The sequence below is a fragment of the Pantherophis guttatus genome, chromosome 12 (genome assembly GCF_059756535.1).
Source record: "Pantherophis guttatus breed Tessera chromosome 12, ASM5975653v1, whole genome shotgun sequence".
Taxonomy (NCBI): Eukaryota; Metazoa; Chordata; class Lepidosauria; order Squamata; family Colubridae; genus Pantherophis; species Pantherophis guttatus.
In genome coordinates this window covers 24,356,849-24,480,097 of record NC_142074.1, presented here as the reverse complement: position 1 = coordinate 24,480,097, position 123,249 = coordinate 24,356,849, and the positions used below count along the sequence as shown (strand labels likewise).

The following is a 123,249-nucleotide window of genomic DNA, read 5'->3' as shown; positions in this document are numbered from 1 at the left end:
ATGCAAGTAGAAAAATAGGGACCACCTTTGGTGGGAAGGTAACAGCGTTCCGTGCGCCTTTGGTGTTGAGTCATGCCGGCCACACGACCACGGAGATGTCTTCGGACAGCGCTGGCTCTTCGGCTTTGAAACGGAGATGAGCACCGCCCCCTAGAGTCGGGAACGACTAGCACATATGTGAAAGGGGGAACCTTTACCTTTTCCTTTATCCACACAGAACTGTTAATTGCTTCACAGACATAGATTTAGGGAATTAAAAATCATAGAACAATTGTATAAAAGAATTGGAAAGGATCTCGATAATCTATTAGTCCGGCTTTTTGCCCAGTGCTGGAAACCTGTCTGTCACAAAGAGAGAGAGAGAAAAAAATGTAAGGGAAATGCTATTTGTATGAGCAAAGAAAATTCATGGCACAACAGCCCAGTGGGCTAATTTCGGTTATCCAGGCCATCTCATCGTCATGAGCATATCCTTGTTTTAAAAGTGTAGTACCGTGATTTCAATGGTGTTTCACATACAAGGGGAAAAGAGGCTGAAAATGGCTTGTTTGGGATTCTTGCAAGGAACAGCGTGATTTTCAGCAACTAGGAAAGTGTGTAGAAATGAAGATTAAGAGAAGAAAAGTACAGCAACATTTTCAGAGGTTAAGTATCCAATGGGCACTTAATTTGGATCACTAGGTTTGAAATTCGAGAATGCTGGGTGGTTTTTCCTAAGTTCCTTACCATTTTTTTTTTAAAAAAATGTGTTTCACAAGGTCACTAACAGAGCTAAATACAGTATTTTAAAACACACGGGGAAAATTAACAGCCATATGCATTTACTAGGCTAAATTAACTCTCAGTGCAAATGCTTTGTGATAGACCACAATAAAACCAGCAATTGTACAGAACAGAGTTGGAAAGGACCTTGGAAAGATTATCTAGTCCAACCCCACACTCAGGCAGGAGACCCTACACCATTTCTGACAGATGGTAGTCCAGACTCTTCTTGAAAACTTCCAGCGATGAAGCTCCCACAACTTCCGAATGCAACTTCTGTTCCATGGGTTGATGGTTCTCAAGATCAGAAAGTTCCTCCTCATTTCTAGGTTGAATCTCTCCTTGGTCAGTTTCCATCCCTTATTCCTTGTCTGGCCTTTGGGGGGCTTTGGAAAACAGCCTGACTCCCTCCTCTCTGTGGCAGCCCCTCAAATATTGGAAGATGCTCTCCTATCTCCCCTGGTCCTTCTCTTCTCTTCACTAGACTAGACATACCCAGTTCCTTTAACCGTTCTTCATATGTTTTAGCCTCCAGTCCCTAACTATCTTGGTTGCTCTTCTCTGCACTCTTTCTAGAGCAGGGGTCCTCAAACTATGGCCCATGGCTGGATATGGCCCGCCGAAGCCATTAATCCGGCCCACACAAGACCATGGCCCACTCCACCCCACCTACCCACCGGCCCCCACCTGCGTTCTGGAGGACGAGGAGGCCAACAACGGGATGCACAGAGGCCCCAGGAGGCCAAAAATGGGTTCGTTTTTGGCCTCCCCAGCCTCAAGAGAGAGAGAGGGAGGAAGGGAGGGAGAGAGAGACACACATACACAAACAGAAGTCCCTCACCTCCCGCCCCCAAGGCAGCCATATCCCTTCACTAACCACCTTTCCACCCCCAGGAGCATAACAAATTAAAGTTTAATTTGTGTGTGTTGTTTAATGGACTGCTAAATTGGCCACACCCAACCAGTCACATGACCATCTAACCACACCCACCCAGCAGGTCTGCCCCTCCCCCCAACAATCTGGGGGACCATGAATTGGCCCCCCCATTTAAAAAAGTTTGAGGACCCCTGTTCTAGAGTCTCAACATCTTTTTTATAGTGTGATGATGACCAAAAGTGGATGCAATACTCTAGGTGGGGTCTAGAGAAAGACCCCTCTTTCTTAAGAATCCAGGAAGCAGACACAAAACTCTCGGCACCAAACGAAAAGTCTTCAGGTATATTTCTTTATTCAACAAGGTTCATAATTCTTTTTTTTTTAAATATAGAGTGAGCTCATTCTTCCAATGGCATTTACAGAATCCGTTAAATAATTGGGACAGGGAAGGCATATATTTCACAGCTCGGGGTCACATCGACAATTTAAACACCAGCCTATTTTGAAGAGGCCCTCGACGGTTTGTGCAAAGTTTTCGAAGTTTAGAAGTGCAATCCTACACGCAGTAAATCTCTGAGCGCAGGCTAAAACGTCAGATTCAGACTTGCTATGTAGGTAAACGGAAGCATGTAACAGTTTAGAATCTGGTAGACAAAAGTTAAAAAGATTCGAACTGTGCTGTACACATGAGGATGGACACTTTTAAAAAATAACCTTCATTTGGGTTATTCAGGCCGCCCCACCGTAACGAACTCATCCTCGTTTTAAAAGTGTAGTACCGTGATTTCAATGGTGTTTCACATACAAGGGGAAAAGGGGCTGAAAATGGCTTGTTTAGGAATTCTTGCAAGGAATTCCAGCAGCAGCAACAGCGTGATTTTCAGCAACTAGGAAAGTGTGTATAAAGGGAAATTAAGGGAAGAAAAGTACAGCAACGTTTTCAGAGGTCCAGCTGAATCTTGGGCTTTTTAAAACAAAAATATCTACTACCCCTGTTCCAAAACCGGATGAGACACATCAAAGAAAACAGATTGATGACAACTTACATTGACAGTGAATTTTTTTTGGGGGGGGTTATGCACACTGTTCACTGCCCTGAGTGGTTGTGAGTAGCCAGTCTCAATTTTTACCCTGTGATGCTTTGGGAGGTTAAATTTGTAACCGTTGACTGTAGACACCAAATTACCTGAGCCTACAAAGAAAAATGTAAAAATCCTGAAGGTGCACCAGAAAAATAAATGATGGAAAGTCCCTTTTAAAAAGCCTCCAATCCTTGCCTAAGTACAAGTGGGCTCTTAAAGAGCCGGAAACATATTGTCTCACTACTAACAAGGACAATCTTAATACGTATAGTGCAAAAGGATCCTGGACTTAGATATGGCACATATGTTTCCCCACATCCCCTTAAAAATCCCCGTGCAAACTTTGCTAGACCCTTGGCTTGGCCAGTGTAGAAGAATCCACAGTGAGATGTCTACAATCTGGAGCTGCCAATTGACCAAGCCTTGAGACACATCCTAGGTTCTTTAGACTCTTGATAGCAAAACCAGAAGGACATTTTACTGATCTCCCAAGTTCCTGCAAAACCTACTGAAGTTGGCTTCCTTGAGACCCCAACAAGATCTTAGTCAAGACCAGACAATCCCAGCAAAAGGTAGCTGGAAAAACCGGAAGCTCATCCTTCAACCTTCCCCAAAGCCATGGAACCGTCAAATGCCTTCTCAAAGGAAACTCAGGAGATGCTTTAGAGAGGAAGATGAAGTCTCATCCTTGGGTCAAAAACAATGGAGTTTTTCTGGAAGTAGGGGAAGGAAGGAGAATGAAAAAGAAGAGGAAAGAATGGTTCCCAGTCATGGTCCCACTTGGATGAGGATGTGATGTTTTTGATGATTAAAAAGGTAAAGTTTCTTTCAAGCTGAGGTCAACTTGTGATGCTTACAGAGATACGTCCATAGAGTTTCCTCAAAAACATTGCCATTGTCTTCTTCTGGAAGGTTTTCCAACTTCCCCTCTAGCCTAGCCCCTTGATATTCTCCCATGCAAGGACTAACCAGGCTTGATCCTGCTTAGCTTCTGAGCCTAGACTGGAACAGCCAAGTGCTGTCCCTTAGTTTGGACCACAGATGACCGAATAAGTTCTAATTGGCCTCTCTGTCCCTTGTTACCATTCCAGGATCTCCACTGGAGTATTCACAAAGGGCTGGGCCTTAATTCTTTAAATTCAGGGGGAGCTTAACTTCCTCATCCTATCCTGGGCAGCGTCTAAAAAAGCAACGGAGAACAACATTAAATGTCAGAAGGCACGGATCCCAGAATGCATGGCTTCTCCTGAAATTCCTAGCTTAAGGGATGAATGAATCGTAAACACAGGTGTGGTTCTTCAAAGCTACCTGCCTTTTTAGCAGACAAACAAGACAGGACCTAAATTAAGGCTATTTGCACACAAGCTCGTAACGAAAACAATCTTTAAAGTGCATAGGAAGTGCAACTCGGCAAGGCTACAGATCCATTTTTGGAACAATGATACCCTCCCTCTCCACTTCCCCTCCCACCCACCCACCCCCCCGGTACCCGCACAATTTTATCAAGCAAGCCTGCAAAAAGTTGAAACTCAGGTCTCTCCCCTCCCCCAACCCCAACTCCAGTGTAAATGAAAAAAAAAAGTTTGATTTCTACTGGTGCAGGCATCCATGGTCAGTGTCAATCAAACCGTGATTAGCTTCTGGGCTAATCGGCCGTGGTCTAATGATGTGGTATCCTGACATTTTGCCAGCGACAGTGGCTGGCATTTTCACAGGCAAAGCGATGCCTTCTCAAAGACATTTCTTAGCAGCTCACGGGCCAGCAAGCATCAACTGACTTGAGCTCTCGTAATTGCAACGAGTTAATCTCTAATTGGACCTTGTCAGTCCTGAAAAGTCAGTTTCTGATGAGTTGTTTTTGATTATCAGTCATCCAGGTCACAGTTGTTCCAAAGGTCCTTTTTCAAGAGGCAACTGGGACTTCCTTGGGTTTTGCCTTGAAAACGTTTCATTTCTCATCCAACTGAAGATGATGGGAAGAGAAACGTTTTCAAGGGAAAAATCAAGAAAGTCCAGTTGTCTTTTGGAAAAAGCACCTTTGGGACACCTTTGGGCCATTTCTGATGGGTTCTTCATCCAGGTGCGTTGGTAATTGGTCTCATTTGGAGATGTTTCAAAGGAGCTAATCTTTGATTGGCAGTCTTTGGATGATACCAGAAAGGTTATCAGAAGATCACATTAGACCATGGCCTATCAACCTTACCCTGAACCCTGATTGGAAAAGTCATGCCATAAACCATTCTCCAAGGAAGTTTTCTCCTGCTGGAGTGATGCTTCCTTCGATGTCTTCCATCGGAGGTGCTCCATACCAACAATGGACCATGTGGAGCCCCAAGCCTAGCATAATCTAGTTCCCATCAGTAGCTTAATAAAACATTTTTGGTGGGGAAATAGAAGATGGTTTGGCAAGATTTGGCAAGTATTTCTCAACCCTGGCAACTTTAAGATGTACGGACATCAAGAATCCCCTAGTTAGGAGCGTTATAAAGAGAGTAACTAATCAGTGCGATTTGTTGTTTGAATGCTATTTTCCAGAGGCAAAGGGAGGAAAAATCTCCGTATCAATGAAGAAAAACAAAACAAAACAGGAATATAACAATCTCACATTAACTAAGATGGAAGCCAATAAATGGTTTTGTACACCATCGAGAGTTGTCAATGATTGCGACGTTGTGAAAAAAATTGAATGCATGAAAGAAATGCTCTTAAAGCAATAAGAAATGGCTTAAACTATTTGGAGCAATTAATGATGGATGTCACAGGAGTTGCCCCACAGAATAACAGAACCAGTCTCTTTCCATAACATCCAAGACTTGGTTCCTATTAGCCATGATTCTTATGATTAAATTAATGTTTCTCTGGTCAAACCTGATATTCCCTTTAGAGATATTTATGGCCATGGCAACAATGTACATATGTGTCCCCCCCACTCCTTTTTAAAAAAATATGCAGATTCAGCTTCTTGGCACAGGATCTTAGCAAACCATCTTCATTCCCAGTCTGAACAAGCAAGCATGCTTCTAATCCTCATAATTTACAGACCAAACCATAATTCATGCATCCAGACTTGGCCAAAGGGAGAAATTCTCATAGGCACATCTGCTATACCCAGTGGCAAGTCAAAGATATGGCTTGCTTGGGCTGGACGTTATGTCCTCTCATTCAAGTAGGTTTCTTTTTCAAGTCTTGATCAGTTCAGTTGTCGTCCTCCAAATAAAATCATAAGAGGAGGAGGACGACGAGGAAGAAAGAGGAGGAAGAAGGGAGAGTACGTTAGAAAGGAAGAACGTTTGATACTATTGCTAAGTGCTAATTTCTTGGCGTACATTAGGAGGGAGAGGAAGGAGAAGGATGGAAGGGATACGAGAAGGATGGAAGGGAGACAAGAAGGAGAAGGGTGGAAGGGAGACAAGAAGGAGAAAGAGAAGAATGGAAAGGAGACAAGAAGGAGAAAGAGAAGGATGAAAGGGAGATGAGAAGGATGGAAGAGAGACAAGGAGGAGAAGAATTGAAGGGAGACAAGAAGGAGAAAGAGAAGGATGAAAGGGAGATGAGAAGGATGGAAGGGAGATGAGAAGGAGAAGAATTGAAGACAAGAAGGAGAAAGAGAAGGATGGAAGGGAGAGAAAGAGAAGGATGGAAGAGAAAAGCAAAGAGGAGAAAAGAGAAGAAAGAGTGCCTAACACTATTGCTAAATACTAACTTCCTGGAACATATTAGATTATTAATCTCTCCGCATCCTCTGCTTTAGTTTAGCAAAAGTCAGGTTTCTTCTAAGCAAGCAAGCAAAGCAGTGCCCAGGCCTCCAAACTCCTGCGCATGCCAAGGCCGAAACAGTTCAGATGAGCAAGTCCCTTGTCCTCACAGGAATACCTGTGACTCCTGGGCTCCGAAACCTACAGTCCCCGAGGATTAGCTGCAGGCTGTTGGTGGGCACCCAGCCTTCTTTACTTCGGTTGAGATTTTTGACCAACCTTTCAGATAAAGGGAAGGAAGGAGACGGTGAAGATGAAACAAGCCAGAAAAAGCTCTCTGTAAAGCTGTAGAACATTCTCACGCTTCTTCTTGCCTACTTTTATGTAGACCAGACACTGGACCTCTGGAGCACCTACCACTGACCCTCTCCATCTTCATGCCTGAGCTGAATGACATCTCCGTTCTTCACCAGAAGTTCATCTGAGTCTTTCTTCTTGCAATCTGCTAAGGCTTTATATTTTCCTGGAGACTAAAGCACGAACAATAAATACGTGATTTACACCAGAAATATAACCCTCCAGCTTAAAATGTACCATTCTAACTTCCAAATCGGCTCTTCAAAGGGACCCAAAACCAGTCCAAACCATGGTACAGAATGCCCCTCATCACCATAACCCTCAGAACAACACTTTTTCCAAGTTGGAGCATTCCATGTTAGACTGTTTTGCTTAGGACAAACTTCCTCAACCTGTTGCTTTGAAGTTGTGTTGGCCTACAATTCCCAATGTGTATTCCACCCAACTAACCCACTAACCAGTTGGTTGCCATCTTCTTCTTCCGTGTCGGAGCAGGTTGAGAAGTAATGGTGGCTGGACCACTCTTCAAGGCCTTCACAGATTTCTAGAGAATGGGACATACCTGCCCAAGCTGCATGAGAAGAGAAGAGAAGAGAAGAGAAGGGGAAGGAGAAGAGAAGAGAAGAGAAGAGGAAGGAGAAGAGAAAAGAAGAGAAGAGAAGGGGAAGGAGAAGAGAAGAGAAGAGAAGAGAAGAGAAAAGAGAAGGGGAAGGAGAAGAGAAGAGAAGAGAAGAGAAGAGAAGAGAAGAGAAGAGAAGAGAAGAGAAGAGAAGAGAAGAGAAGAAATAATCCTTGTTTTAAGATGCCAAGCTACTGAAAGGGTCACCTCTTTCCGTGACTTTGCTCCTAGGATCAACTTTAGCATCACCGGTTTTAGTTATTATCAGCCAAAAGAAGTATGGTTGGAAGAGGGATGTTTTTGTGATGCCACCTCAATTTTAGAATTTCTTTCCAGAAAAGGAAAACAAGTCCCACATCCGAAGCCTTTACAGGCGGCCCATTTCTTCCTTCCATTTGGTTTGCAACCTCCATATTTTACTCTTCTGCAGTTTTTCTTACTGTTTGCCTCTAAATGTGCTAAAGGGATTGGGAAAACACAGGTTCCAATTTGGATCCATGGGAAGACAGGAAATTGGAAAGATTCTTAGATGTTTATTATCTGTTTTCTCTGCTTGCTGAAGCTTGCTTTGATAGAATGCTATGAAAGTATTCTTCTTCGTCTTCAACAATATTTGTAACCAGCTGCCCCGTTAATGGGTGGGCGTGGCCATGGTGGGCGTGGCCTAGTCGGGGCATCTGCACCATGGCCGGGGGAGGGGGGGCATTTTTCAGCCTCCCCAGGCTCCGGAGGCTTTCCTTGAGCTTCTGGGAGGGCGAAAACAGCTTCCTCTGGGGTGCGGAGGCCCTCCAGAGGCCAGAAATAGGCCCCTTTCTGGACTTCCGGAACCTCCGGAGGCCCGTTTTTTGCCCTCCCAGATCTTCTGCGCTTACCTGGAATGAGGAACAGGCTGTGTGGAGACTCCTGGGAGGGGCGTGGCAGGGTGGGCGTGGCCAGCCAGCGGTGGCATTTGGGGATTCGCCAAACCATGGCGATCCTTGGCTAGAGGATTGCCCGAACCCTGCCGAACTCCCAGGAGCCCACCCCTGCCTAGAGCAGGAATCTCCAAACTTGGCAACTTTAAGACTTCTGGACTTCAACTTCCCAACATGGCTGTCTGAGGAATTCTGGGAAGTTGAAGTCCACAAGTATGAAAGTTGCCATGTTTGAAGATTCCTGACTTAGAGGATAGGTAGGTTCCATTTCTCCTTGAGCTTCACAAGTCCTCCAAAAAAAATGCTAACCCCCACCCCAAAATTTGCATTGTGCCTCCTGTTGTTGACATCCTCCCCAAAACCAAAGTACCATCTCCAAATCCCCAAAGAGGATCAGTCCAGAAAAAGGAGAAGAATGTACAGGGATACATACGTTTGCTAGGTTTGCTCTGAGACGAGGAAGCTAAGTTCTCCACCGCTACTGGGCTGGTACGTTCAGAATCGTTCTCCTCTGAGCTTACAGAAGCTCTGGGCTTTTTCCTGGAAGCACACAAAGTCCATTCAGGAGTGGTGCGGTGGCCTAGAGGTGGAGCTCTCGCCTCACATTCAGGAGGCTGTGAGTTCGATCCTAGCTAGAGGCTGATATTTCTCTCGCTGGGCACAGTGAGAATATATCTGCTGAATATAACTCCGTACTGGCAACAGGAAAGGCATCCGGCCAGAAAACACTCAGCTCCGTTCAGTTGCCCAGGCTCCACCCCGTGAGGGATTATGGGATCATTAAATGACGAACAACAACACAAAGACCATTCAGCAGATCAGAAGGAATGCGACCCAGGTTAAAACCTTGGCTTGGCATCTTTTACGCAGCAGACTTAATTCATGTTTCCTGGGTCAAAACGGACCATAACACAATTGTTGTAGGTTTGTAGGGTTTTTTTTTCCAGATTTTGAGATCCAGGACTCCATTTGAAAAATGGAAGAATTAAAAAAAAAAAAAAAACAATTGAGAGGCAAAATATGCCCATTATGAAATTTTCCAGGCAAAAAAAAAAAGGCATATTTATTGAAATCTCTTTTTTGATGGGCAGCGGAGGAAGCATCTTTTAATCCCAAATGTTCAGCCGGAAAGGGGAGTGTATTTCATTCTGAGCAATTTGGGACATTTGCATAAGGACTTCATTATGCAAATGGAACAAACGATGCCATTTGCATCCTTTATGGAAGGAAGTCACCCTGCACGATTAGATAATCGTGTCCTTAGGCCAATAATAGTAATTAGCGCGGAATATTGGTTTGTTCCATGCTGTGTCCATTAAATTGAAGCCCTGATCAAAATTTCATTGCACTGGAATTGATGGCATGTGAAAAATAATGACTTTACAGGTTGGGATTTTTTTTAAAAAAAGTCAGAATGATATGGAAATTCAATGGGAGTGATTTATGAAAAAAACCAACAACATAAATTATCCAAAGTTTGCTTGTTTTTTTTTTTTTTTTGGTTTGTTTGTTTCCCTGACTTACCCATCACTCAGCGGAGGAGAAAGTTGAATTGTATCAGTACACAAAGGTGACACTTGCTTCTCATCTGTGAACATGATACAACATTGTGTTAGTTCCATAGCTTTTGTTTACCAAATATTCTCACGGTTAGAAATGGGGAAGTTTGTCAGTATCCAGTTTCCAAAATTTTGGCCACTACTGTAAAAGAGCTTCACAAACGGCCCCCACTATTAAGGACAGGATTTAATTTTTAGTTTTCCAAAAATGGAGACGCATTTTCCAGTTCAGACTCTGGAGTCAAAAATCATCCAGGTTTTTGTACATGTCTTGAGGAATTTCTAAACTAGGATACCTTACCTTTGATAAGCTGTTGCTGCTTGAATAAAATCTTTCGGATTTCATTTAACCAGGCCATCTTCAGGTCAAAGGTTTGTGCCTAAGAGAAGATGGTAAGATCTAATATCAAAATTCCTCTTTAGAATCCGGTAGAAACATTCAAAAGAACCTGAATTTATTTCCCCTCTCGGGAGTGGCCTTCCCACCTATACAGGTGTGTATCGATAGAAGAGAATATTTATAGCTCAGGGTTGACGGAGTATGGAGGGGTCCTTGGTGGACTCTGAACTTGATCGTTTTCTTGCAGATGTTTCTTACCCAAACTAGGTAACATCATCAATGTTGGATGTGTGCATCTCAGAGGTGGGTTTCAGCAGGTTCTGACCAGTTCTGGAGAACTGGTAGCAGACATTTTGAGTACTTCGGAGAACCGGTAGTCAAAATTCTGACTGGCCCTGCCCCCATCTATTCTCTGCCTCCCGAGTCCCAGCTGATCGGGAGGAAATGGGGATTTTGCAGTAACCTTCCCCTGGATTGGGGTGGGAATGGAGATTTTACAGTATCTTTCCCCTGCCATGCCCACCAAGCCATGCCACGCCCACCAAGCCACACCCACAAAACCGGTAGTAAAAAAAATTGAAATCTACCACTGGTGCATCCCCCAGCAAGTCAAATCACGCCAAGGAAACAGTCATGATTTTGCAAACTGTGATGAAAACTCAATCAACTTTATAGAACTTAATCAGCAAAGTTTCATATCATGCCAGCTTTATTTGAGCTTTATTTATTTCATCCTATGGAGAGCCAAGAACTTGCTGGTTCTCCTCCAGTAGGTGAAATTTAGGGTTCAGTTTCAGAAATTTCAGATCCTTGTCCCCCAATGTCAACGTTCCAGAAGTTCCAGGAAGGCTACCTGCACAACGTAGACTTCTTCTCGGCCGCTGTACCAGATCTCAAACTTGCGAGGGTCTCCCTTCACGTTTTCCGTGATTCCAACAGCATTCATCTAAAAGAAGGAAGAAATTCACATGCTGATCTTGAATGAACAACTTTAGCTGGTCATCACCATCCTGTGGGACCTTTCCATCAATCTAGCTTTTATTTTTATTTATTTTTTATTTAAAAAATGACTACTGACCAAGGGTGGGATTCAAATATTTTAGCAACGTTCTCTGCCCGGTTGCTGGGTGGGCGTGGCCTACTCGGCCTCCTGCACCATGGTGTGGGAGGCATTTTCACTCTCCCCAGGCACCAGAGGCCTTCTGGAGGCTGAAAACGGGCTTGTTTCCAGACTTCTGGAACTTCCAGGAGGCCTGTTTTTCATCCTCCCAGAGCCTCTGCGCAGGTGTTGCACTTACCTGGCATCCAAAATGGGCCGTGTGGACACCTGGGAGGGGCAGGGTGGGCGGAACCAGCCAGTCAACTATCAGTTCGGTGAAATTAGCATCTGGTTTGTCCGAACCGGTCCAAACCCCTTCCCCTTCCCCTTCCCCTCTTCCCCTTCCCCTTCCCCTTCCCCTTCCCCTTCCTCCTCCCCCTCCCCCTCCCCCTCCCCCTCCCCCTCCTCCTCCTCCTCCTCCTCCTCCTCCTCCTCCTCCTCCTCCTCCTCCTCCTCCTCTTCTTCTTCTTCTTCTTCTTCTTCTTCTTCTTCTTCTTCTTCTTCTTCTTCTTCTTCTTCTTCTTCTTCTTCTTCTCCTCTTCCTCCTCCTCCTCCTCCTCCTCCTCCTCCTCCTCCTCCTCCTCCTCCTCCTCCTCCTCCTCCTCCTCCTCCTCCTCCTCCCCTTTTCTTCTTTCTAAACAAGGAAAAGCTGGGAAGATTGAAAAATTGGCTGACTGGCCTAGTTATTCCAGACTGCAGGCTGCCAAAGCACCAGGCTGAGTCATCGGCCAGGGGCAGAAGATGGCTAGATGAGTCACGTCATGCAAACACGGCCCTCCAGCTCGCTTTTTCAGAGCTGCTTCATTGCATCCCAACCCTTGAATGTCAAGCCAGATAAACAAGGCTCCTTGTAAATACGAACAGCGACGTTCAGAGCTCCTCTCGTGCTTGCGAATGACATTTTGTACTGCCTGTATGCACAAAACAACATGGGCAGGAGGAAGACGGAGACATTAAACAAACAGGACCATCTGGGCAACCGTCTGTTCTCTCTTTCTCCTCTGCTTTGGACATCGTCCACTGTGATAGATGGTTTCGGGGCAGCCTTGGCCAATCACAAGGTTGTCTCTGCAAATGAGCTTTCCAGGCACGGCTGGATAAACAAATCAGACTCTCAGCTGGAGGCATCTGATGGAGCTACGGACGTGTCCAGATGCCAAGAACAGCCAGACGAAAAAAACCCACAAAACTCCCCACCAATCCTGTCCTCTTTCCAAGAAAGAACTTTCAGGTTTTCGTTGACAGGTCGAGCAGGAAAAACGATGCATTGGAGAGCAAAGCCAGAGCAAAAGAGGGGAACGAAAAAGACAGAACGAGGAAGGTGTGACAGGAAGCAAAATGGGAAATGTTTTTGCCTCCAACCTGGAGAAGGGAGAGCTTTTGGGGTTTTTTCAATAATAATATGAACAAGCCCATTGTGATTTGATGTCAATGCCTTATTTTACTGCCACAGAGACAGTCGGCAGTCAATATTTCTTTTTTCTTTTTTTTCTTATCCTCCCTCACTTCTCCTCTCCCTCTTCCTCCCCATGTTTTTTTCCAATTTACTTTCCTATTTCATATCTTATTTCATTTTATAAAAAATGTCTTTTTTAAAATCTAACACCTCCACTCTGGACCTGATGCTGCCTATCCTACTGATGAAAATACCGTGTTTCCCTGAAAATAAGACCCTGTCTTAGACTAGACTAGACTAGACTAGAATAGCATAGAATAGAATAGAACAGAACAGAATAACAGAGTTGGAAGGGACCTTGGAGGTCTTCTAGTCCAACCCCCTGCCCAGGCAGGAAACCCTACACCACTTCAGACAAATGGTTATCCAACATCTTCTTAAAAACTTCCAGTGTTGGAGCATTCCCAACTTCTGGAGGCAATTTGTTCCACTGATTAATTGTTCTCACTGTCGGGAAATTTCTCCTAAGTTCTAAGTTGCTTCTCTCCTTGATGAGTTTCCACCCATCGCTTCTTGTTCCGCCCTCAGGTGCTTTGGAGAATAGTTTGACTCTCTTTTCTTTGTGGCAACTCCTGAGATATTGGAATGCTGCTATCATGTCTCCCCTAGTCCTTCTCTTCATCAGACTAAACATACCCAGTTCCTGCAACCGTTCTTCATATGTTTTAGCCTCCAGTCCCCGAATATATATTTTTATATTTTTTTGAACCCCAAAATAAGTGCTTGGCCTTATTTTCAGGGGTGTCTTATTATTTAGGGGCATGTGGAGCAAGATGGGATTCCTCTTGCCCATCTTACCTGATTTCCAGCTCTGTCTCCCTAACCCTAACTAGAGGAAATGGCGGGGAATGGCTGCGCATGCATTTAAATATTTTTGGGGAGGGCTTATTTTTGGGGAGCGGGGTTATTTTAGCACATGCGCTCAAAAGCCCGATTGGGCTAATTATCCGGGGAGGTCTTATTTTTGGGGAAACAGGGTAGAACCAGGATGCTGGAAACCGCCCGTATCCGAGCACTCGACGTTTCCTTACTTTCAGAAAGTGCTTGAAGCTGTAGGACAACCTCTTGTCGTAGCTGTCGCAGTGCTCTTCTCTTTTCTTGCAGAAGACCAGGGCTTTCTCGTAGAGGAAGAGGTGCCTTTGCATGGGCTTGAAGCGAGCCAGGTCCTTCATCTTCGTCGGGCCCTTCCGGTGGCCCACCCACACGCTGAAGGACCCCTGCATCAAGACTTTGCCAAGCTCACCGAGGTCTCCCTGGAAGAAAGGGGAAAGATTTATATCCGGCCCTTGCTTTGCAAGGCTGGGCTTTCCTTTGAGACTCCTCGTTTGCTGAAAACAGACCCCGAGCACAAGGTATTAAGAAGATAGAGAAACCGTTGCAGAATTTAAAGATATGACTGTAAAAAATATGATTTCTGCAATAGAGTTGTCGAAGTCTGGAATGCCCTGCCTCATTCAGTTGTCTCCGCTACACATTTTCACAGTTTCAGTCACAAATTGACTTCCATGGGACCTTACTTCATACTTAAGTGGTCAGTAGAGGGGGCGTGCGTAAGGGCTCTAACGTGCCTATCGTCCCTGTCATTCAGTGGTGAAATCCAATTTTTTTTTACTACCAGTTCTGTGGGCGTGGCTTGGTGGGCATGGTATGGCTCGGTGGGTGTGGCTTGGTGGGTGTGGCAGGGGAAGGATACTGCAAAATCCCCATTCGCACCTAGATAGATAGATAGATAGATAGATAGATAGATAGATAGATAGACAGACAGATAGGAGATAGAAAGACAGACAGACAGACATAGATAGAAATGGATGGATGGATGGATGATAAGAGGATAGATAGATGATAGATAGATGATAGATAGATAGATAGATAGATAGATAGATAGATAGATAGATAGATAGGAGATAGAGACAGAAAGACAGACAGACAGACATAGATAGAAATGGATGGATGGATGATAGAGGATAGATAGAGATTGACAGACAGACAGATAGATAAACAGATAACTATATAGAGATATATGATATAAAATTTACTGAATATGCAATCTTTGTATTTCCCTTTCTACTTCATTTCTCTTTTGTGCTCCATCTCCTTAAATTTATTGAGATGGAAGATTGGAATTATCTGGAGATCCTCCTCCTCCCGAATGGATATTTCTCTCCGCTGAGAAAAATCTTACATCGTAGCCAGTGATGGAAATCTGATGCATGGAATCATTGACGGACTTGACCAAATCCAGCATGGCAACTAAAGCTTCTTGCAGCTCCTCCATACCTTCACAGCTCGTGCTGTACTTCAGCAGCTCCTGCAAATTAAAAACAAAACAAAACAAAAACAAAAATAGAGTTGGTTAATTCTGAAAAAAAAATCCTCAAGGGAATTTCCAGTAGATTCCAGAATCCTCCAGAAAGTAGGAAGAAGGTTCAACATGGAGCCCCTTTTACAGATCTCAGCCAAGATTCTCCATACCTTGAGAAGCAACTGGTACTTGGTTAACCTCTGCACCGGTTTGAGCAAGTACGAATCCAGACTGAGCTTGTGTTCTAGCTTCTTCTGGCACTCCTGCAGAAGAAACGCAACTTATTTCCCATTGGGAACATGGACACCCATCTTTTTCAACTTGGATGTCCACCAAATGGGTGGAGGCAGATCCCCAAATTCCTTAATTAATAGGGCTCCCGCTGACAATTCTGGAATTTGAAGTTTCCCCACAGCCAGGTCTTGCATCTGAAGTCTATAAAACTCTTAAGACATTAAGACGAAACTTGAGGGGATGGGCCTGTGATTGAAACTCAGGATTAAATAAGGTAAAGGTAAAGCTTCCCCTTGCACATATGTGCTAGTCGTTCCCGACTCTAGGGGGCGGTGCTCATCTCCGTTTCAAAGCCGAAGAACCAGCGCTGTCCGAAGACGTCTCCGTGGTCATGTGGCCGGCATGACTCAACACCAAAGGCACACAGAACACTGTTACCTTCCCACCAAAGGTGGTCCCTATTTTTCTACTTGCATTTTTTACGTGCTTTCGAACTGCTAGGCTGGCAGAAGCTGGGACAAGGAATGGGAGCTCACCCCGTTATGCAGCACTAGGGATTCGAACCGCTGAACTGCCGACCTTTCGATTGACAAGCTCAGCATTTTAGCCACTGAGCCACTGCATCCTGATTAAATAAGAGTGGGTACCAAATAAACATTTAGCAGCTCCAATGCATTGCATTCCATGAGTCCAATTTTAAAATGCTTAAAAACACCTCCAGTTATTTATTTATCTCTCTCTCTTCTTTCTCCTCTCTTTGTCTCTGTGTCTCTCTTTTTCTCTCAGTCTCTTTCTCTCTGTCTCTCTGTCTCTCTGTCTCTCTGTCTCTCTGTCTCTCTCTCTCTCTCTCTCTCTCTCTCTCTCTTTGTGTGTGTCTGTTTCTGTCTCTCTCTCATACACAAACACAAAAATGCCTTGCAACTTAATGGTTGAGATATGCATGCAAACTTTTGAAGAGTTTGCATTTCGTTTCTCAGAATGTCTCAGGGGAGCCCCTAAGATATAAAAGCCACCCCTCTCAAAACTCAATCATAACTCCACCCACATTCTCAGCAGATTCATCCATGGAAAAAGTCTAAAAATGCATTCCCTTTATTGTACTCGCAATACCTGGAAAAAGAGGCTCTCGGCGTACTGTCGCCAGAGAGATTCCGACTGGGGTTTATTCTGACAGTACTTCTCATACATCTGAAAATCCTCCCGCTGCAGAAGGGAATATAAAAATACAAAGACAAAAAATCGACGTCTAAGTTCAAAGCCTGCAAGGGAGTTTCTAGAGTTAGCCAACCGCAGAAATGTCAACGGTGTCCCTAGCCCCTTCAGGAACTACTGATTTTCCAGCCTTGGTGTAAGGGGACCCACAATCAGTTTGAAAAAGGTGCTTACAAACCCTTTCCAAGAAGCAGCACCCAACTCTCTCTGGAGCTTCAAGGCAGCTCTCCAGATGATGGAGGAAGATACTACACAAAAGGGAAAAAGGAGGAAGGAGAATAGATCAATTTCTATAAGGAAAATATTAGAATGTGCAGAAATGAATAGATTAACGTTAGCGATTAAGGAGAAAGAGCAAACTGGATATTATATGATATGGGAAGTATTTTATCAATGGTTGGAAAATAAAAATGGACTTTGGAAATGAAGGAGACCAAAAAAATAAGTAGACAATATATTGAATAAGATAAAATAAATTGAATAAGAAATTGAAATGAGAATAAAGCTAATTAGAAAATCGGGGCTGCTCGAATACCACTTTAGATTGAACTGAAAAGGGAAACAACAGGAGAGAGGGGAAGGAGTAGAGAGAGAGGAAGGGAGAAGAGAGGAGAGGAGAGGAGAGGAGAAAGAAGAAAGGGAGAGGAAGAAAAGGGAGGGGAAAGAAGAGCAGAGGAGAAGATCAGAAGGAGGGAAGAAGGGAGGAGTGGGGAAAGAGAAAGGGAAGTAAGAAAGGGAAGGAGAGGAAGAACGAAGGACATAGGAGGAAAAAGAGGAAGGAAGAGAAGGGGAGGAGAAGAAGAAAGATTGGCGTAAAGGTAAAGGGTAAAAGAGCAGTCCCGAAAAAGTAAAAATGAAAAATGAAAGTTAAAAGAAAAGATGAATGAAAAATGATGGAAATGACTGTACATGTAAATGTGTTTATGAGAAATAAAAATAAAAAAAACTTTTTTAAAAAAGGAAATGAAGGAGACCAAAAATATAAGTAGAAAATATATTAAGATAGAGATGTAAATAAGATGAAAATTGTTAGCATATGTATGAAGAGAATAATGATATTTGATGTCAATATGGTATTATTGCTAAAAGATACTAAGAAGAAAATTGAAAGTTTTACAATATTTAAATGTTTAATATGTTTAATATATTATAATGTGAAAGACGTGATAAATGAGGAACGATGTAGCACAGAGATGTATGTACCCAGACGATACGCTGCATAAGATGGAATGTTTTATCTTTGTTTGTTTTTTTTTTAAATAAAAAACTTAAAAAAAAAAAGAGAGAGAGAGAATAGATCAATTTCCTGAATCGATGATGAAGTCCAAGGAAAAACTTGAAGAAGGTGCCAGCTTACTTGTTGTGGAAGTCATAAATCTCAGGCATGTTTCCAAAGAGAACATCTCTGCAGCTTCTCAAAAGGGGCGGTAAGAGGAAGGCCATGGTGGGGTTGTCCATCTCAGCTCGGTACCCCTGCCAACAGCATCACCCAATTTAGCATTTAGGCAACCTTAATATTGAGTACCCTGAGCCAAAAAGTAGCATTAGGCATGCAACCTTTTTCAGCGGTAGGATATTCGGCTTCGTGGCATTTAACCTTTCATTTTCCTTTTTTTTTTAAAATCCAAAAGTACCTTCTTAAGAGCCCGTGAACCATTCCAAGAGATCTAATTTTCCTTGGCTGTGTCAAATACACGAAGAGAAGTCCACGTTGACAGCTGGCTGCTTCAGAAACTGGCACACAATTCAGACTGTTCCGCTCCCGTGGCAAATATTTGCACAGTCTCTCTTCTGATCTGCAGCCAAAGACTTAGCATCTCCCTAAAATTCCCGGTCTATTGCTTGACAGTTTCCAATCTTTGGCAATCAAAATCATTTTGACTTTGGTAAGCCAAAGTCAAGGCATCTTCGGAAAAGGAGATTAAATAAAGGAGAATATTTGTAGCTCAGGGTTGAAACGGGGGAAACCTTGGTGTTCTCTGAGCTTGGGGGTTTTCTTGCAGATGTTTCATTATCCAAATCAGTGCTGATCTTACCGAGTTTGGGTAATGAAACCAAGCTCAGGGAGCACCAAGGAAGGACCCTTCAGTAATTAAATCCAAGGAGAATATAATGTTCAACGGCTTGGAGAAATCTTCAGGATTATTTTGGTTTGCTAAGAGATGCGTTATTGCTTAACGCATTTTAAGCCGCCCTGAGTCTCCGGAGAAGGGCGGCATATAAATTAAAGCAAAAAAAAAAAAAAGTGATTTAAGATGGAGAAGAAAAAAAAGAATTTTTTAATGGTGGCTAAATGTCTATGGAGATTCTCAGTTATCAAGGGCATGGTTGTCCCAAAGGTGCTTTTTCAAAAGGCGACTGGACTTTGTTTTTCCTTGAAGACGTTTCGCTTCTCATCCAAGAAGCTTCTTCGGTTGAAGTTCGTCAAGTTCTTCAGTTCAGTTCTTCAACCGAAGAAGCTTCTTGGATGAGAAGCGAAACGTCTTCAAGGAAAAACAAAGTCCAGTCGCCTTTTGAAAAAGTACCTTTGGGTATGGCGGCCAAGTCCCTTTAACACTTAGTATACCTGGGAATATGGGAAAATCAGTGGAGGATGGGCACAGAAGTAGAATGGGAACACTAGGTACATTTAAAGGAGCAGTACGGTTGAGAGGTGGCCCTGGAGTTGGGCGATCTTATGTTTGTAAAAAAAAAAAAAAATCAAAATAAATAAATACTCACCATCAAAACTGTGAAAAGTTCCTCGACATACACTCGTTCGGTTTGTATCAGTTCGTGTATGACATGGCTGGAATCAAACCAAACCCAAAAGCATCAACAGATGGCTCTACAACTATTTCACGAACCAACCCACAAAACAAGAAGAGGGGTCCTTGGGAGCATGTTTTATGACCCAAACTAGGTAACAGCATCAGTTGATCCCAGTGACTAGCACTGGGTCATGACAACCAAGCTCACAAGTCCCCAAGGACCCCACAGTCGTCTCCTCCTCCTCTTCCTCTTCTCCCTTCTGGCACCGATGATGTTAACTAGGTTGGGTCATGAAACATCTACAGAAAAGCAACCAAGCTCAGAGAGCACTAAGGACCCCATAGTTATCTCCTCTTCTTCCTCCTCCTCTTCCTCCTCCTCTCCCTTCTAGCATTGCTGATGTTACCTACTTTGGGTCATGAAACATCTGCAGCAGTGGTGAAATCCTGCCGGTTCTGTCCGACTTGCACGAACCGGGAGCGATGGCAACACGTGGTTCGGCGAACCGGTAGCAGCCGCAATGCAAGGCTCCGCCCACCCGCCCGGATGTTAAAACCAGGAAGTAACTCATTTTTGACCCTTTGCACATGTGCAGAAGGCTTTGTGCATGCACAGAGAGTCAAAAATCGGACGTGATGGTGGCGAACCGGTAGGGAAGGTAAATAGATTTCACCCCTGATCTGCAGGAAAGTAACCAAGCTCAGAGAGCACTAAGGACTCCATAGTTGTTGGTGTCTCTTCCTCCACCTCCTCCTCCTCCTCCTCTTCTAGCACTGATCACATTACCTAGTTTGGATCATGAAAAGTCTGCAAGAAAACAACCAAGCTCAGAGACCATCAAGGGCCCTTCATTTCAATCCTGAGCTACCGGTACAAATATTCTCCTTTATTGCTAAAACAAGAAGAACATCTGAATCTGGCTTTTGGTAGAAGCCATGAAAGACTTAAGCCTTATGGTCATATTGATAGATTTTTTTTCTCTTATGGATCAAGAATTTTCAAACATCTTAACAACTGATTCCCACAACACTGTCAAATAATTTAGTAAGACTGTATTACTATTATTCTTCTCTTCCTTACTACTATCTATCTCTTCCCACTTATGCCATAACCATGTTGCTTGTATCTTTCAATTTATATTGTTTTTATTTGTTTCCTAGTACAATTTGATAGCTTATTAGTAACCTTGACTATCACTAAGTGTTGTATCTTTTTATTCTCCTCATGTACACTGAGAGCATATATACCAAAGACAAATTCCTTATTTTTGGCCAATAGAGAATTCTATTCTATTCTATTCTATTCTATTCTATTCTATTCTATTCTATTCTATTCTATTCTATTCTATTCTATTCTATTCTATTCTATTCTATTCTCTGTTCTACTCAATAAGCATATAGAGTAGAATAGAGATTGGAATAAATAGAGAATAGAATAGAATAGAATAGAATAGAATAGAATAGAATAGAATTATTGTCTGAATGTACACAATATGCTTATTCTGTTCTATTCTATTCTATTCTATCCTATCCTATGTTATACTATGCTATGCTATGCTATGCTATGCTATGCTATGCTATGCTATGCTATGCTATGCTATGCTATGCTATGCTATGCTATGCTAACATGATCAAGTTTGCTTGGTTGATCTAGCTTATCTTTTCAGATGAAGCAAACTTGATGGGAAGGAGATAAATGGAAAAAGCCAACGGACCTTTTCAACATATCTAAGCTGTCTTCACTTTCTGTGATGTAGTACTGCAAGGAATTTCTTTTCTCTTGGTAATTGTGGACGACTTCAATCTGGAGAGGACAGATAGAAATAGAGATAGAAATTGAGCAATAGCTCGTTTTTAAGGTTGTCTTTCCATTATGACACTCCATGGATTTGAATCCTGCCCTTCAGGCAGTGTTTCTCAATCTTTACAATGTGTGGACTTCAACTCCCAGAATTCCCCAGCCAGCACAAAACTTTGTGGTGGCTTCCACCGGCTTTTCGTTTGGTTGTTATATGTATATCGTACCTTGCGGGAATTTTGAGATTTCCTTGAAGTTTTCTTGCCCGGTAGAGAGATATCGAAGGAAAACTTCAAACTGGAATTGAAATCCACACCTTGGACATAAAGATATGGATCATTTCTTGTTCAACTCCTCTCTTTTAAGTAAATTTGGTCATGGCAGGAGGGTGGAGCAGCCCCTCCCCCCTCCCAAGGGAATGTTTAAAAGGGAGGGGGGAAAGTCATCCAAAGAAGGGTGATTTAGTTGAAGGTTGAAATAAAAAAAGACAGAAAAAGAATCAGACAATTTGAAATGAGTGAAAGAATGAATATATGCATGTATATGTGTATGATCTCTCTCTCTCTTTCTCCTCGCAGGAGTAATCTATCAATTAATCAATCAGTCAGTCAGTCAGTCAGTTAGTCAGCTGGTCCATCCATCCATCCATCCATCCATCCATCCATCCATCCATCCATCCATCCATCCATCCATCCATCCATCCATCCATCCTCTATATCTATCTATCTATCTATCTATCTATCTATCTATCTATCTATCTATCTATCTATCTATCTATCTATCTATCATCTATCTATATATCTATCCTCTATCATCCATCCATTCATCCATATCTGTCTATGTTTGTCCATCTGTCTATCTATACCTACCTACCTACCTACCTATCTATCCATTCATTCATCTCATCTGTCTATCCATCCATCCATCCATCTAGCCAGCCAGCCATCATCTATCATCATCTATCATCTATCTATCTATCTATCTATCTATCTATCTATCTATCTATCTATCTATCTATCTATCTATCTATCCCATCTGTCCATCTATCCATTATCCATCCACCCATCATCCATCCATCTATCTATCTATCTATCTATCTATCTATCTATCTATCTATCTATCTATCTATCTATCCTATCATCTCTCTAGCTGACTATCCTTCCATCCATTTTTCCAACCAGTCTATTGCCTCTCCTCCTGTGATATGTGCGACAGAGGCCAGCAGTGATTGACTGATTAAATAAACTTTATGTAGCTGCTCATCTGCCAAAAGGAACTCTGAAGATCTGAAAACATTATACCTAGACAATGTGAAGATAACCGAAGATCTCTCTGGAGAGCTCCAACCAAATTAGGACAATTAAGGACATGCACCCAGTGAACAGGAACAAGTTCAATCTTTACAAAGGGGACTCTAAAGCTGACACGAGAAGCGGAGTCCAACATGAAATTATTCACTGGGGCAGCTCACCTGGGCAATGAAACATTGAGGCCAATTTTACATAATGGACTCAACGCCTGAACAGAGTTAGGAAGCCACACCAGGAAAGACCTCACCATTCCACCCCACTATTTTTTCCCCTAGATTTAATATCTATGAAATTAAAAAAAAAAAAACTTTGGTGGAACAAAAGGAGCAGTATGCAAAAATCTAATTTGCTGTTATTTTAAGGTTGAAATATCAGGTATATAGAAGAAGCACCTGGGATGTAGCAATGGGCAAAAGAGGTAGGGAGAAAAACAGATGCGGAAGAGTGTAAACAGATATGAAGAGAAGATGTCTCATCTTCAAAGTGTGCTGTTGCAAGATTGAAAAAAAAGAAGAAGGTACAAATTAGGTCAGGATTAAGAGAGAGATGGGGGGTGGGGAGCAGTGAGGAGAAGCTGGTTGGTGAAGATACAGCAGAAGGCAATGAATTCACAAATAGGACAGATGGGACTCCACATTCCTCCTCCTTTTCACTTTACCTCCATGTGGGGCAGGGGTCTCCAAACTTGGCAACTTTAAGACTTGTGGATTCTGGGAGTTGAAGCCCACAAGTCTTAAAGTTGCCAAGCTTGGAGACCCCTGATGTGGGGTGAAGGAAGCCCTGGAGAACTTCCTTCAGAAGACCTTCAAGGTATTTTTTTTTCAAAACATGGCAAAAGACAAGTTTGGAGAAAATGGAGGTGCAAAGATGGTGGAGTGATGTCATTGGCGCTCACCAATACAGCGATTCCAACCTGGATGGATTCTCCCCCCATGCAACCCCTCCCATCCCCTGAATCCCATTCCTACTTCCCCAAGGTTGCACTCTCATGAATATTTCTGGCTGATGGAACATCAAATGCATGTTACCATGTTTGGGGGAAAACAGTGGAGATTTAGACCGGGCTGGGCATTCTGGCCGAGGAGCTACAAGCTGCACTGGACGGACTTGCTTGTCCGCGAGCTTTCTGAAGCAAGTCTGTCGGTTCTCAAACATGCTGCGCACGTTCTCCAACTTGATCTGGACCATTTGTATCCGAGCCTGTGGATCCCCCCCCAAAATAAGAATATTATAAGCAACAAGACAGGCACAGACTTCAGAGGATAATTAGAACTGCAGAAAAAACCATGGCTACCCACCTGCCTTCCATGGAGGACCTGTATATTGCACGAGTCAAAAAGAGGGCTGTGAAAATATGCCCATTTCGCCATGGGAGGTACCCAATTTTCACCTAGGTTTCATTTATGTAACAGTTACTCATCATGTGTGAGAACCTCTACACGTACCTTGAGTTCCGGTGTCAAGATGAGATGAAAATTAGAAGATAGGGCTTGAGGATCTATGTTTAAATGCAGCGAAGAGCTCTCAAGGAACTTCTCTATGTCTTGGAGAGCTTTCTGAGCTCCTTCCCGGGACTGGCATTTGTCCAGTGGCTGGTTGGCTAGAAGATACACACCTTCGTCACAACATTCCAGGGCCTAACAGAGAGACAAGGTGGATGAAGAACATCTGTGAATAAATCAGAAAGCCCCAAACAATTATCCCATCTCCATCGGCATCTCCAAAATGCGGTGGCCTAGAGGTGTGTTTTTGTGACCTCGGCCCCGGAGGCTGATTTATCTCTGCATGCTGATTCAGAGGATGATATGGAGGAGGAGGAAGCCGGCACGAGCTATGTGCCACTGGTGAGTCAGCAAGAACTGACAGTTGCTGATGTGCCTATGGACCCCAGCCAAATTGAGGAGGAAACAGAGGCCGGTAACGAGGAGGGGAGCCCCTATTGGATGCAAGAGAGAGATGTAGGAGACGTCGTAGAGAACAGCTATTGCCACGTCACAAGAGGTGTGGTCAGGAGACGTAGGGCCACACCCTACAAAGTATAAAAGGGGTGTGACTGGGCTGGAAAGGCGTGGTGAACAATTTGTTGGCATTTTGGATGCAGTGGGGTTACAACTGTTAGTTTGGAGTTTTTTTGACAAGAGTCTGTATTCCTGCATTAGCCTGCTGGCCGTCTGCCAAGACCTTTGGAACATTGCCCGGTAACTATTGGACTGATATACTCTTTTGGAAGAGAACTATTTATTAAAGGGCCAGCTTCAGTCTCTCTAGTCTGCGTTTGTTACTGCCGGGCTATTTGAGCCTCTGCAAGGCCACTCGTGGGAGGGGACAGAACAGTGTGGAGCTCTCGCCTCACAATCAGGAGGCTGTGAGTTCGATCCTAGGTAGAGGCAGATATTTCTCTCTCTGGGCACAATGAGAATAGATCTGCTGAACAAAACTCTGCATTGGCGACAGGGAAGAGCATCCGGCCAGTAAACACTCAGCTCCATTCAGTTGCCCTGACTCCACCCTGCAAGGGATTACGGGATTGTTAACAGAGGGGGGAAGGGAAATCGGCATCTCCACCATTTCCTACTGAGGAAAACAAAGATGGTTGAATGTAGATTTAGGCATCTACATCCTTGGATTACCTGTTGCAGAGAAGTGAGGAGGTCCAACGTTTGCTGGAGCCTGTTGCTTTTCCTTTTGATTTCTTCCAGCAAGATGTCCGAATGGTGGCGCAGTTCGTTGCACTGCTGGCAAATCAGGTTGAGGGCATAATGGTGGCTGGCTGCCATTTGGTGTCCGTGGAGAATCACCACATGAGCTTTTGCTGTTAAATCCTTTTAAAGACCAAGGTAGTGGTAGAGGGAAAACGGGATGGAGTTATGTCAACATCACGAGGCCAGGTCACCTCCCATAACTTTCACCTCTTCCTTTCTCAATCCCATTCCTTTTCATTTTTTAAAAATTATTTTTATTATACATTTTCCTTTGTTATACATAATGTTTCAATTTCTGCAATGGCAGTGTACTATCTCTATCTAAAAAGCTAAAAAAAAAAAGGTCCATAGGATTAGTTTAGTTCCTTAAAATAGAAATCCTTCCAAGGTGAAAATCCACTTTTCTCAGGTCTTCTCATTTGCATGCCTATAATGCCCAGAGATGGGCTGATGGGGGTTCACAAGGGTTCGGGAGAACCTCTAGCTAAGATTCTGTGCAGTTCAGAGAACCCCCAAATCCCACTCCTGGCTGGCCCCACCTGCCCCTCCCCTCCCAGGAGTCCCCACACGGCCCGCTTTGGATGCAGGTAAGTGCAGGGTGCATGTGGAGGCTCAGGGTGGGTGAAAAATGGGCCTACAGGAAGTTGGGGAAGGCCAGAAACGGGCCCGTTTCCAGCCTCCAGAGGGCCTCCGGAGCCTGGGGAGGCCGTTTTTGCCCTCCTGGAGGCTTGAGGAAAGCCTCCAGAGCCTGGGGAGGGCAAAAACGCCACCGTGGTGCAGGAGGCCAACTAGGCCATGCCCACCATGGGCATGCCCACCCAGCAACCAGGCGGAGAACCCTTTGCTCAAATTTTTGAAACCCGCCCCTGATAATACCTTTGTCCAATCTTTGGGGAGAGTTCTCCTTATCAAAGATAATATTAAGCAAAAAGCATCCTTTGTCCACCGGAAGGAGAGGTGGGCCCACATTCATGAGTCTGTTTCCCATGGCAACGGGACTCACCTGTGCTGTTTGCTCCAAGTTATCCAACTCCGAGAGCCTTTGCTTCACTTGAGAGACGTTTTCTCCTGTATCTGATAATTCCCGCTGCTGGGTCGTTACGAATTCCAGGGCTTTACTGAGCTGAAAAGAGAGAATCTTTTCTTTCAAAGGAAATGAAGTCAAAACAAACAGGGCGGGGAGCGTCTTTTATTTAAAAAAGGCACAAAAACAGCCTGTGGCCCTCACACTGCTTGAAAATTTAGACCCGTCTCTCTCTCTCTCTCTCTTTTTTTTGTTTTTGTTTTAGTAAGCTCTGGTGCCTCCCATCCCCGGAAGGCAGAGATGAAACTGGAATGTATTAAAAAACCTCCATCAAAAATACTTGGTTACAGGATTGGTGTGTGCTTTTTGGGAAAGAAGGAAAGGAAGGAAGGAAGGAAGGAAGGAAGGAAGGAAGGAAGGAAGGAAGGAAGGAAGGAAGGAAGGAAGGAAGGAAGAAAAAGAAAGAAAGAAAGAAAGAAAAGGAAGGAAGGAGGAAAGAAAGAAAGAGAGGGAGGGAGGGAGGGGGAGAGAGAGAGAGAGAAATATTGGATCCACCCCACTAGTTATACTGGCTATCAATGAACTTCTTGCAATCTTCCAATACCAAAATAATTCATTTTTTACAATGTACCTCCTCCGATAGAAAATCTAGCTAGGAAGCAAATTTCTCCCTATCTGAAATCATTAGAAACTATCTCCTACTTCCCTGAAACATCTCGGAAGGCCAAAGTGACTTCTCTTTTCTTCTCACCTCTTGGAAGTTCTGCTCAAACTTCCACAGTTGCAAGTACTGCTCCATCTTCAGCTGATGTTTCTCCCAGAATCCGTCAAAAGCGGTCTCCATCTCGTGCAGTTGGGTGAGTAAGCTTTCCTCGCAGGAGCAAACAAAGTCAAATCACTTGGTGGATCCGTGCATGTTTCTCAATGTCTTCTGTCCTACATCTATCCAAAGGACTCGTAGGGATTTAACCACAGTTAAATCTAGAAAGTCTACCTTGGCCTTGATATCAACCAGTTTTGAGACTTAAGATTTATGTCCTTCTTAAGTGAAAACTGGAATTGGGGAAGAGCTGTTGATTCATAGAAAATGGCTAAAATAACATCTATAAAATGGGTTATGGGACACAATGCACCTCTTCCTATTAATGCTAAGGAACTTTTCCATTCTTTCTGACCCACCTCTTTCCATATTCTCCAACAAAATTGGTCACCTATCCTTTTCCAATTCAATTACTATTCTACATCCTTTTATTTGGTGTTTGAAGGAACTAACCTGGCTCTGCATGACAGTGTTTGACTTAACTTAACAAACACATTGGACAGAGGCCAGGAAGAAGTGGTGAGAAGAAGAACAAAATGTTAACTCGCAAAGTATCCCTGGCCTGCTCTCGAGTTGCCATAGGCAAGGGGGGATAGGAAACCGATGAAACAGCCCAGCAGCCAAAGACAGATGCACATTCCAGACTTATCTCTCTCAAGGCTGTCTCCCAGAGTTACCCACAGCGACTGGAGGGGAGTGATTAAATCATGATTTAATTAGGGCATCCGTTGGAATCCTGACACAAAGGTTCTGTGAGCAGAGATGGGCCATGAAATTTTTACACTTAGGAAATTGACAGAGATCTATGAATTTAAGTCCCTTTTAACCACATGCTTCAGGTGACTTCTTTGGCTCAGCCAATGTTCACCTGATGTTCTTTGAATTTGGGCAGCTCCACCTGAATTTCTATTCACCCAGCCTAAACCTAAGCTTCAGGTTCACGATACTCACCGATGAACAGTCTCCCAGTCACTGGACCTCTCTTGTTGCTGGTCCTCTTCCACACCTTCCATGTCTGGTTCTTCTAAACTAAACAACAACATCTTCCCTTCTTTGGTTACTGCGGTGATGTCTTCCTGCAAAAGACAGCGAAGGCCTTCTGATCCAGATGATCCCCCAACCACCATGAAGATTATTTTAGGAGGGACTCACTCAACTCCCCCTGTCTTACTCAACAAACTAGGGTTTACCATGACTTATGAACCGAACCCATGGCTGAGGGTTGGCAAATTAATACCGCAACAGCAAGGAAATGGCTACGATTTCTTTCAACTTGCCTTTAGCTGATAGTATTTCTCTGTCCGCAGAGCCAGGATGTGCTCAATGGAATAAGTTTCATCCGGCAGTTGTGTTTCGGCCAACTCCATACCAAAAGATTGCAACATCTGAGCAGTTTCCTTCACCATGAGTGCAAAGCTTTCTATAGCCTAGCAAGCAAACATTGTTGGTTTAGGCATTTCTTCCATAAAATTGGATTGAGGTTCCCCTTAAAATGCTGATGGACCCCACCCTACTGATGTTTTGAAAGGGCTCAAATCTTGGAGTCTCCCTCCCAGATTCCATCACAGACTGATTTGATTTCCAGACAATGATTTCTGGACAATGAGAAATATTTCTTATTAAGTAGGCAGGGCTACGTTGCTTTTTATATGAGTAGAGTTTGGTCGCATCCTTCCATTCCATCCAGGTGCAGACATGGTGCCCCAGAGGCTAACTTCATCAACCCAGATCTTTTTTTTTTTTTGGTATTTTAATGACTCCATAATCCCTTGCATCAGGGTGGAATCAAGGCAACTGAATGGAGCTGAGTGTTTACTGGCCGGATGCCCTTCCTGTTGCCGGTGCGGAGTCATAAACCCAGAATTTATGGTATAAAAATGTTAACCTCATAGACGTACCGTTCTGAAGATGACCCATTCGCTGTGGCAATACTCCAAGGTGCCTCCGAATTCGGGTGTCAGTTGCTTTTCATCGATGTATGTCAATAACTCACTGACAGAACTCAGCATTACCACCTAGAGAAGATTGGGGGTGGGGGGGCGGAGGAAGAAAAGACCATCACAGTTGCTTGTCCTAATGAAGTCCCTTTGGCATAGGTCTAGAAGCTCGATTTGATAGAACAATGCGGGTAGGTTCTCAGATTAATTGGATTCAGCCTGAGGAGCAGGTAGAGACAATTTGGGGGACAAAGATCACAGTCATGTAAATTGTGTTATTCCCTGTGACACTCCATGGACGTGAAAACTGAACTCTGAAGAAGCAGGAGAGGAAGAGTATTGATGCCTTTGAGCTTTGGTGTGGGAGGAGACCAGCAGAAGATCTCCTGAGAAGACCACAGACAATCAAGGAAAGAAACAAATGGATCATTGAACAAATCAACTCAGAGTTCCCACTCAAGGCTCAAAATGTCTTATTTTGCACACAGGATGCAAAGATCTAACTCTTTCTGGAGAAGGCTCTGAGGCTGGGAATGGTGGAAAGAACGAGAAGAGGACAATCGGCAGCAAAGCAGATGGACTCAGTTACAGCAGCACTGAGAGTATTATTGGGAGATCTCAAGGACAGATCATCTAAGCAAACCAAAGAGTCAACGGACTTGATGGCTTCTAAGCATCACCAAGCAGAACATTCAAAAGAAAACCGCTGAGCTGGCAAAGTCTACAAACTCACAAGCTAAATCAGGCTACAATTCTCTGGGGATTCTGAGCTGTGGCAGAACCAGCCGAGAGAGACAGGATCATAACTAAATTCTGCTTCTGTTTCCTTTCCTCTTTCTCTTGTCTAAGGAGAAGTCATCTTTGGCCAAGGACATCTCAAGGTTCATACAATTCATACAGCTACCGCTGAATGAAGGGCAGGTGTCCTTTCAAGATATTGCTTTCACCTTTATGCCTATTACAATTACAAACTGCACCATGAGGAATAACTTTGAAACTCCCCAACTCGTAGAGGTTAAAAATCACCAAATTTCAAAGCTGCGGCATTAATACAATTCTGTTAGAAAATGATTATTACCTGACTTGTTGGGTTGGCAATATATAAACCTTCAATATAGCTTTAAGACTGCTGTATTGCATCATACTGTATCCTGATTGGTTAGCTCTGTAGCCAATCTCCTTAAGAGGGAGCTAGAAATATGGTTTGTTTCTCTTTGCTGTTCTTGCTCTCTAATATCTCTGTATGCTACTGTTTGCAAATCCAGAAGAACTTTATTGTGAATGACTACGACGACTGGTAAGAAGACTTTGTTATTGGATTATCCCTGGACTATTGTTTTGCTATCTCCTGATTTATATATGTATGACCTGGACTGTTTATTGGACTGTGCCTTACTATTTCCTGAAAGTAAACACAACTCAGTGTATCTGTATGTTGGCTGTGTTTATTCGTAACTACTCTCAATCGCTTTCATGTGTACACCCTTGCAACTCAAGGGTTACACTGCGAATTCCTTAACAAATTCGAAGCAACAGGGGATCTCACCGGAAGTTTGAGAAGGAAGTCCTCTTGGCTAAACCGGAAACCAATGTCGGTAAAAGTGCGCTGGAAAAACCCAGTGGGACGTAGGACCATCACGAGGTGGAGATTCCCAGGAAAAGAAGTCTGGGGTTGGAAAGAAAGGCAAATAAATAAAGGTTATTCTTCCCCATAATAGCCGAAACCTAAACCACTTACAGAAAGAAGGTTCTACTGGACACATAGAGATAAACCACACATCACTCAAAGGAGAGAATAAAAAGTTTAAGAAGGAGATAAATAATCTGGAACACATCCACTCCAGCAGCCAATATCCAGATAAGCAGGGATTAACACCAGACAAACAATTAAGCAGGGAAAGAAAATATGCCAATCGAGGAACTACCAAGGAGAAAACCACAGCCCCACCAACACTGACAGCACAAACTAATGTGTATGAATAGAGAACAAACCCCACACTCTGTTACACTGATGAAGTTACCTAGTTGGGTAATGAAACGTCTGCACAGAAACAACCGAGCTCAAACAACACCAAGAACTCAGTGGTGAAATCCAACAGGTTCTGATTTTGAGCAGTTCGGAGAACCAGCAAATACCACCTCTGGCTGGCCCCAGAGTGGGGAGGAATGGGAATTTTGCAATATCCTTCCCCCAGGAGTGGGGAGGGAATGGAGATTTTGCAGTATCCTTTCCCCAGGAGTGGGGAGGGAATGGGGATTTTGCAGTATCCTTCCTCCAGGTGTGGGGAGGGAATGGGGGTTTTGCAGTATCCTTCCTCCAGGTGTGGGGAGGGAATGGGGGTTTTGCAGTATCCTTCCCCTAGAGTGGGGTGGGAATGGACATTTTGCAGTATCCATCCCCTGCCACCCCCATCAAACCATGCCCACCAAGCCACACCACGCCCACCAAGCCACGCCCACAGAACCGGTAGTAAAAAAAATGGATTTCACCACTGCAAGAAATCCATCCTTCACTCCTGAGTTGCAGTTATTTTCTCCTATTGGAATTTTCTACCGTCGGAATAAAAGTTTTAGCAAATTAGCAGCCTCATCCTCACTTTAATTCTTAGCCACTAATGACTCTTCTGTGGGACACAGAGAACGGCTGGTGATAAAAACATAGGGGAAAAACAGAAAGACTTCAGAAAACATTTTAGTTTTAGCAAGGTGGCTCTGTCCCTTGCACGAATGCTTTGGCGTAGGAACGCTAATGAGCACGAATTAAAGTTTCACATCGTTGGCAATTGATATTGTACCCCAGCGTGGGATCTCACACCAGAAATCCAGACGGAAATGCACATTTTCCTTTCACCCGCTGTGCCAAAATAGCGCATTTCAGTCCTTTCCCACCTAAATAAACCCCCAAAGCTGGATTCCTTCACTGTTTGAATTCCGCTTTCTAATAAGGTTTAAATTCCGTATCATTCGTAGAATAGCACTCTGATCCGACAGACATGTCGACAGTCAGAAGGAGCCTTGGTGGTGCAGTGGACTAAAGTGCTGTTAAGTAGCACTTAGCTGCCAGCTGCCTACAATTACTGCGAGTTCAAATCTCACCAGGCTCAAGGTTGACTCAGCCTTCCATCCTTCCGAGGTAGGTAAAATGAGGACCCGGATTGTGGGGGCAATAAGCTGACTTTGTATAAAAAAAGAACACTGCTTAGGGGGGCCAAAAAGCCCTACTAAGCAGGTATATACAAAAGTATGAAGGCTATTGCTTAACGCATTGTAAGCCGCCCTGAGTCTCCGGAGAAGGGCGGCATATAAATCGAACCAATCAATCAATCAATCAATCAATCAATCAATAAATGTCAACAGCAAGGGGCATGGCCAGGTATAAGTAAATGAGAGAGAAGAAACCCAGATGACACCTGGGTAAATGGAAAAGGCGGAAGGCGGGGGGGCGGGGAGGAAAAAAATGTTATTATATAATTGTACATTTATGATGATATGCGTGAAATTAGTAAAATAGAAAAGAAACTGAAAAGAAAGTAAATATAAATAGAAAACCGGGGTTGCTCAGATACCATTTTGGAAAATATTGAAAATGAGCACAACAAAGGAGTGAGAATGGAAAGGGATAGATAGAAGGGGAGAAGAGAGGAAAGAGAGAGAGGAACAGAAGAAAGGGAAAAGGAGAGGAAGAAAGGGAGGGGAAATAAGAGTAGGAGAGAAGGTTAGAAGGGAGGAAGAAGGGAGGCGTGGGGGAAAGGAAGGGGAAGGAGAGAAGGGGAAGGAGAGGAGGAAAGAAGAAAGTAGAAGAGGATAGAAGAAGGGAGGGAAGGGAAAGAGAGGAGAGGGTTGTTGTAAAATAACGGAGATGGAATGGTAGAAGAGCAACCCCGAGCATACTTCAATTGTTGTGCTGGAGGATTCCATCCTCAATTGCTTGTCCAATTTCCCTTCTACAGGAGCACGCCTCAAGGCAGGCTAAATAAAGTTTTCAAAGCCAGCCTCCAAAATAATTTTCTTTTCCCCCCCCTATTTTTAACAAAAAGCCATTTCTTCAAACATCAGGGTGGGAGGACCCACAAAGGGGAAAAAATAGGCTTATTTCTAGTAGTAAGAATAATAAAGCCAATTAGAACATATTCCAGGCAACCTTCTACACGAGCAGTTTAAAAGGCCAGGCCTGGTTTTTTTTAAAGACTCTACCCGCCCCCCGCCTCCCCCAGTCCAGAAGGCCTTGAAAAGAAGAATGCATGTTTCAGTCATGTATCGCCTTCACTGTTCATGGACTGACATCAATCTATTCTCATTATCTATCTATCTATCATTTGTCCTTCCTTCCTTCCTTCCTTCCTTCCTTCCTTCCTTCCTTCCTTCCTTCCTTCCTTCCTTCCTTCCTTCCTATCTATCTATCTATCTATCTATCTATCTATCTATCTATCTATCTATCATCTATCCATCCATCCATCCATCCATCCATCCTAACTTCCTTCTTTTCTTCTTCATCCCTCCCTCCCTCTTTCTCTTTCTCTCTCTCCTTTCTCTTTCTCTCTTTCCTATCTATCATCTATTTGTCCTTCCTTCCTTCCTTCCTTCCTTCCTTCCTTCCTTCCTTCCTTCCTTCCTTCCTTCCCTGTCCCTCCCTCCCTCTTTCTCTCTTTCTCTCTCCTTTCTCTTTCTCTCTTTCTCTCTATCATCTATCTATCTGTCCTAATTTCCTTCCTTCCTTCCTTCCTTCCTTCCTTCCTTCCTTCCTTCCTTCCTTCCTTCCTTCCTTCCTTCCTTCCTTCCTTCCTTTTCTATCTATCTATCTATCTATCTATCTATCTATCTATCTATCTATCTATCTATCTATCTATCTATCTCCTCCTATCATCTTTCTTTCTCTCTCTCTCCTTTATGTCTCTACACACACACACACACACACACACACACAAATTCCAAATGCATCCATGTTTTGCAGGAGGTAAAAAAAAAGCAGAACGTAAAAAGAGAGAGTCAGACGATTATTTCCAACACGCCACGTTTCAACTTGGATGCCAGCCTTCTTCCCGGGTCACCCCCCGAGAAGCACTTTGGATGATTAAAAGGAAAGAAAGAAAGGTCAGCTGCAAGGAGCCTCCTCTGTCCCCTTCCTGTCTCCTTTCTTAAGCACCCACATTCTGCCTTTTTTTTTGTCCTTAGAAGAAACCCAGCCAGGATTCCTGCAGCTGAATCAAAAGACCAGCTTTCCCGGCTTCCAACCGGCTTTTTTTTTTTTTGCAAAGGAACACAAAATGACAAAGCCTGCAGGCTCTTCTTACCGCATTTCTTCGGCACCACATCTTGCCTCTTGGCGGACCTGCCTCGGCCATCTCCCCAAAAGCAACCCACACGAGGCCGCCGGCGGTGGACCTCTGGTGTCAATGCGGCATTGTCGAAAGTGGAGGCTCCAGCATCAAGCCGGCTTTCTCCCTGGGCTTCTGCACCAGCAGCCGGTCACAGCAAGCCAGGTTTCCCAGGATTTCACCCGGGGAGACCTATGCCCATAATCAGATGCTCTTCTTCCCTTCAAAACTGCCCATCGGGATCATCTGATTCCTTGAGGCTGGTGAAAGCAGAGCCAGCAAACATGCCAGAAAAAGAGAGGAATGGCTGTTGGCCCAGCTACCGGTAAAAGAGAGGGCAGAAAAGGAGAAAGGGAAGAAAAAAAAAAAAACCAGAGAGGGAGAGAAAGGGAGACACTCGGTGGCCAAATACAGCTGTGCATTTTTAAGGTGGAATGCAGAAGTTCCTTTTCTCTTTGGAAGAAGCATCTTCTTCAAAGAAGCCAACCTGTTCAGAGCATTAGGCTAGTTCTGGAAGTCTCTTTTCCAGAATGGGGGAAAAAAATAACTTTTTCTGAGTGATTTGTAGACCAGAAAGGTTGGTAGAACACATGTACCATTGATGGTTGGTGGCTTAGTTGGCATGAGACAGAAGTGCAGGAGGGATCATCTGGCAACTTGGAATATAGCCGTGGAAAAAGAAGGAGAAGGAAGGACAAGGGAGGAGGAGGAGGAGGAGGAGGAGGAGGAGGAGGAGGAGGAGGAGGAGAAGAAGAAGAAGAAGAAGAAGAAGAAGAAGAAGAAGAAGAAGAAGAAGAAGAAGAAGAAGAAGAAGAAGAAGAAGAAGAAGAAGAAGAAGAAGGGGGGAGGGGGAGGAGGAGGAGGAGGAGGAGGAAGAAGAAGAAGAAGAAGAAGAAGAAGAAGAAGAAGAAGAAGAAGAAGAAGAAGAAGAAGAAGAAGAAGAAGAAGAAGAGGAGGAAGAGGAGGGGGGAGAGGGAGGGGGAGGTGGTGGGGAGGGGGAGAGGGGAGGAGGAGGAGAAGGAAGAAGGAAGAAGGAGAAGGAAGAAGAGAAGAAGAAGAAGAAGAAGAAGAAGAAGAAGAAGAAGAAGAAGAAGAAGAAGAAGAAGAAGAAGAAGAAATAATTGTAACATAATTGAAGTAGGTAGGAACAGGCAGATCTGAAGGTGATTATTCACGGTTGATGGGAAAAATATCACTTACTGTACTCGATTTTAGTCCAGAAGGCCTTTCTAACTCAACCGAAGAGTAAGAAGCACAGAATCCTATGGATTCAGTTCGGTAGGTTTTCCGATTTAAAATGTGGCAAAACGAAGTGATGGGAGACCTAACTCTTCATCCGAACCTTAGAAAGTAGCAGCTGGTTTGAACCAAATGGACTAGTGTTTCTCAACCTTGGCAAGCCTTAAGACACGTGGACTCTAGTTGGCTAAGGAAACATCTCCCAGAAAACAAGCAAGCTCAGAGAGCACCAAGGACCCCACAGCTCGATTCTATTCCTTGAAGGCAAAGCCCACAAGAACTCACTGCTATTCTTTGAAGAGCCATCTTGACTGACATCCAGGTGTCTAACCTTCTGTCCAGGATAAGAATAAATTTGCTTTCCGGTCTGCGTTGGCTAGAAGATAAGGGAAAAAAAAATCCATTGACAGCACAAAAGTAACATTACAGGGATCAAATCTATGCTGAAATGCAAAATCAGAACAGACTACCTTTTTTGGTCTTTTTTAAAAAAAACCTGATTTGAGAGGCAAACATTGCAATTTTCATCGCAACGGGATTCTAAAGCAGAGATTCCCAACCTTGGCAATTTCCAGAGGTCTGAACTTCAACTCCCAGAATTCATCATCAACGGCCATGCTGGCTGGGGAATTCTGGGCAATGAGGTCCATGTTGACGTTGAGAAACACTCACTTCTCTAAGGTAAGAGTTGTACCTTGGGATCCATGCCAGGTAGGTTAGAACTTTTGTGATGACCTCCTCGGACACTTGGCTGAAGCTGGGATTTTCAGGAAAGGTGACAATCCACTCCTTGCCTTTTCCTCTCCCACCTAGACAAGAAAAATGAAAAGGGACTCAAAGCTACTCACTAAACCATATTCTACCATTTTATCCCTCCCCCCACCTTCCCTCTCATTCCTTCCTTCCTTCCTCCCTCCCACCCTCCCTCCCTCCCTTCCTTTTTCCTTCCCTTCCTCCCTCTACTTTCTTCCTTTTTCCTTCCCTCCCTCTCCTTCCTTCCTCCCTCCCTCCCCTTCTTTCCTTCCTTCCTTCTTCCCTCCCTCCTTCCCTCTCATTCCTTCCTCCCTCATTTCCTTCTTCTCTCCCTCCCTCCCTCCAACTCTCTCCTTCCTCCCTCCCTCCCTCCCTCCCTTCCTTCTTCCCTCCCTCTCTCCCTCCCTCCCCTTCCTTCCTTCTTCCCTCCCTCCCTCCTTCCCTCTCATTTCTTCCTTCCTCCCTCCCTCCCTCCTTTCCTTCTTCCCTCCCTCCCTCTCACCCTCTCCTTCCTTCCTTCCTTCCTTCCTTCCTTCCTTCCTTCCTTCCTTCTTCCCTCCGTCCCTACAATGATGAATGGAAATCTCCCCTCCCCACCTGAGTCCTCTCCTGCCATCTCAAAATCAGCCAAAAGTCATTGTCTATTTTTGTGTACATTAAATCTCAACATCTGGAGAACAAGGCAGAAAAAGAGATGCCTGCTTCTCCTCCTCCCCCCCTCCTCCTCCTCCCCCACTTCCTCCTCTCTTCTGTGCAATGGAAGCCAGCTTGAAACCCATAAAAAGGGAGTCAGCAGAGGGCTTGGCCTTCAACCTTCAGCCTCTGGAGAGGCCAAGTCATCTGATGGACCTTCTTCCCACTTTCCGAAATGCATTTCTCTCCTTCTCAAGCTGCACTGACTCTTGGAAGACGAAGTCTATGTGCTCTGACAGTCAGCCCACCCCTCTCAAAAGACCCAGGGGTCTCCAACCTTGGCAACTTTAAGTCTGGCGGACTTCAACTCCCAGAATTCCCAGCAAAGCTGGCCAGGGAATTCTGGGAGTTGAAGTCCGCCAGGCTTAAAGTTGCCATGGTTGGAGACCCCTGTTCTAACCGGCATGAAGAAAAAAAATATCGATTCCGCTCACCAGAAAGAAATGCAATTCCTTTTCTCAGGTCATCTCCAAGCTCCTTGGCCCGCGATGGGGCAGCGGATTCTAGGAAACACAACAATGCAAAAGGTGTGAATGAACCAGCTGGGGGGTTCACCCTCATCATGGCTTCGGGGTCCTTGAGTTTCCCTTTTGGCAATTTTGGGATCTTGTTCCTCATGTTTCTTGCAAAGCGATAGCTTGTCCCTGATTTCCTAATCTTCCGGAAATCAGTTTAGCCGCCAATATCCCATATCTAGGATCTGCAGTCTAAGTGGAAAATAAATTTTAAAAAACCCAAGCTTTTCCCCACAGGGCTGATGGAAGACAATACAGCTTGAAATATTGTAGACAAAAGCAATATTATATCCTTTTTTTTAAAAAAAAAAAACCCTGGAAAATAGGGAACAAGCTATATGGCCTGTACACCAAGAAACTTTCCAAGTCAAGGTTCCATTCAAGAGTTGATCAATGACTCTTCTGTTTCCATGGGTTGCTTCCTCAAAGAAGCAGTTGAATTGTGGCAATTTTTCTAAATGATCTTCTGGAATTTGTCCCCATCGATGTTTCTCTGTTGAGCTGTTTGTAGAAGTGGCTGGGACATTTGCGAGAGCACCCCTGGTGTATCTATGCACTGTTCATAGCAGGGGTGAAATCCTGCAGGTTCTGGAGAACCGGTAGCGGAAATTTTCAGTAGTTCGGTGAACTGGCAAAGACCACCTCTGGCTGGCCCCAGAGTGGGGTGGGAATGGGGATTTTGCAGTATCCTTTCTCCAGGAGAGGGAAGGGAATGGGGATTTTGCAGTATCCTTTCCCCAGGAGTGGGGAGGGTATGGAGATTTTGTAATATCCTTCCCCCAGGAGTGGGGAGGGAATGAGGATTTTGCAGTATCCTTTCCCCAGGAGTGGGGAGGGAATGGGGATTTTGCAGAATCCTTCCCCCAGGAGTGGAGAGGGAATGTTGATTTTGCAGTATCCTTCCCCCAGGAGTGGGCTGGGAATGGGGATTTTGCGGTATCCACGATATATAAAAGTAACAAGTTGAGGTTTCATGTTATTTCTTTACTCTACTTCACCAAAAGGAGTTGGAAGTTCCATGCTTTTTTTTTTCTTTTGCCCCTCTAACCTACCCTTTTCTCTCTTCCCCCTTTCCTCCCGTTATTTCACATTTTCATTTTTCTTTACCGTTTCGTATGTTATGCTTTGATAAATCCATAAAAAGTTGAGCTGAAATAAAACCAAGGCTAAAGCCATTATCCAGAGAGAGCCCAAGTGGGTTTAGTTAGTAGATGCTCCCATTGGAAACAAAGCCAACAATGTATACCCATTGAGTCGGCAATCCTAGAGACAACTGAAAAATAGACAGAACTGCAGGACGATTCATTAATCTTCAAGGTTTCTCCTTTCCAAAGAGAAAAAAAAAAATAATCTTAAGGAAAATCCATCCCTGGGATTCTTAAATTAGCAGCCTTGGGCTGCCAAATAAGATTTGTAATTAATTTCCCTCCTCCTCCTCCTGGCCCTCCCTCCCTACTCTAATCCTCTAATGGGTTTCCAAATGAAGGGGGAAGAGTTTTAATTACTTCAAGTCAAACTGGATTTTCATCCAGTTTGCAAAAAAAGGGTCTCTAATTTGGGCTGAAAAGTAAGTAGCACCTTCCACACCTCCCTGTGGTCGAAGAAGAAATTGCTGGATCCTTGCCAGTTGGATGGGGAAAAATTGCTGGAGGTTACTCAGGCATTTGCAACCGAGTAATTAAAAAGGGATAAAACATCTGGACGTGAAATTCTTTGCTTCTGCCGCATGAGCTGCTGCTGCTGTTTTAGGATTCCAGCTGTTGTAAATTTTTTAACATTCTGTCCCCCCCTCCCCCCCATCACCTCCTGCCCAGGAATAAACCCTCCATCCTGAGCCAAAAAAAAAAACCCAAACCATTTTGTAGGCTGGCCCATGCGTGCCAGCCATGTCCTCTGCTTTTCCCACCTGGAGAAACTTCTGCAGCTTCTCAAAGGGAAGAAAGCTCCTCTTGGACCCCTGGACGAGAGCAAAGCAACGAGGGTCCCAGAGTGTGGGGCACCTTCTGCCTGGATCAGGTGTCAACCCTGAAGTTCCTTTCTCCTCTCTCTCTCTTCTTCTCTCTCCCTCTCTCTCTCCCTCCCTCCTCTCTCTCCTTCCCTCTCCTCTCTCTCCCTCTCCCTCTCCTCTCTCTCCCCTTCTCTCTCTCTCCTTCTCTCTCCTCCTCTCTCCTCCTGTGTCTCTCCTTCTCTCTCTCTCCTCCTGTGTCTCTCTTCCTCCACTCCTTCTCTCTCCCTCTCTCTCTCCCTCCCTCCTCTCTCTCTTCCTCCTTTCCCTCCTTCTCTCTCCTCTCTCTTCCTCTCCCTCTCCTCTCTCTCCCCCTTCTCTCGCCTTCTCTCCCTCCCTCCTCTCTCTTCTCCCCTCCCTCTCTCTCCTCTCCTTCTCTCTCCACTCTCTCTCTCTCTCCCTCCCTCCTCTCCCTCCCTCCTCTCTCTCCTCCCTCTCTCTCTCCTCCTCTCTCCTCCTCTGTCTCTCCTCCCTCTCTCTCCTCCTCCTCCTCTCTCTCTCTCTTCCCTCTCTCTCTCCTCCTCTCCCTCTCTCTCCCTTTGACGGGGATGGGGGCAGCACCCCAAAACCTCTTTAGGCAGGGGATGCAAAGGAGGGGAAAAGCCAGGTAGGAAACCCCCCCTCTCCCACAGCAACCCACCCGTCTCCCACCTGCCCTCCATCCTTCTTTCTTCGCCGGGCAGAGATGCGCTTCCAACCCCCCCTCCACCCCTCCACCCCCCGGCGGCTTACCGGCTCCGGCCAGAACCTCGGCGCGGGCGGCGCTTCGCAGCAGCTGGTAGTAAAGAGCCATCTCGGCCTCGGAGATGCGGCTGGGCGGCCGGACGGGCAGAGCCATCGGCCCGGCGGTGGGTCTTGCAGGCCGGCTGCAGCGGCGCGCCCGGCCGGGTTGAGTTGGGTTGGGTTGGGTTGGGTTACTCCGCCTCCACCGGTCCCTCCTTCCCCCCGCGCCGGCCCGAGGGCGGCTGGCTCCGCAGGGCAGGGAGTCCTGCCTCAGTTTCCCCTCCGGTTGCAGCGCCGGGGCGCACAGCTGGCTGGAGAGCGGCGCCTCCTTCTGGCCTCTCCGCGATTGATGGAGACGCGGGGTTGGCACCGCGGTCCCCAAGTTTCCAGCGGGGGAGCCAAAGGCGGCGGGGAGACCCCCGAAAGGGGGTCCTGACGCCCCCCCCAAAGTCCTGACACCCCCAAAGTCCTGACCCCCCCCCCAAAGGACGGTTTCTGCTTCCTGCGTGTCCCGCATCACGTCGGAACCGTCCACCCTCCATTCAAGGGACGAGGGTGGGCTTGGAAGGTGGGTTGCTTCATCCCCTGCGAGGGTCCCGGCTCCAACGTTGCGCGGCCGGCGACTTGCAAACAAGGAACCAGGAAATCGCCTTACAAGGAGTCGGACTGGTTAGACTGGCCTGATCAGCCCTTCTCCATCTGGGCGCTCTCCAGAGAGGGCCGGTGCTGCAGGCGGTCGGCAAGTCGAAGCTGGGCTGGCCGTTGGGGATTCTGGGAAGTGTAGTCCCAGCATATCTTGGGAAGCTTGCTGGAATCCGGTTCTCTCTCCCCTCCCCTCCCCTCCCCTCCCCTCCCCTTAGGAAATCCTTTTGGTAAGAGATGCAAGGCCAACAGCACAGGTCTCGCTAAAGCCAGTTTGGCAACCTCGGGCCCTTGAAGAGGGGAGGACTTCAACTCCCAGAATTCCTTGGCCCCTTTAAGTGGGGTGGACTTCAATATCCATAATTCCTTGGCCCCTTGAAGAGGGGTGGACTTCAATATCCATAATTCCTTGGCCCCTTTAAGTGGGGTGGACCTCAATATCCATAATTCCTTGGCCCCTTGAAGAGGGGTGGACTTCAACTCCCATAATTCCTTGGCCCCTTCAAGAGGGGAGGACTTCAACTCCCATAATTATTTGGCCTCTTTAAGAGGGGTGGACTTCAACTCCCAGAATTCCTTGGCCCCTTGAAGAAGGGTGGACTTCAACTCCCATAATTCCTTGGCCCCTTTTAGAGGGGAGGACTACAACTCCCAGAATTCCTCAAATCCCCTCCCCACTTTATGTGACTGTATGGAATGCAAGTAGTCCTCACCTCACGACCACAATTGAACCCCAAATTTCTGTTGCTAAGTGAGACATTGACTTTTTTCTCATTTCACGACCATTCTTGCCTCAGTCGTTGAGTCAATCACTGCCGTTGTTAAATTAGTAACACGGTTCTGGTTTTCCCCCTTAACTTGGCTGGTCAGAAGGTCGCAAAATGAAATCGTGTGATCCCAGCCGGGACACTGCAACCGTCATAAATGTGAGTCTGTTGCCAAAAGTTGGAATGTTGATCAAATGTTGACTGTGGGGATGCTGCAATGGTCGTAAGTGTGAAAAACGGTCATAAGTCCCTTTTTTCCGGTGCCATTTTAACTTTGAAGGGCTACTAAATGAAGTGTTGCTAAGTCGAGAATGACCTGTATGAGAAGGACTGACACGATTGCTGGGTAGCGTTGAATAAAGATTTTCCTGCAGTATCATCTCTTGCATTTCCCAAGATTCCGGGATTATTAGGAATTCTTGAAACCTTTCGGCATTTAAATTTGTTATGCCAATATCCGAAATAGAAGTGCCCTCTAAAAAATCTTACGTTTTTCAATCCCAGCCACTTTTAAAACCTAGCGGAGGGCAACTTTTGGGATGTATGCTGGCTGGAGAATTAGAATTAGAATAACAGAGTTGGAAGGGACCTTGGAGGTCTTCTAGTCCAACCCCCTACTTAGGCAGGAAACCCTACACCACTTCAGACAAATGGTTCTCCAACCTCTTCTTAAAAACGTCCAGTGTTGGAGCATTCACAACTTCAGGAGGCAAGTTCTTCCACTGATTAATTGTTCTCACTGTCAGGAAATTTCTCCTTAGTACTAAATTGCTTCTCTCCTTGATGAGTTTCCATCCATTGCTTCTTATCCTGCCTTCAGGACAAGCTATTTGGAGAATAGCTTGACTCCCTCTTTTTTGGGGCAGCCCTTGAGATATTGGAAGACTGCTGTCATGTCTCCCCTAGTCCTTCTTTTCATTAAACTAGACATACCCAGTTCCTGCAACCGTTCTTTATATGTTTTAGCCTCCAGTCCCCTAATCCTCTTTGTTGCTCTTCTCTGCACTCTTTCTAGAGTCTCCACATCTTTTTGACATCGTGGCGACCAAAACTGGATGCAGGATTCCAAGTGTGGCCTTACCAACAAGGCCTTATAAAGTGGTATTAACACTTCACGTGATCTTGATTCTATCCCTCTGTTTATGCAGCCTAGAACTGTGTTGGCTTTTTTGGCAGCTGCTGCACACGGCTGGCTCATATTTAAACGATTGTCCACTAGGACTCTAAGATCCCTCTCTCAGTTACTACTAGAATTCTGCGGGTTGAAATCCACAGAATTTCAACAATTTCGGTGAAAACCACAACTCCAGAATTTCACCGAGTTTTGAAAAACACTGCTCTAAATAATGCAACGGATAAAGCAAAAGAAATTTGCTTTTATTCCAATCTGGGTTAATCGAGTGCTCTGGATATCCCTCTTTTAATATCCCTCAAATGCCAGCAAACTTTTAAGAGAGGTTTGCAAACTTGCTTGCTTACTCCGTTAAATTGTTTGTAAGTGTATCCTTAATTTGAAGTGATGTTGACTTCCCATAAAACAAGCAGGTAGATATTTAGATATTTCCACATCTGGATGGTGTTTTTTTTTTTTAACTTCACACGCATGACTTCATACCCTGCAACTTCGCACCTCTGACTTCACACTTACCATGAAAAATAGTGGCTTGTACTGTATACAACATTACCCATAACACCCCAACAATACCCTCTCAAGCTGCCTTGGGTGACAAGAGGCGGTTAAAACTCATCATCAGAACATACCAAAGTTTATTGATCATTTCAAAAGAAAACTCAAAAAAATTGTAATGAAAAAAGAGCCGATTTGCATTCATAAAATTTAACATTCCACGATTATTGTATATAAAGCAACATGAAGATATAAAATCACAGTTGAAGTGATTAACGTAGTCCCGGATTGGTTTTTTTTTTTTTTGCAAGCTGAAAAATGCACCTTAAAATCTTTATAGAACGTTTACACCCCAGTTCTGACTGCTCTCCATATATACACATCCTCTTTCTTATATACATATACATATATGTAAAAAAAAAAAAAAAATTAAGTTCCAGAGTTCGCAGTATGTCTGCTTCTTTTTTTACTAATATACCTGGAACTCGTATTTTTAAAATAGTTTGTAATACATATATGTATATTTATATAATTCTTCCTTCTGCTTTCCAGTTTGCAAAGATCCATTGCTGGTTTTGTCAGCTGATTACTATCAAACTGAGAACTAGTATCTTGAGCCTACAGAGGCACTGATACACGGCTGAATTTATGGTTATGATAGCTTACCAGGATATACAACCTTCAGTTAACCAACAAACCGGCACAGAAGAGCAGAATTCACACCCCAAGCAAACTTCATTATTTAACTTTAGGGCAGAAAAGTCAGTGCAACCCATATTGGAGGTGACAGAATCGTCCCCGATTGTGCCAAGTCAGAAGGAGCATCTTCTCCCACGCCACCACCCAATCTTCAACACGGTTTGTTATCTGGATGAATTACAAGCTTCGATTGAAGCCAGCTTTCCTATTTTGTTAAAAAAAAAAGGAGGGGAGTGGGGTTTGGAATGATGATTATTTTTGCCGTGATGTTTCTTTTAGTGGCAAACAGCAAAATTCTAGCTGGACCAGAATAAAGCAAAAAAAATAAAATAAAAATGCCAGTGTTTCCCCAAAGAGATGGGCAGGTTTTTCATCCAGAGGTCGTGGTTTTAAAAACTATATAATTGCATATATTTTTATTTTTATTTTTTTTGTCTGGGAAAAACGCCTTTCTATTTTTGACCCATCTCTTTTTTGGCTAGGAAGACAACTACAATGGCAACCGAATGAGCAATTTCTCCTGGCTTTGTTTGAACTAAAAGCTAATTCTCAAACTCCCAAGTATTATTGTTGGTGTTATTAAAACAACAACAACGATGACACACTTCCCTCCTGTTGCCCAATTAAAAATGGACGCAGGAGTGGTTTTCGGTTACAAAAAGCATCAGGGAATCATATAAACAATCAAGAAGACCAACCAAGTTTCCCCCCTCCTTTTTTTTAAGTTGGAAAAAAATGTGGTTAGCTGACATCCTGCAAGCTTTTTCCTCCCCCCCCCTTTTAAAAAAAGAGCTATTTGGACTCAGGTTCAGTCTCCATTGTTCCTTTGCAAAAAATAAAAATAAAAAAATAAGACAACAGGTTGTTCTTAGCTTGATAGCCTTTTGCAAGGTTGGGGGGAAAAATGCAGCTTATTTGTCAGCACGCTGAAAACGAGATTGCTCTTGGATGGTAGCAGTTGGGTGTATTTTGTTTCTGAAGGGAGGTGGCGGCAGAAAAATAGTTCATTTTGCCTCCATCTCAACCATAAGTACCTGCGTTAAAGACACCCCTAGTAATTTATCACATCCTTTGTTCTAAAGGGCTACACAGACCTTCCTCTGTCTGTGTCCTACTACCAACACACTTCTGAGTATCTTTCTCAGCCTTGCTTTGCTGGGGGAAGAACTGCGTCTACACATCCAAGCGTCAACTCTCCTTCGAAATCCAGTTTAGATCTCCCTTCCACCATGGCTCTCGTGGCCAAGAAACACTTTTGAGAAAATTCCACGTGCCACCATGGATGTCAGAAGGAGGGTTGTTGGTTTGTTGTTGTTGTTTTTTTTGTCATGCTGCAAAGGATTCTGCCAATTTGCCTGTGGATACATGCTTTGCTGCTCGGTTCATGCAAATAGGGATTTTGTGTTGTTGTTTTAGGTGCACCCAACGGTTTTACAGGGCACCTTAAAAAGGATTGTATAGAGATGGCTTCTTCAGATGTGGCGTGCCTTGGAGAAAAAAAAAAATCAACCGGGTTGGTCTTGATTAAGCTGCCCAAACTGGATTGCAGGAAACAGGTGAACGCTCTAATCCAAAGATTAAGGGAGATGAATGAACGGAGATTAAAGGGGGGGATGGATGAACGGAGATTAAGGGGGATGAAAAGATGATTCCAGGGAGGTCCAAACGAAAGCAGGGTTGTTTGGGTTTAACACAACTCCTCTTATCATCCATATTGTCTCACGCGGGTGACCGAATAAGTCACCTGATTCTTTCCTTCTGAGCAAAGTCTTAGAAAAATGGGGGTACCTTTAGGAACGTCACCCTTGGTCAATTTTTCACACTAAACGGTGACAAAACGTTGAAGTTGAGGAGCCCAGATGTTTTGCAAAGCAATGTGCTAACTTATCCAAAATGTATTGCTTTATCGGAACCTCCCACAAGTTTTAGAAGGGAACAGAATTTGCACAGCAAAAGATGACAAACCCACTGGCCATCTACCACTGGCCAAGTCTTGCACTCGTGATGTTCTACATCCAAAAAGTTCTTCCAGTGTTCCACAAAACCAGGATAGTCCAGTGGGTAAAAAAAAAAAGAGAGAGAGAGAGAGAGAGAGGGTTGAAGCCCAGGCACTTTTGACTCTTAAATGGACCTTGACTTGGATTGTGTGAAAACTTCAAGTCAGAGGAAGGATTGCATTTCAAAAGAGGAGAACTTTCGGTGCATCTCATCAGCTTTCTGAGTTTTCCTCATTGTGTGTGGGGTGGTTTTTTTTTTGTATTAAAAAAGTGGCTTTTATGACATCTTCGTTGGTGTCCTGCAGAAAAAGTTGAGTTAGCAGCCAACACGTCCATCCCCCATTTCCTTAATCGAACCGCTGAATTGGTTAGGAGGAAGAAAATAAGACGTATTTCATGACCTTATTTTGTTGGTCAAAGAATGGAAATGCTGCAGGGAGGGGGGGGGCTGCAAGGAAGCAGGCTAGACGAGAGACATAGTCCCACTTGACGCTTGCGAAGTGAGAATTAAAATCTGTGCTCTTTTTACTGGTTCAGAAGAAAAAGCCCACAGCTAGAAAATTGTCTTTTTTTTTTTCCCCCTGCCTCGCCCGACAACCCGTTGCAAAACAGAAGCTGCGTCCTTCGTTCCAAAGGTCCCAGATCTCGATTCTTCACGATCCAAATGGACACTTGGGGTGCTCGGGGCTGGCATGACGATGAGGATGGAGTGGTGGTGGGGAGGGAGGGAGGGAGAGAGAGATAGAGATCAACCACAGGTCTTCCAGATTCTGCAGACGGACCATGACTCTTTGCATCACAAAAAAAAAAGCAGAATTATAATCGTTGCATTTGAAATATCCTGAGATGGCATTCAGCCAGGTGAGTGAGGGTCTCTCGAGATTTCACTTCTGCGGAATGGCTGTTCTCTAGCTGCTTGTATGACACCAGCATCGGTAACTCCGAAGGGATGGGCTGTTTAAAACAAGACACACATACACAAACACAAACACAAACACAGGAGAAAAGGAAAGAGAGCCATTTAGACACATTTCTGCTTCTGCTTCTGCTGCTGTCACCGCAGTTTTTGCAAAGACACACAAAATGATCAGGTATTCGGGGTTGCAGCCAAGGCATATAATTAAATTTCTAAGACTTCAGGAGGAAAAGAACATGGTAATTTCCAAAGAAAAGGGGAAAAAAGAATGCCAAAAAAGGTTATTTTCCGTGAAATAAGCGTGCAATCAATCTTCTGGGTTTTTAAACGAACGAGCATGGAGATTTTTTTAAACTTCTGGGCAAGGCTGTGCAGAGGTTTGAGGAACTAAACAGCTATAAACTTTTTCTAAGTGGTACTATAAAAACAGAAGCATTCACTTTCCCCACGGGTAGATGGTGAATTTTTTCACCAAGGGTTATATAAAATCGGAGAAAAAAAAACTAGGCTTAGTATGAAAACAATCCTATTTCTAGGAAATGCATTATTGGTGTTCAAGGTGGATGCATTAATAAATAAATAATCAAGTTTGCCAGGAAAGAGAAAGAGAGGGAGGGAGGGAGGGAGGGAGAGAGAGGGGGGGAGGGAGAGAGAGAGACTGTCATAATTAAAGGATGACAAAATGAGCTGGAAGCAGGGATTGGAAAAACAGAGCAAAGCTACAGAAATTTCTCAAGTAGCAAAACTTTTTACATGTCTAAGGCCAAGATCTACAACAGGTTTAAACTGAAGCAGCTAAAGTTACTTAGAAAGAAAAGAAAAGAAAAGAAAAGAAAAAGAAAGAAAGAAAGAAAAAGAAAGAAAGAAAGAAAGAAAGAGGGAGGGAGGGAGGGAGGGAGAGGAGGAAGAAAGGGAGGAAGGAAGGAAGGAAGGGAAGGAGGAAAGGAAGGAAGAAAAAGGGAAGGAGGGAGGAAAGGAAGGGAAGGAGGAAAGAAAGAAAGAAAGAGAGAGAGGGAGGGAAGAAGGAAAGGAGAGGAGGAAGAAAGGGAGAAAGGAAGGAAGAACAAAGGGGGAGGAGGAATGAAGGGAGAGGAGGAGGAAAGAGAGGGAGAAAGAAAAAAGGGAGGGAGGGAGGAAAGGAAGGAAGGGAAGGAGGAAAGGGAGGAAGGAAAAGAGGGAGGGAGGGAGGGAGAGGAGGAAGAAAGGGAAAAAGGAAGGAAGAATGAAGGAAGGGAGAGGAGGGAGGGAGGGAAGGAGGAAAGGAAGGGAGAAAGAAAAAAGGGAGGGAGGGAGGGAGGAAAGAAAGGAAGGAGGAAAGGGAGGGAGGAAGGAAAGAAAAGAGGGAGGGTGGGAGGAAGGAAGGAAGGGAGAGGAGGAAGGAAGGGAGGGAGGAAAGGAAGGAAGGAAGAAAAAAGGGAGGGAGTGGGGAGGAAAGGAAGGGAGGGAGGAGGGAGGAAAGGAAGGAAGGAAGAAAAAAGGGAGGGAGTGGGGAGGAAAGGAAGGAGGAAAGGAAGGAAGAAATGAAAAGCGGGAGGAAGGGAGGAAGGGAGAGGAGGAAGGAAGGGAAGGAAGGAGGAAAGGAAGGAAGGAAGGAAGAGAGAGAGGAAGGGAGAGGAGGAAGAAAGGGAGAAAGAAAGGAAGGAAGAAGGAAGGAAGGAAAACTGAGACTCCTCAGATACAGTTAGCCATGATCCAGAGATCCTAGATTAAGGGTTGCTCTGAAGCATAGTTGTTCGGAAGAGACAAAACCTTTCCGTATTATTAAATTCAACGTCTATAATAAAATAAGAAAGTTAGGCAGCATGTTTCATGCTCAAAGCAATAACCTCATGGATTTCATCATGTTCCTTTCCTCTTGCCAACCTCTTTATTTATTTAACCTTAATCCTGGGGAGGAGCAGGCGGTACGCAATTTATATAACTTATTCCTTTATTATTCTCCTCTTGGATAGATCATGTAAGCCGAATGCGTAAAATGGAAATCTTTAAGGGGTGAGATGCCCCGTTCGTATCTACTAAGAAAAAAAATTTGCAGTTGAGTTCCAATGTCACCGCTTTGGCATTCTTTTCTCTTAATTACGTGAAAGTAGTTAATTCAGAACAAACTCTCGATTAAAAGGCAATGCGTGTGAAATGAAAAATGGATCTAAAGCCATTTTTCATTTCGTTTCTATATAAGCTACCAGCAGGCAATCAAACCAATTTATATTTAGCTCCTCTTAAGATAGACCGGTAAGTGAACCCCAAGAGGATTCAGACAAATTGATTATGTCCTAGAAGGACAAAAGCTAAAATCAATTAATGATATGTTGAAATGCTCATTTTTAGCTTGACTGACATCGTCTTCTTTTAACGACCCCATAATCCCTTGCGGGGCGGAGTCTGGGCAACTGAATGGAGCTGAGTGTTTATCTGGCCAGATGCCCTTCCTGTCACCAATGCGGAGTTATTTTTTCAGCAGATATATTCTCAGTGCGCCCAGAGAGAGAGAAATATCTGCCTCTACTGAGGATCGAACTCACAGCTTCCTGCTTGTAAGGCGAGAGCTCCACCTCTAGGCCACCGCACCTCTCTTTAGCTTGACTGACATGTTGACTTTAAATTGGACACGAATCTAAACCCTGCATTGCTTTGTTAAAACGAACGTGGTGCCTTTGACTTCGGGAGGGTTGATTCCGCACGAGTTCATCCTCCCTCAAATGTACACCTTCTCTGAATTTGGATGGGAGAACGTATCCAATGGACCTCCCTTCTTCTGATAGGATGAAAAAAAGAATTGAGTTGTGGAATTTAGCTCCAGCACATCCAACGGCACCATAGATGCCAAAACTCCCAATAGTTATTACGTACTTCTGTCCTGGGGTAATATTTTTCACCATCTGGTCCAAAATGATTTCTAATGGAATCTTTCACATCTACCCTCAAGAGTGCAGATGTCTAGCTCAAGATCGTCACAATTTTGCGAAAAGCAGCTACAGGTATGGTAGGACCAAGAAAGTCAAATAATATTTCCAGACTGGATGTCAGTTTGAACCCCTTCCTTCAAAATAACAGAAGGAAAAACGAATTGAAAAGGACCTTGTAGGTCTTCTGGTCCAACCTTCTGCTCAAGCACAAAATCCTATACCATTTCAGACAAATGGTTGTCCCATCTCTTCTTAAAAAGCTCCAGTGTTGGAGCAACTTCAACCTACAACTTCAAGTTGTTCCCCTACTTAATTGTTCTGTCAGGAAATTTCTCCTTAGTTCCAGGTTGCTTCTCTCCTTGATTAGCTTCCATCCATTGCTTCTTGTCTTGCCTTCGGGTGTTTTGGACAATAGGTTGACCTTCTCTTTTTTGTAGCAGCCCCTCAAATATTGGAAGACTATCATGTCACTCCTACTCCTTCTCTTCATTAGATTAAGGTAAAGGTAAAGGTTCCCCTTGCACATATGTGCTATTCCTGACTCTAGGGGGCGGTGCTCCTCTCCGTTTCAAAGCCGAAGAGCCAGCGCTGTCCAAAGACGTCTCCGTGGTCATGTGGCCGGCATGACTCAAGGCCAAAGGCGCATGGAACGCTGTTACCTTCCCACCAAAGGTGGTCCCTATTTTTCTACTTGCATTTTTTACCTGCTTTCGAACTGCTAGGTTGGCAGAAGCTGGGACAAGTAACGGGAGCTCATCCCGTTACGCGGCGCTAGGGATTCGAACCGCTGAACTCCCGACCTTTCGATCGGCAAGCTCAGCGTCTTAGCCACTGAGCCACCGCATCCCTCTTTCATTAATCATTAATTCATTAATCAAATTAATTAATTTCATTAATCTAATCATTAATTAATTAATCAATCGTTAGATTAGACATACCCCATTCCTGCAACCGTTCTTCATACGTTTTAGCCTTCGGTCCCCTAATCATCTTTGTTGCACCTTGATTTAATTACCTTGATCTCTTTGATTCATTTTGATTAGAGGTAGCAAAACTTTGGAAAGACCATGTGAGCACGCTCAACTGGCGTCTACAGGACCAGAGGAAGAGGGAGGGTTGAGGAACTGGTGTAGAAGGCAAACATTAAAAATATAAGGTGGGGCCTATAGCAAAAAAAGTGGACAATCACGTCCCTTGAACTTCTGAGCCCTTAGCAGAACACGTCCATCCTTCTGAAGCCAATAAAATCCCCTTTTTAATGCGTAACCCAGGGGTTGCAAAAACTCAACGTGAGTTTTGAGGCTCTCCATCGCGCCATACGAGCCCACGTGAAACCAAACTTTTCCAATTTTAATTTTGATTACAAACTTAGGGCCGGCGATGTACTCGTATTCTGCTGGGCTAAGACAGTATCACGATAGCAGAGATTAAAGAATCGCATCTAGGATCGTCTCTAGAATTCCGCTGATTCCAGGAATCACGGGGTTATTTCCATGCCTTCCAGAGCATTGTTTGGGAGAAGGGGGGGAATACCTGTTACGACACATTAGATGTTTCTGAGAAGGTTCTTAAAAGCAGAGGCCTGACCGAAGGTCTGGGGGCTGGTGCTGAGTCCTTTGCAATTTTCCTGCGGGGTCTTTTCTGCAAACAGCGAGGCAAAAATAAAATAAAGGATATGAGCGGGCATTTCTGTTTTTAAGTTAGGGAGGTTTAGCGTTGAAAAACACATTCGGTTCCTCAGCGTGAAACTAAGAGGAAGTAAAAAATGCATGGTTAAGGAAAAGAGAAACCCCACAATGATGCTTGAAAGAGATTGACCCAGGGGTGAAATCCAGCAGTTTCTGACAGGTTCGGGAGAACCGGTAGCAGAAATTTTGAGTAGTTCGGAGAACCGGCAAATACCACCTCTGGCTGGCCCCAGAGTGGGGTGAGAATGGAAATTTTGCAATATCCTTCCCCCAGGAGTGGGATGGGAATGGGGATTTTGCAGTATCCTTCCCCTAGGAGTGGGGATGGAATGGGGATTTTGCAGTATCCTTCCCCCAGGAGCGGGGAGGGAATGGAGATTTTGCAATATCCTTCCCCCAGGAATGGGGAGAGAATGGAGATTTTGCAGTATTCTTTCCCCAGGAGTGGGGTGGGAATGGAGATTTTGCAATATCCTTCCCCTAGGAGTGGGGAGGGAACGGGGATTTTGCAGTATCCTTCCCCCAGGAGTGGGGATGGAATGGGGATTTTGCAGTATCCTTCCCCCAGAAGTGGGGTGGGAATGGAGATTTGGCAGTATCCTTCCACTGCCACACTCACCACACCACACTAATCAAGCCATGCCCACAGAACCGGTAGTAAAACAATTTGAATTTCACCACTTGATTGACCTTTTGCTTGGAACCGGAGACATATCTGAAGATCTCCTCGAAACAACATGGTTGTTAGCACTTTCCTTTTTTGTTCGGATGGGAAGAACTTCCTAGTTCGACAAAAGTGTTTTTGTCGGACAGTGTTTCTTAACCTCAGCGACGTTAAGATGGGTGGACTTCAACTCCCAGAATTCTCCAGCCAGCCAGCTGGGAGAATTCTGGGAGTTGAAGTCCACCCAGCTTAACGTCGCTGAGGTTAAGAAACACTGGACCAGGAAACCAACAAGAGTTTAGATATCCTGAGTTCCTATCAGTGCGGAAATGATAAGCTTTTCCCCAGTAGTCCATCTTCCTTTCCTTTTGGATGGAGCCCAATCCACCAGGTTGGCCAGCAGCTTAACAGGAACGGACTAATTCAGATCACAGCAAAGCATGACAATGACCATCATGCTTGGCCACATTATGAAGGATCTGGATTGCCTGAAGCTTGACCTAAAGGAGGGGCCATCCATACACAATCAACAGAAGAGAATCTTCTCCATAATGGACTTGGCTTTCTTGCGCGACATTTCTACCTCTATGTTTGGTTCCTAAACTCTATCTGAAGCAACGTGTCCCTACCACCAGTAGCTTAGTTTTAATTTTCTCTTGCTCTGCAAATGATGTGGTCATCTTTTCATTCATGCCTTTAAGCATTTTCCTGATTTGTGTAGACCTCTTGTCATTTAGGGTTGGGGGACTGTTTGATGGTGCATTTCTCCAGAACAGGACATACAACGGATTCAAGTTAATTCAAGGGGTTTATACTGGAATTTGCAACCTTCTAGTTGAATCATGCCAACCATATGTAGCCCATCACTACTAAAACCACCAGCAATCTTCTAATCACAGCTGTTCTGTTCCCCAGGCATCTGGCTCCACTGGGAGCAGGCAGTTAAACTCTAACAAACAGGTTTTCATACAGATCATTTATTTGGGTATCCTCAAATATAGACTTAAAATCATGGTGAGTCATGGTGAGATTCATCCTTATTTCATAATCTGTCCCATTTCCTAGTGTAAAATGACGGTAGATCTGTCCCCCTGTTCAGAAAGCATGCTTCTCTCCTCCGTGGCAATTCATAATGGTCGGGGCTTTGTTCTACACCTCAGGTGGGGCCTCAGTGGCCAATCAGACACACAAATGTGGTGACATGTCATGGACTACATTTCCCATAATGAAATCTCTCTCTACAACTCCCACAATGCAATTCCTTGAGGAGACAGCTCTTAATTCTTAAGGTAATTAATTCACTATAATTCACCATCTGAACAGCACAACAGCTTTGGGACAATAGCTTTGGGGACCTGCAAACCTACCTTTGCTTCACGGGCTACTGGTCTACAAATAAACCATGGCACTCAGATGGTGTTCAGCAAGACTTCTGAATGCACGCAAAACCTCACTTTGCTTATCGGGAGGATTCTTGATGTAGCTTCTCACAGTTTCAGATAGCCGAAAGTAGTGAGGAAGGTATCTCCAGGTGCTGAAGGAGAAGGTAAAGGTAGCCCACTGGATGTGAGGAATCCAGTCTTAGCAAACTACTCCATCCAGGTGAAAAAGCTGCTGTCCATGCCTTGCTGGGCAACCTTTCAACTAGCAAAGCCCTCTCTCCGTTATTATTATTATTATTTTTAGAAATGCTACCAGAATGCTAAGAAGATGTTATCCTCCATGTTACCCTGGAGTGGTCCAGAGGTGGGATTCAGCCGGTTCGGGAAAACCGGATGCTAATTTTACATCTGATTCGCCGAACTGGTAGTTGCAAGGACTGGCTGGTCCTTCCCACCCTGCCCCTCCCCTCTCAGGAGTCTTCACATGGCCCGTTTTGGATGCCAGGTAAATGCAGGGCCCGTGCGGAGGCTCTGGGAGGGCGAAAAATGGGCCTCCTGGAAGTTCCGGAAGTCTGGAAACAGGCCCATTTCCGGCCTCTGGTGGGCCTCTGGAGCCTGGGGAGGGCAGAAATGCTCCCCCCCACACCATGGTGCAAGAGGCCAAGTAGGCCACGCCCACCACAGTCACGCCCACCCAGCAACGAGGCAGAGAACCAGTTGCTAAAATTTTTGAATCCCACCCCTGGAGTGATCCCGTCACTTCCATCCTCTTGAGACACCACCTCTGCTTCTTACTGCAAAGGCAAATCGGGAGCAAAACCATCCAGAACACCCTAATTTTGGCAAACCGGAGCAGTGCGGAGGCTGCTTCCTGCAGATGCTGGAACTGCAATTTCATGATTTTTTTCAACTACCCTCCAAAACAGCAGCCAGATCGACGGCGACAGGGACCGGCAGGGAAGGAGAGATGGCGGGGATTTGGAAGGGGGAAAAAAAAAAAAAGGAATGGCAATTAAGCAGGACTTTGAAACTGCAGCAAATATATGAAGTGTTCCTTCTTTTTTTAAAAAAAAATAATAAAAAAGAACGAAGAAAGAAAAGCAAAGCAGAATGCACGGGAGACAGATAAGCGCATTATCAAAAGGTCAGACGTACCGGAAAGGAAGCACAGGAGAGACTGCGGAGAATGGCAGCTTATTAAAAAAAAAGAAGAAAATCACCTTATTCATTCAGAGAAACTGTGATTACTGGAGGTTTGAGAGAGGACGAAGATAGTAGATGTTCCCGAAGAAGGAAGACGCCGGGTTACCTGGTTTGCGACGAGACAAAAGGAAAGTGGGAAATTGGAGACACACACAGAGAGAGACAGAGAGAGAGAGAGAGAGAGAGGGAGAGAAAATCAGGCAGCTGGAAAAAAGCAGGGCACAAAATAATATATTACAAATTAGTTTTTTTTTAAAAAAAAAACCTCCGGTGCGTTTTTTTTTTTTTTATGGTGGAAAAATACTGATAATAAAAGTTGAGAACGGAGGGGGACATGTTAGAAAGAAGCCGTGAGATTAGGGCTGGGGTGGTGGGGGTAGCTTTTAATAGGAAGGCTGTCAGTAACCATGGCATCACAATGGCGATTTCTTTAAAAAAAAAGAGAAATAATGGGTCCTTTTTTTCTGCACCGTGTTCCTTCTCTCGGCGTAGTAGTCAAACTTGAGAATTTAACTCTCTGCAAAAGTTTGGAGTTTGCAGCAGTCGGTCAAATGGGAAGCCAGACATTTGAGGCATCTCACGCCTGGGAAAGCGTGCTCTTGGACAAAGAGGCTCTATTTAAGGTTCAGGAGATCTGTCCTGCTGTGATTGGTGAGAGAGTCTATGGAAATTCTCCACCATCCAGGTCACGGTTGTCTTTTTCTGAAAGGCAGCTGGATTTTCCTGGGTTATTTTTTTTTCTTCTTTGAAAACATTTTGCTTCTTCAGTTCTAACTTCAAACAAACCGGAAGAAGAAGCTTCTTGGATGACAAGTGAAACTCTTTGAAAGAAAACAAAAACCTTCAAGAAAGTCCAGTTGTCTTTTGGAAAAAAGCACCTTTGGGACTCTAGAGACACTCTGGAAGGCCTTCTAGGCTGGTGGACACCATCATTTTCAGGCTACAGTAGGTCCACTAAGGAAGAGTCAAGCACCTTTCACCCATAATGGTAAAGGTAAACGTTCCCCTCGCACATATGTGCTAGTCGTTCCCGACTCTAGGGGGCGGTGCTCATCTCCGTTTCAAAGCCGAAGAGCCAGCGCTGTCCAATGACGTCTCCGTGGTCATGTGGCCGGCATGACTCAACGCCAAAGTCGCATGGAACGCTGTTACCTTCCCACCAAAGGTGGTCCCTGTTTTTCTAGTTGCATTTTTTTTTACGTGCTTTTGAACTGCTAGGTTGGCAGAAGCTGGGACAAGTCACGGGAGCTCACTCCGTTACACGGAGGCACTAGGGATTCGAACCTTTCGATTGACAAGCTCCGTGTCTTAAGCCACTGAGCCACCGCGTCCCACTCTTTCATCCATACCTCCCACCAGAAGGTCATCCCAACCCAACCGGAGATGGTTCTACAAGGGAGGGGAAACATCTCTCGTTGTTCCAGTGGCAAATTTTGCAACATGGCGTTGCAGCCTCGTCCACCTCTCTTCTCTTGCCTGTTTTCAGATTTGAAAATGGGAGGAAATGAACACTGTCATCGTGAAGAAGAGATAGAACCACACTGTAAAGTGTCCTTCCATAACCTTAATCAGTGGTGGGATCCTTCCGGTTTAACAACCGGTTCGGGGATCGCGCGCTTCGCGTGCGCAGTTCAACAAAAACATCATCTTCTGCGTTAGTGCTAGGGAATTAAAACAGCTGAAGCAAGAAATCAGCTCTACCGCGCTAATCAGCTGCGAAGATAAAGGTAAGTAAAGCACAGGGACGGGCGGGTGGGCAGGCTGGCGGGGTCAGCTGATCATCGGAGCTACCAGTTCGCACGAACCTGTCTGAACTGGTAGAATCCCACCCCGGTGGCTGTGTACATTTCTTATTATATACTCTAGCAAAAACTACTCTTCCAACATATATTCTGCGTGCAACGTTTACTGGAAAACTTACATTACAAGCCAACACAAAGCACAGGTCCCCGTTTTACAATGCCCTGTAATTAAATCCATCCCTTTCCCCCAAAAAAGAGGACCCTTCTAACATATCGAACGGAACAAAATCCCTCTGGACAGGCCCAACTGCAAAACCTTAAAAGACAAAATAATAATAACAATAATAATAATAACAACGTCTCGTATTCGTGCCACAGTGTGGACCGAAACCACAGTGTCATACAGGACTGATATAAAAACGCTGATCTCAGTTTAGTGAAATCCCAGTGAAGGTTTCACGCTCCAGCTTTTCCTCCCTCTCCTCAACTAACTCACCATATCTTAAATGGCCTCCCCTCCTTTCTCCCTTCTCAGGTGTGACCCAAGTAGGTCACCCTACCTACGTTGCCTCAAACCAAGGTCAGAGGTAACCTCCTTTTCCTCCAACTCCAGATAAGGCTGGAGAAGGACATCAATGAATACCCCAGCCATAACTATGCTCCGAAGTTGCATAGATGTTTTCAGCCACGGTCCTCTTGGGTTCGCTTGACTCTAGGACCCCAAATCTGACAAAAAATCAAACTCCTTGAAAAGGCAGCTTGATCCACACAAACCACGAACACTGACAATGGACTCTTCACTGAGACTCAAGCTTCAATGCCCATTGCAAAGCATGAGATGGTGAGAAACTCAGACTCCTAAGGATGCCAGCTTTAAAAATTCAACCTGCATGTTTTGGGGAATGGATCTCCTGCAGGAGGAGATGGGAAAAGCAGGGCGTTCAGACCGGTTGAGAGCCTCCTAGACTAAATTCTTCTTTCTTTAAAACCATGCACGACAGAGAAATATTTATGCCGTGCTTGGTTCCCGCTGAATTTCCCTAGAAGGCAGAGTCTAAAAGGGGAGGTTTGGCAAAAACGTAGTTCTGGAAAAATAAAACCTCTCCCATATTTCAGACCAGTCCTGATCGGGATGGATTCTCCCACGATGACATGGTGGATGGCTAATCTATCTTCAGACCGAGAGATGGGGAGATTATTATTTTTCCACAGACTGCTAAACACTAGCTACCCATCTGTTGCTTGTCCACTGTAGCCGAGGTGGGAATTGTTTGAACATTCAGGAGAAAGTAAAAAAAAAAAAAAAAAGAGATATATATATTTTTCAGAAAACACAACAACCACAGGGAACACCTGTGTCCATGGTTTCGCTTGAGGCCTGGCTTAGAAGAGCGGGATCCATTCTTCAACTTCACAGGTTTTCTGCTCCACTCTTACCTCGCTGCTTCTCCTTTTCAGGTGTCTAAATACGAGGCCGATGACCTCGGGAAGGAGGGAGATGAAGATCAGGCAAAAAATCGCCAGCCAGGAAGAGGCGAAGGACAGCAGCTGGGCGAAAACGTGATGCATCCTTTGTTGCTTCAAGAAAGGCCTGGGAGGAAAGAAAGAGGGGACAGAGGGAGAGAGAAGGAGGGAGAGGGAGAGAGAGGGAGGGAGAGAGAGGGAGAGAGGAGGGAGGGAGAAAGAGAGAGAGGGAGAGAGAGAGGGAGAGAAAGAGGGAGGGTGGGAGAGAGGGAAGGAGGAGGGAGAGAGGCAGGAGGAAAAGAGAGGGAGAGAGAGGGAGAGAAAGAGAGAAAGAGGGTGAGTGGGAGAGAGAGACAGAGAGAAGAGGGAGAGAGAGGGAGAGAGAAAGAGGGAGGGAGGGAGACAGAGAGAGAGAGAGAGGGAGGGAGGGAGGGAGGGAGAGACAATGAGAGACAATGAGAGAAAAACAAAACAAGAGAGAGACATGCATCAATTCTGCATTTGAGCCAAACAGGTTTGCATCAACTGGGTTAATTACGACAATTACGAATCCTTTGTGCGAGGAACTGGGGTCAAGATTCCAAGCCCATCTTCCCTGTCCTGAATTAACTCATCCCCTTCTGCAAAGGTATGTGGGGAAGGCCTCGGGAGACTGGGCCAAGAGACTCGGCCAAAGGAATGGTCGGAGAAGAGAAAGCATAGCCTGCAGCTGTAGAGCCGGTAAGGCAAGAAGAGACCGTCCCTAGTTTCTCAGGCTGTAAAAGAGACGGCAGGAGAATTGAAAGTTTCGGTCCATTTCGCTTTACATTAAAGTAGAATTCAGCTCATCTGAATTCATCTGGGATTCTTTTCTGGTTCACCCCACGAGGTCAGATAAAAGACAAAACAGCCTGCAGCTGTAGTGTGGGTAGGAGGAAAACCTCAGGAGAAACCCTCCCTAGTTTCTCAGGCTGTAAAAGAGGTGGCGGGAACCTAGCTGCCAATTCTGTCCCTCTGGTTTTACATTAAAGTAAAATTTGCTCGTCTGGGTTGGGATGTTTGTCTCATAAAGACAACACCTTTCCCCCAACCCAATCCTCTAAGACGGTCATCTCTGAAGCCATATCAGTTTGGAGGTCAAGAACATCCACCTCCAACATTTCCTTCTAAACCCCCAGAGATTATTAAAGTTGGGGTGCCCATCCGTTTCAAACTGACTTTGGCTTAAAAAGTTTAGAACTCTGCAGAGGAGTTGACGAAGGGACCACCTCGTGCTGTGCTGGGGAAACCATGAAGTCTTGGCAATGCTTACCAAATGATGCCTCCCCAGAAGAAGGAGAAAAAGACATAGAAAATCAAGGAGCCCCAGATGACAAAATGGTTCATCCATGTCCAGAACCGAGTATCTAATGCCAGCTATGAAAAAAAGAAAGAAACAAGAAATTCAATATTAGAATAGAATAACAGAGTCGGAAGGGACCTTGGAGGTCTTCTAGTCCAACCCCCTGCTTAGGCAGGAAACCCTACACCACTTCAGACAAATGGTTATCCAACATCTTCTTAAAAACTTCCAGCGTTGGAGCCTTCACAACTTCTGGAGGCAATTTGTTCTACTGATTAATTGTTCTAACTGGCAGGAAATTCCTCCTTAGTTCTAAGTTGCTTCTCTCCTTGATGAGTTTCCACCCATTGCTTCTTGTCCTGCCTTCAGGTGCTTTGGAGAATAGCTTGACTCCCTCTTCTTTGGGGCAGCTCCTCATTCCTACCTCAAGTTCATATTGCACTGATTTTTATTGATCCTAATCAAATCAACTTCCAGTCTGGCCTCTTCAAGATGAGTTGGCTGTTCCCATCATCTAATTAGCCTTGAGGACAGGTGTCACTTGGATCAGGGCAAGAATTTAATCTCACCAAGATCTGTAATATCAGACCCAGCTTCTCATCATTCCTATCACCCATCTCCTCCCACTTATGACTGCAACTTTGTTGCCTGTATCCTTACGATGTATATTGATATTGTTTCCTGATTGCTTATTTGTACCCTATGACTACCATTAACTGCTGTACCTTATGATTCTTCACTAACGTATCTTTCCTTTTTATGTACACTGAGAGCGTATGCACCAAGACAAATTCCTTGTGTGTCCAATCACACTTGGCCAATCAAGAATTCTCTTCTCTCCTCTCCTCTCCTCTCCTCTCCTCTCCTCTCCTCTCCTCTCCTCTCCTCTCCTCTCCTCTCCTCTTCTCTTCTCTTCTCTTCTCTCTTCTCTTCTCTTCTTCTCTTCTTGTATCCTATGACTATCATTAAGTGCTGTACCTTATGATTCTTCACGAACGTATCTTTTCTTTTTATGTACACTGAGAGCGTATGCACCAAGACAAATTCCTTGTGTGTCCAATCACACTTGGCCAATAAAGAATTCTCTTCTCTTCTCTTCTCTTCTCTTCTCTTCTCTTCTCTTCTCTTCTCTTCTCTTCTATTCTATTCTATTCTATTCTATTCTATTCTATTCTATTCTATTCTATTCTATTCTATTCTCTCTTCTCTTCTCTTCTCTTCTCTTCTCTTCTCTTCTCTTCTCTTCTTGTATCCTATGACTATCATTAAGTGTTGTACCTTATGATTCTTGATGAACGTATCTTTTCTTTTATGCACACTGAGAGCGTATGCACAAAGACAAATTCCTTGTGTGTCCAATCACACGTGGCCAATAAAAGAATTCTGTTCTGTTCTGTTCTGTTCTGTTCTATTCTAAGGTGAGTATTTTAATAATAATAATACAAAAGAAGAACGCTAACCTTTAGTGTGACTGTGAATACCAAGACAGTGAAAACCATTGTCCCAAATGTCCAGAGTCCTGCCATCTGAAAAACACAATGACAAAACTTGCAATTAAGAAATTCTGCTGGATACTGCCTTGAAGACAACAGTGCCTGTAAAATAAATACAGGTTAAAATAAACACATTTTAAAATAAGATGTAGCCACAAGGATCATTGGCTGGGTGACTATTCCTTTAGAGACGCATCGAAGAGACAGAGGTAACATTATGGCCTTTGCTGCCACACACAAGCATACACACCAAGCGCACACACAAATGCACGCCAGTTGCTATTGCAAAGAATTAAGACTTTCGGGCCTCACCTTTCCATTGTCCTCTATAGAGGCAGATTGAAAAAGGAAGTAAGCACCAAAAAAAAAGACGCAACCGTCAAAAAGGCCCAGGAAGGTCCAGTAGACAAAAGGCTTCAACTGGAGCATAGCGTTGTCAGAAACATTCCTACCAAGGAAAACATAACATTTTGACCTCAAATACAGGGCCAAGATATCAGAAATGCAAGCTGCATCCCCCACACCCCAAATGTCTTCCAAAGGAGAAATGAAAGCTCAGAAAGACCTTGAAAAAGGAGGTCAGTGAAATAAGACCAAGGAACTCTCTCCCTGCCTGCAAGAGGAGGAGGAGGAGGAGGAGGAGGAGGAGGAGGAGGAGGGGGAGGAGGGGGAAGGGGAAGGGGAAGAGGAAGAAGAGGAGGAGGAAGAAGAAGAAGAAGAAAGAAGAAAGAAGAAAGAAGAAAGAAGAAAGAAGAAAGAAGAAGAAGAAGAAGAAGAAGAAGAAGAAGAAGAAGAAGAAGAAGAAGAAGAAGAAGAAGAAGAAGAAGAAGAAGAAGAAGAAGAAGAAGAAGAAGAAGAAGAAGAAGAAGAATCTCATACTCACAGATACAACTTTGGGAAAGTCATCAATACATCAATAGGGACATGTTGTTCCAGGAGACTGTAGGCCACTATTGGCAGAGAGGTGAAGCAGATATTGAACATAGTCAGGTAAGCCGCATCATAGAGAGGCTGGAGTGGAAAAGAGGAGGACTTGAGCAGACAATCATTTTCTGTGGTTGATTTAAATCTTTGCTCTCACCCAGATACAAGATGGTCAAATAAGTATGGGAATACAATTATTTGACCATCCTGTATTCCAATTTTATATCTATCTATCTATCTATCTATCTATCTATCTATCTATCTATCTATCTATCTATCTATCTATCTATCTATTGTCTATCTATCGTCTATCTATCTATCTATCCATCTATTTCCTATCTTCTATATCATCTATCTATAAGCTATCATCTAACAGCTATCTATCTAGCTATCATCTATCTATCTATCTATCTATCTATCTATCTATCTATCTATCTATCTATCTATCTATCGTCTATCTATCTATCTATCTATTCATCCATCTTCTATTTCCTATCTTCTATATCATCTCTCATCTATCATCTAACAGCTATCTGTCTAGCTATCATCTATCTATCTATCTATCTATCTATCTATCTATCTATCTATCTATCTATCTATCTTCTATATCATCTATCAATCATTTATCATCTATCATTATCTACTGTATCTATCTATCTATCTATCTATCTATCTATCTATCTATCTATCTATCATTATCTACTTATCTATCTATTTATCTATCTATCTATCTATCTATCTATCTATCATCTATCTATATCATCTATCTATCAATCATCTATCATCTATCATCTATTTATCTATCTTCTATCATCTATCATCTATCTATCTACTGTATCTATCTATCTTCTATCATCTATCAATCATCAATCATCTATCTATCTATCTATCTATCTATCTATCTATCTATCTATCTATCTATCTATCTATCTATCTCAATATAGTTATTGAAAAACCGTGTATATATATATATATATTGCATCTGATTTATTGAATAAAGGAAGATAAGCCCCATTCATGGTTTCTTGAAATGTCCAGGGCAAAAGGTGTGAAAAAAAATACAAAAGTTGTCTCCAACACATAGATTCTTTTCTTAGCATAGACACACAACGATTCATCCACCCGATCATCGGCAATGTCACATTTTTTGGCAAGACAATCACTCTGTGATTATTATTTTTTGGGCAAAACGCCTAGAAACTTTTTTGAGGGACAAGTCAAAGCAACCAAAGCAAAGCGGGTTTTGCATTGTTGCATTCTACTTGCAACGTCCCGAGGCCTGGAAAGATGAAACCAAGTCCCTCCGAAGCAGCAAAATCCCACTTGTTGAGTCCAGCTGGACTAAACACGCTGGGACAGGAGGACCTGGTGGAATCATCCATCTGTTTTGCTCATTGTTTCCTCCCGAATGAGATTTTTCTGGAACAATGGCTCGTTAGCAAGCCCTAGCTAATGAGGCCGCCTCAGTGGGCCTCACCTATGGAGGACAATCAGGCAGTCAGAAGGAGGAGGAGAAGGACTCCTTCTGGGTGAAAGGAGCCCAAAACTGAAGTCCTTTGAGGGCAGCTGCAGGCCCACTTCCTCCTCCAAGGACGATGGGGACAGCTGCAAAACGAAAGTAAGTGGGCTGCTCTGTCGTTCAGGAAATAATCAGTTCAAACCTGGAGTTGCTTGGACTTCCCCCCACACGCACAATGGCTCCCCGTTCATCCGTTCACACCTGCCCTTTGCAGGAGAGTCAGTTCAATGCAGGAGTGGTTTGGGTTGCAAGGGGTTTCTTTTGTTACTGGGGGTCTTTTTTTCCCCAAAAGGAGGGAGGAAGGGAGGAAAGGCAGAGAGAGAGAGAGGGAGGAGGGTGCCAGCAGCTGCATTTTTGCAGGACAAAGAGGTAGGCTGAAGGACCAGCTTCTCTGTTGGGTTGACAAGAGGAACCATTAAAAAAAACCAAAAACAAAAGAAGACAAAACTGAAGGCGTGATTTATACAACTGAAGAGAGCTTCTTCTCTCAGTCGTTCAAACTGGAAAGGGATACAGACTGGCCCACCTTCGCAAAAAAATAACACCAAGCTTCCAATCCCCGGACGTGCAAAGAAAGCAAGAATTTTGTCGTCCAAAATTACAGGTAGTCCTTGACTTATGGCCACCAGTGATCCCGGAATTTCAGTTGTGAAGTTGTTGCAACTGTGGAATCCACACGTGATCAGACTCGATCTTATAACTGTTTGAGGACGGGTGTTAAATGAATCTAGTGAAGGGAAGGACCGGGGGAGACAGGATAGCAGTCTTCCAATATTTGAGGGGCTGCCACAGAGAGGAAGGGGTCAAGCTATTTTCCAAGGCACCCGAAGGCCGGACAAGGAATAATGGATGGAAACTGATCAAGGAGAGATTCAACCTGGAAATAAGGAGACATTTTCTGGCAGTGAGAACCATCAACCCATGGAACAGAAGTTGCCTTCAGAAGTTGTGGGAGCTTCATCATTGGAGGCTTCCAAGAAGAGATTGGACTGCCATCGGTCAGAAATGGTGTAGGGTCTCCTGCTTGGGTGGGGGGTTGGATTAGACCTACAAGGTCCCTTCCATCTCTTTTAATCTGTTAATCAATTGATGAATCACGCAGTAAGTGATCCATTTCATTGTTAAGTCCAAATCCAACTTACGCAAGGGCATCTTTGGGAGCGGGGAAAATGGCAAAACACGTTGCACCATGTGATCCCATCATCACCACGAGATGCTGCAGCCAGTCGTAAATGCGAGACGGCTGCCCAGCACCTAAAATGCGATTGTGTGACCGGCGGGGTAGTACAGCAGTTGTAACTTCTACAATGGGACGTAAGTAACTTTTTGGATAAGTTTCTTTGAACTGGTTTTGATCACAACGTCAATAATGACGCCCACCCAACCCGCGTCAACCTACCTGCTGTGAAAAGCCACAGAAAAACTGATATAAAAACTGTGGGAAAATGAAGCAAAGGTTCTAAAAGAAATAGGGGGGGAGGGGCGAGGGAAGAGAGAGAGAGAGAGAAAAAAAAAACATGTTAGTAAGAAACCCAGATGATGCAAATGTTGTTTTTGCCGCATTTTAAAACTGAGAGTCAGAAGCCTTTAAATATATATTCTATCCCAGCCTTCTGCTCTCTACCTTCCGTTGTGAATTCCCATCAAATTGGCATGGTGGTGGATGGTGCTTAGGTTGTTTACACCATTTTTCAATTCTCTTGGTTAGTTATTCTTTATTAGCAGATCATCTTTTGCATTAGACTTTTCTTGCTTATATCTTCATGTCCTTTTTGCGGAGTAGAGTAGAGTAGAATAAGCATATAGAATAGAATAGAATAAGCGAATAGAGTGGAATAGAATAGAATAGAAATAAAAAATTAGATTAGAATAGAATAAGGATATAGAATAGAATAGGTGAATATAATAGAATAGAACGGAAATAGAAAATTAGAATAGAAATAATAGAATAGAATAAGCAAATAGAATAGAATAGAATGGAAATAGAAAATTAGAATAGAAATAATAGAATAGAATAGGCAAATAGAATAGAATAGAAGTAATAGAATAGAATAAGCAAATAGAATAGAATAGAAATAGAAAATTAGAATAGAAATAATAGAATAGAATAAGTGAACAGAACAGAGCAGAACAGAATAGAATGGAGAATAAATAGAGAGGGGAGGGGAAGGGAGGAGAGGAGAGGCGAGGAAGAAGAAGGACGTAAAGAGAAAAGGAGAGAGGAGAAGGGAGGGAGGGAGGAAGAAAGGGAGGGAAGGAGGAAGAGAGAGGAGAGAAGAGAGAATAAATAGAGAACAGGACAAAACAGAAAAGAGAAAAGAGAAAAAAAGAACAACAGACTAGAAATAGTCCTCAAGTTATGACTGCAATGGAGTCTGCTAAGCAACTGGTCCTATGTCGAGGACTGCCTGAACATCAATGTGATGTACAAAAAGGGCAGGTCCTGCACTCCATCCTTCTGTCCACCATCATTCCCCTTTTGCCCCCTACCCCAAGGATATTGCTGGTTCTGCTCCCTCCTCGCAAGAGTGTTTTGCTTCCCTGCTAACCCTCTGCTGAGCATCCCCCCCAACGACTGGTAGTGGCATAGCCCCCCCTGCCTGCCTTCCCCTTGACCCCTCCCCCCTCCAAACCAATTCGCCATTCCCTTTACCTTATAGAAGAAATACTGTACAAGATGGGATATTCGGACATAATACAAATGCCCATGACCCAAGAGCAATCTTTTCAAGTGTTTAAACTTGGGGATGGCATAGTCGCTGTTCCGGGCGGCTTGGCGTCCCTCTTTCCCCTTGATACCTGGCCAAGGAGAAGAATGGAGCAGGGTCAACCTTGCACATCAGAGGCCTCAATATCCTGATCATCCAGAACTTTATAGAAGCTCTCTCAGCCTGGCTCCTATGTGTTGTGGAGCTCATGTGCGCCATTTCCTTTGACCTGGGGTCTCCAAATGTGGCAACTTTTAAGACTTGTGGACTTCAACTCCCAGAATTCCTCAGCCAGCCATGAATGATAGAGTTGGAAGGGACCTGAAGGATCACGTAGTCCAGTATTTCTCAACCAAGCCAACTTTAAGACTTGTGGACTTCAACTCCCAGAATTCCCCAGCCAGACATGAACGATAGAGTTGGAAGGGACCAGAAGGATCATCTAGTCCAGTGATTCTCAACCTAAGGAAATTTAACACTTATGGACTTCAACTCCCAGAATTCTGGGAGTTGGAGTCCACAACTCTTAAAGTTGCCATGTTTGGAGACTCCTGCCTTTGACCAACACACTCCCAGAGGGAGAAGACCCCACTATGGGTCAAAGCATCCCTCACCGATGCCCACGTGAGCTTCCAAAATCATGCTGACGTCATTGGCGCCATCTCCAACAGCCAGCGTGATGGGACTGCCTTTGGAATTCTTCACCATGCGGACAATCTATGGGGAAGAGACGGATGGTGGATCAGGATATGTTGGTTGAGATATTCCTCACCCAACTTTGAGCCAGCTTCCCGAGGACTACACCACCCTGAAGACCGAACTCAAGAACAGACCAGATATTTATGGTCGTTGGTTTCTCCAAAGGGGTGCCTTCCAGCATTCACACTGAAGAAAGGATGTCTCGTGCCAGGTTCTGCTGGGACAGGAAATGGCTTGGCTCACTTACAGAGGACATCAACACACCTGAGCCTTTTGCAACGGGGCCATCCGGCAGCACAAGATGGCGGTGCACTTCAGGCAGATCTGAAGGAAGATGTTCTTGTAATGGGAGAAGTTGGAATCTTGCGAAGGGTTCATGATCAGGGAAAGGGTAGCCCCCTCAATGACCAGTCCATAGTCGGAACCCAATGCCCAGTTTCTGAAACAGAGAAGGGAAATGTTGGTTGGAGACCTTGACATCACCCCAGCTGTAGTCAAAAGAGCCAAGGAGGAAAAATTGAGGATAAGTGATAAGTCAAGGAGTAGCAACCCTTCTATTCTTCTGGCTGTTTTAATCCCTATATGAGTCAGATGTGTAGGAAAATGTGTTTTATGTGACACTTAAATGGGTTACCCTTCTTTAGCTGAGAAGGAAAAGAGAAGAGATGGAAAAATAGCAACTCTGGATTCTCTGCAAGGAAGACATTCCAGGCAGAAAGACAAGGAGAACTCAAGATACCAAGCAATGTGATTTAATGGGACCAAGGCAGGTCCAACTGAGATGAGATCAGCTCTTACAATAAAAGTGGATGCAGTAGGAACAATGTCAGCTCCAAATACCTCAGGCCACAAAAGACCATCCTTATGGATGTCTCCTCTCTGTCTACCTCGAGTTCAGAGGTCTCCAAATCTGGCAACTTTTAAGACAGGTGGACTTCAGCTCCCAGAATTCCTCAGCCATGGATGCTGGCTGGGGAATTCTGGGGGTGGGGGGTTGAATTCCACAAGTCTTAAAGTTACCAAGTTTGAAGGCCTTCTCCTTAGATTACTGCAAAGTGCCCCAATGGCAATTGACCCTCTCCTAACCCTTCACACATCGGTGCTTCTCAACCTTAAGTATTTTAAGAGGTATGTGTCAACGGTCCGACTAGCGAGCTCAAAAGAAGTAGACACTCTCGGGATCTTTTAATTCCCCAAAGTATAACTTTGTTGGATACACCATCTCGGAACTGCAGAAACGAAACCAGCTCTGGTTTACTCATGTAAATGTTTACACTTAGTTAAACAATAGATTCCCTTCTTCCCCACCGCTGGGTGTTCATATTGTCCAATTATCAATCTTCCTTTTGTTATGGGAACAGTCCATGTCTCCATCTAACACCTGCAGTGGTGACCTTGGGGAGGTTCAGGCTTTCCCAGTCCGTAGACAAAATCTTAGCATTCCATTTCCCCGCCTCCACCCTCCCATATGAATGGCAAGTTGACGAGCGGTAGAAGCTCAGAAGTAGCAAAGCGATTCGATCTTGACAGTGTGGACTTCAATTCCCAGAATTCCCCAGCCTGCACCCATGGCTGAGGAACTCTGGAAGTTGAAGTCCACACCTCTTAAAATTGCCGAGGTTGAGAAACAGCGCTTCGGTTACTGCTTGGGGTCCCCACTCACTTCTTCCCTTGGGGCGCGTCGGTCACCAACTTTTTGTGGTATTCCATCAGCAGTTCGTGAAGCTGCTCCATTTTCCTGTCGCCTTCCTCCACCGTTTTTGCCGTCAGCAGCAGCAGCTCCGTGTTGGTGTGGAAGAGGCGACTCGCGTAGCAGGTGGCTTGGGCCGTCTCCAGCTTGTCCCCCGTCAGAACCCAGATCTTCATGCCTGCCGCGTGGAGGGCCTCGATGGTTTCAGCTGCAAAATCCTGGAGTCTGCAGGAAAACCAGTGGAAATGACTCAACCAACCGGTGGGATCTTCCTCAAAGCTTCCTCTCTATTTTCCCCTTCTCCCCCCCCCCCCGAAAAAAAATGACAAATCACTGGGTTTCTTTTTAGGAAAAGGGTCCTTCAGAACACGTATGTAGCAAGGAAGCAGTTGAGCTACGTACACCAACCCACTGAGGGCAGCAAAGACGAGAAGAACATGTAGAAGAATTCTAATCTGGACCAACGCAAAATTAAAAGTGGGCTTTCTTCATCCACTTCTCCAGTTCACAGTTTAGAGGGATTCCTCCCCCACAATTTTTGAGACTTATTTACCAGTGTTCCCTCACCTCTATCTTCTGGTCTAGAAGTTCCATCTTCTGTAGCTAGCTTAGGTACTTAACCAGGGGTGGGCTTCAAAAATTTTAGCAAGGGGTTCTCTGCCCGGTTGCTGGGTGGGTGTGGCCATGTGGGCATGGCTAGTTGGCCTCCTGCACCACGGCGGGTGGGGGTGGGGGTGTTTTTGCTCTCCCTGGGCTCCGGAGGCTTTCTTTGAGCCTCCAAGAGGGCAAAAACAGCCTCCCCAGGCTCCGGAGGCCCTCTGGAGGCCAGATACGGGCCCATTTCCAGCCTTCCTTAACTTCCGGTAGGCCTGTTTTTCATCCTCCCCGAGCCTCTGTGCACACCCTGCACTTACCTGCATCCAAAACGGGCCACGTGTGGACTCCTGGGAGGGGTGGGGCAGGGTGGGCGGGGCCAGCCAGGAGTGGGATTTGAGGGTTCTCCAAACTGCAGAGAATTTTAGCTAGAGGTTCTTCCGAACCCCTGCGAACCCCCAGCAACCCAGCGGGGCTAAACATATGAACATGTGAATGTTTTTTAAAATGTTATCTAATTTTAGGTTCTATTTAATTGGGCCAAACTATGTTATAATAATAATTTTAATTAGCAATTTTATGATGTTTGTGTATCTATATTTTTCTTGACTGTACACCGCCTTGAGTCCTACGGGAGAAAGGCGGTATAGAAATATAATAAATAAATAAATAAATAAATAAATAAATAAATAAATAAATAAATAAATAAATAAATAAACCCACCCTTGTACTTAACCTATGAAACATTTCTATCATAGCATCCTTGGCTGGTATGAGTAGTGGTGGTTATTACAGCGTAGGATACATGAAATCATTCAAGTGGCAAACACATCCTTAATTCTGCAATTCGGGTACCAAATTTAGTTTAAAAAGCTTTTTAAAAAGTATCATGTTGTTTATTCCCTCTCCTTCCCAAAAGCCCTCTGCTCCTTGAAAAAAAAATGAGAAGGGGTGTTTAATTGGGTAGTCCCCACATTTTCTGAATGCTCTACAAAGCATGCCCTTATTCATGGGGCCAATAAACTGGCAATTTAAACATTTCCCACTTGAAGAGAAGAATCTGGGCACACCATACTGCCATCTGATTAAAGCTGTTGGTGTTGGGATTTCAACTGCCTTGGAAGGCACGATGGGTTATCTGAACTACCCAGTGGGGCTTACTTGTCTTCTACAGCAGTGGAGCCAATCAGACGCATGTCCTTCTCAATATCATCAAAGACTTTGGCCATCCTGGCTTCTCGGTTGTGTAGGGCCACGGTGGCTTCCTTAATCTGGGCCTCTAGAACCTTGTAGACCGCAGCAGATATTTCTTTGTAGGCCACGCAGAGTGTCCGATATCCATCCTGAGAGACAGCAAGCAGAAGATGTCATCCCTGAAGCCAAGCCATTCCAGGAGAGAGGCACCCAAAACCATTCTGAAATACAGCCCATATAATGGTGGCTTTTCAAAGCTGGCTGGGACTGCCGCTTGCTAAGATGACATGAAGATGCAGAGAATACCCTGGATTGATCTTATCCATGGCCGGAGCCAATCGCAGAAGGCTTTTGCCCTCTTAATTCTAAAATATGCCCTTTTGAAAGAAGGAAGGAAGGAAGGAAGGAAGGAAGGGGGGAGGAGGAGGAGAAGGAGGAGAGGAAGAAGGAGAAGGAGAAGGAGAAGGAGAAGGAGAAGGAGAAGGAGGAGGAGGAGAAGGAGAAGGAGAAGGAGAAGGAGAAGGAGAAGGAGAAGGAGAAGGAGAGGAAGAAGGAGAAGGAGAGGAAGGAGAAGGAGAGGAAGGAGAAGGAGAAGGAGAAGGAGGAGAAGGAGAAGGAGAAGGAGAAGGAGAAGGAGAAGGAAAAGGAGAAGGAGAAGGAGAAGGAGAAGGAGAAGGAAAAGGAGAAGGAGAAGGAGAAGGAGAGGAAGGAGAAGGAGAAGGAGAAGGAGAAGGAGAAGGAGAAGGAGAAGGAGAAGGAGAAGGAGAAGGGCTCCACCAATTTCTTTCCTTGGGGTTTAAATTGAAGATGATGGAATCCTGAACGTCTACAACCCCAGCAGGTCTCAAGGACATACCACTGCATTCTGTTCCACATGGGCTTTTGTCCTTTGTGATTCAGCCTCAGGGACCCTTGGGAAAATTGAAGAATCTGCTCCTTTGCAAAACAGGTATATCCTTCCTGAAAGACAGGGAAACAGAACATTTTGATGTAAGTTAAGGCACAAGGGATACGTCCACACCCTCATGTTCCTCTGAGGAAAACAGAGGAGCCCAGAGAAGTCCACATGTCTTAAAGCTGGCAAATCTGGAGACCCCTGAATTAGAGCATTGGACCCTATCAAGGTTGGAGATATTCTGCTGATGTCAAAGTTGGAGATATTCTAAGTGTCTCGGTGTTGAAGAGTTGATTAAACAAATAGTTATGGCTGATGGGGTCATTAAAAAAAAACCCTTTGCCCCCTTGCTTACATCCAAAATTCAAATTCAGAATAGAGCTGGAAGGGACCTTGGAGATCCAACCCTGTGTTCCAGCAGAAGACCTTACACCATTTCAGACAAGTGGGTGTCCAATCTCTTCTTTAAAACCTCCAGTGATGGAGCATCTACGACTTCTGAAGGCAAGTCGTTCTTCCAATTAATTATTCTCACCGCCGGGAAATTTCTCCTTAATTAATTCCAGGTTGGTTCTCTCCTTGATTAGTTCCCATCCATTGTTTCTTGGCCTAACCTCTGGTGTGTTGGAAAAGAGGTTGACCCCTTCCCCTTTTCTTTGTGGCAGCCCCTCAAATACTGGAATATCATGTCACCCCTAATCCTTCTCTTCTTCACACTAAATAAAGTAAAGGTTCCCCTTGCACATACTGTATGTGCTAGTCGTTCCTGACTCTACGGGGCGGTGCTCATCTCCATTACAAAGCCGAAGAGCCAGCGCTGTCCAAAGACATCTCCATGGTCATGTGGCCGGCATGACTCAATGCCAAAGGCACATGGAACGCTGTTACCTTCCCACCAAAGGTGGTCCCTATTTTTCTACTTGCATTTTTTAATATTTATTTATTTTATTTATTTATTTTATTTTATCAGATTTCTATACCGCCCTTCTCCTTTTGGACTCAGGATGGTGAACAGCCAAAGTAAAACATTTGTATGCTTTTGAACTGCTAGGTTGGCAGAAGCTGGGACAAGTAACGGGAGCTCATCCCGTTACACGGCACTAGGGATTCGAACCGCTGAACTGCCGACCTTTCGATCAACAAGCTCAGTGTCTTACCCACTGAGCCACTGTGTCCCTTTGAGCCACTGCATCCTTCTCCATACTCAAATCCTGCAACCATTCTTCAAATATTTATCCCTATGAACATTTCTCCCGGAAAGATAACATGGCTTAGTTCACACTCTTCCTCCTATATCAAAGGATATCCCAGGTTTCTACTCACCATCTGGCATCTTCACGATAACGCTCATCCGACGACGGACACAGTCAAAATCAAGGACATTCAGAAGTTCATATCTTGGGTTTTTTTTTTAAGGGAAGAAAGAGAAGGAATATTTAGTGGTGAGGAACTGATAGGAATTCTAACCTCATCAAACTCAAACAAGGAAAATGCCAGGCGTGAAGAAAATCAGGACCGCACGTTAAGTTCCAGCGAAGCCCATTTATGATTTATGCTAAATCATAAATACAAAACACAGACATAACTGGAATAATTCAAAACATAAAGGTATGTGTAAATACAAGCAAGATTACTTGCAGAACAGAATTGCAGAAACATTCCTTGGAAACCATATTAAAAAGCTATTTAGGCATCAGAGGTGGCTTCCTTGGAGGAGGCTAACTTGCAAACGCACCTACCTCTCAATTTGCTTTTGGGAATTCTCTACCGTCATGAAGTTATTTTCTTGTCCTAGAAAAGTGAAACCATACCTGTCAATGAACAAAAAGGACAGAATGGCGTTGAAAAAAAAAAAAAAACCAACGCACACACAGTCACACATGCACACACGTACATGCATCATGCAGGCACAGCCTTTAGGTACCAAAAAAAAACAAAAAAACCCCCCAGCGGATTAAATAAATAAAACAAAGTAAAATAAAGATCGCGGAAGAGGGAGGTTGACCAGAAAGGCGATTTTCGGGTAGGGTTGTTCATGGGCTATGGAGCGGAGGAGGCCGGGAACATCGCAACGAGCATGGAATTCAAGTTTACAAAACCTTCGGCTCTTTTTCCTTTCGCTGGATCAGTTCAAGTTTTCACATCCTATTTTCACGAGTCCTCGACTTATTCAGCGACCGTTCAAACTTGCAACGGTGCTCAAAAGAGCGACTTACAAAACTGGTCCCTGCACTTAAAACTATCCCGAAGTTCCCGTAGTCACCTGATCAAAATTTGGGGAGGCTTGGCAACTGGCCAGTACTTCTGAAAGTTTCGTGTTCTATGGCCGTGATGGCGAACCGGTGGCACGTGGAGCCATATCTGTGGGTACACGAGTGTTGCCCTAGCTCAGGTCCAACGCACATGTGCGCGCTGGCCAGCTGGTTTTCGGGCCTTCTGGGCCCACCGGAAGTCGGGAAATGAGCCGTTTCTGGCCTCTGGGTTGGGTGGGTGGGGAAGGCTGTTTTCGCCCTCCCCAGGCTCCAAGAAAGCTTCTGGTGCCTGGGGAGGGTGAAAAACGGGCCTACTGGGCCCACCGGTAACCTTTTTCGCGTGCCAAAAGCAGGGGGAGTGCAGAGGGGGTTGCGTGTACATGCGTGGAGGGGCATAGAATTATGGGTGTGGGCACGTGGGCATGTGACCCCCTGCGCTCCCCCTGCTTTTGGCACGCGACAGCAAAAAGGTTATCCATCACTGTTCTAGGCTCACCTGAGTTTCGGACTTTCCCAGCTGGCTTCCCGCAAGCAAAAGTCAAAGGGGGGAAAGCCAGATTTGCTTAACGACGGTGCGATTCGCTTAACCACCGTAGCAGAAAAGGGTTGTAAAATCCGGCACGACTCACTTAACAACCCCCCCTCGCTTAGCGACTGAAGTTCTGCTCCCCACTGTGTTCATAAGTCGAGGGTCCTTGCATTTTAATTTCAGAAGTCAAAAAAAAGGAGAGTCTGCCTTCCCTACATTAGAAACCACTTCAAAATGAGGCATAATTCTAATTTTTCACACCGAAAGCACAATCAGTGTTGAGTGCCAGACTTACACTTGCACTTCTCTTAGGAAACCTATCACCCTGGCAGATGTTAATGGCAGTTCAGAATTGCTCTGCATAAGTTTTGCACTGAGATTTGTACAGAAAGTTCTTGAATCAAACCCAAATCCGTCTTTATCGCGGTCCGTTTGAATTTTGTTCCTGGCACAAAAAACACCCATTGGATATAATGGATTCATTTAACAACCAAATTTGTGTAACCACCGTGATATTCTCTGAAACGACTGCCACAAAAAAAATATATGCAAAGCTGGGCGTGGTCGTGTGATACTCACTTAATGACCATGTTGACATACGTCTATAGTTCTGGGCTCAATTATGGTCGTAAATCAAGAATGGTGTGTAGGCTGGGGGGGGGGGTTACGGGAGCAGATGTCCCGGTGAGTCAATCGTGCAATATATCAAAATTCTCAGCCTCTGAAGATGGAATTGGCCATTCAGTGTCTGCATGAAATTGGGAGGGAGGGGAAAAATAATAGTGTGTGTGTGGGGGGGGGGGGAATGGCCTTACTTTTGAGCCCCCTGTAGCAAAGCCACTTCATCCGGAGAAGCTGCAACATAGATTCGTTTCGTTTTGGGCTGCAATGTTACTGCATCGACTTCGTCTTTTTGCTGGACTTGAACCGTATGGCAGAGACACAACGCTCGAAGGAACAGTTCTTCTTGTCTCTAAAAAGGAGGACAACAAAGAGAAGAAACGACGTTAAACCGGAAGACTTTCAGGTCCTGCAGTCCAAGATGGCTTCTGAACACGGGTGAAATCCAGCAGGTTCCGACAGGTTCTGAAGAACTGGTAGCGGAAATTTTGAGTAGTTTGGTGAACCGGCAAATGCCACCTCTGGCTGGCTCCAGGAGTGGGGAGGGAATGGGGATTTTGCAATATCTTTCCCCCAGGAGTGGGGAGGGAATGGAGATTTTGCAGTATCCTTCCCCTGCCATGCCCACCAAGCCACACCCACCAAGCCACACCACGCCCACCAAGCCACGCCCACAGAACTGGCAGTAAAAAGAAATTGAATTCCACCACTGCTTCTGAAGAAGGTTCTGCTCCAACTGTCCCATCTTTTCTGTCCCATCTTTTCAACTGTCCAACTGTCCCATCTTTCTGTCCTCAAGTCAAACCTGGGGGAGATGGGTCACCACGATCACAGCCTTCACCCTTGGATCTACTGAGCTGGACAGTTGGGCATCAACATTCTTAGCCCTGCCATACTGTGTAAAATATTAAACCAGCTTAACTTAAATTTTAACTGGATAGACTGTCCCTTCTCCTCACCAAGGTCAATGGGTTAATGCAAGCAGGGATAAACCCAAAGGTATCAGGGCCTTTCTTACAAGGGCTATGGGTCTTCAACCTCACAAGAGGCACTCTGCTTCCTTATTGACTAGAGGTTCTCCTGAACATTTGTAGAGATCTAGAGAGTGTCCTGACCTAGGCTTCCTTAGAAAGTATACAGCACAATCTTAGTCCCGGCAAACCTCCTTAATTCATATAGCTGTGAATTATTGTCATTCCTAGTCTGAAAGGCTTCTCAAAGAGTCTTGCAGGGGAGTGTTTACAAACACCCACCTTATCTCCCTTGGAATGCTGCCAGAGAACTAATTGCCACATGCAGGGCAAGGCCAAACTTAGCACAGAGTCAAACAGAGCTTTTCCAGAACTTTTACCGACCAGATGAACTGATTGCTTCCTGCAAAAGCTCACGTCCCGTTCACTCCTCTTTTATGTCTTATGGGAGGGGCCAATCATCTCCAAGCCTTACTCCCAAGTCGACCCTGTTTTCTTAATTGTTCCTGTCTCCTGGCAGTTCTGCACATGCGTACACTGGGAACAGGCTCACGCTGTTCTTCTGCCTCGCTGATGTCAGACTCCGGAGACTCCGGAGGCAGCAAAGAACTACCAGATGGCCTTGGCCCCCTCTCTGCCTCTGACTCAGAGCCCTCGTCCAAGCCCTCCCCAGACTCCAGGACTGGCCCACATTCCTCCCCAACCTCCTCACTGTCCAAATTTGCTGCCAGCTCTTCTGGTCACTGGCAGGCCCACAACAGAGGCCTGTGTAGGCCAAGCAGATGCAGCTATGAATCCCACAAAAAGGGGCATCTAAGAAATCAAAAGAAGCCCGACTCAAGAGAAATTAATATCCAAAATTATGGAATGCGCTGAGATGGATAAACTTACCAAGGAGATCCAAGGAAAAGAAGAATCTGAATATTATCTAGTCTGGCAAAAATGGTATAAATGGTTAGAGGGAAGTGGAAAAAGAAGAGAAGAAGAAAGAAAGAAAAATTGAATAAAAGAAAAGATATCAATAGAGTAAAATAAAGTTTTAAATCAAATGAAATTTAAGAAAGAGACACGAGATATCAATAAAATAATATCATTATATAAGGTGAGAGAAATATTGTATATTGAAGAATATAGGATATTGATATTGTAACAATTCAGATATTATAGATAGATGTTATAAAGATGATGTTTGTTGTAAATTGTTTTACTTGCATTTATAAATGTATTATGTGGTTTCTTAAATTAATAAAAATTAAAAAAAAAAAAAAAAAAAAAAAGAAATCAAAAGAAGCCCAGAAGTCTTTTCTGTTCTCCAACCTCCAATGCTAGAAATGTGGAAAGGGAATGTTGTACCCTGTCTGCTTTTCCTGTAGACTTCTTTGAATCCACTTGTGAAAAGGAGTCGCAGTAACGGTAGCCGTCAATGCTGCACTCAATGAATTCCATGGTGTTTTCTGTTAAAGTCCCCGTTTTATCCGAAAACACATATTCAACCTAGAAGGAAAAAAGAAGACCGTTTCCTTTTTTTTAAAAAAAAAGAAAACAAAACAGGGGCACAATTTTAGAACAGATTAGATAGGCACAATTTTGTGTCCCAGTGTCTGTGGGTTTTCCCCCACCTTCCCAATAGTGACATTTAAGATAAAACAAAGTCAGCAGTAACCCTTGCGCAAGGAAGGGAAGTAATAAAAAAGAAATTAAGCGGTTTCATCTTCAGTTCCCCTTCCGTCTTCCCTTCCTTCTTTTTAAATGTTTGTATCATATATTGTGTTTCAAGGGATGTGCTGGCTCAGTGGCTAAAATGCTGAGCTTGTCGATCGAAAGGTCGGCAGTTCAGCGGTTCGAATCCCTAGTTCTGCCTAACGGGGTGAGCTCCCGTGACTTGTCCCAGCTTCTGCCAACCTAGCAGTTCGAAAGCAGGTAAAAAATGCAAGTAGAAAAATAGGGACCACCTTTGGTGGGAAGGGAACAGCATTCCGTGCGCCTTTGGCATTGAGTCATGCCGGCGCTGGCTCTTTGGCTTTGAAACAGAGATGAGCGCTGCCCTCTAGAGTCAGGAATGTCTAGCACATATGTGCAAGGGGAACCTTTACCTTCACCTTATATTGTGTTTCAAGATATGACAAGTTCCGGAGAGGGGCAACACAAATCTTGTTTTTAAATTGGAATTGAAACTGGAGACTAAAACCAAGAGAAAGGTCTCTTTATTAAGCTCCAAAGATAGCTTCTTTATGGAGAAGCAGCTACGGTAGAAGAGTTCAACCAGATGGACCTACACCACCTGCAAGAGTAGCGTTCACCATTATCTGATTTGAGAACCATGATTAGTTTCGGTTGGTAACAAGAAATCTACAGAATAATAAAAATTGGAAGGGACCTTGGAAGTCTTCTAGTAGCCCAATCCCAATCTATGTTCACTATTATTTGATAATAACAGATGCCACGTGCATTTTCTGTAGAGGAACAAGACCAGCCAACATTTGCCTCTGTTGGAGGGTGGAAGGCACAGGGAGACATCACTAACCTGTCCAAGTTCTTCGTTGAGGTCAGAGGTGTTCACCAACGCGCCTTCTTCGATATTTTCATCGTACATCTCTTTGTCCCAGGTAATGAAGAAGGAGCCTAGAAATTTCTGCATCTCGACAGTGACATACATGGAGACCGGGATAATGAAGTTGAAGAGGACCATGAAGGACAGGAAATCGGTGAACATCTTTAGCAGCTGAAAAGGACACAGACACACACCGAGGAAGAGGGGTCAAGGCACCCGTGCATGGAACAAATCTGAATGTAGACAAGCGTCAACCCAACACAAGCCAACCGATCTACCTTGAAGGCTTCTCTCTCTTTTTGGGTTTTGGGGTTGTACCAGGGTTCGTCGTGATATGGGACACTCTGCCAGACGTATTTCAAAGTAGTGCATATGATAGCTTTGCTCACCAGAAGGCATAAGTAGAACAACAGGAATATATTGATCGACCTGGAAAGTCAAATGTTCCAAGAGTTAGGGCGATAACGTGTGTTTTACAAACAGTATGCACAACGGGACGAAAGAACTTGCTCCTGGCAATGTTAAAGCACTGGCTGGACAGATGTTAAACCTAAAACCAGGGATGGGCAATGAATTTCCTCAATGGGCCACGTGAGAACCTGGGATTGTTGTGGAGGGCTGAACCAACACGGCATGAAGGTTCGTAGACATGCACGCGTGTACATACATAAATTGGAAAAATAAACAGCAGTTGCCTTCAAAATAAAAGCAATCCATGCAGCCAAAGAGCTGAATATGGCCCAGGAACTTTAAAATAACTAGGTCCGATCCAAAGGTGCTTTTTCAAGAGGCAAATGGACTTTCTGGCTTTTCTTTGAAGACATTTCGCTTCTCATCTAAGAAGCTTTGAAGAAAAACCAGAAGGATACTGCAAAATCCCCATTCCCTCCCCACTCCTGGGGGAATCTCCATTCCCACCCCACTCCAGGGGAAGGATACTGCAAAATCTCCATTCCCTCCCCCCTCCTGGGGGAAGGATACTGCAAAATCTCTATTCCCACCCAACTCTGGGGCCAGTCAGAGGTGGTATTTGCCTGTTCTCCGAACTACTCAAAATTTCCGCTACCGGTTCTGCAGAACCTGTCAAAACCTGCCGGATTTCACCCCTGAAATATGATCCATCAACAAATTGATCCATCAACAAATCAACTAATTAATGAGATCTCATTAATCAGTTGGTTATCTGAAAAGGCTTTCCCAGCTCAGAACTTTCGCCGTTAAGCTGAACTTATTTGCTTCTGAAGGTCAGGGGTGGGGAATCTGTGATTGTCCCTGGGTTGAAAGGATCCAACTTCGGGAATTACGGGACCCCTTAGCCTGAGTCCCTATCCCATCTGCAAATATTAATCCCCTCCTGAAGGTCTGAAGAGAGCATAGAAGACACCACAATGTTTTGTACACAAACCAGACCCAAAGAAACATCTCTTTTGTTTTGCTTTAAACAAATGTTTATAAAGACGAAGAGTGGGGGAAGATGTAAGCCCTCCAGCTTACTTTTCAACCGCAGAGCGTTTCTGAGTCTTCCCTTGGTAGTTCAACGCCATCTTGGTTTCCATCCCAGTATATACAGCGACTCCTGAAAAGCAAGAGAGAAACTCCTTAACAATGAAGAAGAAGCAGAAATGTGGTTAGGCACCAGATCTGTCTTCTACATGTCTAAAAAGGAAACTCTTCCCCTTGTACATATGTGCTAGTCCTTCCCGACTCTAGGGGGCGGTGCTCATCTCCGTTTCAAAGCCGAAGAGCCAGCGCTATCCGAAGATGTCTCCGTGGTCATGTGGCCGGCATGACTCAATGCCAAAGGTATACAGAACACTGTTTCCCTTCCCACCAAAGGTGGTCCCTATTTTTCTACTTGCATTTTTTACATGCTTTCAAACTTCTAGGTTGGCAGAAGCTGGGACAAGACACGGGAGCTCACCCCGTTACGCGGCACTAGGGATTCGAACCGCTGAACTGCCGACCTTCTGATCGACAACCTCAGCGTCTTAGCCACCGAGCCATCGCGTCCCCCTTACACGCCTACTCCATGCCTACTCCAAAGTAAATCCCAGATACGACTCACAAGAAAAAAACCAATGGATGGGAAAGAGAAGCAGGAAAGAGCCTTTGCTCACCATAAATCTTTGGTGTGTTTTTCAATTTTGCTCCTTTCAGCAAAAGGTTCTCGGGACCCAACGGCCTAAAAACGAAAAAGGGAGGGTCAGAACATTGGTAAGAAGAGAAGCAACTGGATGAATGTGTGCAAAAATGAGCGGAGTTAGCAGAGATGGTTAAACGGACTGCTTGGATTACAGCGGAAAAAAACACACCACACAATTACTTTTAAGTTGGAAACCACTTCTGGATTTTGTGCTTGAGGTGTAAGAAAAAAAAAATGAAAATTTACAGATTGGATAAGTTTGTTGTTATAGAAATAGCTAGTTTACATTGCTATGTAAAAGTAAAGAAGTTGAGATTTGATGCTATTATTCTACTGCACCGAAGGAAGTCAGAAATCCATGCCTTTTCTTTCTTTTTTCCCTTTGACCTACACTTTTCCTTTCTCCTCTCCTTCCCTTAACTTTCCCACTATTTTTTCTTCTCCCTTTTTCTTTTTTTTTTTGAATTTTATATTATGAACTAATAAAGAGAGGGAAGCAACTGGAAAATTCCAACGGCCAACCATTGGTGGAAGAAAAAAAAACCCCACAACTATTTAGAATATGACAAAGCTACGAAGTCCATTTATGACAACTCAGTAGATGGGGAATGTGTAAAATTAATAAGTGGGGGAGAGAAATAGAGGTCAGAGGCAGGGATGACAGGACTACTGTAGTTGGACTTCAAAAATTTGGATGACCACTAAGATGGCAGCCAAAAGTTAGATTTTTCTGTATCACACAGCTGATATCTAAGGGACAATCTGGATTTCTCCATCCTCAATGTGATAACCCTTGATATTAAAAAGAAGCTGTGTCAGCCCTTTGATGTAGAGCAAATCAGAAAACATATCTTTTAGAACTGTGATGGGGAACCTGTGGCACGCGTGCCACAAGTGGCACGTAGAGCCATATCTGTGGGCACGTGAGTGTTGGCCTAGCTCAGCTCAAGCGCCGGCCAGCTGATTTTCGGGCCTTCTGGGCCCACCGGAAGTCGGGAAACAGGCCATTTCTGGCCTTCGGAGGGCCTCCGGGGAGGTAGGGAAGGTCGTTTTTGCCCTCCTGAGGCTCCAAGAAAACCTCTGGAGCCTGGGAAGGATGAAAAATGGGCCTTCCTGGCCCACCGGAAGTTGGGGAATGGGACATTTCGGGCCTCTGGAGGACCTCCAGGGGGGCAGGGGAAGCCATTTTCACCCTCCCCAGGCTCTAAGAAAGCTTTTGGAGCCTGGGGAGGGCAAAAAACAGGACTACCGGGCCCACCGGTAACCTTTTTGCTGTCGCGTGCCAAAAGTGAGGGGAGCACGGGGGAGGGTCGCATACACATGTGGGGGGGGGGCGTGGTGTGGGAAGGCATTGAATTATGGGTGTGGACATACGCATGCGACCCCCCCATGCTCCCCCCCCACTTTTGGCATGCGATGGCAAAAAGGTTAGCCATCACTGTTTTAGAACTTTAGGGATATAGGCTAAAATAACACACTATTGTAATCCCAACGATGTTGCACTTATACCAAAGAGAATCAAGGTGAAGCCTTCTTGAGTTTCTTCCTCACCTTCCTGTTTTCCCAGATTCAGGTCCTTGTTTCCCTTCCCTTTGCCACACATACTGTACCTTCTTCAAGATTATTCCCATACTCCACTACAAGTTACAAGAGGTTAAATCCCAATCGGTCAAGCGAAGGAACCCACCTGGCTAATGGTTCTGGTTCATCCGTGTAGATGTTAATCCTGCCCACAAACCTGTTGGGACATGAATAGAGGAGGATGTTGATAAGAGTACTGTCAACAGCTCATTTTCGTATGGGAGTTACAGCCATTTAAATTTAGAAGGAAGGAAGCGAGGAAGAGTGGAGAAGCAGGCTTGGGAAAGAAATAAAAGACTATCAAGCCGTTGGGTTCTCCGCAAAATGAGAAAGACTCCACGTCAAACTTCACCTGTACAAATCTGGCTGGGGCTGTTCGCATTCAACAGTGGCAACCAAACGATTCATGGCTTCGACTGTATTCATCTTGGCTGTATCGTGCACGGCATAGTGAGTCTAGAAAAGCAAAAGACACACACACAAAAAAAAACCCTGAAGAACCAGCAGCAGCCAAGCAACTCCTGCGAATTTCACATCTGTAATTCGAACCATGGGATTCACTCCTATCTTGTCACCCCATAAGCTACTTCGAGCTGCATAACAATTTTACTGAATGTTATTTATTTACAAAAATGTGGACATAAAAACTAACATCGACTAATAATCGGGGGGAAAAAAAAGACCTAAAAAAGGAAAAAAGAGAGAGATAGAAACGGAGGTGCAGGAAGATATAAAGCTAAAGAAAAACTTGATTATGTTGTGGCCCGTACGTGGCCTGTGCGGATTGTAGCTGATTCTGACAATGAGGAGGCTGGTGTGGTGCTGCGCCAGCAGCCTGTGCAGCTGGCGCTCGAGTCGGGCAATGAGGAGGCTGGAGAAGATGTGGTGCCAGAGGCGGGGATTCAGCCAGGGCCTTCAGAACCTCCAGAAGCTCCCTTAAGTGAAGAGGAAGAAGAGGAGGAGCCTGTTCTCGATGCACGGGCACGCAGACCTGCCAAAAGGCAGGAGTGGCTCCTCAGGAGGAGGTCTCCTCGAGAGTAAGGCTTGGGGCTAATTGGCCACTCCCTTAGCCTATTTAAGGAGGAACACCGACTGAAGCAATTTGCAGGGAACAACTTAGTTCACTCTCCTTCGCGTCCTGATCTTAGTTCTCTTATCCGTTTCCTGCAAATTGCTTCTGGGCTTTCTGCCAACCACAGTAAGATTACGATTATTTATTCTTTGGATTCTTGTAGGGTGTTAAGAAAGTTAATGGTAAAATGATTAATTTTTAGATAAAGATGATGTAAACAAATATAAAGAAATATATGTTTAAAAGGATAAAATAATGGATAAAGTATAGTAAGATAGGGAAAATTTGGTCCATCTTTGGGAAAAGTTGATACTAAAGAAATAATTGTGAAAAATTAAATGTTTGAATGACTGTACTTAAAGTAAAGGGTTTCAATAGGTTAAAAAATTGTGATAGGTAAAGATAAGGAGGTGAGGACGGATGGTAATATCGATTATATATTCTATAAAAAATATAGATAAAAGGGGGAAAGTAGAATATTGGCAGAAATTGGAGTAAATACAGTAAATATGGAGAAAATAAGCTGTATGAAATTTTGACTCGGTCAATACTCTGTTCAGAAATTATGTATTTTATGTTCGTGTGTCAGAGGAGATGATTTTTAATGATCCACCCAAGAAATGCAGGCGTTAATTTTATGCAGCAATGAGTGAACAAACTTTATGGTGGGAATCAAACCATTCCGTGATTAATGTCAAACTTCTTGGCTGTTCATTAGATGCTCAGTTCCACTCCGACTTTTAGGTATTTACAGGAACAAAGGAACTACGAAAAAGATAGGGGAAAGCAAGTCCCAGCTTCTAGTATCACTTTTATGTGATGCCTCCAAGTTCAACCTGTCTCCTAAGTATCTCTGGTGGACCTCACTGATCTGCTTGGAAGGATGCCCAGAAGAGAAAACCAAGGTCCTCCAGGTGGATTGGAGGGTTGAGTGGTTTGTGAGAATGACCTTGGGGGACAGAGGGAAGAGCCACAGAGTAGACCATGATCAAATAAGAGGCAGCTGAACCCGCAGAAGTAATGGAGCATGGCAAACACCTCACAAGGAGGCCTTCCTACTTTCTTGGGTTGTGAAGACAGAGGAGGGGCTTCAGATTTGCCAGATTCTGTTACTGCAACCTTACAATAAAGTGGAATTAGTTCATCTCACAAGGCTGATATCAGGTATACTGGGAACAACTTCCCGCTTTGCTTCTGACTATTTGGTGACCAGCTCTGCCCTCACCACAGCGGCCATTTTAGACGAGCTTCTCCATGTCGACCATTTTGCAAAACTCTCCTCTCTTCATAAAGCGATAAAATGTCGTCTACCGGCACCATCCCTTCCCTCGAAGCTCGCCTCAACTTCGTACGGACGATCCTCCGAGCTAAATCAAGAGGCTTACACCATCTTTCATTCTGACTCTACATCTGGGAGTCCAACTCATTTCAGAACTGAATTGCCTTGCTAACTGAGATGATCAGGACTGTCAACATTACTCTGAGATTTCAGAGTAATGTTGGAAAAGAAGAAGGTTTCGCATCCTGCAGTTATCAGGAAGCGTCTTTAAGAGGCTAAACACAGAATTTAAAAGTTCCTCTTTTGTGTGTTTGTGTGTGTGTATATGTGTGTAGGAGATCCTATTTCCAGAAACTGCTCAGGAGTTATAAATCAGTTCTGTCGGCAAGACCTCTAGCCGGTGATCCATCTTCATAAACAAAACTCTTGCCAAGCTCATTATTTTGAAAATTTTCCTCCTTTTCGGTGGAACGAGACACATTTCTCTCGCCCGAAAAGTGCGAAATGATAAATCGCATTTGAGGAAAGAAACTTCTATTACAAGCTAGGGTAGAGCCCAAAGGCCCTACCCAACTAAAATTACACCTGTGATGGAAAGGCCTATTTTATTTAAAAAAACACACACACTATTTTTTTTAAAAGCATTTTCTGCATTTTTTGATCTGTTTTGTTTTCTAAGATACCTGCAGGAAGCAAATTCATTGGAAGTCAGCATAAGAGACGCTTATTCAGGTGTTCATTCTGGATAGAATAATCAACTGCGTGTAGGAAAGGATGGATGTAGCAGTTAAAGCGCCAGTTTAAAAACTCTGGGTTCTAGAAGAAGACACATTTAGATCTCTTGCCAAGAAAACTGCAAGGGTAAGTTCACTTGTCCTCTTACCTTGTGATTTGATTCTCCATCTAGACTGGCAGTCGTGACGTAGCAGGTCCCTTCTTTGTTACTTGAGGCCAGTAAAACTAGATCACACGGAAAAGTTTCATCTGCCGGCACTTCTACTATGTCGCCAACCTCAAAGCCGAAACAGGGAGTTGTAATTTTTGTAAAAACAGTCTGTTCATCAGTCTCTCTGTCAATCAGTCTGTCTCTCTGTCCGTATCTATCTATCTATCTATCTATCTATCTATCTATCTATCTATCTATCTATCTATCTATCTATCTATCATCTATCTATCTATCTCTATATATCATCCATCCATCCATCCATCCCCCCTCTCTCTCTGAAATTCTCAAAACATCCATCCATTCATCCCTCTCTCTCTCTCTATGAAATTCTTAAAATATCCATCCATCCATCCATCCATCCATCCATCCATCCATCCATCCATCCATATCTATCTATCTATCTATCTATCTATCTATCTATCTATCTATCTATCTATCTATCATCTATCCATTCATCATCTCTCTCTCTATTTCTATTTCTATCTCTATCTATCTATCTTCCATCCACCCATCATCTATCTATCTATCTATCTATCTATCTATCTATCTATCTATCTATCTATCTATCTATCTATCATCTATCTATCTTCCATCCACCCATCATCTATCTATCTATCTATCTATCTATCTATCTATCTATCTATCTATCTATCTTCCATCCACCCATCCACCCATCCACCCATCCACCCATCCATCCATCCATCCATCCATCCAAATGGTCCATCTGCCTGTTTATCTATCTTAACCTTGGCAACTTGAGGGTGTATGGACTTCCACGCATCTTAAAACAGTATTATTCTTCAGAACTGAGGAGAAACCTGTCCCCCACTCCTGTTACCTTGATCTTGTCACACTCCTTCTTCACACTTTCTCCATTTTCAATCACAAAGACTACACTTTTGTTGACTTCCTTGTCCGCTCGGTGCCGCAGCCAGTCCTCATATCCCTGAAGAAACAAGGGGGAGGAATACACAGACCAGAAAGCTGGAAAAATCCAATCCCAGAACGGAAGGGACAGAAGACATGGGCTCCACTTGTTTTAAAAACGGCCTTCCAGATGCCAATCCCTTTCTCCCTAGCTACAAGAGCTCCCAGCTGTAGCGAGATAAACTTAGAATATCAAGAAGGTGGGTTCAGAAGAGGTGGATAGGAACCAGAGGTGGGATTCAGCTGGTTCGGACCAGTTCGGGCGAGCCGGATGTTAATTTTAATCTGGTTCGCCGAACTGGTTGTTCCAAGGACTGGCTGACCCACCCGCCCCTCCCTGCCCCTCCTAGGAGTCTCCACGTGGCCCGTTTTGGATGCCAGGTAAGTGCAGGGCGTGCGTGGAGGCTCTGGGAGGATGAAAAACGGGTCTATCAGAAGTACCGGAAGTCTGGAAACAGGCCCGTTTCTGTCCTCTGGAGGGCCTCTGGGGCTAGGAGAAGGCCATTTTCGCCCTCTCAGAGGCTCCAGGAAAGCCTCCAGAGTCTGGGGAGGGTGAAAATGCACCCCGTGCTGTGGTGCAGGAGGCTGAGTAGGCCATGCCCCCATGGCCACGCCCACCCAGCAACCAGGCAGTGAACTGGTTGTTGAAATTTTTCAATCCCACCCCCTGATAGAAACAGTCCTCCGTTTGCTGGGATAAGGAGCCAGAATTACCTGTTTAACAGCTGTAATCGTAATCACAAAGAAGAGAGGAAGGCCGCTTGTCACTGGGCTGGTTGGTGTGTCCACGATCACCTAAGCAGAGATGCAGAAAAGCTACAGAATTAAAGGCAACAGCTACTCCTTCTAAATTGGGTGCCAGGTGATGGAAGCCAACAAGGGAAGAGGTGATCCAAAGTCAAAAGAGCCTTCCCAAGCATTTTAGTGTGTTCTTATTTGGTGGTTGGAAGACCATCAGGAATTTGGGACGGTCTTCCAGAGTGATCTTGCAGAAGAGTCTGCCACTTGAAGGCATCTTGGGAAGCACCTGTTCCAGATCATCTAGAGCAGAGGTGTCAAACTCAAGGCCTGCAGGCCGCATCCGGCCTATGGGGTGCTTAGATCTGGCTCACAGGGTCGCCATGGAAACAGCGAAGTGCCTCTGCCAGCGAAAATGTTGCTCGGGAGGACTGTGCACGGCCCTCCAGGGCACCGTTTTAGGTCGCAACGGCCTCCTGCAGCCCTCTGCCAGTGAAAACGGAGCTTGAAGAGGCTGTGCGCAGCCAAAAAAGAGCTTCGGTGAGTGACATCGAGCTGGCCATGCCCACCCCATCCACGCCTACCCATGTCAGCTTTGGAAGCCATATTAACCTCGGAAGCTTCCACGCTGCCACCTTCCAGTGCTTGGGAAAGTAGGAGGGGGGGATTTGATAGAGTTTTGTTAGACATAATAGCATTCTTCTTTTTGGTCAAAGTCAGGGTGTTCCTGCATCTGGAGGAGGAGTGGTTGCAGTGGGGCCTCAAGATGGGATGGATGGTGATTAGGCCATGTGATGCACTGATAGGTACAGGGCAGGGGTGAAATGCTCCCGGTTCGGACCGGATCGCCCAATCCGGTAACGATAGCGGCAGGTGGTTCAGAGAACCGGTAGCAAAAATCCCTGCCGACATCCCCCATGCCCAGCTGAGCCGCGCGATCATCAGAGGCTGTTTTTTTTTACTTTTTAAAAAAGTAAAAACCTCTTTGGATGAAAAAATGCTTTTAAAAGTAAAAAAAAAAGCCTCTGATGATCGCGCGGCTCAGCTGGGATCATCAGAGGCTTTTAAAAGCATTTTTTCTACAACCTCTTCGGCCGAAGAGGTTGTAGAAAAAAAATGCCTTTAAAAGCCTCTGGCGATTCCAGCTGAGTTGCCTGATCTGCAGAGGCTTTTAAAAGCATTTTTTTCCTGCAACCTCGTAAGGTTGTAGAAAAAATGCTTTTAAAAGTAAAAAAGAAAGAGTTGGCCATGCCCACCCAGTCACATTACCCCCCAAGCCACACCCACAGAACCAGTAGTAACAAATTTTACATTTCACCACTGGTACGGGGGCTGGATTTGGGGTTTTGATTTATTGAGGGAAAACTCGGAACTCTCAGATTCGTGTTTTCCCAGATGCGCCAGTTTACCTATTCCAATAAATGAAGGATTTGAGATGACGCTTGTCTCGTAGTTTTTTATTTGGAGTTGGGTTGTTCTGGAACGCTGATACCCCATCCATACCCCCACAGGTCAAACACAATCCATGCCTCCACAGTCAAACACATTGAGGGGGCCCTCAATGAAATCGAGTTTGACACCCCTGATCTAGAGTCAAAAGATCCTTTTCGGCCCCCAGTTTTCATTTTGGAACGTCATTTCTCAATGATTTGCCCTAAGCACTTAATCTGCCCCAACATGCTTATGTCAGAGGATTGATCAAAAATCAAATACTTTACAGAAAGATTATGCAAATCTCCACGTGTGGCCACGCGTCTCTTCTGGCATGGTTCTCTACAACCAGTTAATTAATTTTAGACTAAGCTACATGTCACTGAAAACACAGGAAAGCCACACCCACGGCCGATGGCAATTTTGATTTATCCCAAATTACGTAATGTTCCTTCGCCTGTTTCAAAGCCTTCAGGCATTGGGGAAGATGCCAGGAGATATCATGGCAACATATGAAGAAATATGTTCTATTTCGCTCTATTTCTTTTCTTTGGGGTGCAGCAAGAAGAGATTGGACTGACATTTGTCTTACCTGGACAAGGAAGATGACAAGAAAGTAGAAATTGGCAATTCTTCGGAACTGTTCGAACAGATTCTTGGGAAGAAAATTCCAGACTGTGTACTGCAAGGCAGAAAACAAGATGGGATCCATCTTAATACCACCAAAGGGCAGATTTTATAGGACTCTTCCTGATTTGCTGAGCTCCAGATATGCAAGGTTGTTGTTTTTTTTAAAACTCTTTTTAAAGCATTCTTTTCATTTTGAGAATGTATCCATCAATTCTATGAATTCTGTTTAGTCTGCTACCAGTCCACCAGGGAACAAATACCGTTTTCAAAATGACTTTGAAAAAGTAAAAAGCTAGAAGTCGGACCTTAACGAATGTATATGCTCCAAGTTTAATATTTAATTATGAATTTTACATGCTGCAAAATTGTATTCAAGCTCACCTAATCCCAATATAATTACATGTGTCATTACCAAAAAAGGAAAAAAAATGATCGAAACCAAAATTTTGGCCCAAAAGGAAATCAGGAAGTGTGATGGGTTGAACTATTGGATTTGTTTATAGATTTTTAACCTCAGCTTCCTAAAAAAGACAATTCTAAAGAAGTGCCGGATTAAAACGGAAAAGTAACTCAATAAAATACTTCATGGTATATAAAGTTTGGAAGAAAATTAACCAACCCAATGTTTATTAAACACACAAATGGATATATATACAAATACACTTGCTAGATTTAACCTTTCCTGAAATAAAATTAAAAGTCAACATTTGAAAACTAGCCTAAAAAAAGATTGCAAAAAAAAAAAAAAAAAAAAAAAAGGTTTCTACAAACTATGGAAATCAAGATGGTCCAAGATGGTCCTTTTCTGAATTGGAAAACTTTGCAGGCTTTTGGGAACTCTGGATTCTATCTCAGTTCTATAGTTGGGTTCAGCCAAAATTTAATCTGGCTGTTTAGAGGCCAACATGTTGTCTGAATGCAGCTGGCTTAGTCTCAACCATTCAGTAGAAAGAGGAGATATTCATCACTCATATGAATTATTCTTTAGCTTGGGTTAAACAAATCATAGTTTAGCGTATTATGCAATTCCAGATTTTGTATGGACTGGGATTAAAATATTAAAAAAAAAACCCACCATGGGGTTAGGTATGCTAATAGACTCTAAAACAGAGGTGTCAAATCTTGGCAACTTTAAGACCTCTGGACTTCAACTCCCAGAATTCCTCAGCCAGCCATGATGAGGAATGGCTGGCTAAGGCTGCGTTGAGTTGAAGTCCACAAGCCTTAAAGTTGCCAAGGTTGGATAACCTTGCTCTAAACTCTTTGATACTGGAATTGTAAAACCAACAAGACCTAAGGTCCGTTCCCATATCTTAAGTCGGACTACAGCCTCCATCATTCCCAACCAGCATGGTCTATACACCTGGAAACCTCTAGAAGGCAACCAGTTGTGGAAGGACCTTCTAATCTTGATCTAAGGAGGCTCTGCACGGATCACCCTCAAGCTGGCCATGGCGCAGAGGGATCCAACCAATGAAGTTCCATCAATCCATACCTTGGAGGAGACAATTTGATTGGAGCAGAACTTTTGGGGCACATAAGCTTCAATATGAGGAATTAAGTGGTGACCAACCACTACAGTCCGAGTCCCAACGCGCTTTTCTTCCCCAGCGAACTATAAAACAAGAAAGAAAAAAAAACAAGGAAGTTGTCAACGATGCATATTTTTGTGTGTGTTAATGTTCTTGGCATTTGGCCTTCTACACATGCAGATTTATGCGTGAAGGTTCCTTGCCAATCAATAAAGTCAGCTTTCTCCAACTGGTGCGGTCATATTGTGTGGAGAGCACCAATCCCACATTTTTCAGCTAAGATGTAGACCAAGAATGGACAACCGCGTCAATGCACTGGCAGGATATCACGTTGGAAATCATCTGGTTCAAGCGGCAGCTGTGAACAGGCCGCTCACATTGATTTCTGGGAAAAAGTCCAATCGTTCTTCCATCTGAGGAAAAGCAGATTCTCCGGATATCTCGAGATATCCGGCAGAATAGCCCCCACAAATAGCAAACATTTTTAAAAATTCTTTTAAAGCAGCGTCTAGAATTTTCTAGCAATCCGACGATTCCGGTCCCTCTTATTATGCAAAAATTATGCCGTTTTTCCCGTTATGCAACATTTGTGCGATAGGTAGTAATGACAGTTTTCCTCAACAGCAGAAAACCTTGTGCCAAAAATTGATGGTGTTTTTCTCCCATGTTTTAAATTCTAACCAAGTCATCCCACTCGTTATTATTACCCTGTTTCCCCAAAAATAAGACATCCCCTGATAATAAGCCCAATCAGGCTTTTGAGTGCATTCGCGAAAATAAGCCCTCCTCCCAAAATATCTAAACGTATGCACAGCTGGTCCCCGCCATTTCCTCTGGTTAGGGTTAGGGAGAAAGAGCTGGAAATCAGGTAAGACGGCAAGAGGAACCCCGTCTTGCTCCACGCGCCCCCAAATAATAAGACCTCCCCGAAAATAAGGCCAAGTGCTTATTTCAGGGTTCAAAAAAATATAAGACGGGGTCTTATTTTCAGGGAAACGTGGTATTATTTTTTAAAAAGAAATGCCTTTCCATCCAATTAGAATCCACAGTGCAGGCAAAGAAGAACATCCAACAAAGAATTGGGACAGTAAATGTTTTGAAAGTACAAAAAAATAAAAATTCCCACAGAGCTTCCGAACAACAGAGGTAACAACATGAAAGAGGCAGTGTCAGTAGAATTCCCCAATCTCTGAAAATTGAATTATGCATTTCCGCTGATCTGGAAAACATTCAGTGGGAAAAAAGATTGGCCCTATTCATTTTTGTCCCTCCTGTTTAGATTCTAGATGGAAATTCAAGAGAACAATCTGGAAGCAAAGGCTTCCACCTTTCCACCACCACATTGTCGTCAAGAAAACAACACAAACGTTCTGGGGACCGACAAGTCTTGTTCAACTGGATGACATAACTAGTTTAGTAACTGGTTTAGTTCATTTGATAAACCACCCATTTCTGAAGACGTCGGATTTAACAGATCAGGAGGGCATCCATTTTACTTCTCATAAAACCACCACAGCAGATCTGAAGGAACAAATTGGACAATTCTGGACTTTTCTAGATCAAATGGAAATCCACACTGAAGCCTGCCTGAATCCTACAAGGCTGCCCAGAAGAGCCAACTCTACCACTAACACACAGACTCCAATCCCATGACAATATCTGCTGTACATCAGAAGCATCTTCACCAACCATCTTTGCTGGCATATATGCCAAGAACCTTCTTCACCAGAAGCCTTCTACCATTCTGGAGGCAGTCTAGTTAAGTTCTGCAGAAGTTCCTCAGTGAAAACCCATTTTGAACTGAAGTTCCCCTTCCAAAGAAAACCCTCCGTTTTTCTTCTGAAACAGGCCCCTACCATAGAGCCATCAAGGCACGTTCTAGAGAATGCAGATGGATTTGAAGGAACCTCACCCTGTAGAGCTCAGAAATTGCCCCCAGAATCAAGTTTAGTTTCAGAGATTCAAACTTTCCTAGTTGCGGAAAAGTTTCCATGTGGTTTTAAAGTGCCAGGAAAGAAGGAGGAGGGAGGGAGAGAGAGGAAGGGAAGGAGGGAGGGAAGGAAGGAAGGAGAGAGGGGGGAGGGAGAGAGAGGGAGAGAGAGAGATCAACGTACTGTTGCTGATTCACAGTCCATCTTTATCCAGTCCATAATGGAAAACGGAAAAGGACTCAGATAAAACTTTGCAGTAACTTTTTGTTTCTTTTTCTCGCCTATGACCTATATAGTCTCTCTGGTTTCAGATTGGCTAAAGCTCCAGAATATTTTTTTTTTTTTAAATGACTTAAACATACACCCTCAAACACTTCTCTGGAAAAAGCTGGTCGGAATCCAAAAAACAAAACAAAACGAAAAAAAAAAAATGAAGAATATGTCCTTCCTCTTTTGGCTTTGGTGGGTGAAGGATTCGTGGAAGTAAAATTATAGCCGGGTTGCCGGGAAGGTGGAAGGAAAGTCATCGGGCTAAAAACTCTCCAGGGCATCCTGAATTGGAAGATGGGCTGTTGACATTTTGTGTGATGTGCGGCCAGATTTCCTCATGGTTGTGTCAGTGGACATTCTTGTTCCTTCCACCCCATCCTTTTTTTAAAAAAAAAACTGTGTGAAGATTAAAATCTTGGAAGACCCTTCCAAGATATTTCCATGTGGGATGGAAGCACACCCTGCCCCCTAGATTTCCAGCTTGTCCATTTTCGTCTCTAGAATAGAAACTGTATTTTAGTGTATCCATCTCTTTCTCTCTTTCTTTCGTTCTTTCTTTCTTTCTCTTTCTTTCTTTCTTTCCTTTCCTTCCTTCCTTCCTCTCTCTTTTCTTTCTTTTTCTTTCTCTCTCTCTCTCTTTTTCTCCCTCCCTCCATTCCTTCCTTCCTCTTTCTCTCTCTTTCACTTCCTCTCTCTTTCTCTTTCTCTTCCTCTCTTTCTCTCTCTTCCTTTCCTTTCCTTTCCTTTCCTTTCCTTTCCTTTCCTTTCCTTTCCTTTCCTTTCCTTTCCTTTCCTTCCCTTCCCTCCCCTCCCCTCCCCTCCCCTTCCCTTTCTTTCTTCCTTCTTTCCTTCCCTTCCCTTCCCTTCCCTTTTTCCTTTTCCTTTTCCTTTTCTTTCCCCTTTCCCTCTCCCTCTCTCTCTCCCTTTCCCTTTCCCTTTCCCCTATCTATCCATCCATCCACCCACCCACCAGGATGCTGGATGCTCAAACACCATAAAATCGAGGGCAGCAATCTGTCTGAACCCCAAACTTAGATTCACACACACTGCTACCCCTGGCTTGCTTTAATCACAGTTTGTCCAAAGCTAAGCTTCAAATCAATGGGTTGCACCCGACACAGGTAGGATCTGAGCTACTTACTAAGCCAAACCGTAATCTGCTTGGTTTCTGTGTAGCTTGCTGAAGGTATCTAACACAATTTAAGCCATGATTTAAGGCTCAGTGTTAGGTCTGAATCCAGGAATTTGTGACGGTCAGTAAACCCAAAGACACAAACCTAAGTTTAGTAAGAGACATAAACTCCATCTATGACTTATTATATTCCAAAGGTCTTTATCAGAACTACCGTTAAGATGATGAAGGTGATCGCTGACGAATATGACACAAATGTAAAATGAGATCAGATAGTTCTCTTCTCCATTTCACAAAGAGAAGTAGACCCAAAATTTTGGGCTCCAATTCCCATAAGTCCCAACAGCATGACCAGGGCATACAAACCACAATATGAAACACCCTAGGGAACTACATAGCCCATCTTACATTAGGACTAGCAAATTTCCCCCACGGCCAACGCATCAACCCATCCCTTTGTCCCAACTCACACGCCATTTAATTCATCTATCCCACCCTAATTATTGTCATCCGCCTTTCAAATCCCCAAAAGGTGGAAAGGCGGCTTATATACAACACACAACAGAAACAATGCTTGTTAAAAACAAGGTCAATGACTTTGATCTCAGGGCCCACCGTATCTGGCGGTTTGGGGTCCATGGAAAGTTCTAGAACAGCAATGGGGGAACCCCCAGGCTGGGGCACTCAAAGCCCACAAAGATGGTCCAGCACTAGCAAAAAAGTGGGAGATGCTGTCCCTGGGAAGGTGTTTCCATGACAACAGGCAAGCCCCAGGACTGGCAGTTGGCTATGGAATTCCAGCATCCAGAACGAGGAGCGAAAAAAATCTGGAAATGTCCATATGAAACTGCATCTGTATTTTTTTAAAAAAGACACAAGAACACATCTGTATTCACATCTATATACACGAAACCACATCTGTAATTTTTAAACGAGGCACAGGACGCGTCCGTATACACATCTGCATAAGGAAACGGCATCTGTATTTTTAAACAAGACCCAGAGACACAGCTGTATGCACATCTGTATACAAAGCAAATGAATCTGCAGTCTCCTAAAAGAAATAGGGACAGATCTGTACACAGGAAACCACATCTGTAAATTTTTGAACCCCCCCCCACAGGGTGCATCTGTATTCACATCTGTATGCAAAACACCTCTACCTTTAATTCCATGTACTGTGATTGTAAACAAAAGTCCAAAATGAAAAACAAGGCAAACTGAAATCACTTCCATAAAACTACAACTAAGTTACTTGAGGAGGTAGAGGGGGGGGGGGAAATAGACTATTTAGGAAGGGGGGGAAAGGATATTTTTGTTTGAAAAACATCCCTTGAAAGAATCTAAACCAGAAATCTTTTCCAATTAAAATAGACAATGAAGTGAACACATCAGAGGTGGGTTTCAGCAGGTTCGGGCCAAATCTGGAGAACTGATAGTGGAAATTTTGAGTAGTTTGGAGAACCGGTAGTAAAAATTCTGACTGGTCCCGCCCCCATCTATTCTCTGCCTCCCAAGTCCCAGCTGATCGGGAGGAAATGGGGATTTTGCAGTCACCTTCCCCTGCCATGCCCACCAAGCCACGCCGACAGAACCAGTAGTAAAAAAATTTGAAACCCACTACTGAAGCACATGCTTTTCTTTTTCCTATCCGCTTCGCATGGATTTACAGACCCAGCATATTTATTTTGACTCTTGAAAATATTATCTGAAGCAAAACATCTTATTTATTTTTTTTCCATTAAATTAATTCTTAAAAATGAGAGAGAGGGGAAACAACAAACACAGAAAACGTCTTTTTCCTACTTAAGAGTACCCTTTGACCTCAAGGGAAGTCTGATTTACTGGCAATACCGTTTGCATAATATAAAGATCTATTGCTACTGGCAGAACTTCAGGACTCCAGAAACTCTAATCAGAACAAAAAAGTAGCTTATTCCAAGTGGTTCATTCCCAAATAATTTTTAAACGCATCACACGAGAATTGAAAAGGAAACCAATTTGACAGAATGAAGAGAAAGAAGAGGAAATCTAATTTAAAAGATTGCTTAACTAATGCCGAGATTTCAATTAGTCCCTCATTAAAAGAAATAGGTAGGTAGGTAGGTAGGTAGGTAGGTAGGTAGGTAGGTAGATAGATAGATAGATAGATAGATAGATAGATAGATAGATAGATAGATAGATAGATAGATAGATAGATAGATAGATAGATAGATCAAGTAACCCATTTGCAATTCTTTTAAAAAGCTCCCTTTTACTCAACGGGGGAGAAAAATACTTCAAGCAGGCATTCTGGTTTAGCTGCTTTTTGTATTTGAGTTTGCCTGGAAATTTCCTTTGGGTAGAACTTTCTTTTATTTACATCAACAAATTTATTTTTAGCCACTCAACTTGCAGATAGGTGAGTCTGGACGCCTTATAAAATTTAAAGCTTCACCCCCTCCTTTGCTTATAAAAACTTAAATCTTTTTTGCCAGATCCCGCTGAAGCCAAATCCAGAAGGGGACCGAAAAAAATAGCCTTAAAACAAACTTACCAACTTTGGCCAAGCTCTCAATACCACATCTGGGGTTAAAGAAAATTCCATTTTCTCGCAAGACAGCCAAATATTTTTCACAAGAGAGAGAGAGAGAAAAAAGAGTGCGAAGATCTAAAATGGATTTATTGACACCCCCCCCACCAAGAGCAAAAAAAGGCAAACAGGCTTTCCAAAAAAAAAAAAATCAGATTATTCTAGGGTGGAAGGCATTCAATTTAAACAAACACCCCTTCCAGGAGGAGGAGTTAGAGTAAACCAGGTTGTGTTTTAAAGCTACAATCCTATTTTTGCTAGTAAGTAAACCCAACAGAGCAGCATAGTCAGGAAACCTAGTAAAGGAATAAAAACTCGCACTACAAACAACCTTAAAGGCATCTCTTTGGGCATAATTTCTCCCCCAAAGGTTGCATTTCAACAATCAGTTGTGTGCCAGATGTTAAACACACAGCTGTCTTGTGAAATCTATCCAGGCTGCCATTAGCTATTTGATGTTCAACAGTAGTAAGCATATTAAAAAGGATCTGTTGGGAACGAATCAACGTAAATCAATTTTTAAATATGTTTTGGTTATGCAGAATCAAAATTTCACATTTCAAGTTGCAGTATGATCTGCAAATTCATTTATCACGTGCCAATAGAATAGACTGGAATAACAGAGTTGGAAGGGACCTTGGAGGTCTTCTAGTCCAACCCCGTTTCTCCCTGCAAGAAACGCTATAGCACCGTAACTAGCACAGCCCACCCAAGGAATGAAAGCATTGATCTGTGCCATAAAAATACAATAATAACATTAAACTTGGTTATTCTCATCATACTCGTGTTATCGATTGCCATTTTATTCTTATCTCTCTCTTAATGCATTTTCTATTCTTCTTATTGTCTTCTTCCTTTATTTCCAATCTCTTTTTTATTCTCTAACCGTTGGTAAAATGCTTCCCATGTCGTATAATAATCAGTTTGTTCTTTCTCTTTAATTGCTAGTGTTAGTCTCTTCATTTCTGCACATTCTAATATTTTCCTAATCACCTTCTCTTCAGTAGGAATCTCTTCACTTTTCCAACATTGTGCAAATACAATTCTAGCTGCTGTTAACGCATGAATAATTAAATATATATTTTCTTTGTTATAAGTTTCAGGCAAGATCCCCAACCAAAATATTTCTGGTTTAAACTCAATACTACCATCAATTCTAACACGTTTTAATATAAGGATTTCCTACACTAAGGGTCTCCAACCTTGGCCACTTTAAGACTTGTGGACTTCAACTCCCAGAATTCCTCGGCTGAGGAACTCTGGGAGTTGAAGTCCACAAGTCTTAAAGTGGCCAAGGTTGGAGACCCCTGTCCTAGACCAAAGTTTCTTGGCAACTTTTAAGACGAAATCTTAAAGACGAAATCTTGAGACGGAATCTTAAAGTCTTCTTAGGCGGAAGTCCACTTAGATCTTCTCAAGTTGAAGTCAACCAACGCATCTTAAAGCTCCCGAGGTTGAAAACTATTGTCGTACATTAAAAGGCACATACATTATTTCAGTCAAGGGCATCCCTAGAGTAGGAGCCAAAAAAGCTGCAATCATAGCACCAACTGTACGATAAGACCTCCGGGTTTTTTTTTTACTCATGTTGTATGATGCATATAAAAAGGACTGAGTCCCCGTGTCCCAGGGGTGAAATCCAATTTTTTTTTTTACTATCAGTTCTGTGGATGTGGCTTGGTGGGTGTGGCAGGGGAAGGATACTGCAAAATTTCCATTCCCTCCCCATTCCAGAAGGATACTGCAAAATCTCCATTCCCTCCCCACTCCAGGAGAAGGATACTGCAAAATCCCCATTCCCTCCCCACTCCTGGGGGAAGGATACTGCAAAATCTCCATTCACACTCCACTCCAGGGGGAAGGATACTGCAAAATCCCCATTCCCTCCCCACTCCAGGGGAAGGATACTGCAAAATCTCCATTCCCACCCCACTCCAGGGGGAGAATACTGCAAAATTCACATTCCCTCCCCATTCCTGGGGGAAGGATATTGCAAACACTCCATTCCCACCCCACTCCTGGGGGAAGGATACTGCAAAATCTCCATTTCTGCCCCACTCTGGGGCCAGCCAGAGGTGGTATTTGCCGGTTCCCCGAACTACTCAAAATTTCCGCTCCCGGTTCTCCCGAACCTGTCAGAACCTGCTGGATTTCACCCCTGTCCAATATTAGCTTAAAAATAGCACCATGGAAGCAGTTTGACCGAAACCATATAGACAAAGGCTTCTATTTGCACCATCAAGTAATTTTAAAAGTTAAAACGGACTGCAAGGACTGTGCAAACAGAACTTTGATTCTACTAAGAGAAGCAATCTATTTAACCACGGCTCTATGTTAGTCACACCAACAATCACACAGGGATACATACATCAAAGGCTTGGTGTGATTGTACATCGTGTTTCTACATGCATGTTTCCTGTCTTAAAACTCCCAATTCTGCGAAAGTAGGTTTCCACCAGCGTTGAATTCACCTCCTTTAGGCAACACTTAATATGTGTCCAAAAAATTTCTCTCTGGGTCTTGAATGGCCCAGGCCATTAATAAGCATCCTAGTAGAAAACTTCAGAGTGGGGCTGTCTTCCCCGTGTCCTCAAAGAGTGTAAATGTTCAAAGGCTGAGAGAGGTGGACAGAAATTCTCTCTATCTGGGGGCAGTGACATGCTTTCCGAAGCTGAGCGTGATCGGACTTGACTTGTACTTAGATAAGAGACAGCTGCAGAAGAGCAGAGCTGCGGGGAAGAGGGAGAATGGAGGGGAAAAAAAAAATCTTAGCAGACCACCAACTTGGGGTACCAAGAGCCAGTTGGGTTGAAAGGTTAAGGTACCAGGATAAGAAAGCAGGAGACGGTGAGTTCTAGTCCCGCTTTAGGCATGAAAGCTAGCTGGGTGACTTTGGGCCAATCACCAGGAGATGATGAGTTCTGGTCCTGCCTTAGACAGGAAAGCAGATTGTGTGACTTTGGGTCAATCACCAGGAGATGGGGAGTTCTAGTTCCACCTTAGAGATGAAGGCAGATTGTGTGACTTTGGCCCAATTACCAGGAGGTAGTGAGTTCACGTCCTGCCTTAGGTATGGAAGCAGGTCAAGGGAAGCAGTCACTCAATATCTCTGTCTCTTTCTCTTTCTCTCTCTCCTCTCTCCATTTTGTAAAGCAAAAGGTTAGGGTTAGGGTTTTTCATTTTACGTCATTGAAAAAAACCAGATGTCATTACCTACCTTTCTTTCTTTCTCTCTTTTTTTCTCTCTTTCTTTCCTTCCTTCCTTCCTTCCTTCCTTCCTTCCTTCCTTCCTTCCTTCCTTCCTTCCTTCCTTCCTTCCTTTTTTCCTTCTTTCTTTCTTCCTTCCTTTCTTTCTTTCTTTCTTTCTTTCTTTCTTTCTTTCTTTCTTTCTTTCTTTCCTTTCTTTTTTCTTTCTTTCTCTCTCTCTCTCTTTCCTTCCTTCCTTCCTTCTTTCCTTCCTTCTTTCCTTCCTTCCTTCCTTCCCTCCCTCCTTCTCTCTCTCTCCCTATCTCCCTCCTTTCCTTCTTTATCTTTCCTGGCTATTTGTATTTTATCTTATAATAAACTTTAATTAAAAAAATACTCTAAAAATGAACGAAACTATTTTGGGTATTGGCTAAGAATACCGCACGGAACCCCGTCTTGGAGTTTTGCAGGAGTTAAATTCAGTTCAAAAGTGACTTTACCTTTAAAGACCTTTTTTTTTTTTTTGAAAGCTTCTCTCTCTCTCTAATATTTATTAACCGCTGCATTTTATTGAGCAACCAACCTAACCTTTGTCCCACAAGCATCTGCAACCTGGGATCTGATTAACTTCAGCAAACTGTGATATGAGAGGACTAAAAGTTGACTCAACCTGGGATTCAAAGAACGTTGAAACTCTTGATTTTTGCTTCTTCCTTGTAAAGAGGATTGCAAAGAGTTCATTCTTAGGAGAGAAACTACAAGAGCTCCAGGAACTTTGTACACCCAAATTCTTTTAAATCCAACACCCAGATTTCCCCCCACAAAAATTGGATTCTTTTGCTTCACGCCCAGTAAAACAAATGTTTTCCAAGAACTAAAAAATAAAGATAAGGAAACAGTTCTAAGATAAGGCACACCATGTGCTCTACCAGTTCCCAGAGCTGGGTTTTTAATACAGGAAGAAGTGGACCAAATTATTTCTTCTTTTTAGTCTCACTGCAGAGCTTAGTAGCCCTCAAAGCTGCATAGCCCAAGATTGTCGGTGCAGAAAATTCAACCCCCACATCAGAGGTGGGTTTCAGCAGGTTGTGACCAGTTCTGGAGAACCGGGAGGAGACATTTTGAGTAGTTCGGAGAATTGATAGTAAAAATTCTGACTGGCCCCGCCCCCCATCTATTCTCTGCCTCCCGAGTCCCAGCTGATCGGGAGGAAATGGGGATTTTGCAGTATCCTTCCCCTGGAGTGGGGAGGGAATGGGGATTTTGCAGTCACCTTCCCCTGGATTGGGGTGGGAATGGAGATTTTACGGTATCCTTCCCCTGCCACGCCCACCAAGCCACACCCACAGAACCGGTAGTAAAAAATTTTGAAACCCACCACTGCCCTACATCCTTGGGAAGATGGCCTATTAATTGCCAAAAAATCTCAATTCTGAAGGCCGACAACAGGGATGTCAAACTCCATTTCATTGAGGGCTACATCAAGGCTGTGGTTGACCTTGGGAGGAGGGGGCGTGGGGGCAACTGGGTGGATGTGGCTGACTAGGTGGGTGTGGCCAACTGGGTAGGTGTGGCCATCTTAACGCCACTCCCCAAACTGCTGGCACGTTTCCTCTTCGCACTGGGTAGACCAGGATGGCCACGCGGGCCAGATCCGACCACATCGCAGGCCAAATCCTGACCACAGGCCTTGACTTTGACATCTCTGGCCTACAGGCTCGAGTTGACCATCTAAATCAGCGGTCACCAATCGCGCGGCTCAGCTGGGCATGAAGGGGGGCAGGGATTTTTGCTACCGTTTCTCCGAACCACCCGCCGCCATCGCTACCGGATCGGGCGATTCGGTCTAAACCGGAAGCATTTCACCCCTGGGCAGATTGATAGCCAGATGAACGTTCCTCCATCTATCAAAAATAAAAACTTAAGAGGTGATTTTAAAAAAAATTCGATTCCACAAAAACCATCACAAACATTTCCTCCGGGAGCGGGGAAACCAAGGTCAGTATAAATATTATTAGTTTTAGTTGATCAAGGAAGGAAGCCGAAGGACGATTCTAACACTTGAATGCTGATGCATAGAGAGAAAATATTCCATTATATTTGGAGAGCAACGTTTCCATTCATTTCCAAAAGTAACCAATGAAGGTTTTGATGTGAAAAATAAGCCTCAAGGTTGATTAAGGCTGTTTTCAGAGTTTTGGAACCCTTGTCTTCCTCTGGTTTTTTTAAAGATTAAATTGGGATTTTGAACTTTTGTTTATTCATTTTCACTACATTTTTGCACAGGAACCAAATAATTTCCCCCTGGTCTACTTTTCCCTACAATGACCCTTTGAGGGAGACCAGAATGAGCCATAACTCCTAATCCCGAGTCTATTGTAACAGAGGTGGATTCGAACCTAACCCAATCTCTTAAACCACCCTATTTTGTCTCTACTCAATTTTATATTTTAACCGTCTGGTTTGACTGGTTTGTCTGTGATATTCAGGGTGTTTATAAAGGTAAAGGTTCCCCTCACATATATGTGCCAGGCGTTCCTGACTCTAGGGGGCGGTGCTCATCTCCGTTTCAAAGCCGAAGAGCCAGCGCTGTCCGAAGACATCTCCGTGGTCATGTGGCCGGCATGACTCAACGCCAAAGGCTCACGGAACGCTGTTCCCTTCCCACCAAAGGTGGTCCCTATTTTTCTACTTGCATTTTTTACCTGCTTTCGAACTGCTAGTTTGGCAGAAGCTGGGATAAGGAACGGGAGCTCACCCCGTTACACGGTGCTAGGGATTCGAACCACTGAACTGCCGACCTTTCGATCGACAAGCTCAGTGTCTTAGCCACTGAGCCACCGTGTCCCTTTTTCGGGGTGTTTATAGCCTGGTGTATATTTAAAAAGTGTTTTAACCAGTGTGTTTTGACCCAGCCCCCCAAACACGACAGATCCTCTGTAGTTGAAGCAATGATTCCTTTAGCGCCCGCAGCCCCGGCAAAAAGTTTCTCTCTTACAGCAGGCTAACAAGTCTGTCCGGCAGGAAGTTGAATAGTTGTCTGCCACATCTATTCATCTCCGCCCCCTGCCTTTGATCCCCAAAGCTAGGGTGGGGCTTCATTAGCAGCGGTAGCTCTTCTGTCCCAAGGACCGGCCCCTAGATTTCCACTGCTCTCCTCTCTTCTGCCTTCTGCGCATCTGCGTCTCAGGCACTGGACCCAGCTGTTCCTCCTCTTCCTCATCAGCCACCTCCAGACCTGGGGGTTGTTGACTCTCCATCTGAGGGCTGACAGATGGCCCAGGCTCTGCCTCTGTCTCTCTCTCTGCCAGTTCCATTCTCTCTTCCCCCTCAGAGCTCTCAGGTTGCCCTGATGCTGATCCTGATTCCCACACCACCACCACCACCACCACCACCACCTCCTCCTCCTCCTCCTCCTCCTCCTCCTCCTCCTCCTCCTCCTCTGATTCAGTGCTGGAGGGGCCGGTGGCCAAAAGGCCACAATACAGTACAAATTTCTTCTGCACTAAAAAAAATGCTGCTAAATTCCAGTTTGCTCTACGTCGGGGTATATTTCCACAGAAATGACACCTATCACCCAAAACCGTCAGCAAATGGGAACGCTCGTTACATTCAATGTTCCTTTTTTTTTTTTTTTTGCATGCACATATTTTACAAATGCCTCAATTGGTCAGCAAACTGCATTACTAAGATCCTGGCTTAAATTTCCTAAAACAAATGTTTTATCAGCTGCAGTAAGGAGCGAAAAGTAAATGTCACTGCATCTAACCAAATTGACTTCCTGGTAGAATCAGGATTAGGCTAATAGTCCTTGACGTACAACTACAACGAAGCCCCAGATTGATGTTGCTAAGTGAAACATTTGTGTAAGTGAGCTTTGCCCCCGTTTTACGACTTTGTAGTCATTGCAGTTGTCAGTAACATGGTTGTTAGATGAATCTGGCTTGTCAGAAGATGGCAAAAGGGGGTCACGAGACCCCAGGATGGGATGCTGCCAATCATCATAAATACGAATCAGTTGCTAAGCGTCTGAATTTTGATCACGTGACTCTCGGGGACGTTGCAATGGTCGTAAGTCTGAAAAACGAAGTCACCTTCGTAACTTCGATCAGTCACTAAATGAACTGTTAGGACTACCCGTATACCGTTCCCAACCCAATTAGAACCCAGAAAGACCTACATACACTCACACATGTGGCTTATTTCCTCTGGACACAGCTGGCACGGGGATCCCATCAGCTCCTTATATCATTGACTAAGTGCAGAGTAATCAGTAAAAAAAGGAGTAGCATCAGGAGTGAAATCCAGCAGGTTCTAACAGGTTCTGGCGAACCAGTAGCGGACATTTTGAGCAGTTTGGAGAACCGGCAAATGCCACCTCTGGCTGGCCCCAGAGTGGGGTGGGAATGGGGATTTTGCAATGTCCTTCCCCCAGGAGGGGAGGGAATGGAGATTTTGCAATATCTTTCTCGTGCCACACCCACCAAGCCTCGCCCACAGAACTGGTAGGGAAAAGTTTTGGATTTCACCCCTGAGTAGCATTAATAATAAGGGCATAGTTACTCTCCTACGGTAGGAAGCTATTCTTAGCATGCCACCCGACAAAACAAATGTGCTTTATTTCTTTCTTGTTATGCCTTCCTCTTCTTTATTTACTGATGCAAAAACTCCAGAAACTCCAAAACTCCAGCTGCTCCTACAGCTATTAAAAAAGAATCCTCTTAACACAAACCTTGTTTTCTTTGTGGGTTGTGTACCCTCTTTTTTGTGGGGCTGCCACAAAGAAGAGGGAGTCGAGCTATTCTCCAAAGCACCTAACAGCAGGACGAGAAGCAACGGATGGAAACTAATCAAGGAGAGAAGCAACCTAGAACTAAGGAGAAATTCCCTGACAGTGAGGACAATTAACCAGTGGAACAGCTTGCCACCAGAAGTTGTGAGCGCTCCATCACTTTTAAGAAGAGACTGGACAGCCATTTGTCTGGAATGCTTGAGCTGGACTAGAGGACCTCCAAGGGTCCCTTCCAACTCGGTTAATCTGTTCTATTATTCTGTTAACGCCATGCAGATAATGCCACAATAAAAAGTCAGATTCTGCACTGCCCTGAGCACCTTTCTGAAAGGCAGGGTATGGCGAAAAAGACAATATGGCAGCCACACCAATGCGATTGAAGCTCTACTTTTTAAAATGTGTGCCGTGATCATTTCCCCCCCCCAACGATTTCCGCCTCTTCCGTAGTTTTCCGCAAATAAAAGCCAACTTTTCAACTAACAGCTGACTTTGTGCAGGGCTCTGCATGAACGAGCAGATGAAATGGCAGTTAAATATAGTCTGAAAGTTAATTGTTGGGTCTCTGAGATGATTGTGCCTCTTAAAAAAAAAAAGATATATCATTGCAAAGTATGTAAAAAAGCCATTTTATGCCAATCTGTTTCTTAAGTCCCTCAAATAACACAATTTTCAAATCAAGCCAAGTTTGAGCACAATGCAGAAACACGAAACATTTTCAACATCAGATCTCTTGGCTCTGAGAAATGAACACAATATTGTTTTTTTTTTCCATGGCAATTCTTTTCGCAGTTTTAAAAGTCAAGCCAAGAAAAGATTTATTTCTAAGTGATTTGGGGCAAAAGGGAAAGTAATCTCAAACAAACTTCCCAGAAAAACAGAAGAATGAACTTCACACTTTCAGGAAGGGGGTTTACGCTGGTCATTTTTATTATCGAGAGAAAGTCCCTAAAATTTGGAACCGATTGCTAATGAGAAGTAGATTTTTGCAGTAATTTCCTGGAGAAAAAAAAAATAATGCCCAAATCCAGGGACAATATTAAATTGGAGAATCATTGGTGCTCTCTGAGCTTGGGTGTTTTCTTGCAGACCAATATTTATTTATTGGTTCGATTTCTATCCCGCCCTTCTCCGGAGACTCAGGGCGGCTTACAATGCGTTAAGCAATCGCCTTCATACTTTTGTATATACCTGCTTAGTAGGGCTTTGCGGCCTCCCCCCGCAAGCGGTGCTCTTTTTTATTCAAAGTCAGCTTATTGCCCCCACAAACCGGGTCCTCATTTTACCTACCTCAAAAGGATGGAAGGCTGAATCAACCTTGAGCCTGGTGAGATTTGAACTTGCAGTAATTGCAGGCAGCTGGTGTTACTTAACAGTGCTTTAGTCTGCTGCGCCACCATCAATTTCCTGACCTGACTAGGTAACATCATCAGTGCTAGTAGAGAGTGGGGTTTGCTCTCTTTTTCTAAATAATAGCTTGCCTGGCCAGTGTTGGTAGCGTATGGTTTTCTCCTTCATAGTTCCTTATATTGTTTACTGCTTGATTGTTTGTCTGGTGTTAATCCCTGCTTATCTGGATGGTGGCTGACGGAAGAGGTCATAAACACCAGGTGTCCCAGAAACATTTTCTGTCAACAAACATATTTCTGCTTCAGGAGAGGAATAACACATACCCAACATATGTACATGTTTTTTTCTGGCCTCGCTGTTGAAATGGTTGTTCCGAGTTTGTGAAAACTACTCATCAGCTTGTCAATAAGCAAGAGACAATGCAAAAATCTGGGGTTTAATTCTACATCATCACAGCAAAAAATTGGAACTCGTTATTTCTCCACGCTCTAATATTTCTGTGCTGAGTAATGAGCCAAAGTATTTTTTTATGCAATGGGATGATAAGATAACAGGATGACCAGAAAGGAAACTGGATGGACGATTCTTGGGTAGTACATTTAGTACAAGTTCAGAATAGTTAAATGTTGAGGGAGGAGAGAGACTAAAAACATCAATAACCGTCTTAATTTTTTGGGGGAACCCCTCGCCAATTCCCCAAACGAAACAGTTTTTAAAATGTTGTCAGTTATGTTATCTTTCTAGGAACTCCGAAGACAGAAAGGCATCCTTGATAAAAGTCTATAAATAACAAAGTGGTTGCAAGAATTCACCCAATAAATACTTGATGACCTGGAAATTGTAAGAGAGTAACAGAAGCAGCCAACCTGAAGCCTTAAGTCTATCATATTTCTCCTTCAACGGAGAATTGAAGCCGCGTCACACATGGAAGTTAGTTGTTGTCTTTCAAACCAACTTTTGATCTCAACTAATGAGAGGTGTCTCCAAGATGTTATTGAGTTTTTAAGTTCCTGATCTAGAACTCGAATCAGATTGGTACCTTTCGAGTAGGATTCAGCCCCCACCCCTGCAATTTTACCTCGGTAAGGTGCTAGTCCTTATGGTTGCTGGAAGTACGGTCGAATCTACCTGGCTTCAATGACAACCCAACTACAAAAACCCACTACTTGAGGGACACGTGATGTCCTTCAGAGCTGCACACCTTACGACAGTCCTGTGAGGCAGGTCAAGATAATTACACATGGTATCCCAGCTTGGGAATTGAGCCAGTGGTGAAACCCAAATTTTTTTTACTACCGGTTCTGTGGACGTGGCTTGGTGGGCATGGCAGGGGAAGGATACTGCAAAATCTCCATTCCCACCCCACTCCAGGGGGAAGGATACTGCAAAATCTCCATTCCCTCCCCACTCCAGGGGGAAGGATATTGCAAAATCCCCATTCCCTCCTCACTCCAGGGGGAAGGATATTGCAAAATCCCCATTCCCTCCTCACTCCAGGGGGAAGGATATTGCAAAATCCCCATTCCCACCCAATTCCAGGGGAAGGACACTGTAAAATCCCCATTCCCACCCCTCTCTGGGGCCAGCCAGACGTGGTATTTGCCGATTCTCCGAACTACTCAAAATTTCCGCTACCAGTTCTCCAGAATCTGTCAGAACCTGCTGGATTTCACCCCTGAATTGAGCCCAGTAACAGGGAATCTCAAACCCAGACCGGCCATTTTGCTAAAATTATGCTGTGTTGTTTTGAATATGTGTGTGTGTGTGTGTGTGTGTGTGTGTGTGTGTGTGTGTGTGTGTGAGAGAGAGAGAGAGAGAGAGAGAGAGAGAGAGAGAGAGAGAGAGAGAGAGAGAGAGAGAGAGAGAGAGAGAATGAAATTATGGAGACACCAAAGTTGATTGTCTTGGTTTAACGTTGGACTCTTGTTTTATCTCACTTGCGTTCTCCTCAAGGACTATTTTTGTGTCATTTCTACGCTGTACAGCCTTGAAAGGAAGAATGTTATAAAAATATAACCCTGTTTTTGTTTTTCCTGGCCGCAAAATGGTGTTCAAAGCAACGGAACAACTACGTGCATCACACCAGATGACTATTCTGAAATCCAGGGACAAACGAAGAGTTATAAAGAGGTGGAAACTTTTTGTTCTTTTAACCTCCTTATACTCGACTTCCCCAATCGCCTGTCCTTGCAGCTTTTTCCAAGTTTTCTTTTTATCTTTCCAGGGCTAACAGGAGCTGGAAACCATCCGGAGACAAACTTGGGTTTTGCAAATGCAGTTTCAGGAAACATCCATCTGCCGCCTCTTAAAGCAGCAGAAGGCCTTCTAATGGAACTTGGCAGAGAGGAACGGAAAAGGCCCATCAGACTAAAAAAAGGGGGGGGTGGATTGAGTAGGAAGAGGAGAAAGATTTCAGCCGTCCATTTGCAACAGGGGGTAACGGCTGCTTCCAAAATATGGTTTTGTTTCAGGGTTTGAACGGCAGCCAAAGTTGCAATCCGGTCACGGGCCTGTCAAGCGTCTCAGTGAAAGTCTTGCAACACCCAAATTTCCCTCTTTGTGGCCCAGGAAAAGATTTTAATTTTGCGGAAAGCACCGACCAGTAGAAATTGGAAGAGAAACCCACATCCCCAAAAAAATGGATGATGGAAGAGGCCGAGAATTGGAAGAAGAAAGCAGCAAGGAATATATTTTGGATGGAGTGTGTAGGTGTGTTTGTGTAGATACAGAGGAGGTAAAAGACAAACATGATTTGGTAAGGGAAGGCCAGAACAAACAAATACAAAATGAAAGCTAAAGGTAAAGGTTCTCCTCGCACATATGTGCTAGTCGTTCCCGACTCTAGGGGGCGGTGCTCATCTCCGTTTCAAAGCTGAAGAGCCATGGAGACGTCTGAAGACATCTCCATGGTCATGTGGCCGGCATGACTCAACGCCAAAGGCGCACGGAACGCTGTTCCCTTCCCACCAAAGGTGGTCCCTATTTTTCTACCTGCCTTTTTTAACGTGCTTTCGAACTGTTAGGTTGGCAGAAGCTGGGACAAGGAACGGGAGCTCACCCCGTTACGCGGCACTAGGGATTCGAACCGCCGAACTGCCGACCTTTCGATCGACAAGCTCAGCGTCTCAGCCACTGTGTTCCTAATACAGCAGAGAAAAAAGACGGGAAGAGCCCAGCACTGGAAACATCTCCTGGCTAGCTGAGAGTGTAATCAAATCTATCTTTATTGTGGTTCATTAGCGAGCACAAAGGGAACAGAACAGAAGGCGTAAAGATGGAACTAAAGGGATTAAAGTAAGTGACAGAAATGACAACAACTTAAGAGAAAGGCTGAAGAGCCTAAAATAAGCCACAGGCGGGTAAATGTAAAACAGAAATGACAGCTAAAAGCATATTTAAAGGTGAAAAAGGACCGCTTAAAATGTGAGCAGTTTAGGAACCGACCAACCAGAATAAGTCAGTGAAATACTGACTTTAGAAATTAATTAGAACATTTCTAATCTTGGACTTTGAGAAAATTACCCCTAGTTGTAGGTAAGACCAAACAACAGAGTGTAACTGACTGAACTCACACTTGACTTTTTCTGCTACTAGGTTTAGAAAAGTCTGGCCTTCTATTGACTGTCCATAATAAGAAAGAGGTAGAGTATGCCAGCATCTGGAGGATCGCAGCTTTCCTACCAATGGACATGCCGTTCTCCGGAAGAATAAAATGGGAAACAATCCACAGCTTTTCCCGCCATCCAAGTTCTTATCTTATCTTGGGAAAATTTGGAAAGCCAAACGGAGTATTTCGTGCTTTGAACATGGCTGGATGGTTACTACTCCATCTAAACAAAGGACATGGATGGGGAGGCTAGGAAGACCAAGGGACTCTCTCATCCCAACAGACTTTGGATATTCTCAGGAAATTTCTGGAGCTAATAACTGGGATGGAGTAAACTCACAACCCTTCTCATCCTTAAGAACAAGTTTTCGGATTATCCGAAGCCGCCAAAGAACCTTCTGTAATGAGTTCATCTAGGATTGAGAAAAACTTTGGATGGCCTCCAATTCTTGTTATGATCACTTAAATATGAGTCAGCCGTGTGCCAACACAAAAAGCCAACACAGTTCTAGGCTGCATCAATAGAGAGATAGAATCAAGATCACGTGAAGTGTTGATACCACTTTATAAGGCCTTGGTAAGGCCACACTTGGAATTCTGCATCCAGTTTTGGTCGCCACTATGTAAAAAAGACATGGAGACTCTAGAAAGAGTGCATAGAAGAGCAACAAAGAGGATTAGGGACTGGAGGCTAAAACATACGAAGAACAGTTGCAGGAACTGGATATGTCTAATTTGATGAAAAGAAGGACTAGGGGAGACATGATAGCAGTCTTCCAATATCTCAGGGGCTGCTCCAAAGAAGAGGGAGTCAAGCTATTCTCCAAATAGCTTGTCCTGAAGACAGAATAAGAAGCAATGGATGGAAACTCATCAAGGAGAGAAGCAATTTAGAACTAAGGAGAAATTTCCTGCAGTGAGAACAATGAATCAGTGGAACAACTTGCCTCCAGAAGTTGTGAATGCTCCAACACTGGAAGTTTTTAAGAAGATGTTGGATAACCATTTGTCTGAAGTGGGTTCGCCATGACTGCAATAGGCTAGTCTTCAAAGCTCAGCTTGGAAGCCAATCTTTTTCGAGCCTTAGCAATAAGCTCCATTTTAAAAAAAACCCCAAACAATCTTGGCAGCATGTACACAATATCTGACACCACAATGAAGGCTCACCTATTTTTAGAAACGGGTAGCTTTCCCGAATCTTTAAGTCACATATCATTATTATATATCATTTTTGCATTCTAGGCTTTTGCAGTTCCCCACCCTGAACTCATCTGGCTGGCACCTCTTCAAATGTTAACCCTTAACTGAAATAAACACCATTTATTTAAATAAAAGAATCAAAGATCAAAAAAAAAAATGCCATCAGGTGTGTTTGTGTGTATTTAAAGGGTGAGATAAATGTATACAGGTCAGTCCAACAGAACAGGTAGCACCTTACATCAATAGCACCAACCCTAATTGGAGAATTTTAAAAAATTAAATAAGGGATGCAGTGGCTCAGTGGCTAAGATGCTGAGCTTGTCGATCGAAAGGTGTAACAGGGTGAGCTCCCGTGACTTGTCCCAGCTTCTGCCAACCTAGCAGTTCGAAAGCACGTAAAAAATGCAAGTAGAAAAACAGGGACCACCTTTGGTGGGAAGGTAACAGCGTTCTGTGCGCCTTTGGCGTTGAGTCATGCCGACCACATGACCACGGAGACGTCTTCGGACAGCGCTGGCTCTTCGGCTTTGAAACGGAGATGAGCACTGCCCCCTAGAGTCGGGAACGACTAGCACATATTTGCGAGGGGAACCTTTACCTTAAAGAATTAAATACTAAGAATAATTTTCCGCAGGCATTACATTTCCTTTTTCCAGAAGCAACGAATTAATGAGGCAATCGAATCCAGAATCAAATTCTTTTGCATTTCCAAAGGTGCCCCGATGGCAACTTATTCAGCTTCGGGTTACTGGAAAAAAGGAAAACATTGTGTTTTGCGAAATAAAAAAAAAAATAGCAGGCCCGCTATAAACAAACAGAAAGCCGCAACACAACGAAAGTAGCAAGTCTGAAGACTGTTGCAAATGTAGTTCCTTAAAGAGTGGATTCAATTGTCTTTCTCCTTAGTTAAGCGAAGTCGGTATTCAGAATTTGAGACTTATTTTTTTTCTGGAGCCCTGAAAATGTTGCAAACTGAACCCAGAGCTTTGGCTCACAAAACTGGTATTAGGACAAGTTATCTCTCTCTCTCTCTCTCTCTCTCTCTCTCTCTCTTTTTCTTTTTCTTTCTTTCTTTCATGACACCAGCCCTCAGGCATACAGGCAGTCCTGGACTTACAACAGTCCATTTAGTGACCGGTCAAAGTTACAACGCCACTGAAAAAAGTGAACTTGCGATCGTTTTTCACACTTACAACGTTGCTGCCTCTCCATAGTTATGTGATTAAAATTCAGGCCCTTGGCAACGGGCTCGTATTTATGACAGTCGCAGTGTCCTGGAGGCACATGATCCCTTTTTGGGATCTTCTAACAAGCAAAGTCAACGGAGAAGCCAGAGTCATTAAATGACCGGGTTACTAATTCAACACCTGCAGTGATTCGTTTGACAACTAAGGCAAAAAAAAAATAAAAAGGCCATAAAATGGGCCTTTTAACACATGTCACACTTAGCAACAGAAATTTTGGGCTCGACTGTGGGTCGTAAACCGAGGATTACTTGTACTACATGGACAACAATGCACGAAAAACAGCTGGGCAGCTTTGGGCGGTTTCTCTCTCTCTCTCTCTCAGCCCACCTCACAGGGTCGTTGTTGTACGGAAAATAGGAGGCGGAAGACGTGTTGGATATGTCTATGGAGATTCTCAGTCATCCAGGTCACTGTTGTCCCAACGGTGCTTTTTTCAAGAGGAGACTGGACTTTCTGTTTGTTTGTTTTCTCTGAAGACATTTCGCTTCTCACCCCAGAAGCTTCCTCAGCTCTGAGAGAAGCGAAAGAAGCTTCCGAGAGAAGCCGAAGAAGCTTCTGAGGATGAGAAGCGAAACGTCTTCAAAGAAAAACCAAGGAAGTCCAGTCGCCTCTTGGGGAAAAGAAAAAAGAAAAAAACACATTTGGGACGTGTATTGAATACGTTTGCCGCCTTGAGTGATTTGTAAAACAAATCGTAAAGGCGGGATGCAAATCAATAAAATTAAATTTAAAAAAACGCATCGTCCTTGTAGGCAGTTAAACAAAACTTCCCCCGAAGGACAGGACGGATTGTGAGAAACAAAAAGTGCTGGAATTACAAGAAGGAGTTTTAATCTCTAGAAGAACAATGGCTTATTATCTCTTCTCTCCTGCCCTCCTGGTTTTGACAAGGCCTTCAACAGCCAGGAGAGTTTTGCAGGCAGATTGCTACACACCCACACACACCCACACCCTGACAGGCCTGTGTGTGTGTGTGAGTGTGTGTGTGTATGATTCTCAAGTGTGAACCTTTCTTGTTTTTATAAGGCAGCATCCCTTGCTGGGCCACAGAGAGAGAGAGAGACCAAAAGAAAAAAAAGCCAAATAAATGTTTTTCTTGCATTTCAGCAGCAAAGAAGAAAAAGGGAACGGGGTTGGGGGTGGGGGTGGGAGAATATGACTGTTGGCATGGATCCTCTCTAATTTTAGACAGCCTGCTGGAGGGAGAAAAAAGCCCATCTCCCTGCAACCAAAGAGCTAGCTCATCAGGTTTTCAGGCTGGCCTGTTGCTGATGGGACTAGCTTTCTGTTTGCAAGGAGATTCGGCTTTTCCTCTCTCTCTCTGGCAAAGTGCCCCAGGAGATCCTTTGCTACTTTTCTATTTTTTTCAACCCTCCTGCTGAAATGCAAACAACACCCCCACCTCCCCACCTCCCCATGTCACCCATTCTCACAGCGTTGGGTATCGCTCAAGTCTCGCAGGGAGATGGGGTGGTGGGAATTTCCACCTTCCTCTTTCTCCAGCCTGGGCACTCATCTCAACCTCTCCTCCGCCTCCCCAATGGCACGGAGCTGGCAAGCTCTGGAAAGCCAGGGGACACCCCCCCCTCCCATGCAAACACACACTCACTCTTCTCCATAAGGGTCAGGAAAAAAAAAAAAACCACGTTCTCCCCATCTGCTCCCTGGAAGCCGGGGAGAACAAAAGGACCGGCGGGGAAGGATGGTGAGGAGGAAGAAAGCGAAGGGACCAATTTTATCCGCGGGTGGGTGGGTGGGGAGAGGGCCAAGGAAGGAACCGGGGCTCCGGCCAAGGGTTAATCTCCCCTCCTCCAGCTGCGGGAGAGGATCCTGCCCAGCTGCCCCTTCCCAAACAGATCGGGACGAATCCATAAGGAAGGAGAGCGCAGCCCCTCCACCGATCGGAGAAGCCTGGGCGGTGGGCATTGCAAAGGATGGGAAGGGGGGCCGCAAGCAGGCCTTCCAAGGCTGGGGAGCGGTGGGGGGAAAGGAGACGACCCTCCACCCGGGAGAGACCCTCCCTCTCCCCTCTTGCCCGGCCTCGGCAGGAACTTACGAAGCGGTGCAGCTGGCGGCGCAGCATGGTGGAAGTGCCGCAGCGGCGGGGAGAGCCGAGGGGCGCGCAAGGGGCGGCGCAGCGCTGCGCTGCGGGCCTGGCGGGCGAAGAGACCCACAGCGGCCCGGCCGCCCCCCAGCCCCAAGCCTCCGCTCAGCCCCGGGCCGGGGTCACCGGCGGCGTGGAGGCGCGCTGCCTCTTTTCCGCATGGTGCAGCCTTTTTCTTCTTCTTCTTCTTCGCCGCCTCCTCCTCTTCCTCCTTGCGCCGAGCCCCCCTTGCAGGAGCACCGAACCGAACCGAGCCGAGCCGAGCCAAGGGCGCTCAGGCTGGCCGGAGGCGACTGCGGGGCAGCATCGTTGGAGAGGCGGCCGGGGATGGGGAGGGGGGCGCAGAGAAAAGCGCGCTTGCCTTCCGTGCAAACAGGAGGAGGAGGAGGAAGAAGAGGAGAAGGCGGCGTTTCGGAGGCCGGAACGCCGCCCTGCAGGCTGGCCGAGGCGCAAGGCGGACCCGGCCGGCGGAGGCGCGGCTCCCCAGCCCGGTTCGTCCCCTTCTTGGCCGGGCGCCTCCTTCCATCCAAGCGCGCGTGGCGCGCCGCCCAGCAGCTCCATACACCATGCCCGCCGCTTCTTTGGGGCGGACCCCTCGCCTCTACCCGCCCCGTCCCGGCTCGTCCCGGCCGCCAGCAACGTCCGCGGTACACCTCCCAAGCTGTTCCCCGCACGAGCGGACGGGACGAGCGGTTTGGGGACCCTCCCTGCGCCTTTTCCTGGATCGCCCCCCCCTCTCCCCCGTGCGTAAAATTGGAGAGATGCTCCGTCCGGGTAAGGGATTTTTGGCAGGGTGGTTCGCCTCTCCAGGTTCGGAGCTGTTGCTGCTGGCGGTGGTGCTGTCCTCTGGGCAGCCGAAGAAGAGCCTTGGTAGTACAGTGGTCTAAGGCACCCTGTTATTAAGCTGGTTATTAAGACCAGCTGCCTGCAATTACTGCAGGGTTCGAATCTCGCCAAGGCTCAAGGTTGACTCAGCCTTCCATCCTTTCTAAGGTAGGTAAATTGAGGACCCAGTTGTGGGGGCAATAAGCTGACTTTGTATAAATATACAAAAGGATGAAGGCTATTGCTTAACGTACTGTAAGTTGGCCTGAGTCTTCGGAGAAGGGCGGCATATAAATCAAATTAAAAAAAAAAAAAAACCCGAAATGGATTCCGTTGGAAATTGACAAGAAAAGGAAAGACTCTGAAAAGTCCCAGCAAATGTCCCAAAGACATTGTAAGAGCCTGTAGTACAATGGACTAAAGCACTGTTATTAACATCTGCTGCTTGCAATTGCTGCAAGTTCAAATCTCACCAGGCTCAAGGTTGACTCAGCCTTCCATCCTTTCAAAGGTAGGTGAAATGAGGACCCGGATTGTGGGGGCAATAAGCTGACTTTGTATAAATATACAAAAGGATGAAGGCTATTGCTTAACGCATTGTAAGCCGCCCTGAGTCTCCGGAGAAGGGCGGCATAGAAATTAAAGCAAAAAAAAAAAAAGAGGCGACTGGGCAGGAGTGGGGTATGGCTAGTCTAGTTGTTAGTTTACATTCCAATTCCAAAGAAAGGCAGTGCCAAAAGAATGTTCAAACTATTGCACCGTTGCACTCATTTTACATGCTAGTAAAGTTATGCTTAAAATCCTGCAAGCTAGGCTCCAGCTGTATGTGGATCCAGAACTACCAGAAGTACAGGCAGGATTTCGAAGAGGCAGAGGAACTAGAGATCAAATTGCCAACATGTGCTCAATCATGGAGGAAGCTAGGGAGTTCCAGAAAAAAACATCTACTTCTGCTTCGTTGACTATGCTAAAGCCTTTGATGGTGTGGCATCACAACAAATTGTGGCAAGTTCTTAAAGAGATGGGAGTACCAGACCATCTTATTTGTCTCTTGAGAAACCTGTATGCGGATCAAGAAGCAACAGTGAGAACTGGACACGGAACCACTGATTGGTTCAAAATTGAGAAAGGAGTCCGGCAAGGCTGTATACTGTCGCCCTGCCTATTTAACTCATATGCAGAGCACATGAGAAAGGCGGTCTAGATGAATCAAAAGTTGGAATTAAGATTGCCGAGAGAAATAACAACAACCTCAGATATGCAGATGATACCACTCTAATGACAGAAAGTGAAGAGGAACTAAAGAGCCTCTTCATGCAGGTGAAGAAGGAGAGTGGAAAAGTTGGCATGAAACTCAACATTAAGAAAACTAAGATTATGGCATCCGGCCCTCTCAATTCCTGGCAAATAGATGGGGAAGAAACGGCGTGACAGATTTTATTTTCCTGGGCTCCAAGATCACCGCAGATGGGGACTGCAGCCAAGAAATTAATAGACGCTTGCTCCTGGGGAGGAAAGCTATGGCAAATCTAGACAGCATACTAAAAAGCAGAGACATCACCCTGCCAACAAAAGTGCGTATAGTCAAGGCTATATAAAGTCCCTGGACTGATGGATGCTTTTCCCCTGTGAATTCTTCTCTCTTTCTGCTTAATCCTGAAAATGTTTTTGCAGATTTGGGTGCCCGCTAAGTCAATTTAATGCAGCATAGCCTATGAGCTGCGAGATTTAGTATTTCTGGCTTCTTCTGCTCCTCTTAACCTTGCAAATGAGTTACACCGGCTCTGTTTCGAATAATGAAAACCATCCAAGCAGCAAAGTATTTCAGATACAGAAGGCCAGATCCTGAAGAGGAAACTCAAATACTTTGGCCACCTAATGAGAAGGAAGGACTCCCTGGAGAAGAGCCTAATGCTGGGAACGATGGAGGGCAAAAGAAGAAGAAGGGGACGACAGAGAAGGAGGTGGCTGGATGGAGTCACTGAAGCAGTTGGCGTGAGCTTAAATGGACTCCAGGGGATGGTAGAGGACAGGAAGGCCTGTAGGTTGGCTCTCTCTCTTTCTCTCTTTCTTTTTTCTCTCTCTCTCCGTCTCTCTCTCTCTCTCTCTCTCTTTCTCTCTTTCTCTTTCTGTCTCTTCTTCTGTCTCTCTGTCTCTGTCTCTTTGTCTCTCTGTCTCTCTGTCTGTCTGCCTCTCTCTCTCTCTGTGTATGTGTGTCTCTCTGTCTCTCTTTTTCTCTCTGTCTCTCTGCCTGCCTGTCTATCTCTCTGTGTCTGTCTGTCTTTCTCTCTCTCTCTGATATTCTTTCTCTCTCTTTCTCTCTTTCTCACTTTGTCTCTCTCCCTTTGTCTCTTTCTCTGTGTGTGTCTCTCTCTCTTTCTCTCTTTTTCTCTCTCTATCTCTCTCTGTGTGTTCTCTTTCTGTCTCTGTCTCTGTCTTTCTCTGTCTTTCTCTCTCTCTCTGTCTATCTCTCTTTTTCTCTCTGTCTATCTCTCTGTCTCTGTCTCTCCATCTCTCTCTGTCTCTCTCTCTCTCTGTCTCTGTGTGTGTGTGCATGTGCGCACACACTGTGTGTCTCTTTGTGTGTGTCTGGGGGAAAGGGAAGGAGTGGCCAATGATCCCCATCACCAAACCTAAATCTGAGGCTGTGAATCCACAACTCGAGTGATTATTTCAGAGAGGCAGAATCTCCTTACAAACTGGGAGTGTAGATTCTACAATAAAGACCGCCCCCCCAAAGGATTAAAAGCCCTTCCTTTTTTGTCCTTAAAAAAAGAAAGAAAGAAAGAAAGAATAAGCTGATAAGGAGGCCGGCCTAAGTGGAAGAGAGAAAGTGGAAGGAATCTTTCTCATTATCTAAGATTTAGAGGAGAATTCTCTTTGGAAAATTCACAGGTGCAGACAAAAGACCCCCCCACGCACCCCTCTTTTTCTTAAACACAACCCATCATTAAAACCTGGTTTGGAATGCGACCAGGGTCAAAAGTTTAATTGGGATTTAAACGGGGAGGATGCAAACATCATCTGGCCTTTTGGGAAGAAAGGTGTTAAAATGCTAATCTCTGTGTGAATTGCAAAATTGGGGGGCTTCCTAGGATTTTTTTTTGGCAAAGACTTCCAAAGGGAGATGGGCTTGATTGAGATTTTAGCAAATTCTTATTGGAACCAGATGAGCTGGGCCCTTCTTCTGATATTCTGGCCTATCCCGATGGCTTTGCTCAGATGTACCTTGTGGTCCTTAGACCTGCATTGTAGGCAGGGGGTAGTCTTCAAAAATTTTAGGAAGGGGTTCTCTGCCTGGTTGCTGGGTGGGCGTGGCCATGGTGGGCGTGGCCTGTTCAGCCTCCTGCACCATGGTGGGGAGAGCGTTTTTGCCCTCCCCAGGCTCTGGAGGCTTTCCTCGAGTCTCCGGGAGGGCGAAAACAGCCTTCTCAGGCTCTGATTTCTGGCCTTCTCAAACTTCTGGTAGCCCCGTTTTTTGCTTTTCCGAGCCTCTGCGTGCGCCCTTCACTTTCCTGCATCCAAATTGGGCTGCATGGGGACTCCTGGGAGGGGAGGGGTGGGGTGGGTGGGGCCAGCCCATATTGTGATTTGGGGGTTCTCCAAACTGCACAGAATCTTAGCTAGAGGTTCTCCCAAACCCCTGTGAACCCCCAACAGCCCATCCCTGATTGTAGGGTTGTAGATCCCAAGGACCAGAGGGCTCAGAGAACCATCATCGGAGGCTGAGGAGGAACTAGGAGGAATGATGGAGTGAAGAAGCAGGAATAGGTGTGTGCCACCTCAAGAAGGTCAACCTATTAGAAGATGTCCTGTTTGGGATCTTCTCCGGCCACGTTGAGGACCTGGTTTCTTGTCTCCTCCATTGGGCAGAGATTATGCTGTCAGAATGTTGTCAAGAATGCTGGGCGTGTCACGGATTCCCAAGACAAAGTCGCTATGAAGTCAGCATGGGGAGAAGCCAAGGCTGAGGAAACCATGACCAGCTATTCTAACACTTTCCTACTTTTCTCCATCTTTCTAAGGTCACACCTATGCCAAGGTAGGGGACCTTAAAAGGGGAAAGCAGGCAGGGAGATTCTTCTGCTTGGCAACCCCAATCTTAGCTCCTGGACCACTTCAGAGGTCTTCAGAGGTTCTAGGTTTCTGCTTCCAGGAAGCCACTTGGCCTCCAACGTCTATGGAGATGGGTGTTTCTACAAGAAAGTCAGGATGGGGCCCCACAATGGTGCAAGGGAAGCGTCACTTGTGTTTTATAGGTGTGGTGCATATGCACAGCAGATAACCTTGTATTAAACAAAGATGTGGAATTAGGATGTATGTAACCCTGAACGTGGTGGCTCAGTGGTTAACACGCTGAGCTTGTCAATCGAAAGGTCGGCAGTTCGGCGGTTCGAATCCCTAGTGCCACATAATGGGGTGACCTCCTGTTACTTGTCCCAGCTTCTGCCAACCTAGCAGTTCGAAAGCACATAAAAAAGGCAAGTAGAAAAATAGGGATCACCTTTGGTGGGAAGGTAACAGTGTTCCGTGTGCCTTTGGAGTTGAGTCATGCCGGCCACATGACCACGGAGACATCTTCGGACAGCGCCGGCTCTTCGGCTTTGAAACGGAGATGAGCACCACCCCCTAGAGTCAGGAATGACTAGCACGCCTGTGCGGGGGGGGGGGAATCTTTACCTTTAACCCTGTATATCTCTCTGGACCTGATATGAGATGAAGTGTCATGGCTTCCTTCTCCTAAAGGATTTGGAGACCTGGGTTTTCATTAAAGTTATAGAAGTTCTCACTCTCAGAACTCTGGTAATGCCAAGAAGGGGGCTTCAATCAGAAAACTTGGTGGGTGAGCATCAGATGCTTCCTGTAAAGCTAGTATAAATTTTATATAAATTAGGCAGAATTGATCCTGGTCGAATAAATGCTTTGCAATCCAAAGACTCCGTTCCCAATATTTCCTAATACAGCAGGAGAAGATTCCTGTTTATTGACATTCCTGGGGTTGATGGGCATTGCTGGGAAGGTAGCAGCTTCCTGTGTTCCTCCTAAAAAGGCTCAGAAGCTAAGTAAGCTGGGACTAGGTTAATTCCTAGATGGGAGACCAGGAACAAATTCAAGGCTAAGGACTTTACAAGAAGTCAAGAAGAAATGCTTTCCATAATGTGGTTGAGAAAATTACCTAAATGTGCCATGATATGTCTTCCACAAGGACATCAGAAATGGAACTTCACTGGAGTTGTGTACTTCAACTCCCAGAATTCCTCAGCCAGCAAAGCTGACTGAGGAACTCTGGGAGTTGAAGTCCACAAGTCTTAAAGTTGCCAAGGTTGGAAACCCCTGCAGTGAAAAAGTAGAAAGCCCAGAATCACTCTGAAGGTTCCATCTCTGGAACTGGTCAGTTGGTGAATACCTTGGGTGAAGTTGTAAGAAGGGGTTCCATATCTCCACACCTTCTCAGACTTTCAGGTCTGTGGGAACTGCTGTCTTGACAATGTCCCTGAATTCAGAGCTCAGGAGAGAAGTCTTCTTCTCCACCGCTTCCAGTTAGTAGTCTTGACTTCCCAGTTCCAAAGCCAAGTCTTTGGAAATGCTTGAAGGGTTATTTTTAGATGTTTGTCATAGTGTATCTTTGATTTTCAGCTCAGATGGATGGAAAAGTTAGTCCAATGAATTAACTAATTAATTAATTAAGTGGCACTTCTGCTTTCAACCAACTTTCTCTTGTTAGACGACTCCATGGAGAAGCAGAGAGTCAAGCTAGATCTCCTCATTGGCATTATGTGTCTGTTCATGGTCCTCTTGATCTTTTTGGTCGTTGGGTGCCTCTTGCTCCACTTTAGACTCTTCACTAAAGACATGTGAGTATGAATGCCCACCGATGGATGTTGGAGAAAGGGTGAGAGCTCAGCCTCTGTGGCTTATGGAATGAATCATGGTTTACATCATGGCTCAGTTCTGTTGGATAGTATTTATAGCATGAAGGAGATGAGCCAATAATTTGATTTGGTATGAAGAAACTTCTTGGGTTCCTTCATTTTGAACCAGAAGGACTGGAAGCTTACTTGACCTCACTTGGCCAACAGATCATCTGATTTTCATAAAACATTCCCAGTTGCCATTTCCCACCCTGTCCCCGCCCACCCAGCAACCAGGCAGAGACCCGGTTGCTGAAATTTTTGAATCTTATCCCTGATTGTGTCTTATGGTGACGTTCTCTCTCCTCTTGTCTTCTTGAAGGCCCTTGAAGGAGGACCTGAAATCTTACACCATCCAGACCCACTGTGTGGAGACCAAGATTGTCCTCGCTCCTTCCCAGACCAACCAGTTGGCTTCTTCTGGATGGACGACGCCCGAGAAACCAACAGAGACTGAGTGTAAAGCCCGGAGCTCCACACCACCGGACCTCACACTCAACCATAAAAGTGCCATCAGCTACATGTATCAGAGCCATTCCCCCGAAAGTCTCTACTTGGATGAAACCGGAAGCATTTACTCACTGGAGTTTTTCCCGGATTTGGACAGCTCCTGCTGGAGTGATTCAAAGGAGTCTCTCATGTGTAGGAACTCCCAAGAGGAAGATGGTGAGGGAAGTAACGAATCAGGAAGCACAATATTTTGCACCGTCCATCCCATGTGACGAACAAGACCAGCCAGCCACTCCAGGAAGACTGGTGGGACTGGTCTGGCTTCCATGGCTTCTGTAGAAGCCACAAGTTGGACTTGGGGGTGGGGGGTGGGGGTCAGCACCTGCCGTTACGCCAAGTTGAAAGAGCCAACGAACTACGGCTGGCCTCCATTTCTACTAATGCTTTGGAGAAGTGCACAGGAAAGCCAACCTTCTGGTCACTTTGTTTTTCTTCTGGAAAGAAAGAAAACAAGCATTGGAAGCCTCCTGAGATGCTGCTCCAAGTACAGAAGCAGAAGGACTGGTCCCTGCGAATGGAAACCGAAAGCTAATTTCTAATACGGGCAAGGAGGTGACTTATTTGAGGAACTAAAAGGAATAAAGACAAGTGCGGGGGGGGGAAACCCTCTAATTCATGACATGGAAACTAATGATGGCAAGTGATTTTTATTGATTTATTTTTTTTAAAAAAAACCAAAATCCCAATGGACTGAACATCTGGACCGTCGGTGAACAAGAAATGGCAACTAAGGACGGACAGGACGATGGTCCACGAAGAAGAAGAAGAAGAAAGGAACAGAATGGTCAGCAAAGAGTTTTATCAACAGGACATTTTAATTGCTTTTTCTCACTCACCGTCCGGTTTGAAGAGCCTGCAATTAAAAGGATACATGAAACAGCCTCCATGTTCCTCTTTGCTGACAGTAAAAGGCTATATTTACCTCCTGCTTGGAGAGTGGCATTTGTTTTGCACCAAATCATCATCATCATCATCATCATCAGATTTTTGATTTAGGCATAATTCTTTTCCCCATTCTATCAGTAACATTTTGGCATATTTTAGAGTTTCAGAGGCACACTGGTGGATCAGCGTGTCTCTTATACTTTTTTGCAAACAGTTTAAATCCTGAAACCACTCCCCAAAAGCTACACAACCGAGGCATATTCTATCTATCTCATTATCTATCTATCTATCTATCTATCTATCTATCTATCTATCTATCTATCTATCTATCTATCCATCCATCCATCCATCCATCCATCCATGCATCCAATCTCGATGTTATCTGTCTCTGTCTCTCTGTCTGTCTCTGTCCCTCCCTCCATCCATCCATCCAATCTCTATATTATCTGTCTCTCTCTCTGTGTGTGTCTCTGTCTGTCCATCCATCCAGCCATCCTTTATGTTATCTGTCTGTCTGTCTGTCTGTCTGTCGGTCTCTGTCCATCTGTCCATCCATCCATCCAATCTCTCTTATCTACCATCTCTCTCATCTCTCTCTCTCTCTCCCCATCCGTCCATCTGTCCGTCCATCTGTCCATCCATCCATCCAATCTCTATGTTATCTGTCTGTCTGTCTGTCTGTCTATCTGTCTATCTATCTATCTATCTATCTATCTATCTATCTATCTATCTATCTATCTATCTATCTATCATATCTATCTATCTATCATATCTATCTATCTATCTATCTATCTATCTATCATATCTATCTATCTATCTATCTATCTATCTATCTATCTATCTATTTATCAGTGAGCTGGGCTGGTTTAAGATTTTAATTGATTAATTTTATGGGTAAGGGGTTTTAAAATTGGGTAGTCAAATTGATTTAATCATTTTTTAAATCATTTTAATTTTCATACTGTATGCATTTTAACCTTGGCTGTTCACCGCCCTGAGTCCTTATATAAAAGAATAGTATAAAAGAAAAAATAATAAATAAATAAATAATATCTATCTATCTATCTATCTATCTATCTATCTATCTATCTATCTATCTATCTATCTATTTATCTATCATCTATCTATCTATCATCTATCTATCATCTATATCTATCTATTATCTCTATCTATCTATCTATCTATCTATCTATCTATCTATCTATCTATCTATCTGTCTGTCTGTCTGTCTATCTGTCTATCCGTCTATCCGTCTATCCGTCTATCCATCTATCCATCTATCTTAATCAGATTTTGAAACTGTCCCATCTCCTTTCCACAGAGACTCTGGGTGGCATACAAACAAAATATTAAAACATATTTTAATATGCTAAATGCCCAAACATTGGCCAATGAACATCAAGTGTGGATAAGCATTTTAAAAAAACCGTCTTTCCTGTTAAGTTTTCCTTTCCTAACTGAAACTGCCAAACTTCTTAGGGGAAAATATATATAGATATTGATTTATATGTTGCTTGATTGTATTCCTAGAGCATCAGAATCTATATGGGTGCTGCAGACACTCATTTTTGGATTTTTGTACCTTTGGGGAATTTTGACAGTGCCGAAGACCTGTAATTGGGGGGAAAAGTTAAAAGAAAATGGAAAAATAAAAATGGAATGAAACTTTTAAGGCAAAAGGGGGACGCTAGAGGGTGCTG

The 123,249-nt window shown here is 44.4% G+C and overlaps 3 protein-coding genes across 13 annotated transcripts; 1 reads left to right on the top strand and 2 right to left on the bottom strand.

The window, feature by feature from the left end:
- Nucleotides 1–1,974: 1,974 nt before the first annotated feature.
- Nucleotides 1,975–40,255, bottom strand: MCF2 (MCF.2 cell line derived transforming sequence). Of its 5 annotated transcripts, XM_087877512.1 has the most exons (30): nucleotides 40,102–40,255; nucleotides 37,284–37,352; nucleotides 36,098–36,212; nucleotides 35,689–35,779; nucleotides 30,396–30,515; nucleotides 28,811–28,927; nucleotides 28,186–28,339; nucleotides 27,864–27,984; nucleotides 26,844–26,958; nucleotides 26,072–26,191; nucleotides 24,997–25,188; nucleotides 23,812–24,003; nucleotides 23,395–23,566; nucleotides 21,284–21,372; nucleotides 20,974–21,062; nucleotides 19,230–19,296; nucleotides 17,866–17,981; nucleotides 16,687–16,756; nucleotides 16,407–16,499; nucleotides 15,233–15,325; nucleotides 14,943–15,068; nucleotides 13,792–14,013; nucleotides 11,059–11,151; nucleotides 10,167–10,245; nucleotides 9,831–9,894; nucleotides 8,740–8,846; nucleotides 7,232–7,344; nucleotides 6,834–6,946; nucleotides 6,595–6,695; nucleotides 1,975–3,901 (listed from the first exon to the last, which is right to left on the bottom strand). In XM_087877512.1, the coding sequence occupies exons 1-30, from the start codon at nucleotides 40,205–40,207 to the stop codon at nucleotides 3,861–3,863; spliced, it is 3,360 nt and encodes a 1,119-aa protein (XP_087733638.1). In that variant the 5' UTR covers nucleotides 40,208–40,255; the 3' UTR covers nucleotides 1,975–3,860. The 5 variants fall into 5 exon arrangements, with proteins under 5 accessions (XP_087733638.1, XP_087733637.1, XP_087733639.1 ...); XM_087877511.1 differs by lacking the exon at nucleotides 40,102–40,255 and having other exon boundaries at nucleotides 37,284–37,489; XM_087877513.1 differs by lacking the exons at nucleotides 6,595–6,695; nucleotides 40,102–40,255 and having other exon boundaries at nucleotides 37,284–37,489.
- A 2,995-nt stretch (nucleotides 40,256–43,250) lies between these two features.
- Nucleotides 43,251–114,019, bottom strand: ATP11C (ATPase phospholipid transporting 11C (ATP11C blood group)). 7 transcript variants are annotated; one of them, XM_087877510.1, is made up of 30 exons: nucleotides 113,370–114,019; nucleotides 89,993–90,112; nucleotides 88,460–88,549; nucleotides 86,413–86,493; nucleotides 85,610–85,717; nucleotides 84,709–84,837; nucleotides 81,827–81,930; nucleotides 81,581–81,631; nucleotides 79,868–79,932; nucleotides 79,245–79,326; nucleotides 78,029–78,179; nucleotides 77,724–77,921; nucleotides 76,553–76,693; nucleotides 74,423–74,580; nucleotides 72,566–72,637; nucleotides 72,150–72,223; nucleotides 70,788–70,891; nucleotides 69,899–70,080; nucleotides 68,117–68,368; nucleotides 66,718–66,892; nucleotides 66,369–66,471; nucleotides 65,700–65,845; nucleotides 64,446–64,505; nucleotides 61,487–61,614; nucleotides 60,916–61,051; nucleotides 60,571–60,636; nucleotides 59,081–59,184; nucleotides 57,763–57,916; nucleotides 54,601–54,689; nucleotides 43,251–46,778 (listed from the first exon to the last, which is right to left on the bottom strand). In XM_087877510.1, exons 1-29 carry the CDS (start codon nucleotides 113,394–113,396, stop codon nucleotides 54,606–54,608), a joined length of 3,345 nt encoding a protein of 1,114 aa, XP_087733636.1. In that variant the 5' UTR covers nucleotides 113,397–114,019; the 3' UTR covers nucleotides 43,251–46,778; nucleotides 54,601–54,605. The 7 variants fall into 7 exon arrangements, with proteins under 7 accessions (XP_087733636.1, XP_087733635.1, XP_034297496.2 ...); XM_087877509.1 differs by lacking the exon at nucleotides 54,601–54,689 and adding an exon at nucleotides 51,180–51,287; XM_034441605.3 differs by lacking the exon at nucleotides 113,370–114,019 and adding an exon at nucleotides 95,899–96,097.
- Nucleotides 113,421–121,585, top strand: LOC117679564 (uncharacterized). Its single transcript, XM_034441600.3, has 3 exons — nucleotides 113,421–114,191; nucleotides 119,968–120,097; nucleotides 120,477–121,585. The coding sequence occupies exons 1-3, from the start codon at nucleotides 113,984–113,986 to the stop codon at nucleotides 120,874–120,876; spliced, it is 738 nt and encodes a 245-aa protein (XP_034297491.2). The 5' UTR covers nucleotides 113,421–113,983; the 3' UTR covers nucleotides 120,877–121,585.
- The last annotated feature ends 1,664 nt before the right edge of the window (nucleotides 121,586–123,249 follow it).

Bases quoted from the DNA above. Each gene is read 5' to 3' on its own strand.
- LOC117679564 (XM_034441600.3), top strand. From the start codon at position 113,984: ATGCCCGCCGCTTCTTTGGGGCGGACCCCTCGCCTCTACCCGCCCCGT. The intron at 114,192-119,967 runs GTAAGGGATTTT...TTCTCTTGTTAG, and splicing joins TGGAGAGATGCTCCGTCCGG to ACGACTCCATGGAGAAGCAG. The intron at 120,098-120,476 runs GTGAGTATGAAT...GTCTTCTTGAAG, and splicing joins AGACTCTTCACTAAAGACAT to GCCCTTGAAGGAGGACCTGA.
- MCF2 (XM_087877511.1), bottom strand. From the start codon at position 37,467: ATGAGGAACAAGATCCCAAAATTGCCAAAAGGGAAACTCAAGGACCCC. The intron at 21,373-23,394 runs GTAACATGCATT...TTTATGTCCAAG, and splicing joins ACTGTTTTCCCCCAAACATG to GTGTGGATTTCAATTCCAGT. The intron at 8,847-9,830 runs GTAAGTCAGGGA...GTGTGCTTCCAG, and splicing joins TCTCCTCCGCTGAGTGATGG to GAAAAAGCCCAGAGCTTCTG.
- ATP11C (XM_034441601.3), bottom strand. From the start codon at position 95,949: ATGGAATTTTCTTTAACCCCAGATGTGGTATTGAGAGCTTGGCCAAAG. The intron at 88,550-89,992 runs GTATGGATTGAT...TCTGCCTTGCAG, and splicing joins ATCAAATTGTCTCCTCCAAG to TACACAGTCTGGAATTTTCT. The intron at 72,224-72,565 runs GTAGGTGCGTTT...AAAAAACCCAAG, and splicing joins TCCCAAAAGCAAATTGAGAG to ATATGAACTTCTGAATGTCC.